This window comes from Saccopteryx leptura, chromosome 2, assembly GCF_036850995.1.
Source record: "Saccopteryx leptura isolate mSacLep1 chromosome 2, mSacLep1_pri_phased_curated, whole genome shotgun sequence".
NCBI lineage: Eukaryota > Metazoa > Chordata > Mammalia > Chiroptera > Emballonuridae > Saccopteryx > Saccopteryx leptura.
The window spans coordinates 7547746-7662633 of NC_089504.1; the positions used below are offsets into that span (position 1 = coordinate 7547746).

Here is a 114888-nt window from a genome sequence, read left to right on the forward strand (position 1 = left end):
TTCAAGCTTTATTACTTATTTTTTGGCACCACAGTAAAGAATTCATAGAATGGGTCACTTCAACAGTACCAGGGAATCCCGCCCTCCCTCCAATACCCACTCCCGCCCATGGCATCGCGGAGGGCGAGGCGCTGACTCTGCGGTGTAAGAGAGCGAGCGTTTGCACAAATTTCAGTCCTCTCTGGGAAGCCAAACTTTGGATTTTTGTAGTGAGTTTAGTCAGGCAAATCTATCATCATCCATTCAGCAGGACCAGTAAAATAATAATAAAAGCAGTTCTCAGTTCCTCCCTAACGCCTTTATTTAACCTCTATTTCATTGCATGGATGCGCAGCTCATGTATAACATGACCAGCCCCATCTCAGCCCATGTTAATTCAAAATAAAAACCAAGAAAAAGGGCACCTGCCCTGGTTCATGCATCCCTAGTCCTCCAGGCCCTGGATTCCAAGGGGGGGGCAAACAGGGCTCTGGGTTCAATGGAACACGGGTAAGTCCCAATCCCAGACACTAAGCTGTGCCTGACGCCATTCAGGACGGAGTCCGTGTCTGCCGCAGGCATTCCCTTCGGATTTCTAATCGCTGCACACGCTGAGGAAGGCAGAGCAACCGTGACCCAGCCTGCATGTAAGGGTTCGGGCCTCGACTACTGCGTGACACTTTATTAAATTTTTTTTTTCCAAATTTTAAAAAATATTGTTCAGCCTGACCTGTGGTGGCGCAGTGGATAAAGCGTCGACCTGGAAATGCTGAGGTTGCCGGTTCGAAACCCTGGGCTTGCCTGGTCAAGGCACATATGGGAGTTGATGCTTCCAGCTCCTCCCCCCTTCTCCCTCTCTGTCTCTCCTCTCTCTCTCTTTCTCCCTCTCCTCTCTAAAATGAATAAAAAAAAATTGTTCAATTCTTTATTTTTATTAATTCATTTTAGAGAGGAGAGAGAGAGAGAGAGAGAGAGAGAGAGAGAGAGAGAGAGAGAGAAAGAAAGAGAGGAGGAGCAGGAAGCATCAACTCCCATATGTGCCTTGACCAGGCAAGCCCAGGGTTTCAAACCGGCGACCTCAGCATTCCAGGTCGATGCTTTATCCACTGCGCCACCACAGGTCAGGCCCTGTGTGACACTTTAAAGTGGTGGGCTCACTTAAGCTCTGAGTGAAACGCCTAAGGTATTACCTACTTTCTGAAAGATACTGGAGACAAAGGAAAGAAAACATGGGAATCATGTGCTAAACACCTCCTCCTAGTTTTTGCCAAAGAGAAAAAGGCCAAATCCATCTATTCTCTCCTGTGGATCCCGTACGGGGTGTCAGACTGCCTAGGTTTTGTGACCCATCAAAACCTCCTTTCCGCCTGAGCAGGCAGTGTTGCAGTGGATGGAGCGTTGGACTGGGATGCGGAGGACCCAGGTTTGAGACCCCGAGGTTGCCAGCTTGAGCACGGGCTCATCTGGTTTGAGCAAAAAGCTCACCAGCTTGGACCCAAGGCCCCTGGCTCCAGCAGGGGGTTACTCGGTCTACTGAAGGCCCGCAGTCAAGGCACATATGAGAAAGCAATCAATGAACAACTAAAGTGCTACAGCGAAAAACTGATGACTGATGCTTCTCATCTCTCTCCCTTCCTGTCTGTCTGTTCCTGTCTATCCCTCTCTCTGACTCTCTCTCTGTCCCTGTAAAAAAACAAAAACAAAAAAACCCCAAAAAACCTCCTTTCCCAGTCACAGGATATAAATATACAAAAATACATACTGGTAGGTTTCTAAATCTCACACAACTCTCCCAAACACGGCTATGTTCAGTTGCTTTATTACTGCCCTTCCAAAACAAAGCAGTGACAGTGGGTGACGAAGTGACATCAGGAACGCCAGAAGGAGGAAGTCAGTAAGCCCTTGGGAACAGGAATCTCCTTGCGCTGCAAACATTTCTGATCAGGGAAAGAAGAAGAAAACAGAATGAGTTTCCGATAACACTGCTTCCTATACTTAACAATGGGAAGAAACTTGGAGGGACAGCAAACTGAAGTCCAATGGAACAGGGCTCAAAACAGGCCAAAGTCAGCAGGACTGACGGCAGTGGGTAAGACTTCGGCTTCTGCTGAGGACGAATGCTAGGCTACTATCTTGTCCGTCCTCTCTCATCTCCCATAGCCCGGCCTCATCTTTCAATACTGCTGGTTTCCCAACTGGGCTCCTGGAAACAGGAAGTCAGTGGGGTGTGTTGGCAGATCTACCACAGAGATCTAAGTTATTAGTCAAAATAAACTGCTTAAAAATGCTGGCACTTGGAAATATGAGGAGTCTGGCTGAAAGTGCAGTCTGTGCTCATGGAGAAAAGTGAGCAGGACACTCATCAGCTCCCCAGGCCAAAGACTAAGAAAAGAACCTTGGCCAAAATGCCAAAACTGTATGGCCGAGACAGGACTCATTAAACAGGTTCTGTTCATCTCTTAGGGTAGCTTCGCCCCGGGCAGCATGGACATGGAGGAAGGAGCAATGGCAGCCCTTAAGGTTCAGGACAAATTATATATAAACAAGCAGGGTTTGGAAAAATCAAGAGGAAGAGACTGCAAAGAGAGCGCCTGGAGGTCCAAGACGTGTCAGGCACAGGCACACGGAGACCGAGGGCAGCTCGGGACGCAGCGGCCGGAGGGCACCTTACCTCCAAGAAATGCTGCAGGCGGCTGACAGAACCCATCTCTCCCGGGTTTGTGATGGCTTCGATCCTGCAGGGACAGAAAGAAGACATGTGGTGAGTGACACCTATCTTGGAGAGGAGTTAGGGGAAAGAGGAGATAGATGACTCACAGAGATGTCTTCCAGACTAAGAATACAATTGCTCTTCCAAATGGTCTCAACTTTCTTTTCAAATAAGAGGGTTAAGGAAAGAGAACACTCTTCCTCTCTGAGGTCTTTGTGATCAGGTGGGATAAGGGCTGGCAAAGCCTTTCCCCCACCTGAAATGCCAACAAGTAGGGAGGAGTGAAGGGTACTTAAAAGTGAATGCCACACTAGAGTCAAGCAACATGGTTGAAGAGTTAGTTTCTTCAACTGATTGAGGAAGTATGACTCCTTGGTTTAAATCAAAACTGCATGTAGACCTGGCTGGATAGCTTGGCTGGTTAGAGTATCGTCCCAAAGTGCAGAGGTTCAATCCCCAGTCAGGGCATATATAAAAACAGGCTGAAGTTCTTGCCTGTCTCTCTCTTTCTCTCTCTAAAATCAATAAAATAAACATTAAAAATTTAGTCACCATCCCAGATTATATCGGGGCATTTGGAAAAGAATTAATTCAAAGAAATGGATTCAGGGCCTGACCTTCAGTGGTGCAGTGGATAAAGCGTTAAACTGGAAAGCTGAGGTTGCCAGTTCGAAACCCCGGGCTTACCTGGTCAAGGCACATATGGGAGTTGATGCTTCCTGCTCCTCCTCCCTTCTCTCTCTCCTCTCTAATGAATAAATAAAGTCCTAAAAAAAATGAATTCAGCTCTCTGAATCCAAGTTCTTCCTATTCATTTTTTCATTGAACCAACAATATTTAAGAGAGACTCTTCAAAATGTTTATTCCGATATCAAAGAGGAGAAAGATGGGAGTAGACGTCACACTCCCATGCAGGTGGTTTTTATTATTTTTGTTTTTTTAATATTTACTTATTGATTTTAGAGAAAGAAAAACACTGAATTATTCCACTTATCTATGCATTCATTGGTTGATTCTTGTATATGCACTGACAGGGGATCGAACCCACAACCTTGGCATATGGGGATGACACTTACCAACTGACTTACCAGCCAGGGCATTAATGCAGGTGGGTTTTTTTGTTTTTTTATTTATTTATTTTTTTTAAAGATTTTATTTATTCATTATAGAGAGGGGGGGGAGAGAGAGAGAGAGAGAGAGAAGGGGGGAGGAGCAGAAAGCATCAACTCCCATATGTGCCTTGACCAGGCAAGCCCAGGGTTTTGAACCGGCAACCTCAGCGTTTCCAGGTTGACACTTTATCCACTGCGCCACCACAGGTCAGGCAATGCAGGTGTTTTTAATTGAGTCAAAAACAGCATGTAACAGCACCCATGGGTATCTGATGTCATGAGTTCTACCTACTGAATCCCTGGTGTCTGCTCAACAAGTCTAATACCTGGGACAGTAGTCCTCCTTGATAAGAAGCATCATCTTCCAGAACTGCGCCTGATACTGCTTCATGAGGGCATTCCCACACACCTGGAGAGAAAGACAGGTCCTGTCAGAGCGGACAATGGAACTTCACTCATACAAGAGATCCAGAAACCACAAATGGCCTTTCCCTCCTATTAAGAATTTCAGCCACAGAATGCCACATAGCTAGCAACCAAGGGAATAAATGAAAAAATCCAACTTTTTTTGAAGCATTTCTCTGTATATGGCATACTTCTATTTAACCAGCCTGCCAGGTAATTCAGAAAACATGACCAAACTTAATTAGCTATTCTTCTTTAATTTTACTGAAAGTAAGCCTTTCCAAAGGTCTGGTGTACCCCAATCCCACTAAGCAGAATATACAGAATCCCACATGTGTTCTCAATGACTCAGGATCATTGTTCATGTACTGTGACTTCAAGAACTTTAAGGTAACTAGAAACTATTGACATTACAGGACAAGTAATCCCAGATTTATGGCCTGTGCCTTCTTTCTTTAAGAAGTATGCCTGGCACAGTGGACAGAGCATCAACCTGGGACACTGAGGTCCCAGGTTCAAAACCCCGAGGTCACTGGCTTGAGCCCCAAGGTCGGTGGCTTGAGCAAGGGATCACTGGCTCAGCTGGAGCCTGCCAGTCAAGGCACATATGAAAAGCGATCAATGAACAACTAAAGTGCCACAATTACGGTTTAATGCTTCTCAACCTCTCTCCCTCCCTGTCTGGTCACTTTCTCTGTCTCTGTCTCTTTCTCTCTCACTTAAAAATAAACACAAATAAAAAAGAAGTGTCAACTTGCTCTGGCCGGATGGCACGTTTGGTTAGAGCATCATCCTGATACACAAAGGTTGTCGGTTCAATACCCGGTCAGGGCACATAAATAAACAGATTAATATTTCTGGTTTTTTGTTTTTTTTTTAAAGATTTTATTTATTCATTATAGAGAGGGGAGAGAGAGAGAGAGAGAGAAGGGGGGAGGAGCAGAAAGCATCAACTCCCATATGTGCCTTGACCAGGCAAGCCCAGGGTTTTGAACCGGCAACCTCAGCGTTTCCAGATTGACACTTTATCCACTGTGCCACCACAGGCGAGGCTCTGGTTTGTTTGTTTTTCTCTCTCTCTCCTTTTCTCTGTCTCTAAAATCAATTTAAAAAATTTTTAAAGTGTCTCCTTCCTACAGAAACCCTCACCCTTACTATAACACTGCAGTGGTGGCCCCTTATAAGCAGAAGCCTGTGGGTGAGAAAGACACCTGACCCAAGCTGGTTAATCATATTTTCTGTTCTGAGAATTAGGACTTAAAATGGTGGGCACCAGTCCCACCAGACTAGGTGACCACACCAAGACTGAGGGATATATCCCACAGAGAACTAGAGAGTTGGCCTTTAGAGCAAGAAGGAAGCAACTTGTAGGAAGAGCATATACAAAAGACTACGTGGCCCCAGAGAGACCCATGGTCTGCAGTGACATCCCAGTTCCTGGTTCTAGGCCTTCATGAGGTTCAACTGTCCGTCCCACCCTGGGTCCTGCGGGTCATTCTTCTATCCTTAAGACCAATTCCCCTTTCCCTTGTGCTAGGACGCACGGCTTTTGGTTCTTTAAAATGAGAAGGCATCTCCACAGAGAAGGAAAGTTCAATGGGCACAAAAACCTAGATTTGTCTGAGGGCACAATACAAAATCGGACACCGGCTGTTCATCGCCACCCTCTGCTGCTGCACTGCTTCCCCACTGTGTCACACAGGAGCCCAAGCTGTTTCAACAAGGCCCTCTCTTGTGTGATAACTGCATTATGTACCTCCAGGAAGTCAAGGAGGAGGGTGGCTGTCACATCTGACAGGGGCTCCATGTTTAATATCTGTGCCAACCAGCGCCAGCCATGGTTTAAGCCATGAGGGTGAACCTAGAAGAGAAGCCTGGTTATGAGTTGATCTCGTTTTATTCAGAAAGCCAAATTCCCAATGTTGTCATCCAGCCATTACCAAGTAGACATAACCCCCCAGATCCTCTAACCCAAGCACAAGCCACAGAGCAGAAACAACATAAGGCAAATGTCCCAACACACCAGAACCCACACATTGTTGTTTTTTGAGAGAGAGAGACACAGACACAGGAAGGGAGAAAAATGAGAAGCATCAGCTCATAGCTGTGTCACTTTAGTTGTTCATTGATTGCTTTCTCATATGTGCCTTGACCAGGGGGCTCAAACCAAGCCAGTGACCCCATGCTCAAGCCAATGACCTTGGGCTTCAAACCAGGATCTTTGGGCTCAAGCCAGCAACCATGGGATCCTGTCGATAATCCCATGCTTGGAGACCCTGCGCTCAAGTTAGATGATCCTGTGCTCAATCTGGTGATCTCAGGGTTTCAAACCTGGGACCTCAACATGCTAAGTCAACACTCTGTCCACTGCGCCTGGTCAAGCAGGAATCCACACATTCTTTATAGGACCCCTTTTTAAATTTATTTTGTTTAATGTTTTTATTTATTTATTTATAGAGACAGAGAGAATCAGAGAGAGGGATAGACAGAGACAGACAGATAGGAACGGAGAGATGAGAAGCATCAATCATTAGTTTTTCGTTGCGCGTTGCAACACCTTAGTTGTTCATTGATTGCTTTCTCATATGTGCCTTGACCGCGGGTCTTCAGCAGACTGAGTAACGCCTTGCTCGAGCCAGCGACCTTGAGTTGAAGCTGGTGAGCTTTTTGCTCGAACCAGATGAGCCCTCGCTCAAGCTGGCGACCTCAGGGTCTCGAACCTGGGTCCTCTATATCCCAGTCTGATGCTCTATCCACTGCGCCACCACCTGGTCAGGCTTAATTTATTTTTTTTTTACAGGGATAGAGAGAGTCAGAGAGAGGGATAGATACGGAGACAGACAGGAACAGAGAGAGATAAGAAGCATCAATCATTTGTTGCGACACCTTAGTTGTTCATTGATTGCTTTCTCATATGTGCCTTGACTGTGGGCCTTCAGCAAACCAAATAATCCCTTGCTTGAGCCAGCGACCTTGGGTCCAAGCTGGTGAGCTTTTTTTTTGTTTTGCTCAAGCCAGATGAGCCCGCGCTCAAGCTGGTGACATTGGGGTCTTGAACCTGGGTCCTCCACATCCCAGTCCGACGCTCTATCCACTGTGCCACTGCCGGGTCAGGCTATAAGACCCCTTTAATACACAGCTTCAGCTTCAGCTGCAGGAACTCCACAGGCCACCAGTTACCCTGGTGGACATTTATTATCTTGGCACCTTAGCACAGAACCTGGGACATAGTTGCACAATAAAAACTTCTTGGATTCAATCAACTTAGATTCTTTTCTCTTTAGATCTTCAAGTCCATTAACTTCTCCATTTCGCTAATCTGTATCTCTTGAGAAAAGAACCAGGTTGGAAGGTCAAACCCTGGACCCCAGCTATAGCTCTGTCCACTTGTGAGTAGGGTGTGACCTTAGTGTCCCCTAAGGCACTATAGAGCTAGTATGACAATTTCTTACTCACTCCTCTGCTAATAAAATCTTCTAACAGCCTGACCAGGCAGTGGCGCAGTGGATAGAGCATTGGACTGGGATGTGGAAGGACCCAGGTTCGAGACCCTGAGGTTGCCAGCTTGAGCGTGGGCTCATCTGGCTTGAGCAAAAGCTCACCAGCTTGGACCCAGGGTCGCTGGCTCCAGCAAGGGGTTACTCAGTCTGCTGGTCAAGACACATATGAGAAAACAATCAATGAACAACTAAGAAGTCGCAACATGCAACGAAAAACTAATGATTGATGCTTCTCATCTGTCTCCGTTCCTGTCTCTCTGTCCCTGTCTATCCCTCTCTCTCTCTCTCTCTGTAAAAAAAAAAAAAATCTTCTGACATTAATGATTGATATGAGACTCCCAATCTGATAAGACTATAAACTCAGATCTTTAACACCTCAGCTGAGTCAGTCATTGAACAAATGGTTCTGATGATCCAAAGTTCCCTAATAATCGACATCAATGTCTCTAAAAGCATATCCGTGAAGCCCTGGCCTGTAGCTCAGTGGATAGAGTGTCATCCTCGTGTACAAGGTCATGGGTTTGATCCTGTCAGGGCTCGTATGAGAAGCAATGAATGGGTGCACAAAGAAATGGAGCAACTAGGTGGAACAGTAGGTTGATGTTTCTCTCTCTCTCAAAAAGAAAAAAAAAAAGAACACCCATGAAGCAGCAGTATACTTTAACTCAGCATGTAACCAGAGTCCTCTCTCGGAAAGGTCTGTATTTCCTGCAAACAGAGTACCAGTCAAGGGTCAACCTCTGGTTACTGTCCGTAAGCCCCTTCTAGTACCTCCTGTCGGGTCCCATACGGCCAGCGGAGCTGGATGATGGCGGCATAGAAACAGATCATCCCAGACATGCGCTTCAGGAAGGTCTCCTGACCCTCCACTTTAGAGCCCACCACTTGGTAGCCAAGCATCCTATGTGGGATGAAACAATGCAGGGCGGAAATGAGGGTGACAAATCAGAGACTACTTTTTATTCTTAAAAGTGACAATAGGCCCTGGCCAGTTGACTCAGCAGTAGAGCGTCGGCCTGGTGTGTGGAAGGAAGTCCCAGGTTCAATTCCCAGCCAAGGCACACAGGAAAAGCATCCATCTGCTTCTCTCCCTTTCTCCCTCTCCTTTCTCTCTATCTCTCTCTTCCCCTCCTGAAGCCAAGGCTCCATTGGAGCAAAGTTGGCCTGGGTGCTGAGGATGGCTCCATGGCTTCCTCCTCAGGCACTACAATGACTCCAGTTGCAACGGAGCAACACCCCAGATGGGCAGAGCATCGCCCCCTGGTGGGCATGCTGGGTGGATCCCGGTCGGGAACATGCGGGAGTCTGTCTGTCTGCCTCCCCACTTCTAACTTCAGAAAAAATACCAAAAAAAAAAAAAAAGCGACAGTGTTACTATTAACACATTGTTACCCAGTCTTGCACTTGTAGAATACTTTGTTTACAAAGCACTCAGATCCATTATTAAATCTGTGCATCACATAAGCTCTGTGAGGTAAACTCACAGGTCATACATACCATTTACCAATAAGGGAAATGATGCTCACAGAAGTAAAATGACTTACCCATTTTGTCAAGCTAGTAAATGACAAAGCAGGGATAAAACCCCAAGACTCCTGAATTCTATTAGTAAATCCATTATTCTTTCCACTGAACCATATTTAATATTGGCACCTGAATCTACAAATTCCAAAAGATGTCCATTTGCATGAAAACACACTGTATTTTCTGACAGGACACTCAAAATACAGAAAAGCTGTGAGAAGGAGGAATATAAATTCTCTATGTCATGACTCAGCCTAGGGCCAGTAAGGAGAACAACCATCTCACTTCTGATAGTCTTCCAAAGCCATTCCCTTTTTGAAAGCTGGGTAGAAGGGAACCGAGTATGGACAATTCTTGTGCAGATGAGCGAGAATGAGGTCCCCCACTCTGGGGTGCAGCTCCCAGATCCCAGACGCCACAACTGCGACGGGGAACGCAGCTCCGTGATGAGAGGCCACTTCGTCCTCTGCTTTTTCCTGGGGCACAGAGATGGGGACACGGTTAGCACTTGAGAAGGGCTAAAGTGTTGTGCCAGCCTCTTCTTCCCGTACCTCTGGCAACACGGTTTCTCACCACAAATTTCTCTGCCAATCTGTACTGGACAAAATCCAGTCCCTGTGGGTTCATTGTGACGCACACAGAGCGCCCACCAGAATGCACAAGCTTTCCCGAGAGCAGGCTGTGGATCTTGTCAAAGATCTCCTTCAGCTTTGAGCCTAGGTGTGACAGAGAGGAAGTTAGTTCAAGGATATAGCTGCAGGCTGGCCTGGTGGTACAGTGGATAGAGTGTTGCACTGGAATGCTGAGTCGCCAGTTCAAAACCCCAGGCTTGCCCGGTCAAGGCACATACGAGAAGCAAATGCTATGAGATGATGCTTTTCCCACTCCTCCTCCCCCCTCTCTGCCCTCTAAAAATCAGTAAGTAAAATCTTTTTTGTGTGTGTGTGATATAGAAAGAGAGAGGGACAGATAGGGACAGACAGGAAGAGAGATGAGAGCATCAATTCTTCATTGTGGCCCCTTAGATGTTCATTGATTGCTTTCTCATATGTGCCTTGACCAGGGAACAACAGCACAGCGAGTGATCCCTTGCTCAAGCTAGCGACCTTGGAGTTTCAAACCTCGGTCCTCTGTGTCCCTGTCTGATGCTCTATCCACTGCATCACCGCCTGGTCAGGCAGTAAATAAAATCTTTAAAAAAAAAAAAGATACTGATGCAGAAAAACATATGACAACAAACACATTGTGGTCAATGGAAAAAGTACATAAAACATATTTCAAAAGAATTCCCTATTTGGGAATGAACTATTTATTTATTTATTTTTACCAATGGGGAGGGGGTTTGAGAGAAGCATCAACCTGCAGTTGCTTCATTTTACTTGTTCATTGATTGCTTCTCATACATGCCTTGACCAAGGGTTCATGCCTTGAGCCAGTGACCCCTTGTTCAAACCAGCAACCTTGGGATCACATCGATGATCCCACACTCAAGCTGGCAAGCCCACACATAAGCTAGCGACCTCGGGGTTTTGAACCTGGGACCTCAGTGTCCCAAGTTGACACTGTATGCACTGCGCCACCACCGGCCAGGCAGAAATGAATTAATTTTGAAAGTGACACAACAAACAGCAATAAACAGCACGGTAATTAGTGTTGACTTGTTACAGATCCCATGGACTGTGGTGGACATGCCTAAAGGAGTTATTTGCACCTCGAGGAAAACCCTTCTAGAAGTTCTCCCCAGCTCACAATAATTTTCCCCTCTTCTCTGAGAGCTGCCTTCCTCCATGCTCAGAGACACAGAGGTGGGTTCCTAGTAGCTGTACTTGTATGAAAGATCCTGTGCACCCCAGCCTCACATTGGCTACAGTTAAAGTGGTCTGGCTGAACCAATCAGCCAACTGATAGCGTCCGTTCCTTGAGGGGCTGGCCCTGCCAACATGTACACTGATGGGCAGCAGAACCTGGTACCTGCCACACAGACCAAAGAACAGCAGTATATAAAGTAAGAGCGCAGATATACCGAGGAAAGACAGGTGAGAGAGAAAAGGTCCTCAAGTCTCCAGCTCCTGAGACCTAGCTGCCTTCCTGCAATTAGGTTCTGTCAAATACCTCTTTATCTTTGGAACAATGCCTTTTTGGGGGAGGGGGGGCCAAGCAGATCTGAATTAGTTTCCATGACTTGCAATCAAAGTTTAAATTAGTACAGCACCTCTAGCTCAGAAACACCCTGCCAAGTTCCTAATTACTTTAAGTAATGTTACCCTAATTAGATGTGGAGAATGAAATCGAGGAGGCAGTCAGGGGATGACTCCCAGGCTTCCAGCGAAGGTGACTGAGTAGGTAAGAGTGCTACTGCTCACTCAGTGCCAACAGGGGGAAGAGGAGGCAGGAGGCATAAGGAAGACAAGTTCAGCCCTGAACACATTACACCTGAGGCATCTGAGAGCCATCCAGTCAAAGATGTCCCTCGGGTAACTGGTCCTAGCAAATCTGAAGCTCAGAGAAACGGAAAGAATCAGTAGCTTTGGACGCCATCTGCACACAGGCCATGTTTGAAGCCACGGGGGTATGTAGAATGAGGGCTCTGAGGTGAGAGCAGATCTCTAGGAAACATCTACAACTGAGGTGGGGGCAGGAGACCAAGGAACCCTGAAAGGAGGAGGCGAGGTAGGAGCACCTGGAAACCAATGTTCCCTGGAAGCCAAAGGAGTTGAGTTTCATAAAGAAGGGAAAATCAACAGCGCCAAATGGAAACACGAGGAAGGCCAGAAAATCCTCAGAAGATGTAGAATCAAAGGAAATGGATTTTGAGATGTGAGTGACTCATGGATGTTTAAAAGGAGAGGAGCCTGTAAAAGGGAGTAATTTGGCAGAAAACAGGAGGGAAGGCCATAAGTGCCAAGAAAAGGCCCTGAGGGAGCTGGGAGGGGACGGGCATAAAGGTGGAGGCAGGAGCGTGAGCAGGGCTGGGAGGACATCTCTGAAACAGGAGACTGCGAGGCAGATCCAGCTGTGTACAGGTGAGAGGGCAGCCATTGGAGGCGCTCACACCTGCGTCTTGATTTTCTGATGGAGGAGGCGAGGCAATCTGCAGTCAACTTAGGGGTATGGACTGAGCACAAGCTTGAGGGAGTGGGAGGGTGTGGGGTGGCGGTCACATCACCTCTCCCCGCTTGCTGTTGCTATCAAAGGAAAAGGCACTTTAAATTCCAGACAGTGATCTGTGGTTATTTATACCTTGCCCTGTTCCAGAAAGAATTTCAGGCAGCAGAGCGACATGTAAGTTGTCACACGGGCCTCTCAAGGGCAGGAGCTGCAGTGTTCCCAGGTTTGTCAGGCAACGGCTCGCCAGGGAACTGAGGGTCCCCGCTGTCCGTGCTCCCCAGCCACTCGCAGCCAGTCTGGGATGCGGAGGCTCCCACACCCAAAGCGCTAAAAAGTGAACCTGTTTCCTCCTCTCTGAACTTGTCTCTGGGGGGAAAAGGAAGGAGTTCTCAAGGGTTATCAAGGCAAGCTCTGAGCGTACAAACTCTCATGCGGGACAAAAGCAAAGACTACAAGTCATGTCCTAGGTTCCTGTAGTGATGTTTTCTGCAGGAACTTCCAATTTTAGGTCAGAGCCATTCTAAATCATCTACTATTAATATGCGGCTTATTTTTAAAAATGAGGCAACAGCCTGACCAGGCGGTGGTGCAGTGGATAGAGCATCGGACTGGGATGTGGAGGACCCAGGTTCGAGACCCTGAGGTCGCCAGCTTGAGCGTGGGCTCATCTGGTTTGAGCAAAGCTCACCAGCTTGGACCCAAGGTTGCTGGCTCAAGCAAGCGGTTACTTGGTGCTGTAGCCCCACGGTCAAAGGCACATATGAGAAAGCAATCAATGAACAATTAAGGTGTCGCAAGGAAATACTAATGATTGATGCTTCTCATCTCTCTGTTCCTGTCTGTCTATCCCTCTCTCTGATTCTCTCTCTGTCTCTGAAAAAATAAAATAAAATTGAAAAAAACCAAAAAAAACCCCCAAAAACGAGGCAACAAACACATACTGATTACACTCTGTGCTAAGAGGAAACAAAGGAGAGGACAATGGGACACATGTAACTTATACACCCCGTCCAATTGTCAGCACATCTGGTCAACGTGCTCTGTTTATAGGAACCTCACCCAGAAGTATACTTGGAGCCATAAAAACATAATAAAACAAAGTGAAAGGCCATGTTCTTCACTCTCCTGACCAACCTGCGACGCTAGAGATCTGGTTCACGGGGATGGAGGCAGCCTTCAGGAGGTCCATCTTCAGCTTTCTGACCTGCCAGGAAAGAACAGTGAGAAGGTAGACAGCTTTCTGAAGAGCTGAATAGGTGCCATTTGAATTAGGGAGTGTGACACACTAGCTGCATACCTCTGGGACACGAGGCTGTTCAGAGCGCTATGAGGTCCGGAGACTCCCCCGGCGTCCACCCCTTCCTACCTGACTGTCTTTGCTGTTGGTCAGTCCCTCAAAGGCCAGCACACACTGACTGGAGGCCTCTTGCAGCTGCTGGTACCACTGCATTATACTGTCTTGTGCCTTCATCGGGAGGTCTAAGAAAGAGAGAGAGGCTCTCATAATAGCTACTGAACACTGACTATGAACCAGGCCCTGTTCTATTCACTTTATGCATGTATTAACTGCTTTTACTGTCATAATAATCCCGTGAAGTAGGCATTATTATTTTCATTTTATAAAGAAACAGATATGGAACGGTTAATTAGTTTGCCAAGTGGTAGGAAGCAGAAAAACTCGATTTCCAGTCATCTGGCTCCAAAGCCAATATTCTCAACCATTACACTATATTGCTTTTCTTTTTTTTTCTTTTTTAAGATTTTATTTATTTTAGAGAGTAGATAGAGTGAGAAGGGGGAAGAGCAGGAAGCATCAACTCTCATATGTTTCTTGACCAGGCAAACCCAGGGTTTCGAACTGGCGACCTCAGCGTTCCAGGTCAATGCTTTATCCACTGTACCTTCATAGGTCAGGCCTATATAGGTTCTCTTATGTTTTAACAAACATGTATTTTGTACATATTTATTTAAAATACTAAGTAGAAGCCCTGGCTGGCTTGAGCCAAGGGGTCACTGGCTCGGCTGAAGCCCCCCCCCCCCCGCCCGTCAAGGCACATATGAGAAGCAATCAATGAACAACTAAAGTGATGCAACTACAAGTTGATGCTTCTGATCTCTTTCCTTTCCTGTCCCTCTCTCTCTCTCTCTCAAATAAATAAATAAATAAAATTGAATACTCAGTAACAGCAGTACTTGGAATAATACACCTACTGGAATTTTACAGAATTTCAAGTTCTCATAGAAAGTCCACATCTACCGAAAGTAAATATAATTCAGTAAAAGTATAGAATTTTACATGATATAAAAGTTCTGGTAAATTCTCCTGCACCTTAATATTAAAAAACATATTATTCCAGCCTGACCAGGCGGTGGCGCAGTAGATAGAGCATTGGACTAGGATGCAGAGGAACCAGGTTCGAGACCCCGAGGTCGCCAGCTTGAGCGCGGGCGGGCTCATCTGGTTTGAGCAAAAAGCTCACCAGCTTGGACCCAAGGTTGCTGGCTCGAGCAAGGGGTTACACGGTCTGCTGAAGGCCCGCGGACAAGGCACAAATGAGAAAGCAATCAATGAACAGAACTAAGGTCTCGCAACAAAAAACTGATGACTGATGCTTCTCATCTCTCTCCGTTCCTGTCTGTCTGTCCCTGTCTATCCCTCTGACTCTCTCTGTCCCTGTAAAAAAGCCCAAAAAACAAAAGAAAACCAAAAAACCCCCATATTCTTCCTCTTTTTCATACTCTGAAACTTAAAAGTTCATGAACTGAACCAACACCAAAACCTCACCTTGGCTCTGCTCCCCTCCGGAGCCCAGGCTGGGGGTGGGGGGCTCCTCTCGCACCTCCGGCCCCTGCTGCGTCTGGGACTCCTGCCGCTTCACCTGGGCCTCCCCTTCGTCCTGCCTCCGCTTGTCTTCACAGGCCTTGGCGCTCCTAAAGAGGTCCCGCATCTCCTGCAGCGCTCTCTCGGCCACAGCCTGGTCCTCAGCCGTAGGAAAGCCATTCTGTTGGGCAACAGGGACAGAGCTCCGTGGTTATGTCCCAGGCAGCCTGCCGGGCTGAGTCATATCTTACCCAGGCCAATGCAGTTCTAGACTTGGAACTGCTGCATTAATGGTGCACCATTCAGCAACACACTGACACCTACTGCTTTCTTGTTCTCATAATGGTAATACCAATTCAACACCCAGTTACATGGGCTTCGATCCAGTGACAACTGAAGAAATTTGAACACTGACTAGATGCTTAATCATATTAAATAAAATAGTTTTTTTTTTTTTAATTTTTTACAGGGACAGAGAGAGAGTCAGAGAGAGGGATAGATAGGGACAGACAGGAACAGAAAGAGATGAGAAGCATCAATCATCAGTTTTTCGTTGCAACACCTTAGTTGTTCATTGATTGCTTTCTCATATGTGCCTTGACCGGGGACCTTCAGCAGACCGAGTAACTCCTTGCTCGAGCCAGCAACCTTGGGTCCAAGCTGGTGAGCTTTTTGCTCAAACCAGATGAGCCCTCGCTCAAGCTGGCAACCTCGGGGTCTTGAACCTGGGTCCTCCGCATCCCAGTCCAACGCTCCATCCACTGCACCACTGCCTGGTCAGGCAAAATAATAGTTTTTGTTTTTTGTTTAGTGTAATATTAGTATTTGGGTTACCTTAATAGAGGAGTTCTATGTTTTAAAGATAGGACCACTGCATTTTCACGTGACCAGTGTATGAGATTGACTATAAAACCACCTGGGGAGGGGCTGGTAGAGATACAGAAGAAACAAGACCAGCACATGCTCCTTCCTGATGCTGAGGAAAGGGTGCACAAGGGTTCACCATGCTGCTCTCCCTACTTCCGTATAGGTTTGAAATGCTACTTTACTTTTTGTATTTTATTTATTGAGTTTTAGAGCAAGGAGAAGAGAGAAAGAAGAGGGAGGAGAATTGGGAAGCTTCAACTCATAGTAGCCACTTCCTGAATGTACCTGACCGGGCAAGCCCAGGGTTATAAACGGGTGACCTCAGTGTTCCAAGTCAACACTTTATCCACTGCGCCACCACAGGTCAGGCAGGTTTGAAATTTTACAAAAAGAAAGGTAAAAAAAAGACATAAAGAGAATTCAAGCTTGACCAGGCGGTGGCGCAGTGGATAGAGCGTAGGACTGGGATGCGGAAGACCGAGGTTTGAGACCCCGAGGTCGCCAGCTTGAGCGTGGGCTCATCTGGTTTGAGCAAAAAGCTCACCAGCTTGAGCCCAAGGTCACTGGCTCGAGCAAGGGGTTACTGGGTCTGCTGAAGGCCCGTGGTCAAGGCACGTATGAGAAGGCAATCAATGAACAATTAAGGTATTACAATGCGCAATGAAAAACTAATGATTGATGTTTCTCATCTCTCTGTTCCTGTCTGTCTGTCCCTGTCTATCCCTCTCTCTGACTCTCTGTCACTGTAAAAAAAAAAAAAAAAAGAATTAAAGTGAAATTATAAAAATAAACTTCTGCCTCAAATATAAATGCTTCAAAAGTTTTTATATTTAGAACTCATATAAGTTATTTTTAAACACAAACTAGGAGAAATATGAATGCAGGGCAAGAACACACGATTTTTGGATGTGCATCAAGAACCTTAAAATTCTAGGACCAAGTAAGTCTATTTATAGAAATATACCTCCAAGGAATAACTAGAAATACAGATAAGATTACATAAAATATCACTAGTGTTAATCCACAATAGTGAAAATACAGAAATTTAAATGTTCAACAATAGGCATGCTTGTTTCAATAAATTCTGGTATGGTTATTTGATGGAAATACCCAATTTCATCTGCTCATCCAATATTTATTGAATACCTACTATGTGTTAGGGCAATACTTGCAGGGGTTTTTTTTGTTTTGTTTTTTTGTATTTTTCTGAAGCTGGAAACAGGGAGACAGACTCCCGCATGCGCCCGACCCGGCACGCCCACCAGGGGCTACGCTCTGCCCACTAGGGGGCGATGCTCTGCCCCTCCGGGGCGTCGCTCTGCCAAGACCAGAGCCACTCTAGCGCCTGGGGCAGAGGCCAAGGAGCCATCCCCAGCGCCCGGGCCATCTTTGCTCCAATGGAGCCTTGGCTGCAGGAGGGGAAGAGAGAGACAGAGAGGAAGGAGGGGGGGTTGGAGAAGCAAATGGGCGCTTCTCCTATGTGCCCTGGCCGGGAATCGAACCCAGGTCCCCTGCACGCCAGGCTGACGCTCTACCGCTGAGCCAAACGGCCAGGGCTAATACTTGCAGTTTTTAACAGGCCTTTAAAACAACAAAATATCTTAGTAATTTCATGTTCAGAATACAATGTGAACTGAAAAAAGTAATCTACATTTCTTTGATGTTTTTAGTTTTATCATAAGTATAGCAAGGCATTCAATATATATTACCGAAGACACTCAAGTATTTTGTAATCAAAGGAAACAAACACTTTTTTAACCTAAGATCAGACACTCTATAACAACAGGACTCCCATTTGGGGTGGGGAACACATGCACACCCCCCCACCAGACCCCACAATAGACAGAACACAGAGCTCCCTGTAGCGCTCACCTCTGAAGCCGCCCGAATGATGCCCGAGATGAGGCTGCATAGCTGGTTGCCACGGCTCCGGAAGGCCGACAGGTCGACCTTCAGCAGGTCTTTGTGGCGGTCGGCGGAGTCCAGCTGCTGGCTGAGGTGCAGCAGCTCCTCCTGCAGAGCGTAGAGGCTCCGCAGGCGGCCCTGGCCTTCCTCCCTCCAGAGCCGCTCCTGCTCTACCTGCTTCAGGCGCTGCTGCTCTGCCTCCCGCAGCTTCAGGTTGAGAATCTACAGGAAGGGCTGTCAGGTTACCTCTCTCTGAGGGGCTCCTGGGCTTTCTCTGTCCACATCCTCCAGTCCCAAGTGGGCTACATCATTTCACAGATGGGCCCAGAGCAGGAAAAGGACAGCCCAGGGACAGTCACACAGAGGCAAGAAACGGTCCAGGGCCTCCCTGTCTACCAGAACCCGCCAGCTTGCGCAGGGGACCGCCAGGCACTGACACCCCCCACGGACTCGCCCAGGCTCTGACCTTCGCTCTGTGCCGATGCTCAGCCTTCAGCTTCTCCTGCTGCCCCAGGGCTTCTCTGGAGCTGGATGGGAAATGCGCGGAGAGTCAGTGAGGACACTTCCTAAAACTGCTTTCTCCTTCCCGAAAGCTTCCCTTTCTTTGGGAGACACTGGTCGTCCTTCAGGAGTTGGTCATTCTTCTGGATGATAAGCTTCTTTATTTTATTTTGATACTTAAGATCTCAGAAGAGCCTGACTGATGGTGGCTCAATAGAGAGAAAATTGACCCAGGATGCTGAGGTCCCAGGTTTAAAATCCCAAAGTCATCAGCTTGATTGCAGAGTTGCTAAGCATGAGATTATCAACATGATCCATGGTCACTGGCTTGAAGCCCAAGGTCACTGGCTTGAGCAAGGGGTCACTTGCTCTGCTGTAGCCCCCAGGTCAAGGCACATATGAGAAAGCAATCAATGAACAACTAAGGTGCCACAGTGAAGAATTGATGCTTCTCATCTCTCTCCCTGTCTAGGTCTCTGTCTCTCTCTCTCTTGCTGCTTTAAAAAAAAAAAACAACTGAGAAGTTCAACTCTTCCCTTTGGGCTTCCTGTTGGGAAAGAGTTCCAGCTGACCATCCCTACATTTCCAGTTATAATTCAAGGAGACTCACCTCTTCTCCATCATTTCCCGCAAGTCCTGGAATTCTTTATGATGCTTCAGTTCCTTCCGTTCATCAAACCGCTTCAGCTGTTCTGATGCCATCTCAGAGAGGGCTCGCACCATTCTCTCCTGCTCCTCCTGCCACTGCCTCAGGCCCTCCTGAAAAGAGTTAGCACCTACTTTCCAGAGCTCAATTACCAGCTCACTCACCTACCCCTGTGGGGTCCCTTCCCACCAGTCCTTAACTCCGTCAGAGATACCCAAGGGCATGAAATCATTCTCCACGACCAGCTCACTCACCTACCCCTGAGGGGTCCCTTCCCACCAGTCCTTAACTCCGACAGAGATACCCAAGGGCATGAAATCATTCTCCATGACCAGCTCACTCACCTACCCCTGCGGGGTCCCTTCCCACCAGTCCTTAACTCCGTCAGAGATACCCAAGGGCATGAAATCATTCTCCACGACCAGCTCACTCACCTACCCCTGCGGGGTCCCTTCCCGCCTGTCCTTAACTCCGTCAGAGATACCCAAGGTCATGAAATCATTCTCCACGACCAGCTCACTCACCTACCCCTGCGGGGTCCCTTCCCGCCAGTCCTTAACTCCGACAGAGATACCCAAGGGCATGAAATCACCCGCATACTTCTAAGAACCTCTGCTCAGTCACCTATCTTCTTTGGCTTGATCTTTAAACTCAGCGGTTTTAGAAAGCTCTTCCAATTTGCCCCATGAGGTTTATGTCACTCCAGCATAAGCTGGGAAGGGATATGTATTCATTAAAATAGTAACAAGTAGTCCTGCTATTTGAAACTTTTAAATTTCCATCATGTGTATTCATTCTTACAAGGATTTCAGAGTAATCTACCAAAATCCTTATTCCAATTCTATACACTTGCTGTGCACATTTCTATCTCACTCCTCCCCTCATGTCATCATCTCTGCCTAGATTTTCTTCTCCCACCTCCACTTAGGAAGGTCCCTTTCCATTACACCTAAGGGCATCAGGTATTTCATTTACTGTTCAAGAGAGTTCTCTCATATGACTTTTTTTTTTTTTACAGAGATAGAGAGAGGAATAGACAGACAGGAACGAAGAGAGATGAGAAGCATCAATCATCAGTTTTTCGTTGCGATACCTTAGTTGTTCATTGATTGCTTTCTCATATGTGCCTTGACTGTGGGGCTACAGCAGACCAAGTAACCCCTTGCTCGAGCCAGTGACCTTGGGTCCAAGCTGGTGAGCTTTTGCTCAAACCAGATGAGCCCGTGCTCAAGCTGGCGACCTCGGGGTCTCGAACCTGGGTCTTCCGCATCCCAGTCTGATGCTCTATCCACCGCGCCACTGCCTGGTCAAGCCTCTCATATGACTCTTTTTTTTTTTTTTTTTATTCATTTTAGAGAGGAGAGGGAGAGACAGAGGGAGAGAGAGAGAGGGAGAAGGGGGGGAGGAGCTGGAAGCATCAACTCCCATATGTGCCTTGACCAGGCAAGCCTAGGGTTTCGAACCGGCGACCTCAGTATTTCCAGGTCGACGCTTTATCCACTGCGCCACCACAGGTCAGGCAAAAATTTTTTTGTTAAATTTTTTTATTCATTTTAGAGAGGAGAGAGAGAGGGAGAGAGACAGGGGGAGGAGCTGGAAGCATCAACTCCCATATGTGCCTTGACCAGGCAAGCCCAGGGTTTCAAACCAGCGACCTCAGCATTTCCAGGTCGACGCTTTATCCACTGCGCCACCACAGGTCAGGCCTCTCATATGACTCTTAAGAACAATTTGACATTTACACTATCAAAATTTGAAATATATGTATGTATATATCCTTTGACACTATTTCCATTTTACAAATTTGTCCTGCAGAAATACTTTCAAATGTGTGCAAAGATATATGTCCAAGGATGCTCATGACAGCCCTGCTAACTATGGCAATAAACTTAAAACAATTTAAATTAACCGGGGAAAGAGTAATCACATGATAGTAGGCCATTCTAGAGAAAACGTGGCAGCCTTTACGAGGATGAGCTGATGAGATGCTAGGTATTCTGGCATGGAGGTGTGCTGAAATATATTGTTAACACATTATATTACTCTATTTTAAAAGTTATTTTAAAGCTTCCAGTACAAGAAGGCAAATTTAACACAAGCATAGATATATATATATCCCCTCCTCTCCTCTGGGATTCCGCTTAAGAGTTGGGAAGGGAAAAAAAAACTAATTTGACTTCAGGTGATGGGCATACAACACAATCAACAGTTCAAATGCTAGAAAAATGTTTACCTGACACCTATGTACTCTTTTTTTTTTTTTGGTGACAGAGACAGAGAGAGAAACAGATAGGGACAGACAGAGAGGAAGGGAGAGAGATGAGAAGCATCAGTTCTTCGTTGCGGCTCCTTAGTTGTTCATCGATTGCTTTCTCATGTGCCTTGACCAGGTGGCTACAGAAGAATGAGTGACCCCTTGCTCAAGCTAGCAACCTTAGGCATCAAGCCAGTGATGTTTGGGCTCAAGCCAGTGACTATAGGGTCATGTTTATGATCCCATGCTCAAACCAGAGACTCCACGCTTGATCTGTTGAGCCTGTGCTCAAGCCAGATGAGCCCGCGCTCAAGTCGGTGACCTTAAGGTTTCAAACCTGGGTCCTCTGCGTTCCAGTTCAATACTCTATCCACTGCACCACCGCCTGGTCAGGCTCACCTACGTACTATTATTAATCAATGTCAACCCATTACATTTAATTTCTAAATAATTTTTTTTTTGTATTTTTCTGAAGCCGGAAACGAGGAGGCTGTCAGACAGACAGACTCCCGCATGCGCCCAACTGGGATCCACCCGGCATGCCCACCAGGGGGCGATGCTCTGCCCATCTGGAGAGTCGCTCTGCCGCAATCAGAGCCATTCTAGCGCCTGAGGCAGAGGCCACAGAGCCATCCTCAGCGCCCGGGCAAACTTTGCTCCAGTGGAGCCTTGGCTGCGGGAGGGGAAGAGAGAAACAGAGAGGAAGGAGAGGGGGAGGGGTGGAGAAACAGATGGGCGCTTTTCCTGTGTACCCTGGCCGGGAATCTAACCTGGAACTCCTGCACGCCAGGCCAACGCTCTACCACTGAGCCAACCGGCCAGGGCCTAAATAATTTTTTATAACATTTATTTATTTATTTATTTATTTTTCTTTTTAACAGAGAGAGAGAGTCAGAGAGAGGGATAGACAGGGACAGACAGACAGGAACAGAGAGATGAGAAGCATCAATCACTAGTTTTTTTTGTTTGTTTTTTTAAAATGTTTTGTTTTTTATTTATTCATTTGAGAGAGAGAGAGAGAGAGAGAGAGGGAGAGAGAGAAAGGGGGGAGGAGCAGGAAGTATCGATTTCCACATGTGCCTTAACCAGACAAGTGCAGGGTTTCGAACCGGCAACCTCAGCGTTCCAGGTCAACGCTTTATCCACTGCACCACCACAGGTCAGGCTCAATCACTAGTTTTTAATTGCGCATTGCGACACCTTAGTTGTTCATCGATTGCTTTCTCATATGTGCCTTGACCGTGGGCCTTCAGCAAACCGAGTAACCCCTTGCTCGAGCCAGCGACCTTGGGTCCAAGCTGGTGAGCTTTGCTCAAACCAGATGAGCCTGCGCTCAAGCTGGCGACCTCGGGGTCTCGAATCTAGGTCCTTTCGCATCCCAGTCCGACGCTCTATCCACTGCACCACCGCCTGGTCAGGCTAAATAAATTTTTTTAAAAAAGATTCAACAACAGCACATAAAAATTATCAGCAAGGGCCTGACCTGTGGTGGTGCAGTGGATAAAGCGTCAACCTGGAAATGCTGAGGTTGCCGGTTCGAAACCCTGGGCTTGCCTGGTCAAGGCACATATGGGAGTTGATGCTTCCAGCTCCTCCCCACCTTCTCTCTCTGTCTCTCTCTTCTCTCTCTCTCCCTCTCTGTCTCTCTCTCTCTCCCTTTCTCTCTCCTCTCTAAGATGAATAAAATTTTAAAAATTATCAGCAAGGAAAAAGTTTCCACATAATTCTGGAAGATGGAAAGTCCATGGAAGATGCCAGAGCAGGGAAAACCCTCAGAGAGAAGAGACACACTCATTCATAGTCTCTCTCTCTCCCTCCATCTCCGCTGCTACCACCCTAGTCTAAGCAACCACCATCTCTTTTTCAGTGCCAAAGTGAATGGTTTTTTTTTTCAAAGTGAATGTTTTAATGAGCGTTCTTTCACTCAGAAAGTCTTCTAACCACACTTTAGTTATTTCTCGTTTGCCTGTCCAGCATGTAAGCTCTATAAGGACATGGATTTGTGTCTACTCTGTCCACTGCTTCATCTAGACCAAGAGCAGCATCTCATATAAGTGCTTAGTAAATATTTGTTTATTCAGTGAATAAATGAATGACAGTAAATCCCCCAAAATTTTCCATTTATAAACTAATGTACTCTTTAAAAATTTTTTTAAATCATTGTTATTGTTTTTGAGTTGTTGTTTTTTTACAGAGACAGAGAGAGAGCCAGGGAGAGGGATAGATAGGAACAGACAGACAAGAACGGAGAGAGATGAGAAGCATCAACCTTCAGTTTTTCGTTGTGACACCTTAGTTATTCATTGATTGTTTTCTCATATGTGCCTTGACTGCGGGCCTTCAGCAGACCGAGTAACCCAGGGGTCTCAAACTTGCGGCCAGCCGAACAATTTTGTGCAGCCCGCAGACTAATCCACGAAGTTCAAAATATTTTGGATAAAATTAAGTAAGCCTAGGGGCCTACTTGTATTTTTCATTTCTCTAGCATCCTAGCTAGATATTAGCTTAGTTAACAGCAGTTGTGATGTAAACTACAGTTTCTGGTCGTTTTGTGACACTGAGTAAACTGCATGTACGATTGTGCTTATTGTACTTATTTTTTTTTGTTTTCAACTGCAGTGAGAAAAGTGTTGCGTGGCCCTGGCCAGTTGGCTCAGCAGTAGAGCATCGGTCTGGCGTGCGGGGGACCCAGGTTTGATTCCTAGCCAGGGCACTTAGGAGAAGTGCCCATTTGCTTCTCCACCCCCCCACCCCCCCGTCCTTCCTCTCTCTCTCTTCCCCTCCCACAGCCAAGGCTCCATTGGAGCAAAGATGGCCTGGGCGCTGGGGATGGCTCCTTGGCCTCTGCCCCAGGTGCTAGAGTGGCTCTGGTAGTGGCAGAGCGACGCCCTGGAGGGGCAGAGCGTCGTCCCTGGTGGGCGTGCCGGTCGGGTGCATGCGGGAGTCTGTCTGACTGTCTCTCCCCGTTTCCAGCTTCAGGGGAAAAAAAAAAAAAAAAGTGTTGCATAACAGTTGCCTTTTGTAGACCTAGTGCGGCCCGCCGAACGGCTGTGATCTTGCTCTGCGGCCCACATGCTGAGTTGAGTTTGAGACCCCTGGAGTAACCCCTTGCTCGAGCCAGCGACCTTTGGTCCAAGCTGGTGAGCTTTGCTCAAACCAGATGAGCCTGCGCTCAAGCTGGCGACCTCAGGGTCTCAAACCTGGGTCCTTTCACATCCCAGTCCGACGCTCTATCCACTGCGCCACCATCTGGTCAGGCTTGTTGTTGTTTTTTTTTTTAAATAAAAGCCAAATAGGCCCTGGCTGGTTGGCTCAGTGGTAGAGCGTCGGCCTGGCATGAGGAAGTCCCGGGTTCGATTCCGGGCCAGGGCACACAGGAGAAGCGCCCATCTGCTTCTCCACCCCTCCCCCTCTCCTTCCTCTCTGTCTCTCTCTTCCCCTCCGCAGCCAAGGCTCCATTGGAGCAAAGATGGCCCGGGTACTGGGGTGGCTTCGTGGCCTCTGCCTCAGGCGCTAGAATGGCTCTGGCTGCAACAGAGCGACGCCCCCTGGTGGGCATGCCGGGTGGATCCCTGTCAGGCGCATGCAGGAGTCTGTCTGACTGCCTCCCCGTTTCCAGCTTCAGAAAAATACACACACACACACACACACACACACACACACACACACAAAGCCAAATAAATTAATTAAACCAGTGCTGTTCTTTTGTCAAGCGCTGTTAAGGTCTATCTTCTCAGTTTAATCTTATCTGACAACCCAGATCACCTTCAAATCTTGGAGAAGTAAATGGAAGCCAAGAAAGTCTACATAATTTTGCTAACGTTACATGTAAAATAGAAGAGTGAGTATTTGAAACCAGGTTTGACTTCAGAGAGCTTACTCTTGACTGCTACATAATACTACCTCCAGAAATGAATCAGGAGCTGCTAATAATAGTAAGTCAGGCATGGTGACTGGTATACAGTGGACATTCATAAACCCTAAAGAACTGCCTCCAAATGTGGCTCCCTACGATCAGGCCTGCCTTGCTTCATGGCTTACTTACTGTTCCTTTCATTCTGTGCACCAGCTCATACATTCGGATGCAGCCTTCGACTCTGATGCCCCTGGAGGACTGAAGGACCATAGGTTCTGTAGGCTGGGACTCATGTTTGCCCTGTATAGACAGAAAATTGAAAAATTAAGCTTTTAAGATGGTATAGTTGGTGTTGTCCCTTCCAGACACAAACCACATCACTACTTATAAATAACAACAACACAAAAACAAATTAGAAGTAGTGACAGATGAATGTATAAACAAACGTGGTATACACATACAATGGGATGTTATTCAGCCACCAAGGAAGGAAATTCTGACAACTGCTACAACACAGATGAAACCTGAGAACATTATACTAAGTGAAATAAGCCACTCACAAAAGGACAAATATTATATGACACCACTTATATGGCCACCAAGAACGGTCAAATTTATAGAAACAGAAAGTGGAATGGGGTTGCCCAGAACGAGGTGGCGGGGAATAAGGAGTACAGCACTTTAGTCTGGGATAACAAAAAAGTTCTGGAGATGAGGAGTCGTGACGATTACCTAATGCCACTGAACTGTACACTTAAAGATGGTTAAATGGTAAACTTTATGTTATTTATATTGTGCCATAATCTAACAATAAGATTTAAAAACTTAAAAAAAAAATTTTATTGATTGATTTTGGAGAGACAGAAAGAGGCAGAGAGGGAGGGAGGGAAAAAGGGTGAGAAAGAAAGAGAGAGAAGCATTTGTTGTTCCTCTCAGTTATGCATTTATTGATTGCTTCCAGTATGTGCCCTGACCTGGGATCAAACCCGCAACCTTGACATCTAGGGACGATGCTCTAACCGACTGAGCTAACTGGCCAGGGTAAGATTAAAAAACTTTTTAATGTTCAGCCTGACCTGTGGTGGTGCAATCGATAGTATGTTGACCTAGAATGCTGAGGTTGCTGGTTCCAAACCCCAGGCTTGTTCTGGTCAAGGCACATACAATAAGCAACTACGAGCTGATGCTTCCTGCTTCTCCCCCCACCCACCCCTGCCTTTCTCTCTCTGCCTTTCTCTCTCTTTAAAATCAGTAAGTAAAATCTTAAAAAAAAACCCACAACTTTTTTTTTTTTTTAATTTTTTATTTATTTATTCATTTTTTTAGAAAGGAGAGGGAGAGACAGAGAGAGAGAGAGAGAGCCAGAGAGAGAGAGAGAGAGAGAGAGAGAGAGAGGAGAGACAGAGAGAGAGAAGGGGGAGAGGAGCTGGAAGCATCAACTCCCATATGTGCCTTGACCAGGCAAGCCCAGGGTTTCGAACCGGCGACCTCAGCATTTCCAGGTCGATGCTTTATCCACTGCGCCACCACAGGTCAGGCTAAAACCCACAACTTTTTAATGCTCATGCCCTTTTATTTTTGATGCAGTTATCTGAGCATTTATTGTAAAATTAAAAAAAGAAACAATTCGCGCTCATCAATAAAACAACACAGAATAAGTGCTGGCGAGGATGTGGAGAAAAGGGAACCCTCCTGCACTGCTGGTGGGAATGCAGACTGGTGCAGCCACTGTGGAAAACAGTATGGAGATTCCTCAAGAAATTAAAAATTGAAATGCCTTTTGACCCAGTTATACCACTGTTAGGAATATACCCCAAGAACACCATAGCACTGTTTGAAAAGGAGAAATGCACCCCCATGTTTATGGCAGCATTGTTCACAATAGCAAAGATCTGGAAACAGCCCAAGTGTCCATCAGAGGACGAGTGGATCAAAAAGCTTTGGTACACACACACACACACACACACACACACACACACACACACTATGGAATACTACTCAGCCATAAGAAATGATGACATCGGATCTTTTACAACAACATGGATGGACCTTGGTAACATTATACTGAGCGAAATAAGTAAATCAGAAAAAACTAAGAACTATATGATTCCATACATAGGTGAGACATAAAAATGAGACTCAGAGACATGGACAACAGTGTTGGGGTTACAGGGTGGGGGGGAAGAGAGGGAGGGGTTTGGGGGAGGGGGGGGCACAAAGAAAGCCAGTTAGAAGGTGATGGAAGACAATGTTATCAATGTCACCCCATCGAAATTAATAAAAAAAAATAAATAATGTGTCTCACGGCTAATTCAGGCAGTTAGAAGAATAGTATAAGGATGCTAATTCTGCTTCTCAGGCCACATCCTGCAAAAGGGGCCCCAAGCAAATTGGTGATTTGGCTCCTCTGATTTTGCCAATTGGATTTTAAAAAAATAGGTCAGGAACGCCCTGAAATGGAACTAACAATATATGAGTATAAATTTAAAGGACTTTTAGATACTGGAGCTGATGTATCTGTTATTGCTAAGCTACACTGGCCTCTTTTCTGGCCCACTCAGGCAGCAGCCACAGAATTACAAGGTATAGGGCAGAATAAATCCCCTCAACAAAGTTGTAGTTTTCTACATTGGGAAGATTAAGAAGGTCATTCTGGATTTTTTTTTTTTTTTTTTTTTTTTCATTTTTCTGAAGCTGAAAACAGGGAGAGACAGTCAGACAGACTCCCGCATGCGCCCGACCGGGATCCACCCGGCATGCCCACCATGGGGCCACGCTCTGCCCACCAGGGGGCGATGCTCTGCCCATCCTGGGCGTCGCCATGTTGCGACCAGAGCCACTCTAGCACCTGGGGCAGAGGCCACAGAGCCATCCCCAGCGCCCGGGCCATCTTTGCTCCAATGGAGCCTTGGCTGTGGGAGGGGAAGAGAGAGACAGAGAGGAAGGCGCGGCGGAGGGGTGGAGAAGCAAATGGGCGCTTCTCCTGTGTGCCCTAGCCGGGAATCGAACCCGGGTCCTCCGCACGCTAGGCCGACGCTCTACCGCTAAGCCAACCGGCCAGGGCTCATTCTGGATTTTTTAAGCCTTATGTGCTCCCTGGATGGCCAGTTAATTTGTGAGGTAGAGATGTTTTGAAAAATATGGGAGCGCTGCTTGTCAGTCCTAATGGTTTAGTCAGTACTCAGATGTAGCCATCTTGGGTCAGATCTACTGTCACAGTATTGCAGTGCTTATGTTCAAGTAACTCTATTTTACTTAAATGGCTACTAAGTGACTAACGGGCTGGCAGCATACTCAGCACGGACATGCTGGACAAAGGGATGACTCATGACCCAGGAAGGACAGATCAAGATGGTACAAGATTTCAGTACATCACTCAGAATGGTGTGTAATTTAGAACATATGAATTATTTATTTCTGGACTTTTCCCCATTTAATATTTTCGAACTGAGGCTGAATGCAGGTAACTGAAACCACAGAAAGCAGAACCTCAGATAAGGGGGGACTACTGTATACACACAAAGTAGTCTGAACATATACCACTAAAAAAAAAGACCACCACCAACCACCAGTAACAATTTATATTTTTAAGTGAGAGAAACAAAGGCAGGGACAAAACAGAGGGAAAAACATGGTAAAACCTCATGCAGAACCAATGATAAGTAAAATACGTACATTTTAAGTAGTATATATTTTACTCTACGTCTGAAACAGCCAGCCCATAAAAGGGAACCTTACCAGTTAAAAAGATGCATGGTTCATGTCAATAACAATCCAATTGCTCATAACATGAATTACTATCCTTGGTACAAAGAAGAGAGGAATTTCCCTGGGTGATATGATCAACACTGTCACTACAAACAGCTACAAGAAACAACTGTTACTTTCTCCAGGGTAAAGTCACTGTCATATGACAACGTTACACAATTCAACTTTGAAACCGTCCTTGTCTGTTGTCTTCAGATGATTAAAAACCTTACCGTGGTTCCATCTGGTGTTGCTGGTATTCCTGGGGAGGCTGGTGAGAGGGCAAGGCTTTCGATGGGAGATTTGGGAACAGATGAAGGTTGGTCTAGGCCTGAAGTAGATCTAGAGGATATTGAAGTCTCAGAGGAAGAGAGGTTCTCTTGTTTAGGGGGTAGGATATGATCTATCACCCATCCAGAGTAAGAAGATAACTTGGGAACAGATGTACATTCTTCTAAAATATCCTAGAGAGAAGAAGAGGTTAAGCTCAACTTGCATGTCAACTGATTTAAGCAATCAAAGATAAGCTACTACATGCCTTACTGAAAATCTAAGAAGGAACACATACATATATCCATAACTTACATACATGCATAGCAAAGACCAAAAATAATTGTATTAATAATCAGCGATGAAGAGAACGAATTTTTAATTATTCATTTTACAGAGGGGAGAGAGAAAGAGAGACAAGGGGGAGGAGCAGGAAGGAAGCATCAACTCCAATGTGCCTTGACCAGGCAAGCCCAGGGTTTACACACAGGCAACCTCAGGGTTTACACACAAGCAACCTCAGTGTTTCAGGTCGACGCTTTATCCACTGCACCACCACAGGTCAGGCAAGAAAGTAGTTTTGTAATAATGACCCTGACTATTGTGCTTTTATAGTATCAGACTAAATAACCCTAATTATAGAAATAGGAACAATGCACAAAGACGGTCATTAAAGCGTATGTAAAAGTGATCTAAAAAGCTGGAACAAAAAACCCCACAAGAATTCCAAAGAATATTATAGTATACACAGTGAAACACAAGTCATTAAAATACTGATTGGGGCCCTGGCCGGTTGGCTCAGTGGTAGAGCGTCGGCCTGGCGTGCGGAAGTCCCAGGTTCGATTCCCGGCCAGGGCACACAGGAGAGGCACCCATCTGCCTTTCCACCCCTCCCCCTCTCCTTCCTCTCTGTCTCTCTCTCTTCCCCTCCCACAGACGAGGCTCCATTGGAGCAAAAGATGGCCCGGGCACTGGGGATGGCTCCTTGGCCTCTGCCCCAGGCGCTAGAGTGGCTCTGGTCGCGACAGAACAACGCCCCAGATGGGCAGAGCATCACCCCTGGTGGGCATGCCGGGTGGATCCCGGTCGGGCACATGCGGGAGACTGTCTGACTGCCTCCCCGTTTCCAGCTTCAGAAAAATACAAAAAAAAAAAACCAAAAAACCTGATTGTTAATACTATGTAATAACATCTGAAGATTCAGTTTTAAGTGAAAATAACGAGAATACAGTAAGTCTACAATTACATTTTTTTTTTTTTTTTTGAGGAAAGGGGAGAGGAAGAGAGATGAGAAGCATCCTCTCATAGTTGCAGCATCTTAGTTGCTCACTGATTGCTTTCTCATATGTGCCTTGACCAGGGGGCTCCAGCCAAGCCAGTGCCTCCTTGCTTAAGCCAGCAAACTTTTAGGCTCAAGCCAGCAACCTTGGGGTTATGTCTATGATCCCACGCTCAAGCCGGCAAGCCTACACTCAAGCCAAATGAGCTCATGCTCAAGCCAGTGACCTCCGGGGTTTCAAACCTGGGTCCTCAGCATCCCAGGTGTATGCAATACCCACTGCACCATCGTCTGGTCAGGCCATCTGTGGTTACTTTTTGATCCAGCAATCCCACTTCTAGAAGTTTATCCTAAAGATATACTTCCCACAAAATGAAAATACATATACATAAAGTTCCAAGCAATGGATTATAACTCATTGAATAAAATAACCCAAGCCTGGCCCTGGCCGGTTGGCTCAGTGGTAGAGTGTCGGCCTGGCATGCAGAAGTCCCGGGTTCGATTCCTGGCCAGGGCACACAGGAGAAGCGCCCATCTGCTTCTCCACCCCTCCCCCTCTCCTTCCTCTCTGTCTCTCTCTTTCCCTCCAGCAGCGAGGCTCCATGGAACAAAGATGGCCCGGGCGCTGGGGATGGCTCCTTGGCCTCTGCCCAGGCGCTAGAGTAGCTCTGGTCGCGGCAGAGCAACGCCCCGGAGGGGCAGAGCATCGCCCCCTGGTGGGCGTGCCGGTTGGATCCCAGTCGGGCGCATGCGAGAGTTTGTCTGACTGTCTCTCCCGTTTCCAGCCTCAGAAAAATACAAAAAAAAATAAATAAATAAATAAATAAATAAAATAACCCAAGCCTGACCTGTGGTGGTGCAGCAGATAAAGCATCGACCTGGAAATGCTGAGGTCGCCAGTTCAACCCTGTACTTGTCTGGTCTAAGGCACATATGGGAGTTGAAGCTTCCTGTTCCTCCCCCCTTTCTCTCTCTCTCTCTCCTCTCTAAAATGAATAAATTAAAAAAAATTCTTTTAAATAACCCATAAATCTATACTGATATAAATAATTAAGTAGGGAGACAAGAAAGTCCTCCCTTATGGTAGAATGCCAATTAACCAATATAGAAAGAATGGTGGGCATCAAAGAACACCATTTGGGCCCTGGCTGGGTGGTTCAGTGGGTGGAGTGTTGGCCCAGCATATGGACGTCCCAGGTTCGATTCCAGTCAGGGCACATAGTAGAAGTGACCATCTGCTTCTCTTTCCCCTACCGCTTCTCTCCCTCTTCCCCTCCTGCAACCAGTGGCTCAATTGGTTAGAGCATGGCCCCAGGCACTTAGGATAGCTTGGTACTCAAGCATCTGCCCCAGATGGGGTTGCAAGGTGGATCCCAGTCAAGGTGCATGTAAGAGTCTGCCTCACTATCTATCCTCCTCTCATCTAAAACAACAACAAAACCCAAAACCATTTGGCTACATCACAGAGGTGACTGATTCAGGAAGAAATCATCAATGAATGCTAAAGGTGGAGTTCTGTTGAGAAAAAGGATACGTATTGTTGTAATCTTGGAATACCTCTCCACAAAACACTTAACTAGTTAAGAAGGAAACAATGATGAATTTTAAGGGGAGATATCTAGCAGATACCAATGTAACCAGGTGATCAAGGTTAGCAACACCAGTGGTGTGTGCTTCCTGATGTGACTTACTGAGAACACAACATTTCTGTGGTACTCCTGGTAAAAATGCATAACCTGAGTATACACCAGACAGACTCACGCTGGGACTCATCCTATAGAATGTAAAGTATGTATTCTTTCAAACTGTCACAAGACAGAAACGACAGGGAAAGACTTTAGAATTATTTTACATAAGTCTGATGAGACAGGACAGTAACTAGACTACCAGCAACTCGGGAACAGGAGCTACGCCTTAACTGTTTCTACAGCCCCCCATTTCAGCACTCTAGCACAGGGCTTTGCAAATACGGTGATCATGCCCCATTAAACTTTACAGGTCCGCCCAATTTCATCTAAACCTTTTTAAAAACGAATTTGGTGGGGGTTTTTTTCACTTGCAGCAATAGATCATTGTAAAGCCAGGAGCCAGGGCCAGAGCCACCATCAGAGCAGCCTGGTCCATGCAGGTTCGCATTGGATTCGGACAGTCGGCAAAGAAACCATGGAGCCAAAAACTGGTGGGCCATAGCCTTTAATCCTAGCTTGCACCCGGCGGGCAAGTAAAAATACACACTGGGCTCCAAAACCCAGTCACATTCAGTGCTCACAAAGCCACTGACTTATCCGAGTTTCCTAGAATCAAAGGTTTCTAGCTCACCAGCCTTATTCTCCTCTGTTCCCCATCTCCTTCCTTATCCCAAATACAAACTCTACACAAACTGGCATCTCACTCAGCACTCCATCATCTTGGCTGCTTCTCCTGGCCTCCTCCACGTGGCCTTTCTCTGCTCTCCTCTGCTCTCTCTTCTAATGATAATCTCAGGAACCAAGCGCCAAGTCCCGTTCTGCCTCCATTTTATAGTGTAGCTTCACAACCTCTAATCCAATATACAAAGTAGGGAAGTCCCTAATACAAAGTCACTTCTCTGAGGCATGATAGGATTGTACCACCTCACACCAAAAAGGGTGGGACAGGCTTAATCCCAAAACCAAGCCTCAGGCTACAACAATTCTCAACACACATTAATATCACCTGGGCAACGGCCTCTTTAACAAAGTGAGCATAATACATTTTATCTGCCCAACAATTATATTAATCGTTCACTGCAAAATCTCTTTCTCCTTGCACACGAGGTGAGCAGGGTTGCTTTGACAACACAGGCGGAGGCGCCTACTCTGGCTGGGGTAACGGTGAAACCTTCTGAACGAAGAGCACCTCTGAAATGAGGGGAGTTTCCCCATTGGTCAGAATAGGTTGGAGATGGCAGAAAGCCTACAGAAGGATGATGCCCACACAGGAGTCGAGAAACAAACGCGCGTTGTTAGAAAGGCCGCACGGGTTCCAGCGCAGCGGCCGAAAGGGCCACAGCCCGCTCAGGAGCATTGCTCACCTCGCCCCGCTGCAGCCAGTCGCGGTGGTAGCAGAGGCGACCTTTGTCGGAACTGCGCAGCGCCTGCAGTGTCTCCCAGCAGCGACCCTCTGATGGCATGGCCCTGCCTGAAGCAACTCTTCAGCGATGCTACTCGTTTAAAAACAAATCCTTGAGCCAACCGCCCGGAAGCGAGCTCTCGTTTCCGCTTCCGGGGCGCGCACCGGGTTGCACAGTGTAACAGCCTCAGAAAGCTACACGCCCCACTTCCGGTGCGGAACCCAGCCGGCGGCGCACCTGTTCGCAGGGTTTGGACCCTGAGGCTCCTGCTCTGCAGGGAGTTTAAGACCAAGGCAGTTTTGAAGCTTGGAGCCCCGTCGTTGCACAAAGTGCAATATTGTATTGATGAGGATGTGAAGAAATTGGAACCACCCCAAACTGCTGGAGGGGCTCAAAAATGGGGCAGCTAAGGTGACAGTTTGGCATAGTTTCAAAAAGGTTAAAGAGTTACCATTTGACCTAGCTATTTTCCTAAGTATACACCCAGAAAAAATTAAATAGACGTCCACAAAATCTTTTTGAATGTTCATAGCATTACTCAGAACAGCCAAAAAGTGGAAACCCAGATGTTTATCAATGGATGGCTAAATAAGTGTCAAAAAATGTAGAGCCTGACCAGGCGGTGGCGCAGTGGATAGAGCGTCGAACTGGGCCTCAGAAGCCCCGGGTTCGAAACCCTGAGGTTGCTGGCTTGAGCGTGGGCTCATCTGGTGTGAGCAGAGCTTACCAGCTTGGACCCAAGATCGCTGGCTTGAGCAAGGGGTCACTCTGTCTGCTATGCCTCCCCCCCAAGGCACATGAGAAAGCAATCACTGAACAACTAAGGTGCCACAACAAAGAATTGATGCTTCTCATCTCCTTCCCTTCCTTTCTGTCTGTCCATGTGGATTGAGCATTGAAGTGATCCCATGGTCGCTGGCTTGAGCCCAAAGGTCCCTGGGTTGAAGCCTAAGGTTGCTGGCTTGAACCTAAGTTGCTGGCTTGAGAAGGGGTCACTGGCTCGGCTGGAGCCCCTTGGTCAGGTTACATATGAGAAGTAGCCAATGAATAATTAAAATGCCCAACTACCAACTGATGCTTCTCATCTCTCTCCCTTCCCTCTTGCTAAAAAACATAAATAAAAATAAATAAAATGCGATTCACCATCACCTACAACCAGCTTTAATTAGGACCCTTTAACTTTGGGCTCTTCTTCTGTCCATATTATGGGAGCAGTTTGAGGTAGGAAGGCTTCTCTCTGGAGTTTGGAGCAATATAAACATTTCTCATATTCTTTTTTTTTTTTTTACTCTCTGGACAAAGAAAAACATTATTGGAAGAGTCCAGCAATGGACTTAAGAGTGGTGTTTCCTACACCAGCATTATAAATCCCAGTGCCCTACAATGAGGTGTTCATTAATTTATTAAAATAAGAATGATTTATATAAATAGTAATGCACATTGGTATAAGTTTGCCAACCATATATATTTTTTAATGTTTATTTATTGATTTCAGCAAGAGAGGACAGGGAGAGAGAGAGAGAGAGAGAGAGGAACATCAATCTGTCCCTGTATGTTCCCTGACTGGGGATCAAACCAATATTTATGTGCTTTGGGACAATGCTCTATCCAACAGAGCTATTTTGCCAGGGCTTCAACTGTCCTTTCTTGGGAAGGTCTTTCATGTATTGAAAGTTCAAGTCCACTTATGTTAAGGGTGTGAAAACAGGTTTGACTTTGTGGCAACGTAGCTGGCAGTTGTTTTTTTCAGAACTTCCTTGGTAAAATGAACGGCTGGAAACTATAAATGTCACCAGAATTTGGGGGAGGGGAGTTCTGGTCACAAAATCCAGATGCCTGGTGGGGGCCCACTGCCTTTGAGGGCATAGGTGAATACTCTGGAGTTTTGGACTTGGGTTAGAGTGGCTGAGAGAGGACAAGACTGGATCACCCAGAAGGCCAATACCAGTGGAAATGAAAAGGTTAAGGTTCAACCCAGTACCAAATTTGTTCTCTAAAGAATGTTCCTCTTTCTTTTAAATATAGAAAAATGTGAAGAGAACCAAAATAACTAATATATCATTCAGAAACCCATGAACATTTTAACAGTAATATATATACATCTCCTCTTTTTCCTAAGAGCTAAAGTGATCTGACCCCAACAACGAGCAATGCCTCAGTTATCTCATGGAAAACATACAAAAAAGAAACTATCTGGGCCAAAATGAAAGGAAAAGCCTAATCTTCCATGCACCAAGAGCTTTAAAAATATTTACTGGTTCCCACGCAGCATTTCACTTAATCATTTTTAGAAGTGGGGATGGGGTGGATAAAGGCAATCATGAAGTCTTAAATATTGATTATAAAAGCTTTTTGTAAAACAACACAAATAGTTCAAGGATAAATGCATTCTATAGATACAAACTTGGCAAAGAGAAACAAAAATCAATGATCTTGGGATTACACTTTCCAAAAGCCAACTGGACACGAGCCCTTGAGTGTCTACTGAGAAGTGCATGTGGGCAAGTGGCCTCGGGGAAACTCGGGTGTGGGAGGCTTCCCCCGGGCTCGGGGGAAAACACGCACCTATGAAATAAGGGAAAGAAAGAGAACTCCCAGCCCAGGAAGGGCGGTGAGGACCTTTACAATTCCTGCTGGTTCAGGTCTGAGAACACTTAAGAAAAAAATTTCTGGAAAGAGTGCTACAAGGGAACTGCAGGGAGAAGTCCGGTCGAAACATTCTCTTGGAAAGGAATGAGCAGTCATGGCGAGTTAAAACCTGATTCCCTCACGCTAGTAGATTTCAGGCCTGGCAAGGGAATTAACTCCCCGCAGGCAGCTCTAGCAGAGGCGAGAGCTGAGTAGTTCCTGCTTCTTCAACCCCCTGCTGTATTGGGACTTTGATGGAGCCAGTAGCTAAGGATAAGATCCTGAACACACTTCGTCACTAAAAGAGAGGAAAGCCCGCAGGCTTTCCAGGTGCAGCTTGGCAACTCGTCAGTTCCCGTGGCATCAATCCGGCCTCCTGGCCAGGACCGGTGGCCTCAGGCAGGAGGAGACCGGGAGCGGATGGGAGAGCTGGTCAGGTAGGTGGTGTAAGGACTGTCCCCAAACACGTTGGCATAGGATGACTTGAGGAACTGGACGTAGTTCTGCATGCTGCGGTTGGTGCTCTCCGACTGCTCCAGGCGGTCCTTCAGGTCCTGCAGCCGGCTGTGGTAGCGGCGCTCAGCCTGGGGAGAGACAGCACATGGGGCCAGAGAGCGAGATGGGCACAACAGACAAGGCCACAGCAACACAGAGGCTGTATTAGCGGTTGCCAGGGGCAATGGGGAGGGGAGAGGAGAATGACTGCTAATGGGTATAGGGTCTCTTTCTGAAAATATCCTAAACTTAGATCACGATGATTGCTCAGCTCTCAGAATATACTAACACCCGCTGAATTATACAATTTAAATGAGTGAATTCCATGGTATGTAAATGGTATCTTAACAAAGTCATTAGTTAAAAAAAAAACCTGTCTAGGATATCCTACTGGGATGAGGAAATGATTACAGAAAAATTAAACCATGTCCTGTTCATAAAACAAAAAACACCTTGCGCCTGACCAGGTGGTGGCGCAGTGGATAGAGCGTCGGACTGGGATGCGGAAGGACCCAGGTTCGAGACCCCGTGGTCGCCAGCTTGAGCGCGGGCTCATCTGGCTTGAGCAAAGAGCTCACCAGCTTGGACCCAAGGTTGCTGGCTCCAGCAGGGGGTTACTCGGTCTGCTGAAGGCCCACGGTCAAGGCACATGTGAGAAAGCAATCAATGAACAACTAAGAAGTCGCAACGCGCAACAAGAAACTGATGATTGATGCTTCTCATCTCTCTCCGTTCCTGTCTGTCTGTCCCTGTCTATCTCTGCCTCTGTAAAAACAAACAAAAAAAAAACACACACACACACACACACAAAAACACCTTGCTCTGCCCTGCCGGCCCCAGGAAGCCCGTCTCCACTCCCTCTCTTCCGGCCTGACTCACGTCGTCACGGCTCCGCCGCAGCTGGCTCAGTTCCGATTTGGTTCTGCTCAGCTGGGTCTCAAGGTCCAGGATTTTGTTCTGGGCTGCTCGTTCCTTGGAGACTGCATGCTCCTTGGTTTGTTCCACCTGCACAGAAGGAACAGAGGTCGAGCTGCCTACCTGATGGGGGAGCACCTGGCCAGAAGGCTGGGCCATTCCCGCTGTCGGGTCTCATGGACCATATTTACCATCACCAGAGCGGGAGCTAACTCAACCTCAGCAAACACCTTACCTGTCCTGTCCCAACACACCATGAGTTATCACCCAAGATGTGCCAACCTGTCGGAGTCCCACGCAGGCAACAATTACATGAGCAATCATGAGTTAAGTGTCAAGTCCTTTACAATAATTGCCCATTTGATCCTTATGGTAAATTCATGAGGCAGGTACTACTCCGTGCTCATTTTTCAGATGGGAAAGTAGGCTCAGAGAGGTTAGGCAATTTGCCCAGAATCACAGAGCTAGTTAGTAATGGAATTCAGACTGACCTGCCTCCTAGCATCTTCAATGGCGCTTTCCAGCTGCCTCGCCAGGGACCCACATTCCCGGGTTTTCTCCTCCAGCCGCAGCTGGGCCTGGTGGATTGCCTCCTCCCTCTTGGCAATCACCTGGAGGAACTCGATATTTTGGGCACTGGTCGCCTCCAGTTTCCTAGGTGGAAGCACTCAATCAGATCCTGCTCATCCCCATTCCTGTCCTGTTCCCCGCTGCCAGGGGGCTCTCAGCCACCCCTGGACCAGGGCTCTCATCATGCAGGGACTCTCCAAGGAGCCATTGGAATAAACCAAAGAGATCTGCTGAGCAGCCAGGTGGCAAGGAGTTGCAACTGGAGCAGCTGGTTGGAGAACCACGTGAAGAGTGGGAAAAGCAAGCCAAGGCTGCCCATGGGCTATGCTAAGTGTGCATGTCATCACATGTAGTACGACCAATGGGCAGCTTGGAAAGGGGGGTTCCCTTATCAGATGAAGAAACTCAGCCTCAGAGACGTGAAGTCATTGACCCAATGTCAGCACAGCCGATAGGCTGGTCATCAAAACCCATGCCCCCAACTTCTTCTGTTCACTGCTGCCTCCTTCGGCAATGGGACTTCACTGGGCCACTTAGTATCCCATGTGACCAGCCATGAGGCAGCAGGGACCGTCCCAATGTGCAAGCGCAGTCCCCCTGCATGTCTGGAACAGGTTCTGATTGAAGGGTTCTGCAAGTCCTGCTGATCACAGCTGCATATTTGAGGCCAGCAGAGCAGAGCAAAGGGGGAGCCCAGACCACCGGTTCAAGTTTCTACCAGTCAGCTGTGTGAACAGTCACCGCCTCCTCGGACCTCAGACTCTCGTCTCTGAATCAAAAGCTGTAGCCCTCATTTTACAGATGCCAGCAGCTCTGGAGGAAGAGCCAGGGGGGCTAAGTTGCAGCTTTGCCAGGTACCAACTATGTGACCTTGGACAAGTCACTTAACCTCTCCCCAAACTCAGTTTGCTCATATTTAAATGGGGCAATACTTCCTGGCCTGTGGTGGTGCAATGGATAGCAGCACATCGACCTGGAATGCTGAGATCACTGGTTCGAAGCCCTGGGCTTGCCCGGTCAAGGCACATACGACAAGCAATTAATGGAACAACTAAAGTAAAGCAACTATGAGTTGATACTTCTCGTTCCTCTTTACACCCCATTTCTCTGTAAAAATCAATAAAAGCTAAAATAAGTTAAAAAATAGGGTTAATACCAACTACACACTAACTATACTGCACATTTTTATATGCCAGGTAAAGTGCTAAGCTCTTTGAAGATAATCTCATTGAAGATTCACAATAATCCCATGAGATACACTATTTTCCCTACCTTGACCCCTTTTTCTCAAGATTAGTCATCAGAGGTTTGAGCAGATTAAATAATGGAACCCAAGGTCAGGGCTTGATTCCTAAAGCTGCAGTCTTCACCTCTGACTGCCTCGGGAAGGATCAGATGGTCTCGGGCAGGATGAGCGGGAACACAGAGCAGAGTGAGGAGGAAGCACCCTCCTGGCAGTGCACACGCCCTACAGATCGGCTTGGACAGTCTGCCAGGTGGGTGGGGCCTGTGCAGCGCCTGATGGGCACGCTGCTCTGGAACAGCCCCCATGGCCAGAGACCACCTTCCTCTCTCCCACAATGCTTACCACTGTGTTGAAAGCAGCTTTTCCTGAGGTCGGCCTAGTACCTTCCAGGGCCTGAGTCCCTCAAAAACTTCCGCACACTAAGCCCAAAGCAGCTAAGTGGCCGAGAGCACCAGGTCCTAGGAAGAGGACAGAGATGGGACCAAGTGCCTCTAACCTCTCCAGTTCATCCACCTTCAGACTCAGCTGTTTATTTTCCTTCTGGGAAGCCTGGTGTTTCTCTCTCGCCATCTCCAGCTTGTCCCCCTGATGTTCGATCTAAAATGACAGGAACACAAGCTGATTTACGAAAGAACTTTCCAGCATGGCCCTCCCTTCGCCCCGTGACCTGTAATCCACACCCATGAAAGAGGCACGCTGCCCTCGGCAGGCATCCAAGTCTCAGTGCACGACCTGGAGGAGAGAGGGCAGTGGGGACAGGTTAGGCCCAACTCCCAAGCTGGAGGCTTTCACGCACCAAGAGAAGCCCAGTTCGACCCTGTAAAACCACAAAGACGTTTTCTTGATCAGGAGGGTCCCTCCTTGGGATCCAGGGCAGACATAAGAAGGCAGAAGCAGATGGCAGGCCCACACAACACACCAGGGAGCTTCTTACCCATTAGTTTGTTGGTTCTGCTGATTTCATTCTTAACTGGGGACAAGTGCAGGCAAGGCAATAGGAAAGCTACCAATTCTTTCAGGCTGGCAAGTTTGAGAAGTTATCTAGAGGGATGCTTTACACAGAAGCCTCCGATATCCGGGCTTGAAAGGCCCTGAGAATGTTCAGGTTCAAGAGAAGGCAGGTCACTGAAGAGTAAGTACTGAGCACATGAGCTCGGGCACTTGGCAGCTGGCTGGTCTCCAGTCCTGGTTGACTAAGTACCAGCTCTGTGACCTCAGAAAATTGCTTCTCCCCTCTATGCCCTGGGCTGCTCTCTGTAAAATGGAGAAAATAATACACTTCACCACGCTCCTGGGAGAATCAAAGAATAGAATGATGGAGCACAGGGCATGTGCTAAAAAATATGGTAGCTACTTTTATTATTCCAAGGAAGCAAGTCAAGAGAGGGCAAGGGCTCTGCCCAAGGTCACATGCAAATGCGAGGTGTGTCACTTCCTGGGCACCGTGGGCATGGCTCCAATAACTCAGAGGCAGACTGCTCCTGGCGAGGGGGAGCCCTCTTTCAGGACAGAATCTCAGGCAATGAATCTGCTAAGAGGAGGAAAGGCAGCTGAAGCCAGAGAAAAGGGAAGGGAAGAGCCCCGAGGACAGGGAGACTGTGGGTGCTGGCTGAGGGCGGCAGGCGGAGAAGGAGGGGCGGGCGGCAGAGACCTGGAGCACTGGGAGTGGGTGACAGGACGGCCCAATGCCCGCGAGGACGGCTCCTATAACTAGAATCACTCTGTGCAAACACGAGGCATTTGGCACACCAGACTTTTATTTTACAGCACTGATGATAGCTCACTCCTTTCAGAAACAGCAGGCAAGAAAAAGGAAGGGGTCCTTCCTTGGGGGGTGTGCAGCTCATCTTGGTAAGCGGGCCCCTGCTCGGACCAGTTCATGGGACCCTTTCTGCCAGTCCCTTACCCGGCTGCGCAGATCGGATATGATGGCTGTAAGGTCGATGTTCTTCCTCTCGTAGCCCTGCAGCTGGTCTTGACACTCTGCCAGTTTAGCCTCCGTGATCTTGAGGATGTCAGGCAGCTGCTGCAGGTCGGCCAGCTGGGACTGGAACTGCCTTCGTGCCTGGAGGGGGCGGGGGGAAAGCCCGCTGTTGGAAAGGCCCAGCTACTGAAGGGCCAGACAGGGTGGTTTGGAGTTAGGGTAGGGCTGCCCTTGGTCCTCAGAGAGGATCCTGCAAGATCCACAGGTAAAAGTGAGTGCAGCCTGCCCTCCTGCAAGCCATTGGGGTGTCCTGCTGTTCCCTGGGGGACACACTCAGAGGCCCAGGACCCAGGCATTGTGCTAAGTAAGGGCTCTCTGAACCACTCACTTAATTCATACAACTTGTATAGTAGGTGCCATTTTCCCCATATAATGACACTAACAATCAAAGGCTGATTTGCCTAAAGTCACTCAGCTAGAGCCAAGGTCAAAGTCTAGTCCAACTCCCAAGCTCCTTGACAATCCTTCCCAATGCTATAGGCTCAAGAGAAGGTTGAGAGCAATCTGGTCTTAATCCCCCCTTGTATTAACAAGGAGACTGAGGACCAGAGAGGGGCACTGACTTGCCCAAGGTTATGCAACAAAGCAGTGTCTGAGCCTGGACTCAGCCTGTCTCTGAGGTGATGTTAAGATGATTCCCTTGCATCTAGACAGCCAAGCCATGTCTAGAAAAACGACGCTCTTTGGGGAACAGGATGGGAAGCACATTTTTTTGATGGCACAAAATACAGACACCGCAGAGAATGAAATAGGCACACGTAAGACATGGCATACCTGTGGATTGGAATCCACGTGCGTTCTCCAAGCAGGAGAGATTTTTTTAAAGGAAATTGGAGAAAGAAGGAAACCAGGAGAGAGAGGAGATGAAGCCCAAATGCAAGCAGACAAGAGAGAAAGGAGCGAGCACGCAGACAGCAGAGGGGACCGGCCCAGCACTCAGAAAATTTGTTAGGCATTGTTGTCCACACCAGGGCGGATCAGAGGCGAACGAGAGGCACAGGCTGATGGACACAGAACTGGGTGGAGGAGGAAGGCGAGGAAGGGGGAGCAGTACCGCTTCAATCTCTTTGTTCATCTCATCTTTAAGGATCTTGTTCTCTTTGTCACAGCGTTCTAGCTGGGCAGCCACCTCATCAGCCTCCAATCTGGTCTTCATCACCTAGGGACCAACAAAGCATCAGGCTGTCATCGGCAGAGCCAATTTTACCACATCCAACTGTTTCCAGAAGAGGCCTGGAGGTCAATGTCCCAGCCTGCTAAGAGGTGCTGCCCTGGCAGGGCGGGGGTATCTGAGAGGCCTACCTGACTCTTATAGTTGTCAATCATCCCTTCATAATTCTTAACCGATGCCTTTAGCTGCTGGACCTCGAGGTGCGCCTGATTGAGTTTGTCCTCCATTGGAGTGAAGCTAGCCTAGAAGAGGTGGTCCATGAGTAACTCACAAGAAGGTTCCAGGTTCCAGAGCTGGTGGTCATCCCATTCTCAGTTCCTACTCCAAGGGGCCAGCAAAGGAAGCCTCAACTCTTCAAACCCACACCAGCGGTTTTCCTCAGAGAGGCACCAGGGCAAGACTCCTAACTTGACCAACTCAAGTGAATAGAGGTACAAATGAGGGACATGTGTGTTTTTTTTGTTCTCATTACAAAAGCAATAATCACCAGTAAAGAAAATGGAAATAAGAACAAGAAAAATGAGTCAGGATGCATGCTACCTTGGTTTATGGCTTCATATTAACAGTTGTGCAGCTGTTTTGTTTTTTAACAAGAATGGGATTATACCATACTTATGGCTTTGCAACATGCTTTATCAACAATTATGTTATGAACTACTTCTGAGTCAATAAATATCCTCCTACAACCCAAATACTCACCTTAGCAGATGGGACAAAATAAAGCATGTATCTCAACACAAATAAAATACAGTAATTTAGAAGAGATAAAGCTTAAAAAAAAGAAACCCCTCAAAACTGACCTAATAAAACATCCACAAAGTATGGTTAAAAGTGGAAAGCAAGGTGAAGAATAACGAATGAATGCATGTATGTGTTTTAATATAATGTTAAGTATGGGTGGAACGGCTGGAAAAATACACATCACAGTTAACAGAAACTTTCACTTCTAGATTGCACTTCTGTAATGTGTTAAATTTTACTGTGAGCAGCTTTTACCTTTGTACTTATATCTAAGAAAATACATTTCTACAAACATCACTGAATGGCCACACTGCATAATACTACAGATATATTATCCTGTAACTAATATAAATAATTGTTTGACTTGGAGGCCATCTTTAATCTGCACCACAACACCTGCACTACAACAGAGGAGAAAGCACTGCACTCCAACCAAAGTGGCTAGAGGGAAAAAGACCAACAGTGCCAACTGCTGACAGAGTCATGGAACAAATGGTTACTCACCGCCCTTGACGGGAGTGTAAATTTGGACAACTACTTTATTGTACAGTAATATCTACCAAAGCCGAACTTACACACATTACCAGATGACCTGGCAATTCTACTTCCAGATATTAAAACCTGTAAAAATACACCCAGCATGCACACCAAAAGATGTTCTACAATCCAAATGTCCATCCCCAGTAGAACAGATAAATATATTCAGAATGAATAAACTGCCACACACAACATGGTTACCTCTCGCAGACATAACACCAAATCAAAGCTAGGAACAAAGTTCAAAACCAGGCAAACTAATCTGTGATGATAGAACTAAAGATAAGTCACCTTTTACAGAGGGTGTCTGTAACCAGGCGATGTCACCGGGACGCTAATAAGGTTCAATCAGGGTGACTGATGGACAAAGTGTGTTCATTTTTGTTATGTTGTACTTAAAATCAATCTTACTTAACAAAAAAAGTGAGTAAAAAAATAAACCTCGATGTTACCGCCCAGATCAAGTGAAAATGCAGATCAAACCTAGCTCTGAAATACACCCTCTTGGCCAGGTGCCTCTCGCCCTCGGCATGCTAGGAGGGTGGATAGCAAGTGGTTAAGAGCTGGAGCTCCAGGCTCAGACTCAGGTCCAAATTCCAACTCCAGCATTTCCAAAAGCAGAATCTAGGCAAGAAACTTGACCTGTCTCTAAGCCTCCATTTCCTTGTTCTATGAAGTAGAGGTAACAGTCACATTACTGGGAGGTTAAAGTAAGGCTTAACTCGTGTGAAGGGGCCACCAGTCCCGTGGAGTCCGCGCTAACCTCAGTGTCAGGTCTGCTGCATGCGCATGGCTGACTGTGTCCTGTTAGGCATTTCACATTATTCTCACAAGGACCTCATTTCCTCCCACTACGGAAACTGCAGCAGCAAAGATGAGCTATCTCAACCAGCTTGTCAGAGGCAGAGGCAGGCCTTGATTCTGGGCCTTCCTGACCCCAGTGTCTCAATCACGTGGCTCTGTCCAGGCCCTCTGAAGACCCTCACAGTCGTCTCTGGGGCCTAACCAGGAATGCCCAGCCACCGGCCTCCTTGCTGTCCCTTAGCTGTCCCTGCCCCGACTCTCACTACAGACCTTCAGCCTCTCGTTCTCTAGTTTGAATGCAGAATACTCGGCAGTCTGCCGGTGTAGTCTCTCTACTAGGCCGTCCCGGTCTTCCCGCATTTTCTCCTCCAAGGCTTGCTGTTGGTTTATGAGATCCGTCACTCGGCTGAAAGGTTACAAAGTGAAAGCAGACAGGGAGGATCAGTCACACAGGTTCTGAGGAGCCTGGGTCTTTGTGTGGGGAGGTGTCAAGTGCTCCCACCCAGGTCACGTCCCCCTTGCTCTCCACCCTGAGAAGCAGCTGCACTGCCCTGCCCCGCATTGCTGCTGTGGCATCCCATGCGTCCCACCTCTGATGACAACCTTTGAGATGTCTTCCCATACTACCCCGGCCAAAAGCCTTCTCCATTCTGACGCTCCCATGCGGCCAAGATACCTCCTGACGACAAGGCCCAGAGACTTGACCCCTTCCCAGCTCCCACAGCACCCCTGGATCGCTCCCAATCAGGTCCTGAAGTTAGGACAGAACTCTGGGCTGGGTGGTCAGGGGTGCCAGACTCCCGGCATCCCTCTTCGTCCCGCACATACAACACTGGGGTTCAGTGTCTCCCAGCAAGGGCAGGTGTCATGATTGGCTGGTTCACTTGTGTAAGCACTCACCCGGCTCAGGCGGGAAGTGCAATGAATGTATATAAAACAGAGGAAAAGAAGTCACTCAGCAGCCGGTGGCCCGCCTGCTCTGGCGCCCTCCTCCTCCTCCTCCTCCCCCTCCTCGGTCACTTAGCAGAACGATCAGCCACAAGCAGAGCCCGCGGCTGCAGAGGCACGCTGGCGCTCTCAGATGCTCGTCTGCCCTGACCACAGACCAGTACAGAACCTTTCCATAGTGTGTGTTGTCAGTATCGATCAATTATGGTTCAGTCAGCAAATACTGAGCACTAACTAGGCCCAAGCAAAAACATCATGTTGTTTTACGTGGCGAACTCCTACTCACCCTTACAAACTCAGTTCAGACTTCCTCTCTCAGGGCATATCGTCCCTGAACCCTTCTCATTGACACCCAATATCCTTCTATCTTAATTATCTGTTTTCTCCCATTAAATGGAAAACTTTCTGAGGGTGGCACTTGGCATAGGGCCCAGCATGTAGCAGGATCTCAGGATATGATTTCTAAATTGAATTGATTATGACAAAATACACTTCTTTAGGGAAGACTTGCCTAGTCTGGAGAGTAAGTTAGTCCCCTGTGACCTGTCCTTAGCCCAGAGAATCCAGTCTCTGTAGCCCCACTTCCTCTATTTGAGTACAGTGTTATTTCCATGAGGGCAGGGAATGCATGTTTTCTTACTTCTGTAACCTTCTAGAGGCCAGCATGTAGCCTGGTATATAGTAGATGCTCAATATTTTTAAATGAATGAACACATGATTATAGCTGACACTGAGAAAGTCTGAGTGGTCAATGTAGAGTACACAGGGAGGCCACTTTGTGTGTGTGTGTGTGTGTGTGTGTGTGTGTGTGTGTGTGTGTGGCAGAGACAGAGAGTCAGAGGTCAGAGAGAGGGACAGATAGGGACACAGACAGGAAGGGAGAGAGATGAGAAACATCAATTCTTCGTTGCGGTTCCTTAGTTATTCATTGATTGACTTCTCGTATGTGCTTTGGGGGGCTACAGCAGACTGAGTGACCCCTTGCTCGAGCCAACGACCTTGCGCTCAAGCTGGTGAGCCTTGCTCAAACCAGAAGAGCTCGTGCTCAAGCTGGCGACTTCGGGGTCTCGAACCTGGGTCTTCCACATTCCAGTCCGACACTCTATCCACTGCGCCACCGCCTGGTCAGGCTGGAAGGCCACTTCTATACTCGACTCCCAGGCCTGCCTCTGACCTGCTGACTGGTTGGCAAACAGCAGAGACACAGGGATTACCAGTTGTTCCATCCCTCAAGAACAGGAGTGAGGTGACCAGTGTGCCTGTGCCCATTTCTTGTGCTGTGCACATTAGGACCCAAATTGGGCCCAAGTGCTAGAGTCAGGCCCAAGCCTCTGTGACCAGAGAAGCCTGGCCCCTCCCTCCACAGTACTGCGTAGGGGGTAGGACCCCAAAACTGGGGCTGGCGCCAGGACCTGGGAGCCAACCAGAAACCCCACTTCAGGGCTGTGCACATCTCAGTCCAATGCAGCCCTTGGCCCGAGGAAACCAAATGGCAGCCATTTCAGTGATGCGACCTGCCTCAAGTCACCAGGCTCCTTCCACCTGCAAACTCACGTCCCCTAGTCGACCTAAGCTCTCTCTCCTAACCGACATACTCGTTCAGGACAATAATTTCCAGCTCGAGGTCCCCCTTGTCTTTCACAACTTGGTTGTAGCGGCTTCTCCACGATTCCAGAGTAGATAATGCCTCAGCAACATAGAGATCCTGGGAACACAAAACAGGGCCTGTCAGCCTGGGGGCTTCAGGACTCTGTGTCTCAGTCTCCCTTCTGCTGAGGCTGAGGGGAGGGACTGGGTCACCCCGATGACCTCCTGCCCCTCATTCCTGTCGCTCTCTAGAGAGCACCGAGAGTGACAGTGAGAGGCCAGCTGTTGCTTCTAAGATTTCCAGTAATCACATGTACCCTGTTTGCAAATCCTTCCTTAACCCTCACTCCTACCTACAATATTTTAAAAATTAAATTTAGTTACTGATTTTAGAGAGAGAGGGAGAGACAGAAACATCGATCTGTTCCTGTATGTGCTCTGACCGGATATCAAACTGGCAACTTTTGTATATCAGGACAATGCTCCAACCAACTGAGCGATCCAGCCAGGGCCTACCCACAACACTGATGTGGCTAACTTGTCTACAAACCCTCCAATCATCTCCTGGCAGCCATCCCACCTCATTATCACCCTTTTACCCATTTAACCCCCCTACTCTCTCCCCCTGCAGCCAGCCACGCATCCTAGCAGCTCATTCACCCACTTTACTGCCGTTTCCCCTCCAGTCCGCCACCTCTATCCAGGTTTCCCCTGCACCCACCCACACGACCTGCACCCCACCGCCCTCCGCTGCCCACCTACCCACTCACCCCCGCCACCCCCGAGCAGCCCTCCTCAGGCAAGGCCGGCTACCTTGTCAGCAAGCTGCACGTGCAGCTGCTCAGCGTACTCCTCGCTCTTCTCAGCTCTCTCCTTCTGGGCACGGATGGCCTTCTTCAAGGACTCTTTGTCTCGGTCTCCTTTCTGCTTCAGTTCCTTCAGCTGCTCCATGATGGCCTCCACTTCCGCCTTGTGCTGGTTCCCACTGCGCTCCAGGTTCTGGGAGGGCGGGCCAGGGTGCAGAGTGCCGGGAGAGCGACAGGTGACGGAGAGGGAGAGGCCAAGGCCAGGGGGAGGCCAGGCAGAGCGTCAAGGGGAGAGAGGGACAAAAGGGAGCCAATGAAAAGAGGGAGAAAGAACAGATCATAAACTGTGGAAGGATCAGGGCTCCCCTAACACAGAGCAGAGACAGGGCCCTTCCCAAGCTCTGCACAGCACCATTCTGGATCACTGAACCTATTAAGTCTTCTTATTTTTTGGAACTTATCAGGTCTTAATGCTAGAACTCTTCTGGAATCTTTCCTCAAACTCCCAGTACAGTAGTCAGAGATATCCCTCCCCCCCTCAGCAAAGTTGTGACTTCAGAGGGTCCCTAACTCACAGATGCAATCAGCATTTGAGACTATCCTCCTCCCCATGGGTGGTTAGAACTGAAAACATAGGGATGGAGCTCAGGAGCCTGAAACCCATCAGTCATGCTGAGAAGGGCTCCCAAGGCCTCCAGGCCCACGGCCCCGCCACTGTCCCAGGGCCTCTCTGAAGCACAAGTGCTTTGGGTTGCTGAGCAGTGATAGCCTTGGCCGGGCCACCGCCCTGGGACTGCCAGGCCCCTGCCCCCACTGTCCCCACCTGTGGGGCCAGCAGGTACCTTGATTTGCATGCACAGGCGACTGTTCTCTGCCTCTTTGCACCGAAGCTGTGCCTGCAAATGGCCACGCATGGACTCCATGGACTTAGAGAGTTCGGATGCTGACTTTGCCTGAGCCTTTGCAGAGATGGAGAAAGTGACAGAGACAGAATCTGAACCCAGGTCTCCAATTCCAGAGCATGCTCTACCCACTGAGCTCTACTGGCCAGTAAGAAGGAGCAACTGTTGGGGATGGTACCTTCTCACATTGTATTTCTTGGAGGAGCTCTTCTACCTCCTTGTCCTTATCTTGCAGCAATAACAGCAGCCGCTGGAGAGAAGAGAGGAGACACACTGTCATGAGCTCCCCGGGAAGGGCACAGAGACTCTGCCCAGATAGGAGAGACACTCCTGTGAGTACCTCGCCACCAGGGCCCAACATCCCAAATACACTGGCCCATATTACAGAAACCCTGGCGGGAAGCACTTAACACCTGTAGTAGATATTTTAAGATAATAAACAAGTATTTATTTTGTAATTTAAAAAAAGCAACGTTAATTCTGGAAAACACACACAAAAAAATGCTAAAGAGTCCTCACAATCCCCAACCCGGACATAACACTGTTAACACACATTAAGAAGTCATATGCTTACCTGACCAGGTGGTGGCACAGTGGACAGAGTGTCAGCCTGAGACGCAGAGGACCAGATTCAAAACCCTGAGGTCGCCAGCTTGAGCCCAAAGGTCACTGGCTTGAAGCCCAAGATTGCTGCCTTGAGCAAAGGGTCACTGGCTCGGCTGGAGCCCCCAGATCAAGGCACATATGATAGCAAACAATGAACAACTAAGGTGCCGTAATGAATAACCAATGCTTCTCATCTCTCTCCCTTCCTATCTGTTTGTCCATATCTGCCCCTCTCTTTGTCTCTCTGTCTCTCACTAAGAAAAAAAAAGTCATATGCTTATTTTGTTCCATAACCACCATGCCCACATTTGTCATAATGTGATTACATCTCCCACAGCTCTTGAAACAGCAGTTTAATGCTTCAATTTACTGATATATCACAATTTGAGAAGACCTCTCAAGCTGGGAATGTAGGTTTAGGCATCATCACCTGAATTTCTCAGAGATGTTCAGCAAGGCATTGTGGGCCAAGGGCCAAAACTCAGAAGGCTTGGGAAGCATATTGGGCACTAATACATCAAAGGCTTCGAAAGGTCCTGGAGTTCAGAATTCAGAAACCTGATGAATTTTTTGTTCAAGCCAGCAAGTAGTTTCCCAAATATATCTGGCCATGGAGCACACCCCCTTTTATTTCTTGCACCCATTAACATCCTGAGGAACTTAGGGTTCCATGGAGTAAATTTTGGAACATGCTGCCTTGGGAGGCATTCCTAGAATTAGAATTGAGTCAAAAAGTTTATACTTTTTTTTTTGAGAGAGAGAGACAGGAAGGGACAGAGAGGGTGAAAAGCACCAACTCGCAGTTGCTTCCACTTTAGCTGTGCATGGAGTGCTTCCCGTATGTGCTTTGACCAGGGCCTAGCCAGTGTCCCTTGCTCAAGCCAGCTTTTCATGCCAGCGACCTCTGGGCTCAAGCTAGTGAGCTCTGAGATTGTATGGATGCTCCCCTGCTCAAGCCATCAACCCTGGTGATCTCAGCATTCGGGGTTGATGCTTTATCCACTGCATCACCACCAGGCAGACAAAAAACCTATACCTTTTGATGGTCTTTAATCCAAAATACAAATATGGAAATTCAGGTGACAAACTGTGATGATTTGTAAGTCCATCATCATCATCTCACGGGTTGGTGTCCAGCTAGGTGGCTGAAGCTCTCAACTAATTTAGACAAGCCCAGTGGAGCCAGTAGGACAGGGGACATCAGCCCCTGTCACAGATCAGGAAACTAAGACCCAGAACGCCAGAGCAGGGCTGCTGCCCTACTGCAGCTGGAACAAGGCAGAGCAAGCATGGGCGCTGACGTACCGCCTTCTCAGAGTCCGCCTCCGCCAGCCGTTTCAGGAGTGCTCCTTGTTGCTCCATCAGCCGTCCCGGGTCCTTCCAGAGAAGGCAGAGGGAAAGCCAAGTCATTAAGCAAAGAACCCAAATGGCTATATCTTACCAAGTCTTTCTCTTTTCCAAAACTACACTTCTAATTATAGAATTAAAAAAATTACATTCCCGCTATAAAATCTTTAGTGAACACCGATTCAGCTCAAGTCCCCTCACCCACATTCCACCGCTCTTAGCCTGATAAGGGCTGCTCACCCTTCCTCTATGCATTTATATAGTGACATGTAGAGAAAGACTATCTTTTAGGGGCAGAAAGGGATTCATGTGTCATTTTACCAAAATGTTCTATGCTACAACTTGGTTTTTTAAAATAATAGATTTCCTGATATATAAATTTAGATACTACACTAGTCATCCTCTTAAATTGTATCATTCAATGGTTTTGGGTACATTTGATTATTAGTTTTAAAAATTGTGGTGAAATATACATAACAGAAACTTTGCCATTCTGACTACTACGTGTAAAAGTCTGTGGCATACAGTACATTTACAATATTGTGCGGTCCCCACTACTATCCAGTTCTGGAACATTTCCATTGCCCCCAAAAGAAACCCTGCCCACAAGACTCTGGGCAGATACTATTCCAAGAAGCAGTCAGTGTCCACTGTCCCCTCCCCAAGCCGCCGCTCATCTGCTCTGTCTCTAACATACCACTGCACTTTATAAAATTAATTTTTTTAAAGTTATTGATTTTTAGAGAGAGGAAAGGAGGGAGACAGAAACATTGATCTGTTCCTCCATGTGCCCTGATCAGGATCAAACCCCATTAGCTTTGCATATCAGGATGATGCTCTAACCAACTGAGCTATCTATCACACCACTGCGTTTTTTAAACTCCACCCATAACTTTGGGGATATAAGGTTGGTCCCAGGTTTTGCAACTGCAATGGACATCGCTGGGCATGTATGAAGTTTCTCTTTAGGGTTGATAACAAAAGGAGACTTTCTGCAGGGCACTACAGCTACCAAAGATCAGGGAGGAAAAACTCACCCACCCAAGAACACTGAACAATTTTAGGAGAGTAATTTTGCTATAACCACTAAAGTTCATAGAAATATACTCTAGAAACTCTCAAGCCCTCCAGGATAACACACCATATTTTCTCATGTATAAGACGTACCCTTTTCCGAAAAATTTGGGGTCTAAAACCTGGATGTGTCTTATACAGTGGTTGTGGCATATCAAATGCCATAGATGGAACTGAGGATGAGGCAATATATGAAGACAGTGATTCGTCATCAGACACAGATGAGGACAAGCTAATGGATGGGAATTTTGACAGTAATCAGGAGTTGTATGAATTTTATGATGAATAAAACTTGAGTTCAATGACTTTATGTAATTTTTTTCCCCCAAATTTTGGGCCCCAAAATTAAGGTACATCTTATACACGGCAGTATCTTACACATGAGAAAATACATACACCTATACTCAAAATAACACTACTTATAACGGCAAATAACTGAAGATAGGTCTCCATCAACAGAAGAATGGACACTTAAATTGTGGTATTGTCCTAAAATGGGATATATTAGTGAAAAGTAATTACCTTAGGCCACAAGGAAAAAAAGATGAATCTTGTAAAAATATTGAGTACAAACTCAAGAGCGTATATGTGAAATAAATACCACTTATGTCAGGTTTGAAGACATGCTCAACAATACTAGACGTTGATTGGGGATATACATACATAAGTGATGAAACCATCAGATTTGAGATAAAGGTCTCCTCTGAGGGGAGGGAGCTGAGGGGTCATGGCCAAAGGAGACACTAGAGCAAGGGTCTCAAACTCGCGGCCCGCAGGCCGCATGCGACCCGCCGAACAATTTTGTGCAGCCCGCAGACTAATCCACAAAGTTCAAAATATTTTGGATGAAATTAAGTAAGCCTAGGGGCCTACTTGTATTTTTCATTTCTCTAGCATCCTAGCTAGATATTAGCTTAGTTAACAGCAGTTGTGATGCGAACTACAGTTTCTGGTCGTTTTGTGACACTGAGTAAACTGCATGTACGATTGTGCTTGTTGTACTGATTTTTTTTTGTTTTCAACTGCAGTGAGAAAACTGTTGCATAACAGTTGCCTTTTGTAGACCTAGTGCGGCCCGCCGAACGGCTGTGATCTTGCTCTGCGGCCCACATGCTGAGTTGAGTTTGAGACCCCTGCACTAGAGGGACTTGAGTGCATGGACGAGGTTTGTTTGGAAAGCTGGATGGTGGGTGCACCATGTTATAGTATTCATTTTAAATACTAATTTTTCAAAATAAAAACAAGAAGCCCTGGTCCGACAGCTCAGTTGGTTAGAGTGTTGCCCTGGTATGCAAAGGTTGCGGGTTCGATTCCCAGTCAGAGCACATATGGAAACAGATGTTTCTGTCTCTCTCTCTAAAATTAATAAAGTTTAAAAAAATAAATAATAAGAAGAGAAGTTGACAATGTTAGGACAAAAAAGACACGAAACTGAAAAAGCTATTATCATTTCATCAGCACAGAGATTTTGAGACTCTTAGTATTCCTTCTATTTGAACCAAACAGTAAGATGGGTATTTATACTGTTGGTCTTTTCAGAATCATTTGCCAACATAAAATATATTTCAGAGACCATCTTTTAAAAAAAATGAAGTGATACCAAAAATAAAGACACAATTTGTGTCCACCAGCCACTGGTTTTTCTTCTACGTCAGCAACCTCAGGTCAGTCCTCTCCGTCCGCTGTACGAGCCCCGACACAGGCTGAACCCTCCCTGGCTCCCCGCTGCCCTTCTAACTCCCACTTCCTGTGTTGCCAGGTCCAGCTTCCATGTCTACAAGATGCCAGCGCTTTATGTGACTAATCTTGTCAAATTCTTCTATGGCCCTCTCAGGTCAGGCACCGATAGTATTCTCTTTTTATGGAGGAAGAGACTGAGGTTCAGAGAGGACAGGCATGGGGCGCCAGACAGGGCGAGCTGAGTCAAGCGCTCCCAGGCCAGAGCCAGGAGCTCACCTCTTTGGAGTGCTGGTCCCTCAGCAGGTCTCGGAGGGTGCGGTTGGTCTCCTCAAATGTGCTCAGCTTCTGCAGGAGAAGTTCCTTCTGCCTCGTCAGGGTGTTGATGTCTGTGCACGTCATTTGTTTCTCCTGGAAGACAGCAAACAGTCCTACGTGGTACGGGGAGGGAAGGGAGGAGCTGGCAGGGGCAGGCCACATGGGGTACTTAAGAGGTGCTAGTGCTATGGAGCCCAGGCAAGAAGAATTGGGCTGTGTATGGGGCCAGAGTGGTGAGGGCAGCTTCCCGGAGGTGGTAGACCCGGAAGGATGGGCAGGTCTGAGCCTGCTAACAGTGACAAGTGGCGAAAAAGGCTGGGGAGTTCAGTGTGGGCAAGTGCCATCAGGACAGGCTTCTTGGAGGAAGCGCAGGATGACACCACCTGGTGGCTGATACTGTACTTGCAAGAATTAAGTGGTAGAGTGATCCCAGGAAACCCATGATGAGGTCTCCTCAGAAACCCTGGTCAGAGGTCATCCTTGAGGGTCAGGGCCCGGATGTGAGTGTGGGGGGTGGGCCTCAGGAGTACAAGGAGCCCTTCCCCAGCCTAGAGATGTCATAAAGTCAGCCTGATGACTGCATAAAGCTCCCACCCAGCCGCCGTGGCTGCCCCGGTTCTGGGCCCAGTCCCAGAGCCAGGCTGGTCTGCCTGTCACCCACCGTCTTTAGCTTTCCAATGGTGTCTTTCAAGGCCATGACTTGCTTGGCGGCAGCAGCCCCATCCATTTCAGCCTCTACCAGCTTGGACATGAGGCACTCCTTCTCCTGCTGGAGATGTTTCTTCTGAAGCCTGGGGCCAGAGAGAATAAGGCCCGGTGAGCCCTCTCAGGCCCTATCCCACCTGGAGCTCTGAGGCTCGCCTCACAATGCCCTGTGAAGCTCATCCTGGTCAGGGAACGGTGGGGGAGGGGAGAGGGCCAGCCCTCTGACTCGAGTGGCTTTCTAAAAAGACACCTCGGCACCACAGTAGGACTTCCAAACCAGGTCACATTTATGCAACCTGTAGCCTTGCTTGTGTCTCAGTCACCAGTGTCGCCTCTGGCTCTGGCCACTTCCCTGGCCTCCTAACCTTCTTCAGATTTTCAGCCCCCCCATCCACTCTCCAAACTGGAGCCAATTCTGGTCCCACCACTTCCTGCTTTGAAAACCCTTCCATTGCTCCCAGCTGCCCTCAGGCAAACTCTTCAAAGTGATTGCTAAGACTTTCCCTCTGCCCAGCCTCTCTTCACTATGGCCTGCTCTCATCTTGGGGCCTTCACACAAAATATTCCCCAGTATCCTCCTGCCTAACTCTTAACCGTCTACAGGACTCTCCTTACATGTCTTTTCCAGAAAAGCTTCCCTGACCTCATCCCCCACACTCGGTGGGGCGTCCCTCTCCCTCGCGCTGACTCAGGTGAGGAGCGAATGAACCAAGGCGGCTTACATGGTCAAGTCCTTCTCCTCCTTGATGCGCTCGATGTTGTGCCTCAGCACCGTGTTTTCGTGCTCGGTCTCAGCCAGCTCGTGGGCCACCTCCTCCAGCTCCTCCTTCCGTTCTTCCAGGAACCTTTTGGCCATCTGGCGCTCACCCTTCTGCATCTTGACCTGTGTAGGGGCACACAGGCAGGGCCACTGAGAGGTGCCCCCTCCTCTCCATATGTTGCTAGGCCCATTGCTTTGGGTCAGATTAAGGACACCGCCGAGTGAGAGCTACACGGGTACTTAGTGCTTTGGGGTGCAATGTTAATTGTCACAAAGACTCTGGGCAGATATTATTCCTCTCATTTCCTCATTACTGAGGAAACAGAGTAAAGAGAGCCTGAGTGGCCTGCTGGTTGGGGACAGAGACAGGATACAAGCCATGGATCAGCTGGAGGAGAGATGTGACAGAAAGGCCTCTGTACTGCAGGCTACAGAACAAGGTGGAGCTGTGGCCAGACCACCAGCCCAGGTTCTCCAAGTGGGCCCACAGGTTCAGAGTGCAGGGTGAGGAGTAATGACACAGGCCAGCCTGGCCAGGTAGGGGCAAAGTGGATAGAGCAGCAACCTGGGACGCTTAGGACCCATGTTCAAAACCCCGGGGTTGCAGGCTTGAGCACGGGGTTGCCAGCTGAGGGTGGGAACACAGACATAACCCCATTGTCACTAGCATGAACCCAAAGGACTCTGGCTTGAAGCCCAAGATCGCTGGCTTGAGCAAGGGGTCATAGGCTCACCTGGAGGCCCCCAGTCAAGGCACGTATGAGAAAGCAATCAATGAACAACTCAAGTGCCACAACCACGAGTTGATGCTTCTCATCTCTCTCCCTTTCTATCTGTTTGCCCCCCTACTGAAAAAAATAAAAGAACACAGGCCACACTAGCAGTCAAAACCTGGATTTCACCCTGGCCAGTTGGCTCAATGGTAGAGCGTCGGCCTGGCACACAGGAGTTCCAGGTTCAATTCCCGGCCAGGGCACATAGAAGAAGCCCTCATCTGCTTCTCCACCCCTCCCCCTCTCCTTCCTCTCTGTCTCTCTCTTCCCCTCCCACAGCCAAGGCTCCATTGGAGCAAGGTTGGCCCGGGCACTGGGGATGGCTCTGTGGCCTCTGCCTCAGGCGCTAGAATGGCTCTGGTTGCAACAGAGTGATGCCCCAGATGGGCAGAGCATCGCCTCCTGGTGGGCATGCTGGGTGGATCCCGGTCGGGCACATGCGGGAGTCTGACTGCCTCCCCATTTCCAACTTCAGAAAAAATACAAAAAACAAACAAACAAAAAAAAAAAAACAAAACCTCCCCCCCCTGGATTTCATGCCAGCAATACCAAGTTCCTTGCTGAGGGTCGTGGTCTTCCAGGTTCTTTCCAATTCCATTGCCATATCTCACCCAAAGACACAGCCCAGCAACTGAGACAAACTTCCTTCACCTCTTTGGGGTTTTTTTTTTTTAATCTTTTACGTAAAGTGGAAAGCAGAGGCCCCAGTATCCCAGTCACTTCATTTCCAAAATGGAGACAATAATATCACCAGGTTCATTCAGCAGTGTAAAAAATTAAAACAGGCTATCTATACAGAGTACCAGGCAAGGTCAGGGCCAGGCCCGGACTCAGTGCTCAATGAACAGGAATCTCAGGTTGTCGGAGCTACCTCTCTCTCCAAGGGCATCCAAAGTCCTGGGAAGCTGAGAAAGGTGAGAGGTCTGCAGAGAGGCAGCCACAAGTGCCCACCAGGAAAGCACCTGGGCAGTCCCACATATCCTCAGGGCACTAGCTGTCCCAAACCCCAAAATCCCTCACCTCAGATTTAAGACAACCAACCGCGTTCATTAGACTATCGATCTTCTTATCGTATTGATTCATTTTACAGTGACCGGAGTCGTCATCTTCTGTAGAGAGATCACTTAACCGCATTACTGAGACAAGCTTTTCTGAAGATGGTGGCGTGACCTCCAGGCAATGAGGTGGATTCTGATGTAGAAGAAGGAGAACACATGAACTCATAAGGTAAAACCGCAACCATCAGCTTCCCCACACCTGGTTGTCCGCTAAAGGCAGGAAGAACCAAAACCACTAAAGGGCCAACCACAGGGGACCCCAGGAGGAAGAGCATTCTGTACCTTCTTGATGAAATGTCATCTACCCTTAATAAAAAAATATAATAAAATGGCAAAAACAGTAATTTCTCTTTTTTTTTCAGAGACAGGGAAAGACAGGAAGAGAGAGATGAGAAGCATCAATCATCAGTTTTTCGTTGCGACACCTTAGTTGTTCACTGATTGCTTTCTCATATGTGCCTTGACCGTGGGGCTTCAGCAGACCGAGTAACCCCTTGCTCGAGCCAACGACCTTGGGTTCAAGCTGGTGAGCTTTGCTCAAACCAGATGAGCTCGTGCTCAAGCTGGCGATTTTGGGGTCTCAAACTTGGGTCCTCCGCATCCCAGTCTGATGCTCTATCCACTGCGCGACCGCCAGGTCAGGCCAAAAACAGTGATTTCTAAAGCTGGCAAGAGTTTGGAGCAAGAGATGTTTTCATATACGTACGGTAGAAGCGAAACATATCAAGTCTTTTAAATGAATATGAATGCCTAGTAATAGATAGTTGTGAAAGTATCAAATCTCCCATAAAAGGTATTTTAAGGACAAGTGAAGAAATCTGAATAATACACCAGTTATTATATGATATTAAAAAATAAAGTTTTGCCCTGCTCAGATAGCTCAGTTGGATAGAGTGTCATCCAATATGCCAATGTTGTGGCATCAATCCCTAGTCAGGGCACATACAAGAAACAATGAATGCATAAATAAGTAGAATAACAAATCAACATTTCTCTCTTTCTCTCTTCTCTAAAATCAATAACTTAAGAAAATTTAATAAAGTTTTTTTGAGAGTAATTATTGTTATTTTGATTATGTAGAAAAATGTTATTAGAAATGCATGCTGAATGAATATGGCATGATATCTGGAATTTTTTTTTTTTTTTTTGGAAAGGTAAGAATTTTCTTTTTTTTTGGTATTTTTCTGAAGTTAGAAACGGGGAGGCAGTCAGATAGACTCCCGCATGCGCCTGATGGCGATCCACCCAGCACGCTCACCAGGGGGCGATGCTCTGCCCATCTGGGGCATCGCTCTGTTGCAACCAGGGCCATTCTAGCGCCTGAAACAGAGTCCATGAAGTCATCCTCAGCGCCCGGGCCAACCTTGCTCCAATGGAGCCTTGGCTGCGGGAGGGGAAGAGAGAGACAGAGAGGAAGGAGAGGGGGAGGGGTGGAAAAGCAGATGGGTGCTTCTCCTGTGTGCCCTGGCCGGGAATTGAACCCTGGACTCCTGCACGCCAGGCTGACGTTCTACCACTAAGACAACCAGCCAGGGCTGGATATCTGGAAAATTTTTAACTATATCAGCATAAAAAAAAAGTTTTTAATGAATGTGCTCCTCAGAAAAGTTTATACAAAGCTGTATAATGAATGGTTTGCTTTTAAGACTTCAGAAAGAATATTATAATCTGGGTGTCTAGGATCTCCATGTTTCTTTTGGGGGTGGGGGTTTGTTTGTTTATTTATTTATTTATTGTAATTTTCTGAAGCTGGAAATGGGGAGAAACAGTCAGACAGACTCCTGCATGTGCCTGATCGGGATCCGCCCAGCATGCCCACCAGGGGTGAGGCTCTGCCCACCAGGGGGCGATGCTCTGCCCCTCCGGGGCGTCGCTCTGCCGCGACCAGAGCCACTCTAGCGCCTGGGGCAGAGGCCAAGGAGCCATCCCCAGCACCCGGGCCATCTTTGCTCCAATGGAGCCTCCACTGCGGGAGGGGAAGAGAGAGACAGAGAGGAAGGGGGGGGTGGAGAAGCAAATGGGCGCTTCTCCTATGTGTCCTGGCCGGGAATCGAACCCGGGTCCCCCACACGCCAGGCCGACACTCTACCGCTGAGCCAACCGGCCAGGACGGGGTTTATTTGTTTTAATTGATTCTAGCAGGAGAAGGGAGAGAGAGAGAGACAGAAACACCAATCTGTTCCTGTATGTGCCCTAACCAGAGACTGAACTAACAACCAACAACCTCTGTGCTTTGGGATGATGCTCTTACCATTTGAACTATCTAGACAGGGCTCCATGTATTTTTATTTTATTTTATTTTATTTTATTTTATTTTAATGAGGAGAGAAATAGAGAGAGAGAGAGAAAGGGATAAGGAGCAGGAAGCGTCAAGGGAGGGAGGAGCAGGAAGCATGAACTCCCATATGTGCCTTGACCAGGCAATCCTAGAGTTTTTTGTTTGTTTTTTTCCCTTTTTCTGAAGCTGGAAACACGGAGAGACAGTCAGACAGACTCCCGCATGCACCCGACCGGGATCTACCCGGCACGCCCACCAGGGGAGACGCTCTGCCCACCAGGGGGCGATGCTCTGCCCACCCTGGGCATCGCCATGTTGCGACCAGAGCCACTCTAGCACCTGGGGCAGAGGCCACAGAGCCATCCCCAGCGCCCGGGCCATCTTTGCTCCAATGGAGCCTTGGCTGCGGGAGGGGAAGAGAGAGACAGAGAGGAAGGCACGGCGGAGGGGTGGAGAAGCAAATGTGCGCTTCTCCTGTGTGCCTTGGCCGGGAATCGAACCCGGGTCCTCCGCACACTAGGCCGACGCTCTACCGCTGAGCCAACCGGCCAGGGCAATCCCAGGGTTTTGAACCAGCAACCTCAGTGTTCCAGGTCGACGCTTTATCCACTGCGCCACCACAGACCAGGCATTTTTTCGATAAAGTGAACTTCACTCATTCTATAAATGTATTTTGATGCATAAAGCAGTTGCTATTTCTCATTATTTGTACAGATATTTGCTCCTCTTACGCTGACCTTGGCTGACCAACTGAGTCCATTTCCAGGGAAAGAGGAGAGCTACCAGGAATAAAAGGAAACGTTCAATAGGGTACAACTGCTACATCAAACAAGCAGGACTCACAGGACACAATTTAAAATTGCATGTGCCCTTGGTCTGGTGATAATTCTTAAGCAATCTATGTCTGGGGATTTATCAAGAATGTGAATCAATATTTAAATTTAGGCAAGGATATAATAAATGTATGTGACAAGACAATATTGGTTAAATACATAACAGTACAAATGTACACATGATGGAATACTGCCTTAAAAAATAATGTGTAGGGGATGGGCCAGAGCAGCCCAAGATGGCCGACTTGGAGGATGGGGTGTCGGATGAGGAGAAGATGATTCTGGATCACCTGTAGCTCCAAGAAGGTTGCTGAGGGCCAGTCAAAAGCGGTGACTCCCACTGGTCTTCGCCAGTTTCCGGCCTGTGAGTTCCAGGGCCGGTACATCCAGCGGCCAGATACAGAGCATCAGCTCAAGACCTAACAACCATAGTTAGAGTGGTATCTTAAGGAAAGGCTCCTCACACCTGACCCAGCTAAGGCATAGAAAATGTCACAAACAGCAAAAAGAGCAGTAGCAGCAGACAAGTAGCCCAAAGCGGATTACAAACAGCTGAAGCCATCCCAGGAAGATTTAGAAATTACACAACTGAAAGCTGGAGTCAGACAACACCAACCCTATACTCAGCTACACAAACAACATATTCGAAGGAGCAGTCTATATCGAGACAAAATGGGAAGACAGGGAAGTGCAATTCAAATGAATCAGCTAGAGGAATCCCCAGAAAAAGAATTGAATGAAATGGAAATAACTAAGATGCTGGATGCAGAGTTTAGAATAATGATTGTGAGGATGATCAAGGATCTTAGAGCAACCATAGATAGACAACATGAGCACCTAAACAATGAGCTATCTGGCATCAAAAAGGATCAGACAGAAATGATAAACACAATGGCAGAAATGAAGACTACACTACAAGGAATGAAAAGCAGGCGGGATGAAAAAGAGGATCGAATCAACAATTTAGAGGACAAGATAAGCAAAAGCACGGAAGCAGAACAGCAAAAGAAAAAGAGGATCAAAATGTCTGAGAAAACTCGAAGAGTTCTGTTACAATAGGAAGAGAAACAACATATGCATCATAGGGGTTCCTGAAGGAGAAGAGAAAGAACAAGGGATAGAGAACCTGATTGAAGAAATCATAGCTGAAAATGTCCCGGAATTGATGCAGGAAAAAGTCGCACAAGTTCAAGAAGCACAGAGAATCCCATTAAAAAGGAACCCAAATAAACCTAAACGAAGACACATCATAATTAAAAAACCAAAGCTAAGAAATAAAGAAAGAATACTAAAAGCTGCAAGACAAAAGCAGTCAATCACCTACTAAGGAGACCCCAAAAGGATGACATCCGACTTCTCAACAAAAACACTTGAGGCGAGGCCCTGGCCGGTTGGCTCAGCAGTAGAGCGTTGGCCTGGCGTGCGGGGGACCTGGGTTCGATTCCCGGCCAGGGCACATAGGAGAAGCGCCCATTTGCTTCTCCACCCCCCCCCTTCCTCTCTGTCTCTCTCTTCCCCTCCTGTAGCCGAGGCTCCATTGGAGCAAAGATGGCCCGGGCGCTGGGGATGGCTCCTTGGCCACTGCCCCAGGTGCTAGAGTGGCTCTGGTCTCGGCAGAGAGACGCCCCGGAGGGGCAGAGCATCACCCCTAGTGGGCGTGCCGGGTGGATCCCGGTCGGGCGCATGTGGGAGTCTGTCTGACTGTCTCTCCCCATTTCCAGCTTCAGAAAAAAAAAAATACAAAAAAAAACCAAAAAAAACCCAAAAAAACAAAATAAAAAAAAAAACACTTGAGGCGAGAAGGGAATGGCAAGAAATATTCAAATTAATGCAGAACAAGATCCTACAACCAAGACTTCTTTATCCAGCAAGGCTATTGTTTAAAATAGAAGGAGAAATAAAAAGCTTCCTGTACAAAAAAAAACAAAAAAAACAAAAAAATAAACCCTCAAAGAATTTATTACAACCAAACCAATGATGATGTAAGACATGTTAACGGTCCTGTTGTAAACAGAACAAGGGGGGGGGGATCTAGTAAAGAGGAATGTAGATTTAAGATTTTAGAAATGCATCCAAATTGAAAAAGAAGTAAAACTAGCCTGACCAGGCGGTGGCGCAGTGGATGGAGCATCGACCTGGAAACACTGGGGTCGCCAGTTTGAAGCCCTGGGCTTGCCTGGTCAAGGCGCGTGTGGGAGTTGGTGCTTCCTGCTCCTCCCCTCTGCTCTCTCACTCTCTCTCCTCTCTAAAATGAATAAATAAAAAATATTAAAAAAAAAAAAAAAAGTAAAACTATCATTATTTGCTGATGATATGATACTGTACATAGATAACCCTAAAATGTCAGTAAAAAAACTACTGGACCTAATAAATGAATTCAGCAAGGTGGCAGGATATAAAATTAAATTAATATTCAAAAACCAGTGGCATTTTTATATAACAATGAACTGTCTGAAAGAGAAATTAAGAAAACAATCCCCTTCACTACTGCAACAACAACAAAGAAAGTACCTAGCTGTAAATTTAACCAAGGAAGTTAGACTTGTACTCAGAAAATTATAAAACATTGTTAAGAGAAATCAAGGAAAATAATCGAATCAAAAATGGGCAAAAGAAATGAATAGACACTTCAAAGAGGACATCAGATGGTCAAAAGGCAAAAGAAAAAATGTTCAACATCACTAATCATTAGAGAAATACAAATTAAAACCACAATGAGATATCACTTCACACCAATCAGAATGGCACATTAACAAAACAAACCATAATAAGTGCTGGTGAGGATGTGGAGAAAGGGAATTCTCCTGCACTGCTGGTGGGAATGCAGACTGGTGCAACCACTGTGGAAAATAGTATGGAGATTCCTCAAAAATTAAAAATGGAACTGCCTTTTGACCCAGCCATCCCACTTTTAGGAATATATCCTAAGAACACCAAATCACTGATTCAAAAGAAGAAATGCACCTCCATGTTTATGGCAGCATTGTTTACAATAAGATCTGGATACAGCCCAAGTGTCCTTCAGTGGACGAGTGGATTAAAAAGCTGTACTACATATACACGTGGAATACTATGGGGCCATGAGAAAGAAGGAAATACTACCTTTTGCAACAACATGGATGGACCTGGAAACTATTATGTTAAGTGACATAAGCCAGGCAAGAAATAAAAATAACATATGACTTCACTCATATGAGGAATCCAATGAACAATGTGAACTGAGGAACAGAATAGAGGCAGAGGAGGGATCAAAGGAACCAGTGGGAAAGCGGACAGAGGGAAAGGGGATGAGAGGATGAGATCAGAGAAGGGAAAGAGCTTGATGAAATTATATATACATAACAGCATTATAGAGAGCAGAAGAGCAAATCCTGGAGGAAAGCAGGGAGGGTGTTGGGGGAGGGGGCAAGAAGGATGTTGAGGGGAATCCGGGGGTGCGGGAGGATGTATTCGGTGGGACACTTGAATCTATGTAAACACAATAAATTTAAATCAATAAAAAAATAAGAAATCAAAAAATAATAATGTGTAATATAAACACAGTCAAAGTATATATTTAAAAAAAAACTGATGTAGCCTGACTGGTGGTGGCACAGTGGGTAGAACATTGACCTGGGACACTGAGAGCCTAGGTTTGAAACCCCGAAGTCGCTGGCTTGAGTGCTGACTCATCCAGCTTGAGCTCAGGGTCCTCAGCTTGAGTGTGGGATCATCAAAATGATCTCAAGGTCGCTAGCTTGAGCCCAAACCTCACTGGTTTCAAGTCAAACGTCACTGGCTTGAGCCCAAGGTTGCTGTCTTGAACAAGGGCTCACTGGCTCAGCTTGAGCCCCCCGGTCAAGGCACATATGAGAAGCAATCGATGAACAACTAAAGTGCTGCAACTATAAGTTGATGCTCCTCATCTCTCTCCCTTCTTATCTCTATTTTTCTCTCTCTCACATACAAAAAAAAGTGTTATGAAATAATTAAACTATGATCCCACTGTTATTAAAATAAAAAAAGTCTGCTCATAAAAAAAGATCAGGAAGACTTGCAAGTGACACAGGTCTTCTCAGGGTGGTAGGATCACAGGTGTTTTTTACTTTCTTCCTTTTTTTTTTTTACAGAGAGCGAGAGTTAGAGAGAGGGATAGAGACAGACAGACAGGAACACAGAGAGATGAGAAGCATCAATCATCAGTTTTTTGTTGTGGCACTGTAGTTGTTCATGGATAGCGTTCTCATATGTGCCTTGACTATGGAGCTGTATATAGCAGATAGAGTAACCCCTTGCTCGAGCCAGCAACCTTGGGTCCAAGCTGGTGAGCTTAGCTCAAACCAGATGAACCCGTGCTCAAGCTGGCGACCTTGGGGTCTCAAAGCTGGGTCCTCCACATCCCGGTCCGATGCTTTATCCACTAAGCCACTGCCTGGTCAGGCTACTTTCTTCTTTAATTTGGATTTTCTCATTTACCAACAATGACTATGCATTGGTTTTACACTTGATCTTAGCCAAAAGGCTAAGAAGCGATTATATGCATTGGCTTTATAAGAAAAAACAATTTTTAATATTTAAAAGTAAGATAATAGGAATACATATGGACTAGCATTACAAACAGATTTAAATAGAGAAAGTAACTCTGCATGGGAAAAAGGGATAATAAAAAGTACTAAAAAAAAAAGTACTAAAATATTAGTTTTGGAACAGTGATTACCCCTGGGGGAGGTAGTGACAGGAACAGGACCAGAGAGGGAAGATTCTGGGGAAGCTGGTGATGATTCTTGAACTGGGTGATGGTTACTCAGATTTTTTTTAATACTTTATTTACTGATTTTAGAGAAAGAAGAGAGAGAAAGGCATGGGGGAGGATCAGGAAACATCAACTTATAGTTCTCAGTGCCTTGACTGGGCAAGCCTGGGGTTTCTAACCAGCAACCTCAGCGTTGCAGGTCGACACTTTATCCACTGCGCCACAGCAGGTCAGGAAATGGTTACAAAGATTTTTTTATTTTTTTTTTATTTTTTTTATTTTTTACAGAGACTGAGTCAGAGAGAGGGATAGACAGGGAAGGAGAGAGATGAGAAGCATCAATCATTAGTTTTTCATTGCGCGTTGCAACACCTTAGTTGCTCATTGGTTGCCCTCTCATACGTGCCCCGACCGGGGGCCTTCAGCAGACCGAGCAACCCCTTGCTGGAGCCAGCGACCTTGGGTTCAAGCTGGTGGGCTTTTGCTCAAACCAGATGAGCCCACGCTCAAGCTGGCGACCTCGGGGTCTCGAACCTGGGTCCTCGGCATCCCAGCCCAACGCTCCATCCACTGCACCACCGCCTGGTCAGGCAAAGATTTTTTTTTTTTAATTCATCAAGCGCTTGACCTGTGGTGGCGCAGTGGATAAAGCATCGACTTGGAAATGCTGAGGTCACTGGTTCGAAACCCTGGGCTTGCCTGGTCAAGGCACATATGGAAGTTGATGCTTCCAGCTCCTCCCCCCTTCTCTCTCTCTGTCTCTCCTCTGTCTCTCCCTCTCCTCTCTAAAATGAATAAATAAATAAAAATAGTTTAAAAAAAAGAAAAAAAATTCATCAAGCAACACACTTCTGATGTGTCCTTCCTGCACTTTTCAACAACAACAAAAAAATTTAAACTTAATAGGAGTCCAATTAGAGTAGAATTACAGGTAATTTTCACCTTTCCATAATAGAATAGAAAAAAACCCTAGACCTTCTTTCTCCCAAAAATAATCTTATCTATCATAAGGGGTTTTTAATATCAAACTAAGAGTCCTGGCCAGATAGCTCTATTAAGCATCATCCCGAAGCACAGACATTGCCTGTTCCACATTGCTGGTCAGGGCACAAATAGGAACAGATCAATGTCTCGGTCTCTCTCTCTCTCTTTTCCTCTCTCTCTAAAGTCAATAAACAAACATTTAATCATCAAACTAGAACCCACACACGCACACAGCAGCTTCTGGGGTCCATGTCCCAATCCACCACAAATTTTCTCCTCCTAGGGTTTTTTCTCTCTTGTCCATAACGAAAAGGGCCAGGCTGGGGCCTCCCAGGAACACACAGGGCCTCTGAAAAGTGGAAAACGGCAGGTCCAAGTAGCATGAAAGACAGCTACAGTTTGAAAGATGACAAATCACCTCTCTGGGCCCCTCCATCTCTGGATTCTGTGGACTTGGGACTGGAAGGGACATTGAGCTTTGCAGTAGAGACCATAGTTGCCAGCAACCAGTATCAACAGAAAGTCAATTTCCAAAGCTGCACAACTTTGTTGTATGTTTCAAAACTACTAAGTCTTTTCATTTTTTAAAAAAGCATTTTAAATTATAAAATATAGTATGGTTGTTATAAAGAAGGCCTTAAAAAAATACCATTGGCCCTGGCCAGTTTGCTCAGTGGATAGTGTCGGCCTGATGTGCAGACATCCTGGGTTTGATACCCGGTGAGGACACACACGAGAAGCGACCATCTCCTTCTCTTCCCCTCCCTCTCCCCCTTCTCTTTCTTTTCCCCTCTCACAGACAGTGGCTCAACTGCTTCGAGGGTCAGCCTCAGGCAATGAGGATTCAAGCATCCAGCCCCAGACTGGGGTTGCTGGGTATATCCCACGAATCCCAGTCAGGGCACATGCAGGAGTCTATCTCCCCTTCTCTCACTTAAAAAAACAAACAAACCATTAAAGCCTCCCACACTCCAGGGGTAACCACTGTTTGACACTTGTTGCATAGCCTACCAGAAAATGTCATGTACAAACCCAGTCACAGGGACGCAAAGATGCCCTCTTCTGCAAAAATTGAGCCAAACTCTACATGCTGTGTGGCTCTGTCCTTCATTATCATATATAAATACAGGGGGCTCTGGGTTACGACACAGTTGTAAAATCATAATCTAGAACATAAAAACACAACTAAGCCACAGAAAAAGGAAAAGGACATAAATATACTGCACTGAAGTAATAGCTGAAACACTCACATCTCAATTTTTTATATTTTTTATGGGAGCGTAGTAAACTTGAAACATCGTATGTTGAGACTATTGTAACCCGAGGACCCCCTGTATTACCTCAAACTCTGCATGGTATTCCACTGTATGGATGTATCATAATTTAACCAGTTCCCTCCTAATTGTCATTTAGGTTACATCCAATTTTAATCTTTTACAAACAATGCTGTATGTAGCAAACATCTTTATACACAGACCCCTGTACTCTTTTGTGACGTTTTAAGGATAAATTCCTAAGTGTAAAAATATCAAATCAATGCTTAGATAGCTGCTGCCAAGTACATCTATCATCCAGTACGGTTCAACTGGTTTCATGATCCTCTCAAAACTGTCTAAAAGGATTCACTGATATCCTGTATGCTTGCCAATACAACATACTTGTTAATCTTTTTAAGTTTTTCCACTCAATAAATGATAGCTTTTTTGTTTTTAATGTAAAGTTGTTTTTAATTTATATTTCACTGATTTTTAATGAGGGTCCCATAGTAAAAAATGTAAGACATCATTTGAACTCCAGTATTTCTTGTACTTTATATATATATACTGGTCAGAACACTTTTCATTTATTCCCCTGAACATCCCATACTCCCTTCCTTAATCATTTAGGGACAAAATGATAAATCAGGAAGTCAAAATCAAAAGTATGATTATAAACTTCAGAGTAATTACTTTTATTTATTTCTAATTTTAGAAGTAATAAGCTGGCCCTGTCCAGTTGGCTCAGTGGTAGAGTGTCAGCCCAATGTGTGGATATCCTGGGTTCAATTCCTGGTCAGGGCACACAGGACAATCACCTGTCTGCTTCTCCATTCCTCACCCTCCCACTTCTCACTCTCTTCCCCTCCTGCAGCCATGGCTCGACTGGAGCACAATGGCCCTGGATGCTGAGGATGCCTCCATGGCCTTTGCCTCAGGCACTAAGAGCTCGATTGCTGAGCAAGAGCAATGCCCCTAGCCTGACCTGTGGCGGCGCAGTGGATAAAGCGTTGACCTGGAAATGCTGCAGTCCCCGGTTTGAAACCCTGGACTTGCCTGGTCAAGGCACATATGGGAGTTGATGCTTCCAGCTCTTCCCCCCCTTCTCTCTCTCTCTCATTTCTCTCTCTCCCTCTCCTAAAATGAATAAATAAAATTTAAAAAAAAAAAAAAAAAGCAATGCCCCAGATGGGCAGAGCATCGCCCCAAGTGGGCTTGCTGGGTGGATCTGTCACATGTGGTTGGGGCATGTGCGGGAGTCTGTCTCTGCCTCACCACCTCTCACTGAATAAAAAAGAAAAAAAAGTAAGTAATAAGCTATTAGAAAAAGACTGACTCAAAATAGATCAGGTATGATCATTTTTTTTTAAGAGCGAGAGAGAGACAGGGTCAGGGATGGACAGACAGAAATAAAGAGAGATAAGAAGCATCAACTTACAGTAGCAGCACTTTAGTTGTTCATTGATTGCTTTCTCATATGTGCCTTGACCACAGGGCTGCAGCCCAGTCAATGACCCCTGGCTCAAGCCAGCAACCTTGGTCTCAAGGCAGAAACCTTGGGCTCAAGCCAGCGACCATGGGGTCATGTCTATGATCCAGTGCTAAAGTTGGCAACCCAGTGCTCAAGCCTGATGAGCCCACACTCAAGCTGGGACCCCGGGAGTTCTGAACCTGAGTTCTCAGCATCCCAAGCTAATGCTCTATCCATTGTGCCACCTCCTAGTCAGACCAGGTATCATCATCTTAAAGTAGTCTCAAGTTTTTTATTTGTCCCAATGAGATCTTTGTCTAAAACATGACCAAAAGACCTTGTCTTACCATTGAGTTTTTTCACTGCAATTGACTAGAATGTAAGCAGAAGGTGGGCATATTTGCCACTTAGCAGGTGTAACCCCAGTGCCCACCAGCATAGTCTGGCACAAGTCTGGCAACATGAATTACTGCAGGGGATGGACAGGAAAAACATGTTGAAGTATGGCTAAAAAAAGACAACAGTTCTCTTGGTATCTTGACAAATACACCTGAAGGCAATTATGCCCCAGGAGATTGTTCCAAAAGTGGCTTGGATGACACCTATGGATTATGTGCATGGTCTTATGGCAACTACCTCAAAAGAGGTGATGCTTTCCTGAATATGTACATTCTGGTGTATGTGTATATATATGGGTATTTAGTTGCGCTTCAGACACTATCACAGTTACATGAAAAAAGTCACGTGACTCCTCACATACAAATTAGAGAGATCAAGAGTTCAGCCTTGCCCTAGCCAAATAGCTCAGTTGGTTACAGTGCTGTTCCGATATACCAAGGTTGTAGGTTCGGTCCCTGGTCTGGGCATATATCGATCAACCAACGAATACACAGGTAAGTGGAAGAACAAATTGAGGTTTCTCTTTCTCTCAGATCAATAAGGAAAAATATATATTAAAAAAAGGAAAGCTTCGGCACTGGCCGGTTGGCTCAGCGGTAGAGCGTCAGCCTGGCGTGCGGAGGACCCGGGTTCGATTCCCGGCCAGGGCACATAGGAGAAGCGCCCATTTGCTTCTCCACCCCCACCCTCTCCTTCCTCTCTGTCTCTCTCTTCCCCTCTCACAGCCAAGGCTCCATTGGAGCAAAGATGGCCCGGGCGCTGGGGATGGCTCCTTGGCCTCTGCCCCAGGCGCTAGAGTGGCTCTGGTCGCGGCAGAGCGATGCCCTGGAGAGGCAGAGCGTCGCCCCTGGTGGGCATGCCGGGTGGATCCCGGTCGGGTGCATGCAGGAGTCTAAAAAGGAAAGCTTCTAGAATGTTCTAGAATGAGGCCCCCTGCTGAGTCCTAACTCCAGCTCTGCTACTTCTTCTGTGAGCCTCCACCACCACCCCCCAGGCCTCGGTTTCCTTATCTGGACATCAGGAGAGCAGGACCTACCACAGCAGTGTTGTGAGGACTGAGAAGACATGTGTACTTTCAGGGTTCTGCAAGGCTCTCAGCAAATGGGGCCTACTGGATGTCCCTAACAGCTACAGCCGACCCCGAGTCATACTGAGTTTGAGGCCGGCTAGATAGACCCTGACCCGTCTGAGAAGAAAAGCCTGCACAAGAGTGAGCCTACCTCCCACTTGCATCCCATATGCCGGGCAGGTGATTTTCCAGGGGGCATCCAAGGTACCTTGGTTTTCATGCGGACACTCCGCCGCACATTCATGGTGTCCCCTTTCATTCCGCGCTTATGAGATTTCTGTGGAAAGGGACAAACCCAGGGTCACTTCCCCACAGAGCTGGCCATGGTGCCACTCCGGCGGCATCCACCTCCAACTCTACAAGGGAGCCTTTTCTCACTAAGGCTACTGCTGCCATTTCTGGGTACCAGTACTGCCTGCTTTCTAACCAGGCAACTGAGCTCCTAGAGCAAGTGTGCTCATCTCTCAAACCTTTGGAGTTAGCAGAGCAAAAAATCTGACCTGAGGTGTCGGCCTGCTCCACAGCTTGAACCTAGCCCCACAGGCGTGCTCCTACCTGGCCGCTGGCCGCTGATGGTTTCGGGAGTTTTTTTATGTGGACGTGGACGGGGGTGTTCTCATCCACATGAACATGTAAGGGAGGAGTTGAGGGGCGGTCCTTCATGGTTCGCTTCTGACAGGCCGAGGAGGACAACACAAAAAAGGCTGAGCTGTGGGTGAGTAAACTGGGCATAAAAAAACCAGAGCTTGCAGCCTCTGGAGGCCACTGAAAGCCTAGCCACCAAGCAAGCAGGACAGCTACTAACTACTGGCATGCAGGCAGGAACCAAGGCGACAGTGCCATCCAGCAGGCTGCTGCAAAGATTCCAGATGAAGACCACCAAAGGGGCCTCGGTCCAACCGAGAGAAGGGTCTGCAAGACCCACAGATTCTACAAAAGAGCCCAAACCCATGCCCCAGGGTCCTCAGAGCTGGCCCTCTGTCTCAGCCTGCTGGAACGCAGAGTTCTTCCTTAGCCCTAGTGTGGCACAGCTGGGAAGTACGTGAATCCTTCTACACCGTAATCTAAACTGGACATGCGCATTATTAGCACAGCAAACACACAAAATGATTAGGGTGCAAAATAAATCAGGCAGCAGGCAGGTAAGAAACAATGAAAACAGAGAGTTGAAGGAAATGCCAAGCTGAGAAGGCTGAATAGATTCTAAAAAAATAAAAGGCAAAATTGTAACTACATAGCCCTCACTCACTATCAGCTCTTATTCCCTCTCCAATTTATTTTCTTCTTCTTCTTTATTATTATTATTTAAGTCTATTCGAAATACTTTTGGAATTTGTCTGGAAGGATTAAGACAACCTCCTCATACCCAGCAGCCTTACCACAAGCAAACACAAAACCCAACTAATCAGCAGGATATGCATAAAGGCACCTAGCGAAGTGCCAGGCTCCAGGGGTGCCAGCAGGTGAGGCAGCTGTGGAAGAAGTATGCAGAAGCGTTTCTGGCAGGCCTGCAGGCCACAGGGCTGCTCTGGTGCATGTCACCTACCGTAACAGTCACACTGGGTGCAACACAAGGTGTCCTCAAGACCTTTTTCTGCGTGAGACTTGTTACGCCGTTCTTTCCACACGATGGAAACCTGCACCCAGGCACAAGAACCAGATCATAAGCAGGACATTACGAATTTATATACTACATATGGTGCATCATAAATTGACAGCAGGAGAACCCATCTGGAATCACTCGGCTCCCTTTACATGAGCACCAGACATGCATGGTGTCCCCGGCAGTGGGATGGAAACAGTGGTAATGGGTGTTCACAAGGCTGGACTTTTAACCTGTCACTGCATCACACATATTGTGACCTTTTGCTGAAAAGCCCAGCTATCATCCTGTCAGGTGACAAAAAGGCACCACATGAGCAACAGTCAACATACTAGTTTGGTCAAGGGTGAACGTGCCCAGGACAGTTCCTGGAGCAGAGGGGCTCTAAAGAAATGCTCAGTTAAGGACCGACATAAAAAGACAGGGCAATAGGCTCAGGAACAAAGTCCCGATGACTCAAATTAATAATATCAACAAATAGTCAACTAACAAAATGAAACATTACTATGTCCCAAAATATCCGACTTGCTACTCTTTAAGCTCCTAAGAAGCCGGGTTATTTTTGGTTTGGGGGTATTTAAATATCATGTGTAATTCATCTTGCTTATATATAAATAGCCCCATCACCAGATCTGCAAATATAACAAACATTTCATCTCTACAATTTGGCAGCCATACATCCGAGAATTCCAGGATGGGAAGGGACTTGAAAAGTTCATTTGATTCATTCCACTGCCTCCTGACAGCCCCAAAACATGACTAATCCCTCCCAACAAATACCTGGGAAAAAATAATGCAATATAAAAATTCTTGACCCTTTTCCTATGTATTTGGCTATATTATATCACACCTTGATAAAAAAGAGTATTTATTGAGCCCTACTAATCATTTCGCTGAGGAATATCAAATCTGAGTAGACAGGTTTTTCCCTCCTCACTTAGAACAATTTCTATTCACTTGAAGTCAGTAGTAGATTTGGGTCATCTCTCCCCCTCAGTGGACTTCCCATCAAACCACTCAGATTCCATCAACATCTTGCTAACTGCCACATCCACCTCCTACAACATTGTCATTTATTCACACCTGGTCTCCTTTCAAAAGGATGTGAGCCTTGTACTTCATTGAGACAACAATAGTAACTATATTTTGCTACCAGGAACTGGGACAACTGGGAAGAGAGGGGAGAGGTAAGGAAGGGAGGGAGGGAGCAAAGCTGGAATTGCGTGCATGCACTTTTCCCCTCCTTCCCTTTAAAAATGACTTCAAAATATTCTGGTCCAGACTTTCAATACACTGAACAGTGAAGCTATAAAGAGAAGCCTCCAGCAAGCCTGCCCTGGGGGCCCCTGACCACCTTTCCCTGCCCTCAGGCAAAGGTGCCCCCCACACTGGCAGTACCTGGGGGAGCCGCCTGAGGATGAGGCAGACATGACTAGGCATCAAAGCCCCAAAGGTGGGCAATTGGGTCAGCAGGCTCTGCTCAGGGGGACCCAGAGGGGCTTGTCAATGAGAATCTCAGGGGCCCGGCATCAAACGTCCTCTCTGAGGGGAGGAGGGTGGAAGCTTTGGGGGTGGCAGTTGGATGAAAACTTGGGATGCGCTCCTCTCTACTGTCCAAGTCGCACAGCAACTGTCCTGCCAAAGTGGGGGGAGAGAGGAGAGGCTGAGCGACCTGCGGGGCGGCGGGTGGGCGCTGGAAAGTGGGTACTGAGGGTAGATGGGAGCTCCCCACCCCAGGGAGGCACGGGAAGAGAAACTGCAGGGAAAGGACTACCACGCCCAGGCCCCGACGGGAGGGAGGGTGGGGGGCCACCAGGAGGAAAACCTGAGGTGCTGGCTGGCTGGCGTGCGTGGAGGGTGGGAGAGAACCACTAGGACCCAAGTGGGCCCGAAAGGGCCGGAACCGGCGCAGGGAACTGAGGGTGTGGCGGGATACTACTGGCCGGGCCAGGACAACTGTCTCCTAGGAGAAGGGGGCGTTCCCCGCTGAATAGATACCCAGAGAGAACCAATAGCATTTAAAGGAGGGAAAAGCCGAGGCAACCGGGGGAAAGGGGCGCTCGGCCAGGAGTGGTGCCCCCTAGGACAGGGGGAAAATACTCCTGGTCGCAGCAGCGGCCGAGTTAGAGCGGATTAGACGCCCGGTCGTTCCGGCAGCACAGCGGGGCCGCGGGCAGGTGAACCTGCTACCGCGGGGTCAGGGCCCCGGAGGCGGTCCCGGGGGGACAGCGCCGCGCAGGAAGACCGGGCAAATAACTGCCGCGCCGAGGCCCGCGGGGAGCGAAGGGCGGACGAGGCGACGCCCACAGGCAGGCAAGGAGGGCGGGGGGCCAGTCTCCGTCGGCGGAGAAAAGGGACGACCACCCACCAGCGGGGAGGTGGGGATCAGTTTCTGCCCATAGAGAGAAGGGCGAAGCACTGCTGGAGGGCAGCGGAGGAGCGAGCCGAGCCCCGCCGGTGGCCAGGTGAAAGGGAAGGCGGCCGACTGGCCAGTTGGCGAGAGGAGAAGGCCCGCGCCGGTGGGCGGGGCGGGGGGCCAGATTCGGACGGGAACGGGACGAGCGCGCCTGAGGGCGGCAGGCGGGGGGCGACCCGAGGGGGACAGCGGGAGACGGCGACCCCGGCGGGGACATCCCGCCCGTAAGAACCGGCCCCAGCGGCGGCCGCGGGGCGCCTCGGAGCGCCCTAGCTTTCGCCCGCCGGCGGCCTCTCACCAAGAGCGACACGGCTGCGCCCAGAAACGTCTCCTTATGAAGTCGTTGAAGTCGGTGGCCAGGGTCGTGCCATGGAGACGCCGCGGCGGATGTAGTCCAGCTCCCGCGGCGGCTCCTCCCCGCTTCCGCCTCCTTTTCCGACACCCGGTCGGGAGCTCGCCCATTGGCCAGTTCAAACCCCCCGGTGAGCCTCTCGGGTTTCGCCATTTAGACTCGGCCGCTGGCGTCACAGAGATCCCCCGCCCCGCACTAAGTTCCGCCCACTTCCGGACCACGCGGTTCGTCGCCATGGAGACTCGCGACGCCACTAGCGGGCTTTGCCCTGGCTGGCCCCACGGTACTGGGCTTGCTGTCCTCCTCCGCCATTTCTACCCTGCCTTCCGTCCTCCTGGAGCCCCAGAACTCAGAAGAGCGCCACAGTCTAAAGCTGTTCCGTTTGATACGTTTTAAGAAACTGGGCGGAGAGGTGGGGCACAGAACAAGTTACTGGCCCGAAGAGCGCCCTGCTTCTGGGAATCCAGCCCTTTCTCTCTACTCTGTTGTTCGTGCAGAGATGGAGCCAGCCTCTACACACCGCCCTGACTCGCCCGTTCCCACATCACCTCTGTCTTTTGTCCAGACAGGAGGAAGGGTCTGACTTCCCCTTGCTCTTCACTGCCCTCCTGAACACTGAATGATGCCACTGTTTGTACAGACCTAGTCTGCTGAGGTTCTCCCTGAGCCGCCATCTTCTCAACTATGCTTCGCTGTCAGCCAATCATAGGGGGCTGTGCAGTGTCTCATGGTGCCGCTCTGGATTCTGGGAGACTTTAACATTCTCAGAGCTCGCTTGGCTTCCAGTTCCTTGACATGATCGTCTCCATGACCTTCCCCCGCACCACAGCCATGCACCCTCAGGGTTGCACAAATGATCCACCTGAAAACTTAAATCCCAATGGCTCCCTCTCCAAACAAAAATCTGCGTTTCTGCTTTGCTTTCCCAGTCTGATGGCCTACCGTATTCACTTTCCCGTGTTAAGGTGTCATTCTGCTCCCTTTGACCCATTTATATTCTCCGTGTTGAGTAAATAATGTATCTCCAAATCCCTGTAACCCAACCATCTGAGGCTCTGCAAAGGCCAAACCTACAAATTGTTGCCTCCACCCTCAGCTGAACCTTCCCACTGCCCAGCGATTGCTATATTTGTCCACAGACCCCTCCCCACCTCACAGTGGCTTCTCCAAATCTTTGCTTCTTCTTCATCCCATACTCTAAATCTTTTTTCATAGAAAAAAATAAAGCCATCAAGTAGGATTCCCTCCACCTTTTCCCACCCTCCCTCATCTTTGTCTTCCTCCACTCTTAAGTCTCCCCTCTTCAGAGGGAGAGACGTCCTTCTTCCCTCCCAAGATAAACTTCTTTTCTTTTTCTTGGATAACATTTTTTAATTGACTTTTAGAGAGAGAGGAAGAGATGAGAAGCATCAACTCTTATTTGCATCACTTGAGTTGTTCACTGATTGCTTCTCATACATGCTTTGATCGGGGGCTCAAGCCAAGCCAGTGACCTTGGGCTTCATGCCAGCGACCTTTGGACTGAAGCCAATGACCATGGGGTCATGTTGATGATCCCAGGCTCAAGCTGGAAACCCCATGCTCAAGCTGGTGAGCCTGTGCTCAAGCCAGCGACCTCAGGGTTTTGAATCTGGGATTTCAGCACCCCAGGTCAATGCTCTACTCACTGAGCCATCACCAGTCAGGCAGAAATGTGTGCTTTTACAGTTCTAGGGGCTAGAAATGTGAGATCAAGGTATCAGCAAGACAATGCTCCCTCTGAAGGCCTGAGGAAGGATCTGTTTCAGGCCTCTTTCCTGGCTTTTAGTAGCTTCTTGGTAGCAACACTTCAGTCTTCACATTGTATTGTCCTTGTGTGCAAGTCTGAGTGCTAATTTCCCCCTTTAATAAGGACACCAGTTATACTGGATTAAGGACACACGCTATTCCAATATGACCTCATCTTTACTAATTACATGTACAATGACCTTATTTCCAAATAAGGTCACATTCTGAGGTTCTAGGGGTTAGGACTTCAACATCTGAACTGTAGGGGACACAATTCAGCCCATAACATATTCAGCCCAAGTGGCACAGACAATGAAGGTGCAACTGGAAGTTAGGTTATCTGTTTCCAGAGCCCCCACTCTTTCTTCTGACTCAGATAGACCTCCCTACTCCATCTTGATTTGCTCTGTCACTGTCTGGAAGGTCACCGTGATGCCAGCGGCCATCAATGCAGCACTCCCTCTATGCCAGGTTCTGTGCCACCTGCATTAACTTATGAATCCTCACAAGTCATGTGAGATTGGCACAAGAAATGACCCCATTTTACAGAGCAGAAAACTGAGGCTAGAGAAAGGTCAAGACACTTGCCCAAAGGGCAGAGCTAGAAAGGGCAGAGATGGAACTCAAACCATCTTTCTCTGCCTCTGGGGCCCATGTTGTGGCTAACAAGACCACACCAAGGTGTGCAGAGACCACCACCATCCAAGGAGGACTCTTCTCCAGTATCTACAATTCAATAAAGAAACCAGAAGGGAACCTGACCAGTGAAGGCACAGTGGATAGAGCGTCGACCTGGGACACTGAGGATGTATAATAAAATAGGCACTGATGGGACCACTGCCCCGCTTAAGAAATAAGAGATTATTAATCTTTTTTTTAAACCAGAAGACAGCCTGACCTGTGGTGGCGCAGTGGGATAAAGCATCAACCTAGAACACCGAGGTCGCCGGTTTGAAACCCTGGGCTTGCCTGGTCAATGCATGTATGGGAGTTGTTGCTTCCTGCTCTTCCCCCTTCTCTCTCTCTCTCTCTCCCTCCTCTCTAAAAATGGAATAAATAAAGTCTTTATAAAAAATAAACCAGCCTGACCAGGCGGTGGCGCAGTGGATAGAGCGTCGGACTGAGATGTGGAAGACCCAGGTTCGAGACCCCGAGGTCGCCAGCTTGAGCGCGGGCTCATCTGGTCTGAGCAAAAGCTCACCAGCTTGGGCCCAAGGTCGCTGGCTCAAGCAAGAGGTTACTCGGTCTGCTGAAGGCCCGCGGTTAAGGCGCATATGAGAAAGCAATCAATGAACAACTAAGTTGTTGCAACGCGCAATGAAAAACTAATGATTGATGCTTCTCATCTCTCCGTTCCTGTCTGTCTGTCCCTGTCTATCCCTCTCTCCTTGTCTCTGTAAAGAAAAAAAAAAAAAAAAAGTAAAAAATAAACCAGAAGACAGTATCACAAAATGCTAACACTAAAAAATTCTTAAAGATTTTATTTATTGATTTTTGAGAGAGGAGAGAAAGAGAAAGTCGGGGCGGGGAGGAGCAGGAAGCATCAACTCAGCGTTGCTTCTCATATGTACCTTGACCAGGCAAGCCCAGGGTTTTGAACCAGTGACCTCAGCATTCCAGGTAAATGCCTAATCCACTGAGCCAACACAGATCAGACAACACTGGCAATTTTCTTCTTCTCATTCTGTTTTTCTAAATGTCAACAACGAATGTCAGCTTGTCTTGTTGGTTAGAAGTAAGGACAGGTACAGGAGCTGCATCCCCAGTCTGAGCCCCGCCCTCTTGCAGCTTGCAGCCCCTGACTTCTCCAGCCCAGGTCCAGCCTTCCCCTGTGCCCCAGGGCCTGATCACCAGTTACTTCTACCCAGGAGCACCTCCTCTAGAGACCTGATGCAACTCCCACAGCACTGTCCTGGGGACAGGAACCTGTGCTCCAGAGTAGGTCTGGCGTGTTCTTCCAGGTGACTTGACAGATCTCAAGTCCCGGGTGCAGCTGGAAGAGAAAATTCTTTTAGGCCCCTATCAAGGTTTGGTTCCTCCTGGACTCTGACTAGCCATTCACTGGCCCTGCCTCTGAGATTAAATGGATGCTGGGCTCAGCTGAGAGTCCTGGTTCTCTGGTCACCCAAACCAGCAGCTTCCAGCTGTGTTCCTTGCACCAAAAGCATATGAAACCTGACCAGGTGGTGGCGCAGTGGATAGAGCGTTGGACTGGGATGCGGAAGGAACCAGGTTAGAGACCCCGAGGTCGCCAGCTTGAGTGCTGGCTCATCTGGTTTGAGCAAAAGCTCACCAGCTTGGACCCAAGGTCGCTGGCTCGAGCAAGGGGTTACTCCGTCTGCTGAAGGCCCGCGGTCAAGGCACATATGAGAAAGCAATCAATGAACAACTAAGGTGTCGCAACGCACAATGAAAAACTAATGATGGATGCTTCTCATCTCTCCATTCCTGTCTGTCTGTCCCTGTCTATCCCTCTCTCTGACTCTCTCTCTGTCTCTATTAAAAAAAAAAAAAGCATATGAAAATTCATGGACCCCACCCCAGACCTACTGAATCAAAAACTCTTGGAGTGGGACCCAGTCACCTGTGGGGTTTTTTTTGTTTTTGTTTTTTTTAATTTTATTTATTTATTTTTTTTCTCATATGTGCCTTGACCACAGGCCTTCAGCAGACCGAGTAACCCCTTGCTGGAGCCAGCAACCTTGGGTTCAAGCTGGTGGGCTTTTGCTCAAACCAGATGAGCTTGCGCTCAAGCTGGCGACCTCGGGGTCTCGAACTTGGGTCCTCTGCATCCCAGTCCGATGCTCTATCCACTGCGCCACCGCCTGGTCAGGCCATTTGTGTTTTAATAAGTTCTCCAAGTGATTCGGCTGCACTCTAATGTTTGGGAACCACTTCCCAGACCATCGGGAGGCATCTTGGAGAGCAAACCTTGTGCTCCTTCATTTTACAGAGGGAGAAACTGAAGCATTTTACAGCAAGGAGAAGGACTTGGCCCAAGTGGCACAGGCAATTAAGTAGCAATGAAGGTGGAACTGGAAGTTAGGCCATCTGTTTCCAGAGCCCCCACTCTTTGTTCTACTCCATCCTGAATCTCTCTGTCACGGTCCGGAAGGCCACCGGGATGCCAGCAGCCATCAATGCAGCACTCCCTCTATGACTGCCTCCATGCCACCTGCATTAGCTCATGAGTCCTCATGATAATCAGTGAGATTGGCACAAGGACTGACCCTATTTTACAGAGCAGAAAACGGAGGTTAGAGAAAGGTCAGGACAGAGATGGAACTCAAACCATCTTACTCTGCCCCCAGGGCCCGTGTGCGGCTAATAAGACCACACCAAGATGTGCAGAGACCACCACTGTCCAAGGAAGACTCTTCTCCAGTATCTATAATTCAATTAAGAAACCAGAAGGGAGCCTGACCTATAGTGACACAGTGCATAGAGCATCAACCTGGGCTATGACCCAGGTTCAGAGCCCTGAGGTCACCAGCTTGAGTACAGGGTCGCTGGCTTGAGTGTGGGATCATAAACATGATCCCCTGGTCATTGTCTTAAAGCACAAAGTCACTGGCTTGAGCAAGGGGCCACTGGCTAAGCTTGAGTCCCTTGGTCAAGGCACGTATGAGAAGCAATCAATGAACAACTGAAGTACCACAACTATGAGTTGATGCTTCTCATCTCTCCCTTCCTGTCTGTCTCTGTCTCTGTCTGTCATTGTCTCTCTCTTTTATTTATTTATTTATTTATTTATTTATTTATTTTTCTGAAGCTGGAAACGGGGAGAGACAGTCAGACAGACTCCCACATGCGCCCGACCGGGATCCACCCGGCACGCCCACCAGGGGCGAGGCTCTGCCCCTCCAGGGCGTCGCTCTGCCTCTACCAGAGCCACTCTAGCGCCTGGGGCAGAGGCCAAGGAGCCATCCCCAGCACCCGGGCCATCTTTGCTCCAATGGAGCCTTGGCTGTGGGAGGGGAAGAGAGAGACAGAGAGGAAGGAGGGGAGGGTGGAGAAGCAAATGGGTGCTTCTCCTACGTGCCCTGGCAGGGAATCGAACCCGGGTCCCCCGCACGCCAGGCTGACGCTCTACCGCTGAGCCAACTGGCCAGGGCCATGTCTCTCTCTAAAAAATAAAAATAAAAATAAATAAACCAGAAAGGAGACAAAAAGTTCCTTGAACAGGCAGGACAGTTGGCAATCAGCCAATGTCCAACAGTCACTGTCATTTACTCATATGAAAACCCCTTGTCCCTTGTGCACAACTGTATAAGCAGCCCATCAGGGAGGATTAATAAGCACTGTTCTTGACTGTTCTTGCCCACTCTAAGCAGCAAGTGTGCCTAAGGGCAAGGCTTCCCACATTCTTCACAGCAGGACATCATCGAAAACCAGAATGCCCAGATAGCTCAGTTGGTTGGAGTGTTGACTCAAAATACAGAGGTTGCTGGTTCGATCCCCAGTCAGGGCATATACAAGAACAGCTCAATGTTTCTGTCTCTCTCTCTCCCTGCTTATCTATCTAAGAAAGAGAGAGAGAGAGAGAGAGAGAGAGAGAGAGAACCAAAATATTTGCCCTCTCTGAATAGTAGCCTAGAGCATATTGGAAGGTATTTGAAAGATTTTTGTTTTGTTTTTTTAGAGAGAGAGAGAGAAAGGAAAAGAGATGAGAAGCATCTACTTGTAGTTGTGTCACTTTAGTTGCTCATTGATTCCTACGTTACTTGGGGGGCGGAGCTCCAGCCAAGCCAGCGATCTTGGGCTCAAGTTGGTGACCTTGTTGATGATCCCACACTCAAGTTGGTGACCCCACGCTCAAGCTGGCGATGTTGGGGTTTTGAACCTGGGACCTCAGCATCCCAGGTTGAAGCTCTATCCACTGCACCACCACTGGTCAGGTGGTATTTGAAAGTCTTTTTTTTTTTACAAAGACAGAGAGAGAGTCAGAGAGAGGGATAGATAGGGACAGACAGGAACGGAGAGAGATGAGAAGCATCAATCATCAGTTTTTCGTTGCGACACCTTAGTTCTTCATTGATTGCTTTTTCATATGTGCCTTGACCGTGGACCTTCAGCAGACCAAGTAACCCCTTGCTCGAGCCAGTGACCTTGGGTCCAAGCTGGTGAACTTTGCTCAAACCAGATGAGCCCATGCTCAAGCTGGCAACCTCGGGGTCTTGAACCTGGGTCGTCCACATCCCAGTCTGATGCTCTATCCACTGCGCCACCGCCTGGTCAGGTGGTATTTGAAAGTCTTGAGAAAAAATTTTATAACACATTTTTCATACTATATATTCATATTAGAAATTATAGTATAAAGTATTAGGTAGATATTAAAACTCAGTTTGTATAACCTGACCTGTGGTGGTGCAGTGGATGAAGCGTCAACCTGGAATGCTGAGGTCGCTGGTTCGAAACCTCGGGCTTACCTGGCCAAGGCATGTACAAGAAGCAACTACTATGAGTTGATGCTTCCTACTCCTCCCTCCCTTCTCTCTCTCTCTTCTCTCTAATATAGAAATCAATTTAAAAAATCTTTTTTTTAAAAACCAAAGCTGTTTGTATAAAACTTCCAAATAAAATGATGCTGGGTAAAAATTTAAAAAAAGAGAGAGACAGCATGAGAGGCCATGTACGATGTGATTTCACCCATATGACAGTTTTGGAAAAGGCAAAAGCATAGGGACAGAAAACAGACCAGTGGTTTCAGGGGCTGGAGTGGGTGGAGGGCGCGGACTGCATGCAGAACGGCACTGGGGAGCTGGGGGGAAGATGTATTCTATAAGCACACAGATTCTGCATCTGCACTGTAGTGGTGGTGACGTGACTGTTTACGTGGTCAAAAATCATCAAAGTCAATTTTACTTTGATGTAGATTCAGCAGTAGTTCCCAAACCTATCAGCTGGTCAGAATGACTTGGGGTGGTCTGGTTCAAAACCAGACAGGCTTCACCCACAACCTACAGAATCAGAACTTTGGAGGGGCAGACAGGTAAGTGGTGGTGTAGTATGTGGTTTGGGGCCAGGACGGAATTCCAAAGTTCCAGCACCAGCGTAGACTTGAACCCTGAATTGCAGGCTCGAGTATGCAACCCCCTACCTGACATCTGTACTGGGACCTCAAATCTAACACATCGAAAAGTGACCTGTTAACCGGCACCTAAACCAGCCCCAACCATGGTCTGGTCCATTTCAGTTTATGGTAGTCCCATTCTTCCAGCAATTCTGCCAAAAACACTGGCATCGGCCCTGGCCAGTTGGCTCAGTGGTAGAGCGTTGGACTGGCGTGCAGAAGTCCCGGATTCGATTCCCAGCCAGGGCACACAGGAGAAGCACCCATCTGCTTCTCCACCCCTCCCCCTCTCCTTCCTCTCTGTCTCTCTCTTCCCCTCCCGCAGCCGAGGCTCCATTGGAGCAAAGATGGCCCGGGCACTGGGGATGGCTCCTTGGCCTCTGCCCCAGGTGCTAGAGTGGCTCTGGTCGCAACAGAGCGACGCCCCGGAGGGGCAAAGCATCGCCCCCTGGTGGGCAGAGCGTCACCCCCTGGTGGGCGTGCCGGGTGGATCCCGGTCGGGCACATGCGGGAGTCTGTCTGTCCCGGTTTCTAGCTTCAGAAAAAATACAAAAACAAACAAACAAAAAACACTGGCATCGTCCTCAATTCCTCTCTCTCTCTCTCTCTCTTTCTCTGTTTAGTTTTTCATAATTATAAACTTAACTCTCTTGTCTAGCTGGACTTGGAAGGGGATAAGGACAATCTAGGACCCAATGAACTGTAGCAAAAAAAGAACAGGCTGTTGTGGGCAGTCGGGTGGAGCTGCTCTTCTGGGCTATGGAAGGGGTGGGCCGGCGGTTAAGATAAGACACAGCATAAGCATGTTCACAGCTGGCAGCAGTGACCTGTTCCTGGGCTTGTCATTCCTGGACCCATGTTGCTCCAGGGCTTCCCAATACTCATGCCCTTTGTCACCTTGCCAAAGGCCACATGTTTGCCTTCCAACATTCTGCCTTGGCAGCACCGATGAAAAACTGGAACCATTTGCATTGGGTCCAGCATTTGTCATGGACAACACGCCAGGACCTATGTGCTTCAAGATGAAATTCTCATCATCACATTTCTCCCTGTAGAGGGACTTGCCGCCCGTGCCATTATGGTGCGTGAAGTCATTGCCCTGGCACGTAAATCCCAAATAATTCTGTAGAAGCAGAAATCTTCATATGCCAAATGATTTCTCCCCAGTGCTCAGAGCAGGAAAGTTGTCTGCTGTTTTTGGAACTTTGTCTGCGAAGAGCTTGAAGGAGATGAGGCCCAAGGGGTCACCCACCAGCAACCTCGAAGAACGAGGTGGGGTTGCCCCTGCTAACGCAGACCCAAGGGCAGTGGCTTTGCTGTCTGTAAAAAGCCTCCTCTTCTCTAGACGTTCTGTGGCCTTTACCTTCTCGTCACCCCCGCTGTCAACAACCTGGTGTGAGGCACCATTCTTGTGTCACGCCTGGATTATTTTAAAAGCCCCCTAACTGGTGTCCCTATTTCTACCCTGGACCGCCCTACATACAGTTCATTCTCAGTACAGTAGTCAGGGTGATCATAATAAAATATAAGCCATTTTTCTGCCTGAAACCCCCGGGGGCTCCTTATGCCAGAATAAATGCTAACATGGCCTCCAAGGTCCTCTCTGCTCTGGCCTTGACTTTGGATCCATCCTCTCCAGACCTTGCTCCTCCTTGCTCACTCTGCTCCGGCCACCTTGCTGTCTTTTTCTTTTTTTTTCTTGCTGGCTTTTGAACCCGCCAGTCCTGCCCCTGCCCTGGGACGGCTGCATACACTGCTCCCTTGGCCTGCAATGGTCTGCCCTCAGACTTCCCCACCGCTTCCCCTCGCCTCCTTTAAGTCTCTGTTCAGCTGTGAACTCCTCAGGTCATACTCAACATCTCCTCCCTCGTTTTCCTCTACAGCTCTTACCTGCTAATATTTACTTGTTTGTGTCGGTCTCCCTCACTAGAATATCAGCTCCGCAAAGTCAGGGATCATTCCTTACGTCTGTTTTATTTGCTGCTGTATCCCTAGTGCCTAAACTTGGCCCATAGAAGGTGTTCAATAAATGTTTATTTTAAAGAATGAAGGGATCCAAAGCGTGGAGAGAAGTGACATGCTCAAGGTCAGAGCCATCAGATCAATGGCTTTCATTCTTGGAACAAACAAATCACCAATCCTGCAGCACTGGCCCCAAGTCCTTCTCACAGCCATGCCAGGTCCTGGAGCCAAAGCCCGGCAGGCTGGACCTCATCCCCAGGACAAAGAGGAGAGCCCAGCCTCTGGGGCCGCTTGGCCGACTCTGCCAGGACCCACGTGCTTACGAGACCAAGTCAGGGGCCACCGTGGGAGGGGGCTCCTCTGAAGGAAACCGAGAGCTGCCTGGGCCAGGTCCTGTACCATGGGTTGGCCAGGGCAGCCACCGCCCCACCCCTCCAGTGCCTGAGAACAGGCACTGGAGACAGTGCGAGGCCCAGGCGCCCGTCTGAGAGGTGAAGGGCAGGGCAGGCGCAGGAAGGCCTGCAGTTCCTGAGCAGAGGAGAAGAGCCCTGAGCTGCAGCTGCTAACCCCGAGCACAGGGACAGACTTCAGATGCCCTGGGCTCCCTTCCCCATCGCCAGCCCCGTACAAACAGAGGGCACTGGGCCCACAAGGTCCAGGCTCTGCCACCTAGCGCCCTCCAGCCACCATCCCAGTTCAGGCCACAGGGGAGCCCCGAGCTCCCCCAGCCACTTCCCCCAGAGGGCTTCCAGCCACACAAGTGAGGGTCCACAGGCCGGAGGCACGAGCGGCCCTGGGTGAGGCCCATGATGACCGTGGCAGTCCCAGCGGGTAAGCACTCACTGTGGGCTGGGCTTCGCCTCTTCCCACCTCCACTTGACCAGCCAGGAGACAAAGAAGCCAGGTGCTCAGCCCTCCCCTCTCTGTCGCTCTAACCGCCCATCCATAGATTCCAGACCTTGTGACAAGCAAAGAGGCTCAGCCACGAGTTACACAACAGACAGTGCAAAAAAACACGGACACATATAAAGTGCAAACACCAGCTGGCTTTTATTGAGGGCCTACTGGATGCAGGGGCCTCCTCCCAGCTCCTGGCACTTCCCACCGGCCAGGGGAGAGGTGGATCCCGGCAGGGAGGCCCAGGCTGTAAGCTGGGGGTGCGGGGTGGGCTGAGGTGGAGGTAGAAGGAGGCAGAGGGGCCCTAGCAGCTGGGTCCTCGGGGAGGGCAGGGCTCCTGTGTCTGTCCGGCTTGAGCCTCCCTCCTTCCCTCCGCCCCAGGCCGCAAAGCAGGCAGGCAGGGTAAGAGGGCCTGAGAGCCCTGCCCTTCCACCACGTGACCTCAGGGAAGCGGACCCATCTCTGGTTTCTCCTGATGCAAGACGGGGCCAGCGGGCAGAGTGGCCATGCCGAAGGTGGCAGCCAGGTCTCCAGTGGGTCTGTGGTTCCTGGTGGTGGCTCCTGCCAGCCATCTCCATCTGTGCTCCCTAGACAGCTTTGGCCCGCTCCTGAGCACTCCTCTAGAGTCACCAGCTGGACCTGGTGGGACAAGAGAGGCAGAAGGAGAGAAACAAAACTGGGGTCAGACAGTGAGGGGCAGAGATGGAAACATGCACGGATGGAGTCAGAGACACAGAGAGCCAGAGGTGAGCAGAGAAGACAGACAGACAGAATCAGAGACAAAGCCACCAACAGACACAGAAACAATGAGCCAGAGACAGACAGAAAGAGTTAGAGGTTTAGAGAAATGCAGAGACAGCCAAAGACACAAACAGAGACCTGGAGGAGGGGGGAGGGAGGGAGAGAGAAAGAGAGAGAAAAGCCGAGAAGGGGAACATAGACCCAGACGCAGAGTTGGCCACAGAAGGGGAGAAAAGACTGAGGCCCACAGGCTGGGGGCCTCTTCCGAGCCCCACCCACACCTAGAGCTCGTCCCTGGGATGGGCATTGAGGCTGTGCCCACTGCTGCCAGTCAGGTCCAGGCGGGGGCCACGAAGGGTCTTGTGAGAGCCGGTCCAGCTGATGAGGCGGCCGCTGTCATCGTCCCAGGGTGAGGAGGTCTCCGTGTCACTGAGCCACTCTGCGTCCCCTGCGTAGTGCGTGGGCTCAGCAAGCAGGGGCCGGGCAGAGAAAGCCCGCAGGTCCCGTGGCCAGAAGTGTGCCTTGTACTGCTCACTGTGGGGTAGGAGACAGCTTAGGGGGGCTGAGGTGAGCCCCTCCCCGCAGACCTCATGCCGCCTGGAGCCGGGCACCTCGCCTGCCCACAGCACCTCACTGCCCTCCCCATCTAGACCTCACAACAAGCATGAGAGGAATGGTTTCTCTTAGCCCCATTTCCCAGATGAGGAAACAGAGGCTCAGAACTGGGAAGGTGCTTAACTAAGAGCCACTAGGCCAGCAGAGAAGTCACACCTATGTTGGTCTGACCCCAGGGTGAGGCTGGGCTCCTTAACTACTCCTTGGTGACTTGGTAGAAATGACTCAACTTTGCCAGCCTCAGTCTCCCCACCTGCCCAGCCAGGGGACATACTACCTGCTGAGGTGGGTCACCTTGCCCTGAGCTGAGACTCACTTGGGGTGCTGGTCAAACATGATGGGCAAGAACTCGTCCACAGGCAACATCCGGCGCAACGGCTGGGAGGCCAGCAGCTTGCGGGCGCCCTCCAGGCTGAGGACGTACGCCAGTGTCCAGTAGGAGTAGCCAGCCACTACCACGTGCGGCAGCCCCTGCACGGCCACCTCCTCCTCAGGGTTCACCTGCTTCCGGCCGAGGTAGCTGCAGTGACATCCACCGTCCCAGGAGTCACTGTAGGTCCTGACATGTCACAGACCCCCCCAACCCCGTCTGCCAGGACCAGGACGGGAGAAGGCTCCAAGCAGGAGGCAGACCCGCAGAGCCCGCCCCTCCCCTTGCCCCTGTGCGGTGCAGGCTGCCTACATCAGGTCCCAGGGAAGTTTCTCTGCCTCCACCTCCTCCAGCAGCCTCTCCAAACGCCTCTTGAAGTTGCTCTCAAAGCGCACGTCGTCCTCGAATACCACAGCCCGGGCCAGGCCCCTGGCCACCACCTGTGCGAAGAACCAGGGTGGAAGGTGGCTCCTTAGATTCAAGCTGTCCCCTTCCACCTAGCTAACACCGACTCTCTCCCTGGCTTCAGCGAAATGCCTGATGCTTCGTCCTGGCCACGCCACTCAGCTGCTGTAGAGCCTGCTGGGGCTCCCGCCGCCTGGGGACTAAAACCCCAGGGCCTCACTCTGGCATTCAAGGCCCTCCAGGCCCTGTCTAGCTCTCCAGGTAGACTCATGATGGCAACTGGAACCCGTGCTGCATTAACGAATGCTACTATACATCCCAGGGGCCACAGTGTCGCTGCCCGTCTCCAGGGGCCCTCCGGGGCAGCACACACGATGGCCCTGGCAGCACACAGATGTGAGGAGGTGAACCCACCCATCCAAGGACACACAGACAGGAAGTGGCAGAGCCAGCGGCTGAACCAGCACCTGCTGGACTCCAGGGCCTGGGTCCTGCCTTCCACCTCCTGAGCTTTCCTGAAGGAAGCTGGGAGGCCGGGCAGCATGGGGGAGACCCTAGCCCCCAACATCCCAAGAAAAATCACTCTTTGTAACTTTTGAAAATGTTAAAAGAATATGAAATCAGCTCAGTCATCTGTCAGTCTGTTCAGAGACTGTGGGGAAAAATAAAAACAGAAATATAAGCTCACACATATTCTGGCTACAGCAAAAAATAAAAACCAGGAGTGAGTCTAAGCACTGCCTCCTGGAGGGGGCACCCCTTGGGGACCAGTGTCCAAGCACTGGCCTCTCGGTGTCACTCACAGCCCTGGCCCTGGGTTGAAGTGTGCTGAGGCCTTTTTTCTTCCCGCCCCTGAACACAACCAACTCCTGCCTGCCTCAGGGCCCTTGCTCCTACTGTTTTCTTTTGCTAAGGAGGCTCTTCTCTCCATCTGTCAATGGCGAGGCCCACGCTGACCCCTACCAGGCCAGAAGGCCAGGTCAGTCCACACAGGCAGCATGTACACCTCCCTCCTGAGGCAAGTGGGTTCTTTCTTGATGTCTGTACCCTACTCTGGTCCCTGAGCCCCAGGATGGCCAGGGCTGCATTTTTCTGGTTCTCCTCTATATTCTCAGAGAATATTCTCTAGTACACAGTAGATGCTCAGTGACTAAGGTATAGGGTTGGACACAGAGGAGGTTTAAAGCCGCAGGCCACTTTCCTTTGTGAATGTATTCACCCACGCACCCACTCATTCCAGGGCTGGGTATAAAGCAGTGACTAGGGCTGCAGCTGCCGTCCCTGAGGGGTGGGCCGGGGCGTGGGTCCTTACCTCCTCCCAGATGGAGTAGTGGCTCAGGAAGCAGCCCACCTCACCCTTGGTCAGCGTGCGGCCCGAGTAGGGGTCCTGGTAGCCAGGGAGCAGGTCCACGCCAAGGCTTCTCAGGATACTGCTGTTGAGTGTCCTGAGGGCGATGGGTGTAATGAGGTGAGGGGTGCCTGCCCAGGACCTGTCTGGGGGCGCCTGGCTCGTGCATGTCGGTTAGTCCCACTGGAGTCTGGTTTGAAGGAGGTGTTTAGCCTTACTACAGCTTCGGATGGCCTGGAGTCATCAGTGATTGATTGGATGGGGGAACTGTAACCACCTCAGGCAAGAGTGATCCACAGGGCAGGTGGTGTCCACAGAGGGAGGTGGGAGGTGGCCCAAGGGGGTGCAACCCTGGATGAATATGGGGAGCATGGCAAAGACCCTAGCAAAGGATGGCTGTCCTGTGATCAGAAGGGCTGGGGGCACTGGGGGCACAGGCAGCAAACAGCAGAGGTCACAGGGGGCTGAGGAACCCTGGGTTCCCCAGGGAATGTGACTGGTCCACTCCCACCCCACCCACCAGGGACCTACGTCCAGGATGGAGAAGGATAACCCTCAGAGTCCTGGCCAGGTAGCTCAGTTGGTTAGAACATTGTCCTGATATGCCAAGGTTGTGGGTTCGAACCCCATTCAGGGCACATACAAGATTCAGTCAATGAATGCATAGACAAGTGGAACAACAAATCAATGTTTCTCTCTCTCTACCTTTCCTTCTCTCTAAAATCAATAAATAAAAAAAGACAAATATAGCTTTTGCCTGACCAGGTGGTGGAGCAGTGGATAGAGTGTCAACCTGGGATGCTGAGAACCCAGGTTGGAAACCCCAAGGTTGCCAGCCTGAGCGCGGGGTCACCAGTCTGAGTGCGGGGTCACCAGCTTCAGCGTGGGATCATAGACATGACCTCATGGTCGCTGGCTTGAGCCCAAGGTTGCTGGTTGAACAAGGGGTCACTGGCTCAGCTGAAGCCCCCTGGGTCAAGGCACATATGAGAAGCAATCAATGAAAAACTAAAAGTGAGGCCCTGGCCAGTTGGCTCAGTGGTAGAGCATCGGCCTGGCGTGCAGGAGTCCCAGGTTCAATTCCCGGCCAGGGCACATAGGAGAAGCGCCCATCTGCTTCTCCACCCCTCCCTCTCTCCTTCCTCTCTGTCTCTCTCTTCCTTTCCCGCAGCCAAGGCTCCATTGGAGCAAAGTTGGCTCGGGCACTGAGGATGGCTCTGTGGCCTCTGCCTCAGGCGTTAGAATGGCTCTGGTTGCAACAGAGCAACACCCCAGATGGGCAGAGCATCGCCCCCTGGTGGGCGTGCCGGGTGGATCCTGGTCGGGCGCATGCGGGAGTCTGCCTCCCCATTTCCAACTTTAGAAAAATACAAAAAAGAAAAAGAAAAACTAAAAGTGATACAGCTACAAGTTGATGCTTCGCATCTCTCTCCCTTCCTGTCTATCTGTCTCTTTGTCTCTGTCTCACTAAATTTATATATATACTAACTGTGTCAGAATACTAACTGTGTCAGGCCCCAAACCCTCACAGGCCCCTAGGAGGAAGGCACCATGATTTGCCATTTACACAATAGGCCTGAGAGATGGGGGTGACTTGTGGAAGTCACACAGCTGATAAGTGGCAGAGCTGCAACCCAAGCTCAGGAGCTCCAAATCCTGGGCCTTAACCACTGGACTCTCCTCCCTCTGGTGAACTAAGGCTGGGTGCCCTGATATGGTCTGGTCTGCCCTGAGACTCCTTGAGACAGAATGACTCAGGCCCTGTGCGAACACCTCCTGGAACAGGAAACTCACTGAACGCATCCACCCGCTTTTCCCACGCCCGGAGCTTCAGCGGACCCCGCTGCCCCCCCCCGCCCCCGGCTGCCCGGGGCCCCATTCCAAGAAGCCTCACCGGCCGTCCACAGCATCCACCACCCGCCCAGAGATCTCCATCTCCCAGAGCGAGCTCAGCATGCGCTCACGGCGGTCCGGCCTGCGGGCCAGGCTGATGACAAACACCTGGGGGGGCAGGGGAGGGGAGCGCGGGAGTGGGTGCTGGGGGAGGCTGGGAGCGCCCACTGGGGGGGCTGCCCACCTCCTGACCTTCAGTCTTGCAGGCTGAAGGAACTTACCTCATCAAACCCCATCTTGGTGGGATTCTTTGGGGGTCGGGACACATGAGCTGAGGCCCACATGGGGGGTCCGTCCACTGCAGAGGGAAGCACCCCCAACCGTGAATCCCTATGGCTCTTGTCAGCGGTGACCCTGGAGTCCTAGCTCCTCTCCCCATTTCCAGCCTCCTCAGCAGAACGGCCAGCAGGAAGGGCCCTCAGAGGTCAGAATCCACCTGCCTCCATTGTACAGATGGGAAGCCTAGGCCCAGTGGAGAACGGAACTTGCCCAGAGCCAGGGAAGGAGTTAGGGGTGAGGCTGGGACCCCAAGCCCGATGGCCTCAATATGGGGCCTAGAAGAAGGGGCACAAGGGGACGTGGGGAGTGGTGGCAGCAGGCGGGTGCCCCCGCTCCCAGCCTTCACCTAGGGCTTCCAAGATCAGGTGGATGAAGTTGACCCTCTCATCCTCCAGCTCCTGGTGGCGTTTCACAGGCACGTTCATGTACCCAAACCGGTGCCCGTTGCACACGTGGACCGAGACCCCTGCAGAGAGAGGGTGGGTGAGTGCTAGAATCCGGAAGGGCTCTCAGACCCCAGCTGAGAGATCCTGGGCCCAGTCTGCCAGGGTCCCCGTGGAAGTCTTCTCTGGGACTCGGTGTCCCCACCTGTGGGATTAGAAGGAGAAAGGGCTTGGCTCTAAAAAATATACCTAAGGGAGCTTCTGCTGAGGTGGTTTATTCATTTAACAATGTTTGTGGAGCACCACTGGGTGATGGGCAATGATGGCAAGTAAGACGGACAGATCCCTTCCCTTGGGGGGCCAGGGTGAGACAAGCAAACTCCGTAGGACAACAGCCAGTGATTACACTGCAGAGACCGCATGGTGGAGCCATTTCTTCATGCCCCAAACGTCCCCCCCTCCGCCCGGAACCAGCCCCAATCGAGCATCATGGCCTTTCACTCAGATCCCTACACTTAACCCCACACCCTCTCTTGCCCCCTCCATGCTGTCCTCCACTGGCAGCCTTTTTATTTCTTCAAGATTTGTCACCTTTATTACAATTATCTATCTACTCTTTATCTTCTATGGGTCATGAGCTCCTTGGGGAATATTTATCTAATGAGGGAGGAATCCACGAAAGTGCCACAATGGGGACAGCCAGAGAAAGGATTTAATCTACTGGAGCAACAGGCTAAAGAAAGGCTATGTATGACCCAAAGGACAAGCAGGAGTGAAGATGAACTGCAGAGTGGGGAAGGGCATGCAAAGCAGAGGGAACAGCATGTACAAAGGCTCAGAGGCTTCTTAAGAATGATCAAGGAGAGCTGTCCTCACCAGCAGCCTGACAAGAGTAGGCGAAGACGATGATGTCGTCAAAGGGCCAGGTGTAGTTGGGGTGTGGGGGGTAGAAGGCCAGCTGGGCTGCCCCCTCCGCCCGCAGGGACACCAGGAAGGTGGAGTGGACCATGGGGACCTGGAAGCAGCCCCGGCGCTGGCGGTTCTTTGTGGGGAAGTACTCAGCTGTGCGGCGGTAGTAGCCCTGGGGAAGGGGGTGCTCTGGGCAGTGAGAGGGCCCCCTCCGCCCCAAGCACACTGCTGCCTGCCACCGCGCACAGACCCCAAAGCCTTCAGGCTCTTTACTCTCGGTGTCCCTCCTCCCAGAACCCCAAGCTTCCTGAATCCCCAGCCCCGGCCTCACCTGTGGAGTAATCCCACACCAGAAATTGGAGTAGTAGGTCTGCGAGTCCAGCATTGGGGCCACCACGGGCAGTCCTTGCGCTATCAGAAGCCGCAGTGTCTGGTTGTTGGTCAGAATGTTGTCTGTGTCTGCAAACTTTGAGGAGGGGGATGTCACAGCCTTGCCTGGGCTGCAGCCCCCCCAGGGATTCACTGAGTGGGATCCCTCCAGATTGCCAGAGGCCCAGAGTGGCTCCCAGAATCCAATGGGGTTCCCTTAGAGAGGTCTAACTCAGTGATCCCCAACCCCCAGGCCACGGACTGGTGCCAGTCCGTGGGCCATTTGGTACCGGTCCGCAGAGAAAGAATAAATAACTTACATTATTTCTGTTTTATTTATATTTAAGTCTGAACGATGTTTTATTTTTTTAAAATGACCAGATCCCGCCTGACCAGGTGGTGGTGCAGAGCGTCGGACTGGGATGCGGAAGACCCAGGTTCGACACCCTGAGGTCGCCAGCTTGAGCATAGGCTCATCTGGTTTGAGCAAAAAGCTCACCAGCTTGAGCCCAAGGTTGCTGGCTCAAGCAAGGGGTTACTTGGTCTGCTGAAGGCCCGCGGTCAAGGCACATATGAGAAAGTAATCAATGAACAACTAAGGTGTTACAACGTGCAACGAAAAAATTAATGATTGATGCTTCTCATCTCTCTGTTCCTCTCTGTCTGTCCCTGTCTATCCCTCTCACTGACTCTCTCTCTGTCTCTGTAAAAAAAAAAAAAAAAAAAAAAAAAAAGACCAGATCCCCTCTGTTACATCCATCTAAGACTCACTCTTTTTTTTTTTTTTTTTTGAAGAAAATTTGGTAAGACTCACTCTTGACGCTTGTCTTGGTCACGTGATACATTTATCCATCCCACCCTAAAGGCCGGTCCGTGAAAATATTTTCTGACATTAAATCGGTCCATGGCCCAAAAAAGGTTGGGGACCACTGGTCTGACAAACTAGTAGATCTGTTCCTGGACCAAGGATCGAGTGTGGGGCACTGGCTCAGGGATTTGGTCCAGAGATAAGACCTGAGTTGCTGATCTAAGAACTTTATCAGAGCTCTGACTTAGGGGGTAGATTCAAAGACCTATTCTGGCCTGACCAGGCAGTGGCACAGTGGATAGAGCGTCGGACTGGGATGTGGAAAACTCAGGTTTGACACCCCAAGGTCGCCAGCTTGAGCGCGAGCTCATCTGGCTTGAGCAAAGAAAGCTCACCAGCTTGGACCCAAGGTCGCTGGCTTGAGCAAGGGGTTACTCGGTCTGCTGAAGGCCCACGGTCAAGGCACATATGAGAAAGCAATCAATGAACAACTAAGGTGTCGCAACGAAAAACTGATGATTAATGCTTCTCATCTCTCTCCATTCCTGTCTGTCTGTCCCTATCTATCCCTCTCTCTGACTCTCTCTCTGTCCCTGTTAAAAAAAAAAAAAAATCAATGAATTCATAAATAAATGTAACAACAAATCCACATATTTTCTCTCTCTCTCTCTCTCTCTTCCATTCTCTCTCCCTCTCCCATCTCTCTAAGATCAATAAAAAATTTTTTTTTAAAAAAAAGACCTATTTTGAGCTCTAGTTCGGGAAACTAGACTCAGCGTATACCCTGGGATGTCTCGGGAATCCAGGCTTAGTATCTAGTCTGCGTTTAAGCAGAGGAATCCAAGCTCAGTATCTGGTCTGCTTTCTGACCCAGGTTGCTAGTCTACAGAAGGTCGTCACACCCACATTTTTGTCAGGGACCCCCAGCATGTATGGGAAGCCCAATCCCAGGCCAGGCTTTCTTACCAGGACATAGTCAGCCCTCCAGCTCCTGGCAAAGGTCAAGGCTTCCTGCTTCAACTCCATCAGAAACTGGTGCCTTTCTTTGGTCCAGTGCTTGGGACCCTCTTCGTTTGGGTAGGACCTGAAGGGTAAAGAGATGAGACGTTCCCGTGGAGTAGGTGCCTCTCCCTCTCTGCAGGGCAGTGGACAGAGCGCTGGCCTGGAGGCTGTGGCTTGGGCTGTCCCTTTTCCTCTGTTGCCTACCATCCCCCCTAGACCAGCACCTGGGCTCCCCCTCAGGCCTCCAGAACACGGCTGCGTAGTCACTGCCCACAGCGGCCAGCCACTCCTGCAGCATCTCTGTGGTGTTGTCCACATTGTGGTCCGTGGCGCACCTGGGGACACAGGAGGAAGGGTGGGGGGTGGGTGCGGCCACAGAAGGACCAAATCCCGGGGCAGCCTTGGACCCCAGAGCACTGACACCTGCGAGGCTGGCTTCTCCTAGGAGCAGGAGCAGTAGGTATGCTACAGAGGAGGGGCTGGAAGCAGGAGCCAGGTCCCCATCACAGGTCTGTGACCCACTGTGTGACCTAAGACAAGTCCCATCCCTCTTTGGGCTTCACTTTCTTCCTCTATAACTGTAAGATGCCTTGCTGAGGCTGGAGCCAGCCCAGCGGGCTAAGATAAGAGAACTTGAGTGCATTTTGAAAGATGTTCTTCAGCTTTGAAGAACACACACGCCACATTGCCTGGTTACCTTCTTTCCTTGCTGTGTGACCACAGCTCAGCCCCTTCCCCTGAGTCAGGACTGCACAGAACAGCTGGTGCTTCTCTCTGCCCGTAAGTTGTAATAAGAACCAAACGACACTCTGAGTGTCCCTGAGAAGTGCTGATGGGCTCAAGTTCAGTTGCCACTGAGCGTAGCCTCTCCTCTCCTGGGGAAGGAGCTCCCCTGACTGAGTGGGAAGAGGGGACCAAGCAGAGAGTCCAGATTTTAGGTGACACTGTCCCTTTAAGCCAATTCCCCAGGAATGAAAACTAACTACGTGTCAAGTCCCTTAGGGGTGGGCACTAAACTCCCAAACTGTGGTAATTGTGGGCAGCCTCCCCAGGCCACGGCTCCACCCCCAGCCCCAGTTTGGTGTGTTGTGAGGGGTAGTTTGTCATTTTTCTCAGTTTATCCCCAGCCTCTGCTTGCGACTCCTCCCTGTATGGCTTCCACAGACTGTGGCCTCTGAATCCAGTACCCTGTGGGGATATCTGGGGTGGGGTACCAGAGAGGAGGCACTGCCATCAGCTGGCAGGACCACCCCTCTACAGAGAGTCTGGAATCAGCCCAGCGGGCGGGAGGGGAGGTCTGACTCCCCTGAAGGGCGGCCTGGAGCCCAGGGCTGACAGCATCCCCTCTGTTAACCAGGAACCCCCAGTGTTGTGGATCCCTGCCTGCCGCCTCGGGCTCCAGGAGACACCAGCTGTTCCTGTCTGCTCCATTCCAAGTCAAGCCAACCACAGGTCCCATGGGGTTGAGTTCGGGTGCTGACAGCAAGAGTGCCTGGGCCCGACTTACACCCAGAGGAGGTCCCAAGAGGAGGAGTAGGGGCCAGGGTGGGTGTCCTAGGGTCAACCTGAGGCCTCGGAGGCCAGTCTGCAGAGCCAGGGGGCATGCGGTCCTGCCTGGGGCGAGGGGCTGGAGGGCCTGTCTGCAAGGGGAGGAGCCTGTCTGGGTGGTGTCTGGACAGGGAGCAGATGGCCCCGTCGGGGCTGGGGGGCAGATGCCCAGTGGGTGCCAATGCCAGGGACTCTCTCACCAGAGGGCCAGCCGGGCCCGGAGGTAGTCTAGTCGCTCCAGAGCGCCCAGGTAGTGGGGCAGCGAGTGCTCAGCATTGCGGGCCAGTATGGCAAGGACCACGGCGGGCAGCGACGGCTCTGTGACGCCGGTAACTTGGAGCCGCGGCCCCAGCAGGAGCAGCAGCTGGAGCAGCGGGGCGGCGGGGGCAGCGCGCATGGCGAGCCCTCCGGCGACGGCGGCGGCCCCCGGGGCTCCCGGCCGGGCCGAGGGGGAGTGGGCGGGGCGGCCGGGGCGGGGCGGGGCCCAGGGCCGGGGCGGGGGCGGGGCCCAGGGCCGGGGCGGGGGCGGGGCCCAGGGCCGGGGCGGGGCGGGGCCCAGGGCCGGGGCGGGGCCCAGGGCCGGGGCGGGGGCGGGCCCAGGCAGCTCGGAGTGGGTTGGGGGGAACCTATGCCCCCCAGGTGGGCTCCCACTCCCCACTCCTATATGGGAACTTTCAAGTGTCTTCTCCTTGGCCAGGGACACCCAAGGGCCAGGGCCAGCAGACCCGCCCCAGACGCGACCCGGGAGCAGCGCCCTCCCAACCGCACGCCGGAGGGGGGAAAGGGAGAAGGGAGGCGAGTCTGGGGTGACGGCATCCGAGCCGTCCCGGTGTCTGCGAACACTCCACTCCAAATCCCTGAGCGTGCAACCCCCGGAATCCGGCTTCACCGAGCGCCCGACACCCCTGAATCCGGACCCCCTTGCCCTCCTTGGGACCCTCGGACCTCAGCGGCCCACCTCGCCGGGCAGGACCGACTCCTGGCGGCCCTTCCCGGGTTCCCGGCCCCGCCCCCCGTCGCGCCGGGCGCCCTCTAGCGGGCTCAGGCGGAACTTTGCAGAACCTCGAGGCAACGCGTGGGCCTGACAGCGAGACCTGCTTGGGAGGCTCCGAGGGGGTCCTCCTGACCTGGGCGCGCCATCCCGCTGCGGTCCGAGCCTGGCGTTTCCCGCGCGTCATCGTCCTCGCCTCTGTTGCCGGCACCCGCACTGCTTCGACCCTTTAAGAGAGCAAAGTACACTCTTAGACTAAGTGCAGAACTAGGAAGCACCACACCGCCCCTCAGGGTAAAGCAGATGATACAACCTCCCCTGGGGCAGAGTTGGGGTCCTAGGCCCCGCTGAAATGGAAAGGGGTCTCCAACCTCTCTTAGGTCTCCAACCTCTCTTAGGAGAGGGCAGGGAAGGGGAGGGGCCTGTTGGCACCAGTGACAGGTTCCAACTCCACGTCTGTCACTCATCTGGGGCAAGCTGCTTTCCCAGAACCTCGGGTCCTCATCTGGGCTGGTTGCAAGGATACCTTGGAGCTTTTCTCTGCACGGAGCCTGTCCCCAGGAGGAATTCCTGGGCTGGAAGACAGGACTGCCGATGAAGCCAGGCTCCCATTCCATTCACCACCCCCACCCACCCACAAAGAAAGCCTATTTTCCTATAACACCTTTGGGTCTCCCTTCAGCCTCTCCCCAGGGTCAGGGAGGAGGGCTAAATCTGTGCACACTTATCTCCACTGAGAGAGGGAGGGCTAGGGGCCCAGCAAGAAATGGACTTGCCTAGTTATGGGGCAGGATGTGGAGGCACTGAACCCTGGAGTCCAGACCTCCAGCCTGGCTCCAAAGCTTCCACCAGACCCAGCTGAAGCTTCCTTCCAGGTGAAGCCACTTCCGGGCCAATGGCCCTGCAGCGGAAGGCCTAAGGCCTCTCCCTGCTACTTAGTGGAGAAAAGAGAAGCTGTCACCTGGGAATTCTCATTTCCAGCCTCCAAACTTGCAACCTTCTGCACCACAAGCAGCCTGTGCTCTCACCACCTGGTACAATGAGAGGCATCCCTTCCGAATGATGGAACTACCCCTGGCCTGCAAATGCCATCCCCTTGTCTTCCCGGATCGCCAGCCTCCCTCTTCTTAATCCTTCCTTCAACATTCCAAAGGATTTCAATCTCCCCCAACTTAAAATACAAAGCCCCCAGCTGCCTGCTGGCTCCCAGCGGCAACCATACCTCTCTCCCGCTCTGAGAGAGAGAGAGAGAAAGAGAGAGAGGGGAATCTCTGCTTTGCACCTGTTTTGCTTCCTCATCTCCCTTCAGAGCTCTACATGGGCCATGGCTGCTCCGGCCACACTGCTCCTGCCAAGACCAGCATCCTCCAGGCCACTTCCCCACAAGAGACACTTCTTCTTCACCCATAAGGGCTCTCTTCAGCAGCTGACCACATGGACCACTTACTCCATTTCTGAAAAACTGACCTATGTCTCTACTGCCCACCTAGACCCAAGTTCCAGCTGTCCAAAACAGAATCTCAGTTTTTCCCCCAAACCTGCTCCCCGTTTGATGGCCTACCAACTGTAGGGACAGGCACCTCCACCCACCCAGTCCCTCAAGCTGGAGACCTGGGAGTCATAGATAACAAGCCCTACTCTCTCAGCCCCGTCCATCACCACATCCTGGCAGGACCGCATCCTCAGTGTCTCCTGCATGCGGCCACCCACCCGCCTGCCTCTGCATCAGCAGCACTCACCAGGGCCCCTGCGCCTCCCAGCTTCGCCCAACACCGGCTTGCTCCCTGGAAACCGTTCTGCATTCACTAGCCTTTTCTAAAATCCTGACAGCCCTGGCCGAGTAGCTCGGTTGGTTAGAGCAGTGGTCCCCAACCTTTTTTGGGCCACAGACCGGTTTAATGTCAGAAAATATTTTCATGGACCGGCCTTTAGGGTGGGACGGATAAATGCACAAAATAAAATTATGCGACCAGTGTAAAAACTGTGGTATTTTTAAATATAATTGTAGAACTTACGAGACAAGCGTCAAGATTGAGTCTTAGACGGATGTAACTGGGAATCTGGTCTTTTTTTTTTTTTTGTATTTTTCTGAAGTTGGAAATGAGGAGGCAGTCAGACAGACTCCCGCATGCGCTCGACAGGGATCCACCCGGCATGCCCACCAGGGGGCGACGCTCTGCTCATCTGGGACATTGCTCTGTTGCAACCAGAGCCATTCTAGCACCTGAGGCGGAGGCCACAGAGCCATCCTCAGCACCCAGGCCCACTTTGCTCCAATGGAGCCTTGGCTGTGGGAGGGGAAGAGAGAGACAGAGAGGAAGGAGAGGGGGAGGGCTGGAGAAGCAGATGGGCGCTTCTCCTGTGTGCCCTGGCCGGGAATCGAACCCGGACTCCTGCATGCCAGGCCGACGCTCTACCACTGAGCAAACCAGCCAGGGCAATCTGATCATTTTTTTTAAAATTTTATTTATTTATTTTTTACAGAGACAGTGAGTCAGAGAGAGGGATAGACAGGGACGGAGAGAGATGAGAAGCATCAATCATTAGTTTTTCGTTGTGTGTTGCGACACCTTAGTTGTTCATTGATTGCTTTCTCATATGTTCCTTGACCACAGGCCTTCAGCAGACTGAGTAACCCCTTGCTGGAGTCAGTGACCTTGGCTTCAAGCTGGTGAGCTTTTGCTCAAACCAGGTGAGCCCGTGCTCAAGCTGGCAACCTCGGGGTCTCGAACCTGGGTCCTCTGCATCCCAGTCCAATGCTCTATCCACTGTGCCACCACCTGGTCAGGCTGATCATTTTTAAAAAATAAAACATTCTGCCTGACCAGGCAGTGGTGCAGTGGATAGAGTGTTGGACTGGGATGCGGAAGGACCCAGGTTCGAGACCCTGAGGTCGCCAGCTTGAGCACGGGCTCATCTGGTGTGAGCAAAAAGCTCACCAGCTTGGACCCAAGGTCGCGAGCAAGGGGTTACTCAGTCTGCTGAAGGCCCGTGGTCAAGGCACATATGAGAAAGCAATCAATGAACAACTAAGGTGTTGCAATGAAAAACTGATGATTGATGCTTCTCATCTCTTTCCGTTCCTGTCTGTCTGTCTCTATCTATCCCTCTCTCTGACTCTCCCTCTGTCTCTGAAAAATAAAACATTGTTCAGACTTAAATATAAATAAAATGGAAATAATGTAAGTTATTTATTCTTTCTCTGCGGTACCAAATGGGCCACACACAGGTACCGATCTGCGGCCTGGGTTGGGGACCACTGGGTTAGAGCACCGTCCCAGAGCACAAAGGTTGCAGGTTCAATCCCCTGGTCAGGGCATGTACAGGAACTCTCTCTCCTTTCCTCTCTCGCTAAAATCAATTAAAAAATAAAATAAAATGTCTGATATAAGTAAATAAACTAACAAACAAATAAATAAATAAAACAAAATGCCTGACAGCCTGGCTGGGTAGCTAAGTTGGTTGGAGCATTGTCCCACTACGCAGAGGTTGCCAGTTTGATGATCCTTGGTTGGCACACATACAGGAACAGAGAGATGTTTCTGTCTCTGCCTATTCATCCCTTCCTTTCTGTCTAAAATCAATAAATAAAAATTTTAAAATAAAATGTCTGACGTTAACACCCTTGATGGGGTGGGGAGCTTCCCACTGATCTCAGCAAAGAGCTCAAACCCCTCAAGAGCATGGAGCCCCGCGCGCACGGCCCGCCTGTCCCCAGCTCCCGACCTCTCCTCCCACCGGTCTTCTGCCCCAGCCTGGCTGACTCCTCCCACCGGTCTTCTGCCCCAGCCTGGCTGACTAGGTACACTCCCCAGAACTCTCTATAGGACCTTCCCACTTTCTTTTTCATCATTGCTCCTCTGCTTTAACTGGGCCTTCTGGCCAACTCATACAGGCCCTCCAGTTTCAGCTGAAACTTCCTTCCTCCAGAAAGCCTTCCTCAGTGTCATGTCTGAGGGACACATGAATGGCATCCTATACTACCCCTTCACCCAGCGAGTGTTTATGGCACACGTGCGAGGTGCAAGCAGAACTCTAGGTATGGGGTACACAAGACAGGTCATTTCTGGTCCTCAGGTGCTCACATTCTGGTGCGAGGAGACAGGAAACAACAGCCGATAAATTAATAGTTTCAAAGGACAGTAGCCTGACCAGGTGGTGGCACAGTGGATGGAGCATCGGACTGGGATGCAGAAGACCCAGGTTCAAGACCCCGAGGTCACCAGCTTGAGCGCAGGCTCATCTGGTTTGAACAAAGCTCACCAGCTTGAGCCCAAGGTCGCTGGCTCGAGCAAGGGGTTACTTGGTCTGCTGTAGACCCCTGGTCAAGGCACATATGAGAAAGCAATCAATGAACAATAACGTGACACAACGAAGAATTGATGCTTCTCATCTCTCTCTTCCTGTCTGTCTGTCCCTCTCTCTGTCTCTGTCACAAAAAGGAGGGGAAAAAATAGTTTCAAAGACCAGTAAATATTATGAATAAAATAAAGCAACTTACTAAGAATAGAGAGCAGCTGGGAGGTGGGAGGTAGTTGAGTCGAGGGGTTAGTGAGGACATCGCAGAGCTGAAGGAGAGCCAGCCAAGAGCAGTTCTGGGGGAACATCGTTTCCCTCGAAGGGAGTGGGCGGGGCCAATGTCACGCAGTGGGAACAAGCCAGGAGGCCTGGGTGCTTGGAGGGAAGTGAGCCAGGGGTGGTGAGAGATGAGGACCACTTGCAATGGTCGGCAGACTCATTAGTCAACAGAGCCAAATATCAACAGTGCAACGATTGAAATTTCTTTTGAGAGCCAAATTTTTTAAACTTAAACTATATAGGTAGGTACATTCCTTATCAAGGTAGCGCCCGCACGTGGTATTTTGTGGAAGAGCCACACACAAGGGGCCAAAGAGCCGCATGTGGCTCATAAGCTGCAGTTTGCCCAGCAAGGACCTAGGGCTTTGAAGCCACAGCAGGATTTTGAATTTTTAAAAGTGCAATGACGCCTGACCAGGTGAGTCTGCTGAAGGCCCGCGGTCAAGGCACATATGAGAAAGCAATCAATGAACAACTAAGGTGTCGCAACGCGCAATGAAAAACTGATGATTGATGCTTCTCATCTTTCTCCATTCCTGTCTGTCTGTCCCTGTCTATCCCTCTCTCTGACTCTCTCTCTGTCTCTGTTAATAAAAAGAAAAAAAAAAAAAGTGCAATGACGTCCTGCCCCGGATGGCTCCGTTGGTTAAAGCGGCATCCTGAAACACAGGAGCTGCCGGTTCAATCCCTGGTCAGGGCACATGCAGGGGCAGATCAATGTTTCTGTTTCTCTCTCTGTTTCTTTCCCCCTTACTCTCTTTCCTAAGAAAATATAAATAAATAAAAGAAATTTTTTGTTAAGTGCAATGAAAAGACATTGGAAGGAATAATCAGAAGAGTGAAATGATGTGTCTTTAAAAAATTACTCTGGCTGCAAGGCCCTGGCCGGTTGGCTCAGTGGTAGAGCGTCGGCCTGGCGTGCAGGAGTCCAGGGTTCGATTCCCGGCCAGGGCACACAGGAGAGGCGCCCATTTGCTTCTCCACCCCTCCCCCTCTCCTTCCTCTCTGTCTCTCTCTTCCCCTCCTGCAGCCGAGGCTCCATTGGAGCAAAGTTGGCCCAGGAGCTGAGGATGGCTTCGTGGCCTCTGCCTCAGGTGCTAGAATGGTTCTGGTTGTGACAGAGCAACGCCCCAGATGGGCAGAGCGTCGCCCCCTGGTGGGCGTGCCGGGTGGATCCCGGTCGGGCGCATGCGGGAGTCTGTCTGACTGCCTCCCCATTTCAACTTCAGAAAAATACAAAAAAAAAAAAAAAAATTACTCTGGCTGCAGCTCAGAGAGTGGACCAGAGGGCAACAGCAGCCGCAGAGCCTCCCACAGGGAGAGGTGGCAGTGAGCAGTGTTAAGGTGTGGCACAGGATTAGATGTGGGACGTGGGAGATGGAGCGAGGAGTCAGGATGACCCAGAGGGTTTGCAACTGGGCTGAACAGTGGGCTAGTTACTCAATGGGGACGACCTGAGGAGGTAGAATATAAACTGGGTTCTATTTTAGGCCTTATTTTGAGCTGCCTTTTAAATTTTTTTTTTTTTTTTCATTTTAGAGAGGAGAGGGAGAGACAGAGAGAGAGAGAGAGAAGGGGGGAGGAGCTGGAAGCATCAACTCCCATATGTGCCCTGACCAGGCAAGTCCAGGGTTTCGAATCGGCGACCTCAGCACTTCCAGGTCGCCGCTTTATCCCACTACGCCACCACAGGTCAGGCCTTGAGCTGCCTTTTAGACTTCCACGTAGAAAGATCACACACCAGACCGACAAGGCTGTGAGTTCTGAGGCAGGGACCTGTCCGCCTCCACCACCATGTTAGCCCAGCCCTGGAGCAGGGCCAGCTGGGCCATAGAAAGATGACGAGTCCTGACCTGGTCAAGGCACATACGAGAAGCAACTACTATGACTTGATGCTTCCCACTCCTCAACCCCCGTTTTTGTTTTTTTTGTTTTTAAGCTAGAGAGAGGGACAGACAGAGATGGACAGACAGGAAGGGAGAGAAATGAGAAGCTTCAACTCATAGTTGAAACACCTTAGTTGTTCATTGATTGTTTTCTCATATGTGCCTTGACCGGGGGCTACAGCAGACCAAGTGAGCCCCTGCTCAAGCCAGCGACCTTGGGCTCAAGCCAGCAACTACGGGGTCATGTCTATGATCCCACACTCAAGCCAGTGACCTTGGGGTTTCAAACCTGGGTCCTCAGTGTCCCAGGTCGATGCTCTATCTGCTGCGCCACTGCCTGGTCAGGCTCAACCCCCTTTCTCTCTCTCTTCTCTCTAAAATCAATAAATAAAATCTTTTAAAAAAAAGAAAAGAAGATGATGATAAGGTCACTGTGTAGGTGGGCTGATCGAGCACCCATACACTCCCACTTACTCATTTTTTTTCCCCTGCACCAAAATAGATCAACAAGATATACTTTACAAAGGTAATATTGCTCCAGATTCATAGCAAATCTAAAGCAGTGGTTCTCAAAGAATGGCACCCTGGGTTAGCCAGCATCAGCCTCATCTGAGAAGGATAGAAATGCCAAGTCCTAAGCCCCTCCCCAAACCTACTGGATCAGAAACTCGGGGAGTGCAGGTTAAACCAATGAGCCTCCCTAGTGATTTTGAAGCAGGCCAACGTTTAAAGATGCCGTTCTGTGGGGCCTAAGGCCTTGTTCTTCAGGTCATATAGGATACATGCCTGGAACAAAAAAATTGGGCCCATCTGTCTAAACAGAACACAGACCATCCTGGACTCACATGTAGCTGAGCTGTGGGTTTCTCCCCCTCCGTCTTCACTCCCACCCCTCAGCCACTGCGGCTCTTGCTATAGCCAGGTGGTGGCGCCAGCGCCTTAGGCTTCACTCTGGCATCAGCAAATAGAGACCCCAGAATTGTCCCCCTTCCCAGCGCCTTCTTCCCACTGGGAGCCTCAGCTCCAAGGCCTGCCCACTACAGCAAAGGCTCTGCAGGGTGGTCTTCAAAGGAAGAGTAGCGCTGAGGTTGGCACACCCAAGGTGGGGGCCCACCCCCTCTTCCTAAGCGTTAGGAAGGTGGGTGAGAGGACACCCCTTGGTCAGAAAGAAATTAGGGGTGTCTGGCCTGTGGGACTTGGGGGGTCAAGAGCCCAGGAAGGCGGCTCTAGTTCAGTGGACTCAGGTCACTTTCCCATTAACCCTCTGCCTACCCTGCCCAAACTCATGTGAAGGCTCAGGTGCTGCCTCCCTGCCAGTGGGTGGGGGCGGCCTGGAAGCACGCCAGGGCCCAGACAGAGCCCCAAGCTCGGGGTCCCACACAGGCTGGGAATGAGGCCCCCAGCTGAGAGGATGCTTAGGTGGGGCTCTTTCTTACCAGCTGCCAGTTTCACAAGGCCTGGGTTGGGGGCTTTCTGGGCCCCTGTCCTGCTTTGTGGCCAAGGGAGCCCAAGATCCTGGCCAGAGGAGGCTCTCACATCCCACTTCTTGTCCTGGGTGCAGCTCAGCAGATGGGAGCCTAGGAGCCCCGCCTGGGCTCCGTCCAGCTCAGGTTCCGATCCCGGTGCCCAGAGGACCCCTGGCAGAGCGCAGGCGTGCCCCCCATCCACCCCCCTGTCCCTCATCTTTTCTATTTGAGAGGAGAGGGTCCCCCCAGGTCCTGCTGGGTCCCCCTGCCCACTGCACTTAGACCCAGCACACCTTGGCCCCTGCTCCAGGCATCGGCCTCCGCCCGCATCTCCCGCAGTCCCACCCCACCCCCACCCCCACCCCGGAGGGCACCCTGTGGGCCAGGCCTTTCTTCCAGGACCCACGATGCGGAGCTGTCCTCTGAGGCTCTGCTCTGTCCTCAGGAGGCTGGGGCCGGGCCAGCTGTTTTCCCCAGGCAGCCAGCTGTTTTGCCCATCAGGAAGCAGCCCTGGCTCCTCTGCTGAAACCGTTTCTACTGCAGCCGGCTGGGCTGCGGCGTGGCAGCCTGGCTGGGCCAGGGCCTAGGAGCTGTTAACTCCTCTGGGCCCAGGCAGCCCCTTCCCCTCCCTGCCCGGCCCTTCCGCCTCCCCCTGACCCACAGGACTGTCCAGTCACAAGACTTCTAGAGACCCCAAGGAGCCCAGGCATCACTGTCCCCACCCCCATCAACAACTGCTAGCCCTCTCCCCTCCCCTCCACAGAGTCTTGGCCTCAGGTAACCCCAGGTGACAGGAAGGTTCAAAGGGATACATGTTATCCTACTGAGAGCAATAATAATAATAGCTATCATTACATGACCGCTGTGTGCCAGGCGCTGGTGCTAAGTGCTTTAAGTGTCCGATCTGACTTAACTTTCACAGCGACCCTGTGACACAGGGGATGCTTTCATTTTACTGATGAGGAAACAGAGGTGTAAGAAGTCAGTCAGTTAGCCAAGCCCAAACAGAGTTGGAGTTTGAAACTGGGCTGCTGCCTCTCTGTGGCCGGCCCGATGGCTCCAGAATCACTATTGGTGTTGCTATTGAAATTTCTCCAAGTTCCCCGCCACAGGCTTGCTTTCCCTGGTCTGGGCCTCAGTAGCACCATCTGCGAAATGGGAAAACTGAGGAGTGGCATTAACACCATTGGCAGCTCCCGTAGGCTAAGCCCAGAGGTGTGCCAGACTCTGCATTCAATATCTTCCAAGTATTTATTAGCAGATCATTCCTCTGGGCGGCGGTCAGCCTGGGCTGGGATCCCGGCTCGCAGCGTCCTGGCAGCCTGACTTTGGGCAAGAGGCACTACCTCGCAGAGTCTCGGTGTCCAAAGCGGGAAAATGGATATCAGAACGGGAGCTACTGAGTCCTCAATTTTGTTGTCAAAAGGCTGAGATAACTCAGGTAAACCGGTGAGCAGGGTACCCAACACGGAAAAAGTGGGTGGGGATGTTACACCTTACGACTATGAACCTTAACCACAGTCTGGAAGAATGGGAGTGGCCCACGAACCCCTGTGCACCCCGTGCCCAGCAAGGAGACGGCACCTAGGAAGACTTTGCAGTTCCTGTGTGAATAAATAAACTTCGTGGTACCTACGTGGGGGCCGCAGGCTGAGGGAGGGCACAGCCTGCCCAAGTACACGGCTGCCAGGGGCAGCTATGGGGACTCCAAGGCCCCTTGCTCTTAACTCCTGCACCCCTGTGGCCTTCCTCCCTGAGGCTGGGCCCTGGTCCGGTGGAAGTGGAAGGGGAGGAGGGACAAGGAAACAGGGACAATCCCAAGGCTAAGAAGGCCCAGAAGGTGACTGGGCCATGGCTGGGTGGGATCTCAGGGTCTGGGAACGACCCCTCAGGAGGCAGTGACCCGTGCTCTCCCTCTTTGTCCCCTCCCCCCTGCCCACCATGGGTCAGCTCCTTGGTCCCAGCCTAGACATCTGGAACTGGGGCAGACAAAGGGCTGCAAGGAGGGACAATAACCTTCTGTCCATTTTCAGATGTCGGGCTGGGCCTGGCCAGGGCTGGGGGCCGGAGCCCCGGCGAGGCGGTGCCAGGCCCCCCGTGGGCAGCGGACAATGTTGGCAGTGATGGAGAGGAGGCATTTCAAAGCGTTTTGTTCCTGCTGACCCCCTCCCCACCACAGCTCGACCCAGCTCCGGGTGAGGCCCCAGCCCCACCCCCAGCCACCCAGGCCCCTGCTCCAGGCGGCTTGGGGACTGGCCACATTCTTGACCTCAGGGGAAAAGTTTAGACTCTTTGCGCCCTGGGCAACAATAACAGTGTCACAGAACTGATTTAGGAGCAGCACTTACCATCACAAAGCAGCAGACAAAGAGCCAGGGCTGAGAAAGCGCCTGGTCTCTGAGCCTCTGCTCCAAGCCCCGCTCACTTCCCTCCTGGGCTCTGCCTGGGGGCCTCTGGGTGCCAGGGGCTGACCCTGGGCATGCCAGGAGAGGACTGGATGGGGGGAAGGAGCAGAGAAGAGACAGGGATCCAGACGGGAATGAGGGCGCTGAGAGCTGCTTTCTGCTCCACCACCAATTTGTTATGTGACCCTAACAAGTCCTCCACTCTGGGCCTCCGTTTCCCTATCTGTAATAAGGAGGCTAAACTATAAGGCCCAAAGCTGGTGGCTCAGACCTTGCAGGCAGAAATGTGTCGATGATGGTGATGATGGTGGCGGTAAGTACTGCTTCCCTCTGAGCACGTCACAGGTGCCAGACACTGTGACCGCTAACACTTTTCTGGCCTTCATCCTTTTTAAACGATGATGGAGACCACTCAGATGGCACCTTCTCCCTCTCAGTGTCCCAAAGGAAGAGAAGAATGATTGATTATCAGTGGCAAATGACAGTTGCCGCTGCAACGCCCAGGGCCATCTCTGCACTCTGGAGAGAACCCTGGGTCTCCTCCTCCAGGTTTCCAGTGCTCTATACGTTCAGAGAAACGTCTCCAGGAACGAACTATCTAGAAACAATTCCTGAAAGCACAGCCTTTTCTCATCCCCTTTCAACACTGAACCAACCCTCATCAAACTCACAAAGCAGGTGTACCTGAACCCCAGTTTACTGTTGGTAACTGAGGCCCAGAGACGTTGAGTCACTTGTCCAGGCCCACACAGCTCGAAGGCTGTGGAGCTGAGACACGAGCAAGGATGGCTCACTTCTGATTGTACTGCAGTGGGAAGGAGAGCGAGGTGAGGAGGCAGCTGGAGGCTGGGGAGTTCTGGGTGGGAGGACCTCTTCTCAAAGCCAGAAGGCTATGAATAAATAAATGTCTGATTACCCCCAGGGGGAATTCCATCTTTGGAGCAGGTGCCTTTAATTTAGATTGATTCGGCCCTGGCAGGGTGGCTCAGTGGATAAAGCGTCCACCCAGTGCACTAGAGGTCACAGGTTCGACCCCTGGTCAGGGCACGTAGGAGAAGCCAATCAATGAATTCACAACCAAATGGAACAACTAAGTGAAACAATGAGTTGATGCTTTTCTCTCTCTCTCTCTCTCTCTCTCTCTCTCTCCCTCTCTCTCAAATCAATGAAAAAAAAAATGAAAACAACAACAACAAAACAAGACTGATTCTTGTCTGTGGGCAGAGGGTGGCCTGGGCAGACACCCAGATGCAGAGGACTGGACACAATGACCTCTAGTGGAGACCTCTTGGGAACCAGGGGCAGGACAGAGAACATTTAAGGACTTACTGCTCTTGAGCCGCGCTATGGGTTCAAAAGCCAACGTGATTTTTCCTGGCAGTATGTCCATGGACAAGGTATCTCAATGTTCTGTGCCTCAGTTTTCCAATCTGTACAATTGAACCCAACTCACAGGAGTGTGGGGACCATTCAATGAGTACCGCACCTGGCTCAGTGAGGGCTGGCTGTTTTTGTTCGGTAAGGTCCTCCCAGCCAGGTCCCATGGCTAGGACATCTCAAGGTGGGCTCTACAGGGACACTGTGGCATACAGTCAGCTATTGCCCTTGCTTTCCAGGATGTGATTGGGCTTTGATTACAGCATGAGGGACAATGGTTAGACACCAAGAGCAAAGGCGGCCCTGTTCTTTGGGATCCATAAGGCAAAGGCCGATCATGGCTTCCCAGAGACAGTTAAAGAAGATTGTGGCGTCCCCTGTGCCTGGGCAGGATCGCTTGGCCCTGCACATGGTGCCTGGAGAGAGGACAGAAAGGGACAGAGGCCCTGACAGGTGTTGTCCAGAGTATGGCCTCCATCCCTTAAATCCTGAGGGACCAAACTGTCCATGGAGAAGTTAGGAGAGGTGGCTAAGCGTGGCGTCCATAGCACAGATAGCACTGACCTTGGTGTCTTAAGGGGACCTGGTGGGTTTGAGTCCCAGCTCGGCCACCTTGCTGTGTCACTCAGGATGAGTTGCTAACCCTCTTGAACTCACGCCCAAAGTCTTTTAGAATTCAAAGTACTCGAAAAAGATCGTCACAGGAACCTCTGGGATTCCACAAAGTCTAGTCCACAAGTTGGCTTGGAATCCAGGAGTTCCGCCGCTCAGACCTCAGACTTCAGCTCCTCCTGTCTCTCCTCACCCCGACTTTACCTCCAGTTTCTCCAACTGTCCCTTGATTCCCTCACCCAACATTCACCCTAGACAGAGGGCAAAACAGTTCCGTAGAAGATGGTGCCGGTCCCAGGAGGGCCTGGGGTCCTGAGGAGCCCCAGGAAGGACAGTCCACCCTCCCTCAAGGCCCGTCTGTGGGGCCAGAGTAGCACTCACCTGAGCAGAGCACTTTGGGGTTTCCCTGGAGAGGCAGATGGCACTGCTGGGCCCATCCCTGGCACCAGGTGATTTCCCCCCAGTTCCTGCTGCTGAGGAGGGCGGGTCAGGCAGGCCTTCAGGTGCCAGTCAGCCCTTCCTGGGCACAGACTTTCCTGGCATCTGCTGAGCAAGAAGGCTGGGGGCGGGGCAGTGGGGCAGGGAATGACTCCTGAGAAAGGGTGAAGGTGTCTCTTACGGAACTTGTCCCCCGTCCTTAAACCCACTCTTTCTGGACACTGTGGGGCCAAGGTCCAGGAAGCCATGAGCCCTCAGGGGCCAGGAGAGGGTTGATGGAGGGAGCTGAGAGGAGCCCAGGCCCCTGCTCCATCCTGCCCCCCCAACCCTGCCCCCGAACAGGCCAGCGTGGCCCAGGCTGCGGTGTTTGCTTTTCCTGTCTCTACACTGACTCCATTCAGAGCGGCCTTTCTCCACCCCCAACCTGTGGTCAGTGAGCCAGGGCGCCAGGGAGAGAGATCACCACCCCACCCTCGCTCCTTCCCGGTCCCCTCCTGCCACCTTCACTTTGAGGACTGTTAGCTTCAAGGGCTACCTAGTCTTTTTTTGGGGGAGGAGGACCACAGAAGTAGGAGGCCTAGGGCAGAGGGGGCTCACCTTAGAGGAGAAGAGGAAGGAGGGGGAAAGGAAACATGAGGTGGGGAGAGAACGCTGGGACGTATCATGGGCTGGTGGGAACAGGGCTCCTGGGGGAAGAGGTCCCAGGCAGGGGTGGGCTGGGAGATGGGCGCAGACAGCATGGGGAACCCAGGGGCACAGGTTGGCACAGGGAGCAGGGAGCGCCTTCCCAGGCGGATCCAGGGCCCCAGCTGGCTCTGTGCCATCAGCGTGCAGGGCCTGAGGTGGACCCTGAGGCTGGGGGCTGCTGAATCCCACCTGAAAACCACCTTCCTTCTCATCCCGGGGCCAGGGGCCAGGTAGGGCTGTGACTCGCTATGAGACCAGCGGGAGGAGGAGGGTGAAAAGTTCCCTTAAGTCAGAAGGCCGTAGGGGAGGCATCTCAGGGGGTCCTGCTCTTTGCTCTCTCTGACTGTCACGTTGGTACATAAAGGGGGTAGAAAGGTCAGATGTGGCCTTTCAGGCTCGTGGGAAAAACTCTGCCCATTTCCCTAATCCATATTTATTGGTGTGAGACACTGGGGTGGGAGGAAGCCCCCGCCCCCACCCACCACCCCAGTCAGGCCAGGTTAGCACTAAGAACAGGCTCCATGTCACCCAAATCCTACTCTTTGTCTCCAGATTGGCTCCAGAGTCCTCCCCCTTCCCTCCTCCCCTTTGCTCCCCCCACCCCCCTTTGGGGTTGCCAAGCAACTGTGGAAGGGTAGCTGAAATATTTTCTTTATTACAAGCAAAAGCAAGACAGCATCATGGCCCCAGGAGGGGAGCAAGGTGGGGGCTGGGGGGAGGGCATCTTGTGCTCTGGGGGAACCTTGATGCCTCAGTGTGCCTGGGCATGGGCAGTGGGGAGACAGGGCCTCCGAGCACAAGAGGAGGCAGAGGACGGAACAGAGCAGTGGCCGGGATGGGGGCGGGTGGGCGCACAGACATGACCTTGTCTACATAACGCTAAGAAGCAGTGCGGAGAGCTCCAGGTCCCAGGCCCTCACCTGTCCGCACCAGCTGTGCATTCTGGGCCAAGTCACTTCCCTTCTCTGGGCCTAAGATTCCTCCTGGATAAATTGCGGATAATGGCATGTATTATCTCATTTAATACAGGAGGCATTTATTTTTCCCATTTGACTGGTTAGAAAGCTGAGTCTGAGAGACGTGAAGTGATGTGCCTAGCAGATAAGTGGCAGAGGTGAGATTCTTGAGCCCGAACTGTTTTTAAATTTTTATTTATTGATTGATTTGAGAGAGAGAGAGAAAGGGAGGAGAAACATCGATTTGTTGTTCCACGTATTTTTATGCATTCATTGGTTGACTTTTTAAGTTTTTCCATTGATTTGAGAGAGAAGCATTAACTTGTTGTTTCACTTAGTTGTTCCGTTTAGTTGTGTACTCACTGATGGTTTCTCACAAGGGCCCTGACTGGGGGTCAAACCTCTAGCATGCTGGGTCTACACTTTTCCCATTAAGCCACGCAGCCAGGGCTCATTGGTTGATTCTTGTATGTGCCCTAACTGGGGATCAGGGATGATGCTCTAACCAACTGAGCTACCTGGCCAGGACCCGAACTCTATTTTAATAACAGATTGATTGAGATGCAATTATACAATTTGTCCATTTAAAATAAACAGTTTAGCCTGTCCTGTGCTGGTGCAGTGGATAAAGAGTTGACTTGGAATGCCGAGGTCGCTGGTTCGAAATCCTGGGCTTGCCTGGTCAAGGCACATATGGGAGTTGATGCTTCCAGCTCCTCCCTCCCCCCGTCTCACTCTCTCTCTTGCATGCACTCTCTCTCTCTCCCCCCTAACCTCTCTAAAATGAATAAATAAAATAAAAAAATGAGTAAAATAAAATGCACAATTTAATGGTATATAGTGTATTCACATAGTTGTGTAACCACCACCACCACCTGGAACATTTCCATCACCCCTCAAAGAAACTCTGTACTCATTAGCCTCATCCATTTCTCCTCCCTACAGCACTAGGCTAGCCACTAATCTGCTTTCTGTCTCTATAGAATTTCCTATTCTGGATATTTCTTATGTTTTTTATTTATTGATTTTTAGAGAGAGAGGAGGAGGAGAGAGAGACAGAAACATCGATCTGTTCCTGTATGTGCCCTGAGCAGGATGTCACCAGCAGCCCCTGAGTACTGGGACGACACTCTAACCAACCGAGCTGTCCAGCAAGGGCAATGGATATTTCTATAAACAGTCTGAGTCCCAACTTTTTTTTTTCTCTTTTTTTTTTTGGTAATTTTTATTTATTGATTTTAGAGAAAGAGAGAAACATTGATCTGTTTCTGTATGTGGCCCAATCTCCAGCAATTTTTGCATATCAGGACAATGCTCCAACCAACAGAGTTATCTGGCAGTCAGGCTGAGTGAGTCCCAACTCTTAACTTCCAATGACTTTGACCTCACTGGGTGCTGGGGTAATAAAGTGAAATTCAGCTGGTGGCATGGTTAAGGACGTGAGTTTGCTGTCTAAAACCTGGCTCTGTCACTCAGTAGCTCTACACCTGGAAGCTGCTTCCTCTCTCGGGGCCTCAGGTCCCTGGTGTGCAAAATCGGGGAGGTAATGGCATTCCCCACAAAGCTGTAGTAATCGACGAAAATGCTAGCCCAGTGCCAGTGCTTAATATACAGTATTGTCACCCGGATGACAGCGATCCACCCATCTGCCTGCCTATTTATTTATCTCTTCACCCAGGCACTTAATGAGTTAGCACCTTCTCAGGGTCAGGCATTGTTCTAGGTGCTGGAGATAGAGCAATGAAAAAGACATGATCCCTATCTACACAAGGGATGACATTCTGGTGGACAGACAAGTAAGACAGCCAGTCAATCAGACGCTTTCAAAGAGTGACGCATGCAGTGGGGACAACAGCACAGTACCGTAGGACGAAGCCGCCCAGGTGGGTGGAGGTGCCCGGCCCGCACCTGTTGTGGAGAGGAACCCCTTTATAAGCCAAAACACATGAAGCAAGGCAGAGGGCTCTTAGCATCCCTTCTGGGTGAAGACAGTAGCCTGGCTCTGTCATCTTCCGAGACCGGGGACGTGTCAGACTGTCAGTTCATTTCTGAAGGCAGGCCGCTCAGCTGGGCACCATGTAAGAGCACTGGCTACTCTTAGAGAACTCTCTTAGTACGAGCGAGCGGGGCAGCTGGAGTCCTGGACTGGGAGAACAGTGAGGAGGGGCAGAGTTCTCTCCTCTGCTGCAAGCTGTGGGGCCAGGCTGCAGTGAAACCTGGAGCCGTGGGACCGGGCGGTGGCGCAGTGAATAGAGCCTCGGACTGGGATGCCGAGGACCCAGGTTCGAGACCCCGAGGTCGCCAGCTTGAGCGCGGGCTCATGTAGTTTGAGCAAAGCTCACCAGCTTGGACCCAAGGTCACTGGCTCGAGCAAGGGGTTACTTGGTCTGCTGTAGCCCCATGGTCAAGGCACATATGAGAAAACAATCAATGAACAACTAAGGTGTCGCAACGAGAAACTAATGATTGATCCTTCTCATCTCTCTCTGTTCCTGTCTGTCCCTATCTATCCCTCTCTCTGACTCTCTCTCTGTCTCTGTAAAAAAATAAATAAATAACGGAATTAAGTATGTCTATATGTGGAAATGTTAAAAAAAAAAATCCTGGATCAGTGGGAACATCTGGGGACAGGACCCCAGGGTGGGAAACATCTGCCACATAGGTGCAGCTGGACTGACCCATTGCCACAGCTGCTCTCTGGGCACTTGTCTGTCGTGCTCTGGGTCTTGGGCTTGCCTTTGAAGCACAGAATTTAAGCCACAACATGAGGAAGCCCCCTTATACCTCCCTTGATGAGCCTCACCTACAGCAATGCCTCTAGTTCCACACCCAGAGCCTCAGCTGATTGGCCGCCCTCACGAACCCGGTCCATTCTTTATTCATTCATCTTCCACTCCAGTGTCTAGGCATCTGCCTGGTCAGGTAACTCAGCTGGAGCACTGACTCGATCAATACACTGAGGTTGTGGGTTTGGTCCCTGGGCAAGGCACATACAAGAATCAACCAATGAATGCATAAATGGGTGGAACAACAAATTGATATTTCTCTCTTTCCCTTCCTCTCTCTCTCAAATCAATGAATCAAAGTGTCTCAACATCTGTTCTTTATCCATCTATCTGTCTGTCCATCCACCCATTCATTTAGTTATTACTCCCGGAAGACATTCATTCAATAGACATTTACTGAGCATGTCCTTTGCAATGGGCACTGTGTTTGGCCAAATGTCAGTTCTGGGAGGAAGTACATGCCTAACTGGCAGTGTGGACAACTTTGCTACCTTCTTCCTGAGACTTGGTGTTAACAAGGGAGAATGGAGAGAGCAGAGACTAGGAACAGTTGAGTGCATGCACGACGAGCCTGAACATATTTATTACGCGTGCACGTGCGCACATGTGTGTGAGTGTGAAGAAAATCATAGAACTTTACTGCAAGCAGATGCAAGGTGTATCTGGATTCTCCCAATACCACAACCATGTCTAAGGAGGCCTGTGGCCCCATTTCAT

General features: G+C 49.6%; 3 protein-coding genes and 1 non-coding gene across 21 annotated transcripts; all 4 read right to left on the reverse strand.

The window, feature by feature from the left end:
• Window positions 1-1255: 1255 nt before the first annotated feature.
• Window positions 1256-33711, reverse strand: GLE1 (GLE1 RNA export mediator). The gene is made up of 16 exons (XM_066366987.1): window positions 33537-33711; window positions 29169-29399; window positions 25378-25488; window positions 19043-19191; window positions 18398-18458; window positions 17899-18153; window positions 15124-15340; window positions 13705-13817; window positions 13473-13542; window positions 9804-9946; window positions 9516-9706; window positions 8478-8607; window positions 5963-6067; window positions 4128-4210; window positions 2651-2714; window positions 1256-1916 (listed from the first exon to the last, which is right to left on the reverse strand). The coding sequence occupies exons 1-16, from the start codon at window positions 33633-33635 to the stop codon at window positions 1848-1850; spliced, it is 2091 nt and encodes a 696-aa protein (XP_066223084.1). The 5' UTR covers window positions 33636-33711; the 3' UTR covers window positions 1256-1847.
• A 1373-nt stretch (window positions 33712-35084) lies between these two features.
• ODF2 (outer dense fiber of sperm tails 2) lies at window positions 35085-74730 on the reverse strand. 18 transcript variants are annotated; one of them, XM_066366971.1, is made up of 24 exons: window positions 74567-74705; window positions 73251-73482; window positions 71796-71886; window positions 70805-70921; window positions 70401-70526; window positions 62443-62583; window positions 60243-60284; window positions 57190-57360; window positions 55359-55519; window positions 54593-54722; window positions 53893-54024; window positions 50821-50892; window positions 49088-49159; window positions 48850-48966; window positions 48015-48200; window positions 47210-47319; window positions 44937-45072; window positions 42716-42826; window positions 42468-42572; window positions 41336-41494; window positions 39926-40026; window positions 38105-38267; window positions 37578-37703; window positions 35085-36787 (listed from the first exon to the last, which is right to left on the reverse strand). In XM_066366971.1, exons 2-24 carry the CDS (start codon window positions 73280-73282, stop codon window positions 36599-36601), a joined length of 2790 nt encoding a protein of 929 aa, XP_066223068.1. In that variant the 5' UTR covers window positions 73283-73482; window positions 74567-74705; the 3' UTR covers window positions 35085-36598. The 18 variants fall into 18 exon arrangements, with proteins under 18 accessions (XP_066223068.1, XP_066223067.1, XP_066223065.1 ...); XM_066366970.1 differs by having other exon boundaries at window positions 73251-73487; window positions 74567-74668; XM_066366968.1 differs by lacking the exon at window positions 73251-73482 and having other exon boundaries at window positions 74567-74730.
• Window positions 74731-85461: 10731 nt separating this feature from the next.
• On the reverse strand, window positions 85462-96422 carry CERCAM (cerebral endothelial cell adhesion molecule). The gene is made up of 13 exons (XM_066366988.1): window positions 96190-96422; window positions 94666-94776; window positions 94406-94523; window positions 92594-92728; window positions 92230-92434; window positions 91317-91436; window positions 90913-90989; window positions 90693-90799; window positions 88763-88895; window positions 87358-87485; window positions 86992-87195; window positions 86340-86594; window positions 85462-85958 (listed from the first exon to the last, which is right to left on the reverse strand). The coding sequence occupies exons 1-12, from the start codon at window positions 96384-96386 to the stop codon at window positions 86342-86344; spliced, it is 1788 nt and encodes a 595-aa protein (XP_066223085.1). The 5' UTR covers window positions 96387-96422; the 3' UTR covers window positions 85462-85958; window positions 86340-86341.
• Window positions 96423-107722: 11300 nt separating this feature from the next.
• LOC136396336 (small nucleolar RNA U3) lies at window positions 107723-107942 on the reverse strand. The gene has a single exon (XR_010749673.1). It is a non-coding gene; the product is annotated as a small nucleolar RNA U3 (small nucleolar RNA).
• Between the last annotated feature and the right edge of the window lie 6946 nt (window positions 107943-114888).

What these genes read in the sequence shown, in the direction of transcription:
- GLE1 (XM_066366987.1), bottom strand. Translation starts at nt 33,635, where the DNA reads ATGCCATCAGAGGGTCGCTGCTGGGAGACACTGCAGGCGCTGCGCAGT. An exon ending in ACTGGCTGCAGCGGGGCGAG is followed by an intron (nt 29,400 to 33,536) that starts GTGAGCAATGCT and finishes TCTTCTCTCTAG; the next exon opens with GATATTTTAGAAGAATGTAC. An exon ending in CCAGATCTCTAGCGTCGCAG is followed by an intron (nt 9,947 to 13,472) that starts GTTGGTCAGGAG and finishes TGTCACACCTAG; the next exon opens with GCTCAAAGCTGAAGGAGATC.
- ODF2 (XM_066366968.1), bottom strand. Translation starts at nt 74,730, where the DNA reads ATGGGCGAGCTCCCGACCGGGTGTCGGAAAAGGAGGCGGAAGCGGGGA. An exon ending in AGGCGGACTCTGAGAAGGCG is followed by an intron (nt 49,160 to 50,820) that starts GTACGTCAGCGC and finishes TCTTCTCTCCAG; the next exon opens with CGGCTGCTGTTATTGCTGCA. An exon ending in AAGAAATACAATGTGAGAAG is followed by an intron (nt 48,967 to 49,087) that starts GTACCATCCCCA and finishes ATCTCTGCAAAG; the next exon opens with GCTCAGGCAAAGTCAGCATC.
- CERCAM (XM_066366988.1), bottom strand. Translation starts at nt 96,386, where the DNA reads ATGCGCGCTGCCCCCGCCGCCCCGCTGCTCCAGCTGCTGCTCCTGCTG. An exon ending in AGGCCTGAGGGGGAGCCCAG is followed by an intron (nt 94,524 to 94,665) that starts GTGCTGGTCTAG and finishes TTTACCCTTCAG; the next exon opens with GTCCTACCCAAACGAAGAGG. An exon ending in AAACTTCCCTGGGACCTGAT is followed by an intron (nt 87,196 to 87,357) that starts GTAGGCAGCCTG and finishes ATGTCACTGCAG; the next exon opens with CTACCTCGGCCGGAAGCAGG.